Below are 144,179 nucleotides of genomic sequence, written 5' to 3'. Positions count from 1 at the left end.
TGTAATGTTGAATAAAGTAAAAAAATAAAACAAAAATAGCTAAAATGTTCTAAACATATATATATTTCTAATAAAACAGTATGAAAAAGTTGGGCAACCAATCAGTAGTTCAAAAAAGAATCAATAAAATTTTCAGGTAGAAAAAAATTAGTAGCAGGTCATAATGTTTAAAACCATCAGACAAAAATTCTGAAAAAAGAAGTTGGCAATATTAAGAGCTTTAAAAAATCAAACATATTTAATAAATTGTTAGTATTTAGAATATTTAAATTTAATGTTTACAAACTTGACAAAATCAACTTATAATCATGATTTTGAAAAATATTTGAAGATATAGGATATGATGCAATAAAACTACAAAAAAGAGAGGCACAAGTACTTTTGATTATAGTTTTGGTGAACAAGTTACAGGTGTATATAACAAAATTTTAGACTCTTACCTCTAAGAGATTAGGTTAGAGATAATTTTATGTGCTTGACCTTCATAAGTACGTTGGTTTGCGAAATCTATATTCTACTCAGTAGTAAGAGAAAACTTTAAAATAAAGTACATTTTTAAAAAGCAGTAATATTTTAATTTAGTGAAAATGCATTGAAATAAGCATTGTAATAATAAGTTATATTGGTACACCTTTTCTAAAAATAGTTTCCTAATATATATCAAATACCATAAATTTGATCTAATAGTTGATGTAAGCAATCAAATTATAAACACGTGAGTCTCAATTTTATAAGAGTGATGTCAAGACCCAGGATACAAAGCCAATATTAAGGAAATGGTCAAGTAAATCATTGTACATATAAAAAGGCCAGTTTTATTTTTTTTTACTGGATATTTTGTAGGTATAAAACAATTTATAGGCATGTGTGATTATAACATTTAGTCCATCAACAAGAATGAACTATGAAACTGCATTTCCTTTGTTCCCTTTTGACCTAAAGAGTATTTTCTTCTCAGCAAAAAAAAAAAAAAAAAAAAAAAAGCCCACCGTGATTTCTTACACTTTGCCAAGCATACTTCATAGATTTCTTCTTTTTTGTGTACATAATTTATAAGCTCGCAATCACCTGATTTTTCCTGGGTGCCATCAGATCTTTGGCTACCTGAAACCCTATACAGGATAGCAAAAACATCAGGCAATGCATTATCAATTTCCTGGGCTCCAGGGATAGATGGACACAAACATGTAAATGCCGTGGTGAAATAATTGGTAATTGTCTTGCTAATGCTTTTAGAGAAACAAGTGCAATCATGCTGACAGGCTGTAGTGCTCATGGAGAATTACAGAATCAATCTTCTTGTCTGAGAGACCACTCTTCCTAGTTTCTTTGCACACTCCAGGAACTGACACTCTCAGCAGGAATGCCATTATCAATCTGGAAATGTTTCAGTTTTTATAATTCTCTCTTGCTACATTCATTCAAGGCTGAGTGAAAGCTTTGCTCTTTTTCTCTTTGCTTTTGAAATACTAATCCCACCCTAACTTCACCAGAGATAATATTTCTTTTTCTAAAAGACAGTTCACATTGTAACTCTTTGAGGCAAAGTTCAGCTCATTGGTCTGGCTGTGTATTATGGAGTATACAGCACTGCCCAAACCAGGTAAAATCTACTGGAGATTGTAGATTATCAGGAATTTTGAGTAAGTGATCCCTCAGCCTCAAACTGAATTGTTTCATTTTCCTGTTCTTCAGTAATCTGGTGCTAATCTTACATATATGGGTAGTATTTTTCTAAAACACTATAATGGCATGTGGCTCTCAACATACAAAAACGTCAAGGTGAATTGAGATGTAGCTTCCAGCAAACTTACTAAAAGCAAAGACCATAATCTTAAGAAATAATTGGAATAAGATTTTCTACTTAGCTGAATTTTTAAGATTCAAGTATCAATGGCAATACCAAAACAAGAAGTTGTAGATCTCTAGCAATACAGAAACACAGTACTTTAAAGAAAATAAAACTATCTAAAAAATTTAACATGACAAACAGTTATATCTATAAACAATTTCATTTCCAGTTTTTAACTTTTTAGTTGGGTTACTTTGTGGAAGTTATAATTTCTCTCATTTTTTCCTTCAAAATGAGTGAGAATATCTGCATCTTCTTCCTTAAAAATTGTCAGGGGAAAAAAGAAAGCAAATTTCCTGGCATGTAACATGCACACAATGAAAAGACAGCAAAAAGTTACTGAGATATTTTGTATATTTTTTCATTATTAAAAGTATTATACAACACAGGTTATTTTATCTGTCTTCTTAAAGTTATTAATTATAATTTACACTTTTAATAATGCACAATCAACAGTGTGAGTATAACTTTACCACATTATAAAATGCTGTTCTCATTCACCCTTTCCTTTGATGACTACTTGCCTTTCTAGTGAAGACTGACTAGTTCTGTGTTTTTAACTATCGCTCCCTTGCTCTTGGCATCCCACTCTTCATTTTCAAATTTTAATACTGTCAACCTGCCTCTATGACAAGTTTCCTTCTATTATACTGTGAAATTTGGGGAAAAAACCTAATTATACTTGTTAAAATAATACACAAAGGAGAGAAAGCAGTTTCAAGTAGTGACTCCATCCCTTAAACAAAATGGATTATATTTTCTTAATACACACATTTTATATAAAATGTGTATATGAATACACACACACACACACACTGTGACATATATTTTGGGGTCTCAAGAACATTATAGTACCTGATTTTCCTGTGTTATGAATAGTTAATTTTAATTACCATATGGATTAGTTGAAATATATTTTTTCACTGAGATAAATATCACAAATGTAAAGATGAAAAAAGTAAGAGAATTTTGAAGGGTCATATCACTAAATGCTTATTCAAATTAACTATAAGATAATCAAAACTCTTGGTTTCAGAGGTCATTTTTAGCAATAGCTATCATTATCATGGATACAATTTACCAACCTTATTAGAATTTCACTAATTAAGCATGCACTAATTTGTATGTATGCATTTGTGGTGGTCATCTTAATTTGGCATGTCACAATAAATGTATTACATGGCATTGTTTATTAAGAGGTGTAATTTTAGCAGTTCCTCACTTGGTTTCAAAGCAGATGATTTTGGAGTGATTATTTCACATGCAATGTATTAATGTTTTGGTAACTAATATAAAGTCTTGTTGTTGCAGTGGCATGGGCTTGTTATTCTTGATCAACTGAACAATATCCTCACTATAAGACAGTCACACCAGGGAGTTTGCAGAACTCAAGTTATGTTCTTGTAGTCATTCTATTAACTTATTAGGAAAGCTATCCTAATATAGACTAGTTAGAAGATAGGTTTGGTATTGGCATAACCCATCTGTGTCCTTTACCCTAAGGTGAGTCTCTTGTAGACAGCATATTGTAGGCTCTTGCTTTTTTATCCAATTTGCCACTCTGTGTCTTTTGATTGAAGCATTCAATCCATTGACACTTATGGTAATTATTGATAAATATGTATTTATTGCCATTTGAAACCTTGTTTTCCAGTTGATTATTTGTTTCTCCTTTCTTCCCTTCTTTCTTTGGTTGGATTATTTCCTTTTATTTTATGCTGTGTCCTTTTCTGTTTATTTTTGGTGAATGTAATGTTTGGTTTTGATTTGTGGTTGCCCTGTTTTTCAAGTACATTAACCATTAACCCCTTCCTTATACCTGCTTGCTTTAGCCTGACAGTCGCGTAGACTCACATTCTTAAAAAAATAAAAAAATAAAAAAAATAAAAATAAAAATAAAAAAATAAAAAAGTCACTTAGGTGACTTCTCAGGATGTGGGTTCCTTTTCCAGTTAATAGCTCCCTCTCAAGAGTGCTAGGCCTGTCTTGAGTCCTTTCTCTCTCTGTATTTTTTTTTTCTTTTTTTCTACCCAGTTATGTGGAGGGTTTCTTTCCCTTATTGGAGGTTTAATTTCTGCCAGTGTTCAGTAAATGTACTTTGTGAATCATTCTACATGTAGCTGTGTTTTTTTTGATGCTTTGTGGGAGAAGGTGAGCATGATGTATTAGTCCTCTGCCTCTTCCCTACTGATACAACCAATCTTATAGATTTTTCTATCAGCAAATTTCTAGAGAAATTGTATGTTTTGTTTTTTGTCAGGCAGAGAAAAATGACTAACACACAACTAGCTCTTTCACAAAAGAATATTTCCAGATTTTGTTAGTTGTAGTGTGGTAGCTATAATTGAGATTAAAATATATGTAAAATCTATTCAAATACATCTGTGACACATAAACATATGAGATTTACCTACTAGAAATTAATGTGAAATATATTTTTAATGTATTGCTTATACATTAAAGCAATACATTAATATTTACTTATAGTTATTAACCCAGTTTGTTATTTATAACATATCCTCACTGATTACTAGAAAATTTTGTATTTTGATATGATAAAATCACCTAGAAGGTATGTTAAAAATGCTTACACTAATTATTCCACAAAATAGAAGTAAAAGTCACACTTATTTTTCAAAGACCAACTTAAGCATGACACCAAAACCTGACAAACATATTGAAAAATACAAATTAATGCAATTCATGAACACAGATGCAAACATCCCAAATGAAATCAGAAAACTAACTCACAACTCTCTAAACTGGGCCAAATGATTAATTCTAGAGAGAAAGAGAAAAGAAGCCTCAGCCATCCAGGAGCTGGCTTCAAAGTGTCATTTAAGACTTGATATTGCTAAGAGCTATATTTTACTTTTTAATTAAGTATAAATAATTCCAGAGCACACCAAGATCAGACAAGTCCACTATGTGATCAGAATGAAGAGACCCTGCCCCCCAAAAAAACAACCAAACAAAACCATTCCATTATCATGTCTGACCTCTAAACTTTACCAAGTTGTACACATTAAACATTCAGCTTTTTGTACATCAATCATACTCCAATGAAGTGTTTTTTTTAATGACAATTGTTCATACCACAGATAGCCAAATATTCCCCTAGATTTATTAATGACTTATTACCATTTTACTACAATGGCAGCTTGATGGTTTAGACTTGTTTCATTCCTTTCACTTCAGAGATAAAACTTACTAAAATAGCCAACCCTAAAATTATCCCTGTGTCCTGAAAGCATCCATAACAAGTTCTGGCCTCCTTCATATTCCTGAAAAATTACCTAACCTATCCAAATCCTTAATGTTCTTTCAAACAGCAACTACAGCATGCTGCAGTTTGCCCCCACTGTGTTTCTTCTACCTTGCAGGAAGGATCAGTAAACGTCAATTTTCCAAATACAAGTGTCTTCATGGTGGTCTTTGTCTCAAGGCCAATGATGTCAGAAATGCAAAGATATAAGCATTTTTGTAAAGACATCAAACAGCTTAAAAGTGTTCATAAAAACCAATAAAAGATATACAAGATTTCTATGTATTTCTAAACATTACAAGAAACTATTATAAGAAATTAAAGACAATTTTAAAAAGATGATATGCCTTTCTTTTGGATTGAGTTTAATATCAATTCTCTCCAAATTCTGATTGACTTATAGAATTTATCCTAAGAATACTTTTTCCAGAAATGTCAATTCACTTCTAAGACTTATATGGAAATGCAAACAACCAAGAATAACCAAGATACTATTGAAAAAAAAAGAACAAGAAGCAGCTTTAAGTTATAGTGAATAAGAAAGTGTGCTATTGTTCCAATGATAGACACAGAGATACATGACAGAGTTTTGAGAGTCTGGATGCTAAACAATTTGTGTTGAGCACTTCAGTTATTAAGAATTTAGTAATGCAAAAAAGTGGGGAAATAATGGTCTCTTCAATACCAGTTATGGGACTGTGTCATGTCTATTTAGGAAAACTGCATTAAAACCTAATTCATACCACATCCAAAAATGAATTCTAGGTCTACCATTGATACAATTTCAAAAGGAAAAATAAAAAATCTTTCATGAAATAATGAGAGAGAATGTCATCACTAGCTTGAGTTAGGTAAATATATTTGAAGGCAAAATTAACCAAAAAAGAAAGATTGATAAATTGTACTACATCAAAATTAAGAGCACATATTAATCAATTGACTCCATTACAGGGTAAAAAGAAAGTGGAAGTTGACAATGTACTAAACAACAAATACATCTAAACTAGATAAACAACAACAAACCAATAATATAAAGATAGGAAACCCTAAAGAAACTACACAAGAGATTGGAAGAGGAATTTCACAAAGGGGTATCTGTTTAGCTAAAAATCATGAAAAGGTGAAGATATATTTTAATACAAGTAAACCAAAATTAAAACCCCATTATGAAAACACTATATATTATGCAAATAATTAGTCCAGAAGGTCTAGAGTTAAGATGCCAGGAAGTACCAGGTATTAGTGATGTAGAACAAGAGAAATTCTCATACACTAGAGGCAGTTGAGAACATAAAATTGTTGCAACTATTTCAGGAAATCATTTGCTGTTAAATTTCTCAAATCGAATCTATGTGTAAGCTATAACATAGGAATTTTACTTCTAGGTATATTTCCAACAGACATGAATATGCATGTGACCAAGAAGCATGTACAAGTTTACCACAGAATTTTCCATAATAGCACCAAACTGACAATAAACTGAAAATTCATCAACAATAAGTTACCAAATATTTATACAATGAAAACTCCCCAACAATGAAAAGCAATCAACTATAACTATATAAAAGAATATGAATAATATAAATATTCTAAGAATACAGTCCAAAAAAACCCTGTATTATTCTATTAAAATGAACTTCAATAAAATAGTTACAGTTTAACTATAATCTGTATGCATATACAAGTCATTTATGTGTTTGTAATTTTTTGAGGACCAAGCAAGGCTTAGTTGGATAATTTGATATAATTTAATGCAATTTAAATATCACATTTAGTTTAACTATAATCTTAATGGATGCACATAAAAGTCATTTATGTGTTTCTAACTTTTTGAGGACCAAGCAAGGCTTAGTTGGATAATTTGATATGATTTAATGCAATTTAAGTATTACATATAGAATGGATAAACAATGAGGTCATACTGTACAGCACAGAAAATGATATCCAATCTCTTGGGATAGAATATGAAGGAAGATAGTATGAGAAAAAGAATACACACACACACACACACACACACACACACACACACACAGTATGACTGGGTTATTATGCTATACAGCAGAAATTGACACAACACTGTAAAACAAGTATATTTTACTAAAAAATGTAAAATGTTTAGATGACATTGAAGAGGAAAAGATAAAAATAAATGCAATTAATAAAGTTCTCAGATTAGTTTTTCTCTTTCAGTATTATCATCTCATCTGGATAGTCTACAGTGCTGATTATTCTACTTTGGTTGAATGAATGGAAACGAATTTTATATGCACCAGTATGTGTTATCAATTTTATAGTATGTTACTGAAAATATTACCACAGTCCATTTGTATATATTTATAAATCATTGTCATTTGCTTCATTTTATCAAGAGTAGTGATTATAGTTTATCTCTCTCCTTTGCCTGGTAGGAAATCAGTCTAAATCATGAATATAAAATTTAACTTGGTTTTTCTAATGCATAACAATCACATTAACATGTACAAAAGCATGGTGTTTATTTTACATGCTCCAGAGAAAGTAGGCCACTTTTCTGAATTATAAGTTACAGATATAATTCCCTGAGAAATAAAGCAAAATGATAGATTTGAAGTGCTTTTCACTTACTCAAGTTGAAAATTATATCTTCTTTTAAGTCAAGAAGACAAAATTATATTTGGTTTGGCCCACCTTAACTGAAAAAAAGATGGCATTTTATTCTTTCTTTGATGCAATAAAAAGTATATTTTAAAAAGATAATATTTCACTGAAGAAAACATTTATTTATGTTAATTCTGGCTACTAACACTAAACAAAGAGGAAGGATATCTATTTGCTCACTTCAGTGGTAATGTCCTAAATAGGTTTTCAATAATTAATACCTAGTGGTCTATCGTTTACATTATTTTATGTAGTTATATAAAGTCATAATGTTTCAAAACCTAAAATAATATAATAGTGTAATAAACACCATATAGTCTGGCATAAAGAATCCAATAAAGCAAATACATCACACTAATTATCTTTAAACAGGAAATTCTTAACAAATGCTGCTCGTGTATTTAAATGCCTGTGTAATTGCTAGTAATATTAACCTGCAAAAATAAACATTTTAGATAAAAACTTAATATAAAATGGAAACAATCACTTATTTCCATACAAGTACACTTCAAAAGATTTCCCCAGCTTTGACTTATAACTGATAGATAAAATTTACATATATGTGTGTGTGTGCTTATATACATAAAAAAGTATACATGTGATAACTGAATACATGTGTACACTGTGAAATGATATCCACAATCAGGTTAATTTAATACATCGATCATCTCATATAGTTAGTGTGTGTATATTGAGAATAATTAAGATGTACTCTCAGCAATTTTCAAATATACAATATACGTAAATAACTGTGTTCACCATGCTCTACATTAGATCCCCAGGGCTGAGTCATCTTCTAACTGAAAGCTTGTATCCTTTGGCAAGTATCTCTCTATTTCCCCTATGCCAGTTCCAAGTATTGGCTATTCTACTCTGTTTCTATGACTTTTTAAAAAGACTCCACAAATAAGCAAGCTCATGCAGTTTTTCTCTGTCTCAGTCTGGCCTAATTCACTTGCATAATGTCCTCTAGATTCTCATCCCTCACCTTCTATCTCTATGAATATTTTTACTTTGAACATTTTATTAAATATTCATTTTTTTCAAGTCTCTGGAATTACCCTTGCAACACATTCTCCTGTCCAATTGTTTCAAAAGAGTCATTGTCCATCATGTTAACTGTAATACATTGTCAACTGAGATACAATAGCAAATTTGTCTTTAATTTGAAAAATGACTTTCATGTACTTATCTTGAGATAAATATGCAAATACAGGATGTTTCATCATCTCCTGGACAAAAGAGGATAACTGAAATGTTTCCCACTGTTCCACAGTTAGTTCAATGCTGCATTTCACTGCTAACTTTTGGGCAATTATTTTTTTAACCATATCACTAAGCCAGTTGAGACCTAGTTGCTCTGTGGCATTAAAATTTCCTGTTATACACAAAACAGTAGAAATGCAGTAAGATTTGTGATATAGCCCCAAGACGAAAAGATATATTTTTAAAACTTTTGTTTTATATTCTAAGTTTCTTTTCTTTCCTTTTGCATAATGTTTTAGTAGGCAATCTTGGTTATCATGTAATCAGTCATTAGCATATGTTTTAACTTTTATTTTTGAAGATTTTAGTAGATATGTATTCAAAACCACCCTGTTTAAAGGTATTAAAACAAAAATGATAAACATGTATATCCAGTAGGGGAAAAATCATTAGTATTACTTATTCTTGGTGAAAAAAAATAAAACTAAAAGGTAAAATGAGACCAAAATAATAGAAGTATTTTTTCTTCATTTAGCACAAAAATACATTTGTATTTTGACTTTTATTTTCTTTCTTTTCCTTTTATTAATGAATAGTCTAGTAAATATCTTAGTCGTGAAGATTATATTTTGATTAAAAGAAAAAGTTTCAAAGAAAATTGCATTTATAAAGAAAAATTATTACATAGGTAAGATAAATCATATATCTATTTATATATTTTTAAAGATAACTCTTAGGATTTACTCTCTTAACTTTCATATATAACATATACCAGTGTTAGTTACACTAATTATGCTATACATTTCATTCCTAACACTACTTATCTTTTTTTTTTAATAGTACCATTAGGGAGCCAGATCAAGATGGCAGAGGAGTAAGATATTGCACTCACCTTCTCCCAAAAAACATATCCAAAGAAAAAAAAATCTACATGCAGAATGATTTACACAGAACATCTACTCAGTGCTGGCAGAAGACCTCAGGCCTCCAAAAGGGCAAGAAATCATCCACAAAACTGGGTAGAACAAAAGGAGGAAAAAAGGAAATAGAAAAGAAAAAAGGAATCATGATGGAACCAGTACTACCAAGAAGGAGCTGCGAAAAAGGAAAGGCATCCACACCTAACTGATGGGGAGATAGGCTAGGAAAGAAGAGGATCCTCAAAGAGTCAGAAAAAAGAACAGCAGCAGACTGAGGAGGGCAAAGCAGAGAGAGAGCCACAAGGACCATCAGTACCACCACCTGTGACACCACAGCCTGAAACACGTGGGAGGGGGCTGGGCCCTGAGACTCAAGTTTCACAGGTCAGTTCCAGGAAGAGGACTAGGGATATCTCTGTCCAGACAGCCTGAGGGGGATAGGGAGTGGTGTGCCAAGAGCTTGGGAGTGGAGCACCATAGCTGAGAGAATGCAATGGGAGGCCTTGGATCTGCAGTAGATGCAAAGCACCATTGTTGGGAAGCAAGAGAGGAGAAGGGGTGGGACCACTATAGGAACACATTTCTCTGTGCATGCATGGGTTCTCAGGCAGTGGGGCACCTCTTGAGTGGGCTACGGGGGCAGAGTGTGGGTGCACACTGCCACAGCCATCTTAGACTCCTAAGGTGAGCACAGTCACCCACCACTAAAGTACCCATAAATAGGCACTTCCTGTGGCCACAAATCACCTCTGGGCTCACCTCTGAGGAAGACCCTGCAACTGAGCACCACCTACTGTCCTCATTCCCCTGGAACATACATGCCCCACTCTTGGAGCTGCCAAAGGCTCTTGGTGCTGCCTTCACCTGCCTGAAGGTCACTGCCACTGTCTAGGGCCCTGCAGCCAGGAGTAGCCTGTGTCCCCATGTCCCTGTTTGTCCTCACCACTGCCATGAGCCCAGCAACCACAAACTGGCTATAGAACCTGCCCATCGTCCTCATTTCCTAAGAGCATGCACTACCCAATTGGAAAATATACATAAGACGTAAATAGACATTTCTCCAAAGACATACAAATAGCCAACAGACACATGAAACAATGCTCAACAGTAGTAATTATTAGAGAAATGAAAATCTAAACTACAATAAGGTACTACCTCACACTGGTTGGAATGGCCATCATTAGTAAGTCTACAAATAAAAAATGCTGGAGAAGATGTGGAGAAAGAGAACCCTCCTACACTGTTGGTGGGAATGTAAATTGGTACAACCACTATGTAAAACAGTATGGAGGTACCTCAGAAAACCTAACATAGAAATACTCTATGATCCAGCAAACCTGCTCCTGGGCATAAATCCAAACAAATTTATAATTCAAAAAGATACATGCACCTGTATGTTCATAGAAGCACTGTTCACAATAGCCAAGACATGGAAAGAACCTGAATGTCCATTGAAAGATGAACGGATTGAGAAGTTGTGGTACATATATACAATGGAATACTACTCAGCCATAAAGAAGAATGAAATGATGCCATTTGCAGCAACACATATGCAACTAGAGACTCTCCTACTGAGTGAAGTAAGTCAGAAAGAGAAATACAAATACTATATGATATCACTTATATGTTAAATCTATAATATGGCACAAATGAACCTATCTACAAAACAGAAACAGACTCAGAGACATGGAGAACAGACTTGTGGTTGTCAAAAGGGAAGAGGAGAGCATGCGATGGATTGGAAATTTGGGGTTAGTAGGTTCAAATTATTACATTTAGAATGAATAAGCAATGAGGTCTTAATGTACAGCACAGGAAACTATGTCCAATCTCTTGTGATAGAACATAATGTAAGGAATGTGAGGAAAATGTGTGTGTATATATATATATATATGTATATATATGTAGGTATGACTCAGTCACTTTGCTATACTGCAGAAATTGGCACATTGTAAGTCAACTATACTTAATAAAAAAATTAAAAATAGTACCATTTACAACTGGCAAATTTTGTAACTATTGACTATTTTCATCCAATTTCCCACCCACTCCTATCCCCTTCCTCTGGTAACCACAAATCTGATGTCTTTTTCCGAGTTTGGTTTTGAAGTATAATCAACCCACAACACTTTGTTAGTTCCTGTGCACAGCATAGTGATTTAATTTCCATACATTACAAAATAATGTAACTAGACAAGAAGTCTAGTTACTGTCTGTCACCATAAAAAAAGTATTACATAATTATTGGGGCTCCCCTTGTGGCTCAGGAGAAACAAATCTGACTTGTTCCATGAGCATGAAGGTTCAATCCCTGGCCTTGCTCAGTGGGTTAAGGATCTGGCATTGTCATGAGCTGTGGTGTAGTTTGCAGACACAACTTGGACCTGGTGTTGTTGGGTCTGTGGTGTAGGCCAGTGGCTACAGCTCCAGTTATATCCCCAGCCTGGGAAACTCTGTATGTCATGGGTGTGGCCCTAAAAAGAGAGAAAAAAGTACCTAATAATTATTGACTATAGCTCCCTGTATTTTCAAAATGGGTGTATACTTTAATTAAGAAGGGTGGCATTCTAGCTTTGGAACAACTCCTGATTTCCCTGTATTAGATGATTCAAGATTCCACAAATTCCCCTGGCTCAGGTAAGCTTGAGATTTGCTCATGTCGGCATTTGCGACAATGTAGAAGTGATGTTCTTGGAATGATGTTTGAGAAACTCCAGGTCTGAATAATTAGAAGTAATTATCTACCTTATTTGACTATATCTCTGTTTCCATCTATATTCTGGAACTTCTACTATTTAAGAGCTGCTACTGTGTAATTTTACATATAGGAATTCATAAACACATAATTTTAAATTGAAAGGTATGACTTTATAAAATGCCCTTCTCATTTAAAGCAGTGATCTTGCATTCTTTTTATGGCATTACATGTCATTTGATGCAAGGATAAAGGGCTTGGGGTTTACTTCCAGGGACTTGATACCATGAGTAGTTACTTTTTCATCTGCAAGGAGCCAGGACCCTGTTTTTCACTTTTCTTTCAAATACACTCCAGTGATCCAACAGCATTTTCTCTGCAAAATCACATTTTTCAGCCAGGCTTGTCAAATATTTTTTATAAGAAATGTTCAGTTTCCTGAGAGTAATTGAAAACTTCAAGGCACATGTTTTCAGATATTGAAGGAGTCATCCTCTGCATCTACAACAGGCAGAAGTTATAATTCATTACACTGGTGTGTTTGCAGGCTGCTTTCCTACAGCTGACCTTTTCTAGTTACTTATTTTCTTTGAGGCATATCTGGAATATAATGCACACATTTATTTTGAAATCTTTGCTTTCCCAAAAAGTCTTAAAACAATGTTGGACATATATACCTCAATTAAACAGACTATTTTTAATCCTCATTTCATTCACAATAGAAAAGACTTTACATTACAATCCAAGGAAATTGAGCCAAATGATTTTTCTATTAATAATTGTGTTTAGTACCCAAGGCACATATTTCAGCAATTTTGTGGAAAAAACAATGCTTTAAATATATTTAAGAAAAAATAAAGTCTTTTAATGCATATTTCTTGCTGTAAGTTGACAAGTTTTCTCATACCTTCAAAAGTTTAAGTACTTAACTCCCAGGCATAAGCCCTTCTTCTATATATTTTCATTTGTTTTTATAAATTTCCTGATACATATTTTTATTTTATATGATGCTTTTCTGGGATATGATATAGAAATAAATGAAGCAGAGATTAATTTTACTAAATTGTAAAGTTGATCATTCAACTGCATTTTGATAGCTAAATAATATTCCTATTATCATCTCAATGTCTGTATATGTATACATATTAAATACATGTATATATGTGTGTATATGTATACATATTAAATATATATATGTGCATGTGTGTATATATTTATTTAAACATTTTTATACTAAAGTTCTTGGGAACCAGAGTTCCTGTAGAGGTGAAGCACAACTGAATCTGACTAGGAACCTTGAGGTTGCAGGTTTGATCCCCGACCTCACTCAGTAGGTTAAGGATCCGGTGTTGCTGTGAGCTGTGGTGTACGTTGCAGAAGCAGCTCAGATCTGGCAATGCTGTGGCTGTGATGTAGGCCATCAACTGTAGCTCCGATTCGACCCCTAGCCTGCGAACCTCCATATGCTACAGGTGTGGCCCTAAAAAGCAAAATAATAATAATAACAACAAAATAAAAATTAAAAAATGAAGTTCTTGGGAACCAATTTTTTTAGTTTTTCTGAATGGTCAGGGCTTCCCGAGCTGAAGTTTTTGGTAACTGGGTTAAAAATGACTGAAGAGTAAATCTGAGGTAGAAACCTCAGGAGAGATATTTAGAGGTCTTTTTCTCTCCCAGGGCCATTCCTTTATTTTCCAAAAATTTATGTGAAAATTTCCTCTTTCTCCCATTGAAAATTTTTATACTAAGGAGCAAAAGTTGGGGTAGCTATGCAAACAGTCCCTTAGAAGCTTCAGTGTTCATATTTTCAGGTTCTTTCCCTGTGGAGCAAATCCCACTCTTTTTTTTTAGGGCTGCTCCTGCAACATATGGAAGTTCCCAGTCTAGGAGTCAAATTGGAACTGCAGCTGCCAGCTTATGCCACAGCCACAGCAATGTGGGATCCAAGCTGGGTCTATGAACTACACCACAGTTCTTGGCAATGCTGGATCCTTAACCCACTGAGCAAGGCCATGGACCAAACCCACATCCTCATGGATACTAGTTGGGTTCATTACTGCTGAGCCATGATGGGAACTCCTGAAAATCCCACTCTTTTACATGCAAGTGATATACATTTTCATAATTTGCCACATGGAGTAACCGACCATGAGAAAGTGGCATTAATATTGCTAAGAGTAAAGATTTGGTATGATCTCTGATGCAGCAATATTGTATTTCATGTAAGAATAAAATATAGAAATTTAAAATATTAAATTCTGTAAAAATTCATATATACATGACATATAGATTTCTATGTATCATAATTACCTTAAGGGACTGAGAGATATGACATGAAGGAAGAGTGAAAAGACCTTGAGTTCAGCTCCTCTCACAAGCACACAAAAATCAGAACTACTTGCAGAACAGTCATTGGTGAAAAATTTTAGTACCTATCAGAAAAGACCTGCAACCAAAGACATAAAAAAGGAACCACAATGAGACAGGCAGAGGGGGTGGACTCAAGATAAATTAAGTCCCATACCCCTGAGTGGCTGACCCACAAACTGGCCAATAATTTTATTGTAAGAGGTTGTCTAACAGAAGTAAGAATTTTGAGGCCCACATCAAGCTCCCCAGCCCAGAAGTTCTGAACTGGAAAGATGAGCCCCCAGAGTTTGAAAGCCAACAAGGCTTAATTGCAGGAGCCCTACAGGACTGAGGGAAATAGATACTTAACTATTTAAAGGTGACCACAAAATCTCACACACTCCAGAAACATGGCAAAAGTAGTAATTTGGCACCAAACCAGATTTACCTGCTGGTCTTGAAGCATCCCCTAGAGAAGTGACAAGTGGCTGTGCCTCACCCTGGGGACATAGACACTAGTGGCAGCCATTCCAGGAGCTCTTTCTACCAAGTGGACACTGGTTTTGTAGGTGCCATTGTTTCATCTTCCCCCTAGCTTATTAGACCCAAGACCTAGCCCCAACCAATAGCCTGTAGTCTCTAGTGCTGGGATGCTTCAGGCCAAGCAAATAACTGAGTGGGGACAAAGCCCCTCTTATAAAGCTCTCAGCCATCTCTAAATACCACTCTAGATATGACCCTTCCCCACAGATGAAAAGAACCCAACTCTAACCACTAGTAAGCAGGCAGCAAAACTGCCCTCTAGGTAGTCTATTCTAGCCTCTGGATCAACCTCACCTACCAGAGAGCAGACTCCAGACTGAAGAAAACTACTACCATAGCCTGTGAATCCGGATTACCCACATAAGGCCAGACTCTGCCCTGGGACCAGCTGGGCCCCACCCTTGCTCACTATCAGACCAACACAAGCTTCATGACACCCTGGATCTTACACCCAACTGTGTCAGGAACTGACCTCTCACTCCCCCCTCCCTATCAATCCGACACCAGCTCTGGGATCCCTGGATCCTGTATTCAAACTCCAAGACATAGCTCCGTCTGCCAGTAGTCCAACACTAAGTCCTGGCTTAACTCACCAGTGGGCAAGCAATAGCCCTCGAGTCATCTGGACTCTTCCTCAACCCATCAGTGAGCCAGCACTAGCCCTGGAGCCTCCTGGAGTTCTGCAGTCAGCTGCATAAAAATGGAATTCAGATATAACACTGATGATAGTCATCAAATCACAAGAGAACAAAAAATGAAAAAAAGTCATATAAAACAACACCCAAACAAATAACAAAATGGCAATAAGAACACATATATCAATAACTACCTTAAATATAAATGGATTAAATACCTACAATCAAAAGACCAAGTAGCTGAATGGATACCAAAACAAGATCTTTATGTGTGCTAAGAGAAAGACTTCAGATCTACAGACACATATAGACAAAGTGAGAGGATAGTAAAATGTATTTCACACAAATGAAAATCAAAACAAGACTTATATCAGACATAATAGACTTTTAAATAAGACTTTAACAACAAACAAAAAAGAACACTACAAAATTAAGAAGATACAACAATTACAAATATATGTGCACCAAACATAGGAACACTTGAATACATAAAGCAAATATTAATGAACACAAAGGGATAAATAAATAGCAATATTAATATTAGGGAACTTTTACAACCCACTGACATCCATGGACAGAACATCCAGATAGAAAATCAATAAGGAAACCTTGACTTCAAATGGCATATTAGATAAGATGGACTTAATTGACATAGATAGAAAGAACATTCTAACAGAAAGCAGAAAAATACATGTTCTTTTCATGCATACATGAAATATTATTCAGGCATATATATCCACACTAGGCCACAAAATAAACCTCAGTAAATTTAAGAAAACTGAAGTCATAGCAAACATCTTTTCTGAACACAATGCTATGAGACTGGAAATCAGTTATAAGGAAAAAAGTGCAAAAAGCAAACATTTGGAGGCAGCTAAACAAAGAATAGATCAGAGAAGAAATCAAGGAAGCAGATACAGAGACCAATGAGAGTGAAAACATGATGTTCCAAAACCTATGGGATACAGCAAAACAGTTCTAAGAGGGAAGATTAGAGCAAGTTACCTCAGGAAACAAGAAAAATCTCAAATAACCTAAATTTAGAGGAAGAAGAACAAACAAAACTCAAAGTTAGCAAAAGGAAAGGAATCATACAGGTCAGAGCAGACATATATGAAATAGAGTCTAAAAAAATAGAAAATATTAATAAAACTAAAAGCTGATTTTTGAGAAGATAGATAAAATTGATAAAACTTTAGCCAGACTCATCAAGAAAAAAAAAAAGGGGACCCAAATCAATAAAATCATAAATCAAAATGAAGTTAAAAAACACCACAGAAACACCAAAGATTACAGAGACTACTTCCAACAACTTTATGCCAATAATATGGACAAGCTAAAAGAAATGGATTCAAAATTCTTAGAAATGTACAACCTCCCAAGACTGAACCACAAAGAAATAGAAACCATGAACAGATAAATCATCCAAAATGAAACTGAATCAGCAATTTAAAAACTCCCATTTAACTCAATATCAAAAAACAAGCTGATTAGATAATGGGCAGAAGACCTGAATAGAAAGATAACATGCAAATAACAAGCATGCACATGAAAAGATGCTCAACCTGACTAACCATCAGGAAAATATGAACAAAAACCATCACCTCACACTTGTTGTAACATCTATTACCAAGAAGAACACAAATAAATGTTGGCATCGGGCTCATTCCCAGCCTAGGGGTCAAATCTGAGCTGCCAGACCAGCAGTGCTAAATTGGAGCCACATATGTGACTTAACACCACAGTTCACAGAACACAGGATCCTTAACCCATTGAGTAAGGCCAGGGAATGAACCCACATCCTCACAGATACTAGTCAGGTACATTAATTGCTGATTCACTGCAGGAACTCCAAATATTTTATAAGATGAATATAACCTTTAAAATTTTTGAATCATAATATTGTACATCAACTTCAATAAAAAGTGAGGGACTTAGAAGTATCTATATTTCTTTATTTATTTTTCATAATAAGTTCCACAGTTAGAAGCATAACAATTACAACTAATGCTACTTTATACAGTCAGTCATATTGGGCAACAATTTATTCAATAGCATTTTTTTCTATGTAACATGTTCCTACATAATTTTTTTTTTAGACTTTTGTTATAAGATTTTTGTCTTTCTTTTTAAGGCAGGTAGTATTGGAGAGATTTCCACCCTACTCTATAAACTCCACAACTGCTATGTTACAGGGCTAACCTGTGTAGGCGCTAGACCTCCTTCTAGGAGGAAGTAAACAGCTAACTGAAATCATACTTTTTAAGATACCCATGAATTAAATAACTGAAAGTTTTCCTAAATTCTCATTTTTTTTTATTTTCCCACTGTACATCAAGGGGATCAAGTTATCCTTACATGTATACATTACAATTACATTTTTTTCCCCTACCCTTTGTTCTGTTGCAACATGAGTATCTAGACATAGTTAATGCTACTCAGCAGGATCTCCTTGTAAATCTATTCTAAATTGTGTCTGATAAGCCCAAGCTCCCAATCCCTCCCACTCCCTCCCCCTCCCATCAGGCAGCCACAAGTCTTTTCTCTAAGTATATGATTTTCTTTTCTGAGGAGATGTTCATTTGTGCTGGATATTAGATTCCAGTTATAAGTGATATCATATGGTATTTGTCTTTGTCTTTCTGGCTCATTTCACTCAGTATGAGATTCTCTAGTTCCATCCATGTTGCTGCAAACGGCATTATGTCATTCTTTTTTATGGCTGAGTAGTATTCCATTGTGTATATATACACCACATCTTCCGAATCCAATCCTCTGTGGATGGACATTTGGGTTGTTTCCATGTCCTGGCTATTGTGAATAGTGCTCCAATGAACATACGGGTGCACCTACATAATTTTAATGTAAAAAAAAACTCCACTAAATAGCAAGTGCTATTTTATACAGATTTTTTAAATCTAGAAAGTAGTAAATGCTTTCTTCATCAAACATAGAGCATAATTGTATTCAATAATGTCTATCTTTGTCGGAAAAACTTCAAATAGTACAACTGGGGAAAAGTAAAAAAAAAAAAAAAATTAGTAGATCTGTGTGTAGGCACAAGGTACCAGAAGAGGTTGTTGAAGTCATTGAGGTATAAGTTGCTCACATCCCTAGGAAACACTAGGAAGCCTTTAAAAGATTTCTTCAGTAGAGAATTTCCTAGAAGAGCTTTAGAAGTTTACAACATTTCTTTTGCTCTGTTCTTTCTTCTCCTGGAATTCCAATTACATGTACATCGCCCCTTTTGAAATTACTCCAAGGTGTTTAGATATTCTATTCTAATTTGTTGTTGTTGTTGTTTCACTTAGCATACTGTTTCAGGAGTTTTTACTCATCTTTTAACAAATTTGCCGATTCTTTCCTTTATTGTGTACCACCTACTAAAGAGTCAATCAAAGGCACTCTATTTCCATCTAGGGTTTTTGATTTGTAAAATTTCCTATGATACTGTGTTAGGGTTTCCATCACTCTGCCTACATTACCTATCTGTTCTTGTACATAATCTACTTTTTCATTTGGAGCACTAAACAATTTAATAATGATTACTGTAAATTTCCTTTCTGATATTTCCAATTTGTGAGTCTTTTTCTGATGATTTATTCTAACTGTGCTTTTCCTTATTTTTGGCATGCCTTGTTACTTTTTTGATTGAAAGTCAAACATGCTGTATTAGGTTATAAGAACTGAGGTTAATAGATCTTTTAGTTTGAAGATTTATGGTAATCTAGCTAGGAGTTTGGTTGTGGTTAAAGCTTGCTTATTGGTGCCAGAGGCTTGAATTCTTCTATTGTTCTTGTTTTTAAGCCTTTAACTTTAGCCTTCTCTAACTATTCCTCCTCCAGGAAAGTCTGAGTTTTATGGCTTTTTCAGCAATAAGCCAGTGTTTTATACTAGAAGCTTGTTGGTAAATTATGTCCTAGAATTTTAAAAAATCTCAGATGGTTTTAATAAATGGGCCTGTATCTACGAGATATTACTTTTACATGTATTTCCTTAGCGGTCTGGCTATTTTTCTTCCAGTCCCCTACTACCCTCCCTGGCTATAGTGTTCTAGTCTATTTCCATTAAGCCCTGTCCCTGGTGACTATATTTTGGGGTTTGTTTGTTTGTTTGTTTCCTGTAAGAGGAGATAAGAAATCTGGAAGGGAGATTAAGCTGGAAGATTTCCCTTCTCGAAGTTGGCATAAGGCTCCACCCAACACTGGAGAGTGGACCTTAGTTATGGAGAAGATTCAGTGTATTTCACAAGGATTACTTGTTCTCTCCTCCTGCCAGAGACATATCTTGGATTTTTCACTGTGAGATCCTGGTGTAGGTAAAGTGTGATCCTGTAGGTAAAGTCCACAAAAATGAGGCAGTTTCTTAAAACTGAGGATCCTATAGGCAGTTTCTTAAAACTGAGGAACCCAGGAGGGGCTGACTCAAGGTAGTCCATATTTAACCTCCATCAAATCATCAAAATACTACTTAAATGTCCCTACTAGTTTCTGAAAGTACCTCTGACCTATAGGCTGGCCATAGCGCATATGGTTAACATAGGTAGGTCATATTCTCAGTCTCTCAAACTATTGTGAAAAACAACCAGAATGCATGCCAAGTCATTCAAACATATCTGTATACAACTACAGGCTTATCAATACTATCTATATGAATACACACTTGTTTATACAAAAATGCATAAATGTATAAGAAGATATTGAGTCATGAATGTATATTCGATTTTATAGTAAAATATTTAAAAATAAATTGTTTATGGTATTAAACCTGATTTGATAATGAGTAAAATATGAAAATTTTTATCCAGATCTTTATATTTGAGATGTGCAAAGTAATTTTAAGGAAATAGAATGTTTCCCCAGGCCTGTGAGATATACCTGAATGTAATAATAACGCACCCTTAGTGCATCCATATTTTAAAAGGTAAAACTAATGAAATCCTCTTGCATTTTATCTAGGCAATAGTCCTACTCAGATGCAGGGTGGAATACAATGCTGGACATATATAAACACACCAAGACATTCTCCAGCCCATTGAATACCCCTGCTCCTTGTCCAATACTTTCATAGGCTTTTTGTCAACTTGGTCATAGAAAAGAAATTTATTCCTTTCTCCAATTATAATAAAGTGATAAATGAGAAGACAATTCACAAGTACATCTGGGATATCTTTCCTAGTAGAGACAGGGCAAAAGTTGAATTATTTGGGGAAAACAAATTTTTTGCTTTACCAAAGAGCTCTTTAAGTAACGGTTAAAAAAAATTTTAAGAACATAGAAGAAACTGGTTAACTTTTCAGAAATAAATAAACACATAGTTCACAAAATTGTTTATAACTTTTTCTAATATAGAAAATATAGGAGTTCCCATTTTGGCTCAGTGGAAATAAATCTGACTAGGAACCATGGGGTTGCGGGTTGGATCCCTGGCCTCGCTCAGTGGGTTAAGGATCTGGCGTTGTCATGAGCTGTGGTGTAGGTCACACATGTGGCTCAGATATGGCATTGCTGTGGCTCTGGCACAGGCCAGCAGCAACAGCTCTGATTCGACCCCTAACCTGGAACCTCCATATGCCATGGGTACAGTCCTAATAAGACAAAAGACAAATATATATATATATATATATATATATATATATATATATATATATATTAATTTAGAGGGGAATTATTTCCCATAATTGTGTCTTTTTTATACACATTAATTTAATTTTGAATTTTTTTCTGGTTTAATCCAATGCCACCTACAATTCCAAGTAAAAAACAGATTATATTTAAAACCTGATTAAGTATGACATTTACAAACATGATATGTTTATGCACTAGAACTAAAAAATAGATTATGTCAGTTGTTGGCAAGCTGAATAAAAAACATTTATTACAATAAAAATCTCAAACATATCTTATACTACCTTTCAATAAAATTTAGTTATCTCTTTAATATACATTAAATTTTTCAGAGTTAAACACTTAAGAACATTTTGTGACTAATCCCAGTGATTCTGCATATGTCATTCTTTAATTATTGAGATTTAACAGATGATGAAATTGGGCCTTAGAAGGTTTAAGACATTTTTCAAGGTTATACAAGCAATCAATGACAAAGTTTCAAAATATACCAAAGACCTCTAAACTGAAATTTAGGAAACTCTAATACCACAATGACTTTTCATTGTTAGTTATGCACCCCCAAATTCATCATATTGCCTGTAAGGCACATAGTCCGCTGCTTACATCAAAAGCCTCAACTTTATTTTTCTGCTCCAGATTTGGCTAAACAAAATTTTTGTTTGTTTGTTTTATGATTATTCCATCTTTTCCCTGCCTTAAGCTCTTGGTACATGTTTGTTCTTTCTCCTTGGAACTTTCTTACTCTGGATAATCCTATTGTTCAGGTAAGGTCACAAACGTAATTTTCTGAGACAAGTCTTCCATTTCCCATCTCTCTCAGACCACAGCAAGTCTTAATTTTACTATTTCCTATTATTTGCTAGATTCACATCCACTGTTTGCTCATGGCATGTATTTAGACAAGTCTCTAGTAGTTGCTTAACCTCTATTTACCATTCTTAACACAAACATGAAAGCACAGGTGGCCCAGTGTTAATCATTGCTATTTCCCTAGAGCCTAAAGCAGGGATTGGTATAAACTAAGCATAGAATAAATATTTGTTCATAAATGAAATAATTAATGAATTAATTAGCAAGATACAGGATTACTTTTGGCTATTAAATAGACCATATTAGAGATGTACAAACTAATTTTAGAGAAGTATGTTTTTCAGGCTCATGAAATAATCTGGAGAATATTTCATTCAATCCAACATGAAGTACAGGGTCTTTCAAAGGTAAATGTAGGGAAGGCAATCATCCAAGTTTCCAGAACTCCACACTATAGCTGGAATTATCATATGGAAATGCAAATGTGATCAAACCTCCCCTGGACTTGATACATAGCAATAGCTTCCAAACACACTTAGAATAAATACCTTCCACATAGGAGCCCATATGATCATTATCTTGATGATAGCACCCCCTGCTGTGGAGCTGTGTATACAAAGCTTAATTTGATGCCATTAAAATTTGAATTATCTCCCTAATTTCCTTGTTTCTGTCTCACACTCTCCAAGAAACTGAACTGTAGCCAGATAACTTTTCTTAAACTTACCTCACCACGTCTCTCATGGTTAAAACACTGCAAAGATTTCAAAATCTTGGTTTTGTTAGTAGACAAATCAAAATTCATAACATGCTGCCTTCTTTCATCCCATGCTTCCCTTTGCTCTCTGCACTTCAGCAATCATGGCCTTATTCAGTACTCTAACTCTGTTCACCACAAAACCCCATGCATATGTTACTTTTCTTTTACCTAAAATAATTCCACCCACTCCCCTCCCACCTAGCTAACTAGATTTTCTTAGCTGCTTCTTCACTGCCTCCTGAATACTTTCTTTGGTTTCTCCAGTTACTTAAAACTCTGATTTTAATATTTTGTATATTCTCTCAATTTATTATAGAGGTAATTGCGCATTTATTTTTCAAAGTAATATTTTTCTCCTTCACTTGAATATGAACATTATGTGAATAGAGATTGTCTTTGGTTCTTGCCTCCTTAACACCTAGCACGGTGCCTGGCATATAGCAATTCTTATATGTTTGTCAGAAGAAAAAAAAAAGTGAGGGAAAATAAATGAAAAGAAAATTGACCTGCTGATGTTTGGGCTCCTGTATATTTTAAACCACAGGGAGAGAAAGCATTTTTCAGTTTCTGAAAGTGTCTGGTTAACATGAGAATTACCTTGGAAATATTATCTATACTTCCAATCAAAACTAAACTCCCTTTCTACCTGCCAATCTTTCCTATGCAATCACCTGCCAGTGAAGCATAAATCTGTTTCAGTTTGCACAAGACTTAGTGCAGTCATCACAGGCAAGTTTGTTAGTATTTCAGGAAGTAACCAATTACAAAAGACTATGTGTACTAGGGATGCTACAGATGATGCCCTTTCAGTAAAACAGTCAAGTTCTCCATATCCTATATTTAAAAAGGAAAAGGCAGAAAAGATGAAGAAATTATTTGCTTAAAATTAGTGGATTAGACATTCCAAGGAAAAAGAGGCTCAATAGGAATGACAATATACTGTATGCAGTTGAGGCTTATGGCTACTGATAGCAATGAATATAGCCGCTAAGAAGTATTGAGCATTCCCAAAGTGCCAGGCACTGTGCAAAAGAGAGCAGCTAATCTGCAGGTGAGGGTGGAGTCCTAGTGAACTCCCAACTCCAGTTTCAGTTACTTTAGTATGTTTAAGCACACTGGAGTCTATAATCCAACCTGCAAATTTATTGATTTACAATAAGGATGAAAAGTGAGGAGACAACATCAGCCTGTTTTTCTTCTAAAGAAAAAAGCCTCACTTAACTTCATTTTTAATGTAAGGGACTCAAATGACTATTTTTTCTTTGGAAATAAAGAGTATTATTCTCATAAAATTAAAAAATGAGCTCTCTCTGTGTGAGATTCTATACTACAGTTTTAAGTGAGATATCAGCATTTAAAGTCTTTTGGGGAGTTCCTGTCATGGCTCAGTGGTTAATGAATCTGACTAGGAACCATGAGGTTGCAGGTTCGATCCCTAGCCTTGCTCAATGGGTTAAGGATCCGGCATTGCCGTGAGATGTTGCTCGGATCCCGAGTTGCTATGGCTCTGGCGTAGGCCGGCAGCTACAGCTCTGATTCAGCCCCTAGCCTGGGAATCTCCATATGCCTCGGGTGTGGCCCCAAAAAGCAAAAATAAGTAAATAAATAAAACAAAAACTCTTATTTCAAAAAAAATAAAAATAAAAAAAAATAAAGTCTTTTGGTAGCCAAGAGTTTACCTTCAATAATTCAACTAACATTTACTAAGTACCTCTTCATTTTGTGTGTCAAATACTTTTAAGTGTTTAAATGCTTACAATAAACACTCATGTATTTCACATTTCTATGAATTACAACCTTATGATCAGAATTTTTAATCATATTTTTCATATTAGTTTTCTTTTTTGAAGACTATAATAGAAATTAATTTTTGAAAGAATACCTGTATAACCAACACCCATATAAAGAACTGGAACATTGTTGGCACCAAAGAAAAATGAAACAAAGATTAAAAGCACTTGTCACACCACCCCTTAACACTACATATTTTTTTATTCCCAAAGTATGATCAACTGGCTGACCTCAAGTTTAATCATCATGATGGAGTCTTGGCTTTTTTGGATACATTTCATGGATCATAATATGTGTAATAATTTTTATTTTTAATATTATATTTTAGTGAGTCCATTCGTGTTGTTGCATATGGCTATAGTTATTATTACAATATTCTATAGAATGCATATTACACAATTTATATAGGTATTGTATCCCTGATGGTTATTTGAGATGTTTCTAAGTATTTGGGTTTTAACAAATAATACTGCTATAATTATGTCTAATTGAGTTTTTAGTCTTGTTAATTATTTTTTCCTCCTAATTTCCTTTACCTTCTTAGATTCCAATGACCTTTAATGTATTATTTTGACCATGTCCCACATATCAGTTTCTTCATGAACATTTTCTTCTAAATGTATTCCAGTTCATTAAGTTTCTTTTTAGCCATGTCTGGTAATTGTTACCTTTTACAAATTCTCAATTATCATTTGTGTCTAGTTTTTAGTTTTGTGCAAAAGTTCTTAATATGATCTTTAATCTGTGAACATATATTATTTTAGAGTAGATGTTGAACAATACCATTATCTACCACATCTATTTTTATTTTTTTTTGCCATTCTTTTTATTTATGTGTTCTTATCTACTCATAATTAGCTATTTTTGATTGAGTGCCAGAGAGGATTTTTTTCCCTCATGTCGGAGACTTAAGCAATATGAAAAAGCAGTAATATAGAAATTTAATCCTACAGGAGTGATATGTGATGTTTTATCAATTCTAGCACATATTGACTTTAAAGTATTTGCTATATTTATCATAAATATAACTAACCTTGATTGATACTTACCACTTTCTCATTTGTCAGTGTGTCCACTCATTTATATTGCTTTATTTTTCAAGTTTGGCCTTCTTGATTAATGGAATATTTGCTACTATTTACCCTTTCTCCTCTTTTAACTTGTTAGTTATACACATAATTTTAGTCACTGTACCAGAAATTATGGCTTACATTCCTGATTACAGTAAATTAATAAATTTTCCTGACAGTAGAAGGACCTTAGAATGTCCTTAGTTCTACTTGTTCAGCTCTATTTTTCATGTAATTTGTTTGGATCATTCTATTTTTTATTTTCAGGCGCAAAGCACATTACCATCATAGTACTGTATGGTAAATATTCATTTTGATTTACTTAAACATTTTCTATTACTGTACATTAAAAAAAAAGTTTTCTCTACAAGTGCTATTTATTCTGCCTGAAATTTGCTTTTAAAAATCTTTTAGTAAGAGTCTAATAGCATTGAATTAACTCAATTTTTGTTCTGGAATTACTTTTTTTTCCCCTAGAATATCTTAATATTCAAGACTATCTTCTTGTGTTTTGTTTTCAATAGTTTTACTTTTTTGAGCTAAGTGAAATTTATGTTGTTGTTGTTTTATCGGTAGTTCCATTTCTTCTTATCCTGCTTGATTTTCACTGCATCTAGAACCTGTGGATTCATGGTTTCTCAGTTTTTCATACTTCTTGGGCATTACGTCCTAAGTATTATTTTTGAATGATTGTCATCTCTTACTGCTGGACCCATATTACATTTATGACGGAATTTTTTCTATTCCAACTCATTTTTATATAGACATTTTATTAATTATCTTTAGTCTTGCCAAATATCTGTCAAATCTATATATAGAGAGTATATACTTTTTTAGATGTCAATTTTATGATAAATATCTTTATTTCATTTTTTTCTTTGTTGTAATATCTGCTAAAATCTAATATGTTGGCTGTTTTCTATTAGCCCTTTGTCCACTTAGTCCTTTTTCTTTTGCTTTTTTGTTGTGGTAAGGTTTTACGTAGAGCTGTAAAGTTGATTTATGAGCTTGCCTTATCATTCCCAATACTTCTCTGCTGTCAGCATTGAGGCACTTTGTCATGTAGCTTTGAACTTCCTTCCACTACAAGTTGAGTGTGTGTCCTTAAGGCTTGGCCATGTGCTTTACCTTGGTTGATAGAATGTCAATAGAAGTGACTTTGTGGATTCTGAGTGTAGGCCTTGAGACATCACACATCTACTTGCCGCTCTGGAAATTTCTAAATTACATCATTGAAAGAACAAGCCCTCATTCTAAAAGAATGAAGGGCACATTAAGATTATATAGACTCAATTTCCAGCTTAAAAGCAATCGGAGACTACTCTAGACAAGATCATCTGAAACACAGTTGAACAAATGAATGAAAGAAATAAACGGCTTGTTTAAGCCACTGCAATCTTTAGGTTAAGAGTTAAACAGTGTTATTGCAGCAGTGATTGAGAAATTAATACCCAGAAGTAAGATATAGGTGGAAAACAAAACAAAACAAAAAAAAACCTAAAATATATGGCAGTGACTATTGACTGCAACAGTAGTCAAGGCAACAGTAAAACAAACTATTTGAATTGGGAAAAATGCATGCTATAAGGGGAAATTATTATAGATGGTTTGTTATATATAATGATCTATATTATGTACTATCTAATATTTGGTACAACTGTTACATGTGAAAAATTTGAAGTCAGAAAATATACCTAATCAATGTTCATATGGGATAAGAAGATTTTGAGGCAAAATGTTGAATGTATATGTTGGCTGTTACTAGCTTCATTTCATCAGGAAATGAATGAGGTAAGGAAAACTAAACTATTCAATTTGTAAATCAAATTTAGAAGGAATAAACAACTACCCAGAAGAGGCACTGGAAAATTATTCTCTTTCTCACCAGATCAATGCAATGACAGCTTCAGAAAAGGGAGGGGGGAATCTAGGGCTTCATCAAGGAAAGATGTCCTCAGGATAAACAGGTGAGTACTAAATTACATTTGTAGCTATAAAACCTCTTTATTATTGCCTTTGAGAAAATCCAAGTGATGTCTAGAACATTTTAGCAAAATAAACAGCTTCGGAAAATATAAAGGCATGGTCACAAACAAACACTCTATGACCCAAATGTCTACAAGTAAATCTAGAGAGAAAGGCAGCTTGCCTATAACTGTACCTATAGTTTGATACATGAAGTTAACTTGAATCTCAGTAATTTTTTATATTAGTACCAACTAAAAAAGAGAATATTATTGACATGTAAAGAGATATTTCAGACCCCACCTTTTTATAGGCAAGCAGCAGACCGACACTGCAAGATACTTAGCTACTGAGTAAGACATCTTTCCTGTATCTTCAGAAGTAGACTAGGATAGTGGAAAAGGAAGAATGGATGGATATAAATGCTATGGGAAAAACAGTAAAATGAAGAGAAATTCATGGTGTGCACAAGAAGGTCTATTCTTTCACTCCGGATTGGGTACCAAAAATTATCTTCCCCGCAAGGTTTAAGAATTTCTGGGTTCAATGACCATTACCTGCTTATCTTGCTTCTCTCTTTACAATCAGTGTTTGTTTGTTTGTTTGTTTTAACAATAACTCTCTCTATTCCAGAATCTATTTCACAGGTATTTCAGTCATAGAATATTTGCCTTTTTAATAAGTAGTTCTCCAGATTGAGACACCTCATCCAGAACAGATATAAGCCACAATATTCTGCACTTGAAGCATGAGAGCAATGAGTGGATGAGACTTGAGGATTGGGGGATGAGTTTGAATAAATTTTGATTATGGTAAGTATAGAATAGTAACTAAAATGACGGCTTGTGGTAGATGGTTGTGCTTTGTCAATTCTATGCCTTCCCTGAATCCATGCCTTTAGTCCTTGACTTCACAATTCCTCCCCACACCATAATGAGTACATTTCCCCACCTATTCAGAGTAGGCTTATTCTGTGACTTTCTTCAGTAAATATATTCTGAGTGGATGAAACAGTTTATCAAATTTTATCCTAGACTTTACTAGGCATTCTGTTGTCTGCCTGATCCTCTGGTAACTTTCTACTTTTGCCGTAAGGAAAACTTCCTTTGGGTGTATAAAACTCCTTTATTATAATACACATGATACAGAATTGTTCTATCTAAACATCAGCTGAAGCACTTTTACTGCAATTGCGCCACATATGAATGAAGAAAGATCAATTTTGCTGGTATGCTACAGGAGCTAGGGGTGGTTTTTATTCTAGACTTTTGTGAATTTTTTATGAATACTCAAAAGTGTGTTTAAGAAATTGTAAGGCCCTCTAAATGTCATTACCTTTTTCTAGGGTGGATCCATCAATCTTTTGTAGGCTATATAAGTCAGAGAAAACCACCTTAGATTCATCATTAATGAGCTACCTGATGGTGACTTACAGGTTCTGTCTTTAGTTTGTTCTGATACTTTTAGTTGTTCTGATCCATAGGACCTCTCCAAATCTGATTCCTGATGCTCAAAGTTTTTTAACAGAATACTGTAGAAAATTCTACTCTGCTTCTCAGCTCTTTTTACTTGGCTTCTTACACAGCTATCTTATGCAGCTTATGAATTCAGCAAATGCTTTGAAATAAATTGAGTTTTTCATGCTTGTTTCTCAATACTTCCCCTTTCTCTGGGATCATGGAGTCTCAAGCCCTGAGAGCACTGTCAGTCACCAACTTCAATTTTTGTCTCTCTATCCTCATAAGATTGTTAAAAGCTCTCTTGCTTCCATGTTCCCTTAGAGTGGTCCTCTTGCCTCAGTTCCAATAATCAGCAGAAGCCTGCCTTATGAAATGTCTTAGAGTGGAAACGGACAGCTCAAAATATTGACTCGCATTTCACAATTCCCTTCTCTCCATGATGTCTGCCTGGGAAGTTCTGCCTAATTTGGCAGGTCTTTGGCGCCCTGAAGAAGATTTCTTTTGTATTTCATCCAGCTTTTCTAGCTGTTCTCAGTAAGAGCAGTAGTCTAATGCAAGTGATTCTATCAAAGGCAAAGATGACATCCTAAATAATTTTTTTTGTAAGTTCATTATTTATAATTTTCTCAAAGTTTTCATAGGGAAATTGTACCCTTTAATTAAAAATGTAAGAAATAGTCATTTATTCTAATATCTAATCAAATGATTTCAGGGAAATATTGCTTTTATTAAAATTAGTGCTTTAACAAATGTGGTTATATCATATTTGAATATTCAAGAGTAGTTACACGTATGTTTCAATTTCTTGAGCTGCTATTTCTAAGAGCTGGCTTGTCATTTACACACAACCAAACTATGTAGTATAAACTGAATTTTAATTTTACCAGATGGTAAGCATTCCCACTCGTTTTAAAACATATCTGCACACATATATATTCTTTTCAGCTTAGACCATCAAAAAACTGCTAAAATAGACTCCATTAAACTCCTAAAAACTAAATTCTGTTTTCCAGTATGATGTTAAGAGTTTAGAAATGTTTTCATGTTATTGCTTATTTAAAGGAACTGAAAATATGTCAACATAGTATTAGATAGAAGTGGAGGTCTTTTGTGTTAATTTTTTCTCCTATGTCAATGAAAATGGCACAATGGACAATAATTTATATTTTTCCCAGAAAAATATGGACTGTTTTCCCATAAAGAATGCTGATAGGTATATTTATTGGATGTAGTTTGTAATGGTGCTTTTTAGCAGGCAGGAATTTTTTTTCACTGTATTCTTCAGCATTATGTGCATAATAGGATTTCATTATAGAAATCTCTGTACGTGTATTGCAAAATATTGTATTATTATGTTCAATTTACACTTAATTTAATGAGAAACTGCTTTTCTCATTTGACTTCATTTTCAAATCTAATTCAGTTTTTCTTGAATAGGATAAATGCAGACTGTTTTATTAAAAATGGTGAAATGATTTTTTTTGGTTACTCATCACATTTGATTCCTTTTTCATTTTTTATTCAAAAGACCTTAGAATAAAAGTTTTATAACCCCAGCTTCAAATATCACTTGATTATCTGATTTTGTATTTCATTCACAAAGTATTGTCAAAAGTGTTTTGACTAATACGTATTTGATTAAAAATGAAAGTGTAAAGAGTACTTCTGTGATGACCGAATGACACAATGGTCATTTCTTGGTTACTCAAATTATATACAGAGAAGAGACTGATGGTTGATTTTATATGTACCTTGACCATTCATTTACTGAATAAACTACTGATCACTCACCAGGTATAATGGTATTTCCAGGGCTAAGAAACTACAACTGATTCCAGAGAAATACAAAGAAACGTAAGAGACTACTATAAGCAATTATATGCCAAAAATGGACAACCTAGAAGAAATGGACACATTCTTAAAAATGTGCACCTACCGAGACTAAACCAAGAAGAAGTAAAAAATATGAACAGATCAATCACAAGTACCAAAATTGAAAATGTGATTTAGAAACTTCCAAAAAACAAAAGTCCAGGAACCAATGGCTACACAGGTAAATTTTATCAAATATTCAGAGAAGAGTTAACACCTATCCTTCTGAAGCTGTTTTTATCAGAAACAGGTGTTGAATTTTTGTCAAAAGCCATTTCTGTATCTATTGAGATGATCATATGGTTTTTATTCTTCAATTTGTTGATGTGGTCTATCACATTGATAGATTTGCAGATATTGAAGAATCCCTGCATCCCTAGGATAAATCCCACTTAATCATGATATGTGCAGTCCTTTTAATGTATTGTTGGATTCAGTTTGCTAGTATTTTGTTGAGGATTTTTGCATATATGTTCATCAATGAAAGTAGCCTGTAATTTTCTTGTTTTGTGATATCTTTGTCTGGATTTGGTATCAGGGTGATGACAGTGATGGTGACCTCATTGAATGAGTTTAGGAGTGTTCCTCCCTCTGCAATTTTTTGGAATAGTTTCAGAAGGCTAGATGTTCACTCTTTTCTAAAGGTTTGCTGGAATTTGCTTGTGAAACCATCTGGCCCTGGACTTTTGTTTGTTGGAAGTGCTTTTTTTTGGCTTTTTAGGGCTTCACGCATGGCATATGGAGGTTCCCAGGCTAGGGGTCTAATCCCACAGCAGTGCCAGATCCGAGCCAAGTCTGTGACATACACCACAGCTCAGAGCCACACTGGATCCTTAACCCACTGAGCAGGGGAGGGATCAAACCCACTACCTCATGGCTCCTAGTTGGATTTGTTTCTGCTGCACCATGATGGGAACTCCTGTTGGAAGTTTTTTAATCACAGTTTCAATTTCAGTAATTGTGATTGGTCTATCCATCTTTTCTATTTCGTCTTGGTTTAGTCTTGGAAGATTGTACTTTTCTAAGAATTTGTCCATTTATTGTAGGTTTTCCATTCTTTTAGCGTATAGTTACATGTAGTAGTCTCTTTTGACCCTTTGTATTTCTGTGATGTCTGCTGTTACTACTTTTTCATTTCTTGTTTTATTGATGTGAATCCTCTCTTTTTCTTGCTAAGTCTGGATGAGGGTTTATCAATTTTGTTGATCTTTTCAAAGAGCCACCTTTTAGTTTCACAGATCTTTTCTTTGATTTTCTTCATTTCTATTTCATTGATTTGTGCTCTAATCTTTATGGTTTCTTTCCTTCCACTAACTTTAGGTCTTGTTTGTTCTCTCTCTAGCTGCTTTAGATGAGCTAAGTTAGGTTGTTTATTTGAGATTTTTCTTGTTTCCTTGGGTAGGCTTTTATTGCTATAAATTTCCCTTTTAGAACTGCTTTTGCTGCATCCCATAGATTTTGGAGTCTTGTATCATTGTTGTCATTTTCTTCTAGGTATTTTTTAGTTTCCTCTTTGACTTCTTCAGTGATCTATTGGTTGTTTAGTAACATGTTGTTTAGTCTCCATATGTTTGTGTTTCTTACAGTTTTTTTTCATGTTGTTGACTTCCAGTCATGTAGCATTGTTGTCGGAAGAGATGCTTGATATGATTTCAATTTTCTTAAAGTTACCAAGGCTTGATTTGTAGCCCAGGATGTGATCAATCTTAGAGAATGTCCCATGTGCACTTGAGAAGAATGTGTATTCTGTTCCTTTTGGATGGAAAGTCTTATAAATATTTATTAAGTCAAGCTGGCCTAATGCTACATTCAGGACCTGTGTTTCCTTAGTGATTTTCTGTCTGGATGATCTGTCCATTGCTGTAAGTGGGGTGTTAACGTCCCCCACTATTATTGTGCTATTGTCAATTTCTCCTTTTAAGGTTGTTAGCAGTTGCCATATATGTTAAGGTGATCCTGTGTTGGGTGCATAGATTTTTACATTATATCTTCTTTTTGGATTTATCCTTTGATCATTATGTAATGTCCTTCCTTGTCTCTTAAAATATTCATTTTAAGGTCTATTTGAGTATTGCTATTTGAGTATTTTAAGGTCTATATGAGTATTGCTACTCCAGCTTTCTTTTGATTCCCATTTGCAAGGAATTTTTTCTTCCATCCTCTTACATTCAATTTGTGTATATCCCCAGGAGTGAAGTGGGTCTCTTGAAGACAGCATAAATATATGGGTCTTGTTTTTGTATCCATTCAGCTAGTCAATGTCTTTTGGTTGGGGCATTTTCTCCATTAACATTTAAGGTAATTATTGATATGGATGTTCTTATTGCCATTTTATTAACTGTTTTGGATTTGGTTTTGTTGCTCTTTTTTCTTCCCTTCTCTTGTTCTCTCCTCTTGTGGTTTGATGACTATTTAGTTTTGTATTTGAGTTGATTTTTCTTGTTTTTGTATCTCGTTGGTCTCTTAATTGCAAGTGCACCTCCACTGTCCTTCATTTGTACCCTCCTCTTCTCACAATTTCTGATTGTGGTGGCATATTTGTGCATGGATGATTTCCTACCTTTACTGTATATATGCCTTTACGTGAGCCTTGTCATTTGTGGTATTTTTGTTTCTGGTTGTGTGCTTTTCTTTTCTGCCTAGAGACGTTCCTTTAGTATTTGTTGTAAAGCTGGTTTAGTGTTGCTGAATTCTCTTAGCTTTTGCTTATCTCTAAACCTTTTGATTTGTCCTTCAAATTTAAATGAGAGTCTTGCTAGGTAAAGTAATCTTGGTTGGAGGTTTTCTCCTTTCATCATGTTAAGTATACCATGCCACTCCCTCCTGGCCTGCAGAGTTTCTGCTGAAAAATCTGCTAATAACCTTATTGGGGTTCCCTTGTATGTTATTTGTTTCTTTTCCCTAGCTGCTTTCAAGATTTTCTCTTTGTCTTTAATTTTGGTTAGTTTGATTCATATGTGTCTCAGTGTATTCCTCCTTGGGTTTATTTTGTATGGTACTTGTGCTTCCTGGATATGAGTGAGTGGTTCCTTTCCCATGTTAAGGAAATTTTCAGCTATTATCTCTTCAAATATTTTTTCTTTCCCCTTCTCTTTCTCTTTTCCTTCTGGCACCCCTATAATATGGATGTTTGTGTGTTTAACATTGTCCCAGTGTTCTCTGAGACTCTCTTCATTTGTTTTCAATCTTTTTTTTTCTGTTCCACATCAGTGACTTCCACTAGTCTGTCCTTCTCCCCGCTTATTTGTTCTTCTGCCTCCTGTATTCTGCTGTTGGTTGCTTCTAATGAATTTTTCATTTCAGTTATTGCATTTTACATCTCTGCTTGCTTAAGCTTTAAATTGTGAATTTCTTTGCTCATTGTTTCCTGTAAATTATCTATCTCTGCCTCTAGTTTATTTCCAATGTCTTGCATCATCTTCAGCATCAATAGTCTAAAGTCTCTTTCCTGAAGGCTAATAATCTCCAGATCACTTAGCTGTTTTTCTTTCTCCCTTACCTGAGTTATAATTCTCTGTCTTTTCATTTTTATAGGTTTTTGGTGTGGTAACCTTTTTGCAGAAAATAGAATTATAGCCTCTCTTATTGCTCATGTCTGCCCCCTTGTGGCTTAAGTTGGTATGGGGGCTTGCTTTGAGCTTATGTGAAGGACTGGTGCCTGCCCACTGGTAGGTGGGGCTGATTGCTATCCCTCTGCTGGATGGGGCTTTTTCTCTGGGTGAGATCAGAGGAGGCTGTGTGACTGAGGGTTCTTTAGGCAGCCTGTTTACTGATGGGTTGGACTGTGATCCCACCTGAATTATTGTTTGGCCTGGGGCTTCTCAGCACTGAGACATAGGGCCAGATATTCCCAAAATTTCCACCTCCAGAAAACACATGCTGATGAATATTCCCGAGAGATTTGCCTCCAATGTCTTTCCCCCAAAACAAGCTACAGTATCCCCCTATTTTCCCAGGAGATTCTCCAAGAAATGCAGTCAGGTACGACCAAGATTCTTATGGAGTCTTTGCTTTGCTCTGGGACCCAGTGCATGTCAAAGTCTGTGTGCACCTTTCAAGAATGGCGTCTCCATTTCCCCCAGTCCTTTGAAACTCCTGCACACAAGCCCACTGGCCTTCACTGCCAGATGCTCTGGGGGCTCTTTCTCTCAATGCCAGATCTGCAGGTGTAGGGATTTGACATGGGGCTCAGAACTCTCTCTCCTGTACATGAGTCTCTGTGATACAGTCACTTTCCAGTCTGGGAGCTTCCCACATGGAGGTATGGCCTTGCTTATATCATTTAATCGCCCCTCCTACCTCTTGATGTGGCCTCCTCTTTGTCTACTGTAGTGAGATTTTTTTTTGAAAGTTTCCAATCCATTTGGCTTAAGGTTGTTCAGCATTTAATTGTAACTTTTTTTTTTATGAGAGAAGTTGAGCAACAGTCCTTCTATTCTGCCATCTTAATCCCCTCAGTTCTTTAAAATGAATTATTTTACTAGATTGAGATAAGTGAGGCACAGAGAGGTTAAGTAACTTCTTTGAAGTCACACTGCTTAGAAGTAATAGCAAAAACTGAGAGATTTCATTGCCAATAGATTTGATTTACAAGAAATGCTAAAGGGCAGCTTTCAAGTTCAAACAAAAAGAAGCAAAACAGCAATACAATATCATATCAAAGAAAAAACTCATTGATAAATACAAAACAGTTGACCCTTGAACAACATAGGTTTGAATCACATGAGTTCACTTATATGTGGATTCTTTTTCAGTAAGTACATATAATACTACCTAATCTATTGTTAGATAAATCTGGGATATTCAACTGCAGCTATGAAAAAACAACTATGGGACTTAAGCACCCACAGATTTTGGTATTTTCAGCAAGTCCTAGAACCAATCACTTGTGGATACTGAGGGATGACTGTACTGTAAATAGTATAATGATAGATGGTAAATCACTTTTTTTTTCTTTTCATGGTTGCACCTGTGGCATATGGAAGTTCCTGGGCTAGTGGTAGAATCAGAGCTGCAGCTGCTGACCTACACTATAATCACAGAAACACTGAATCTGAGCTGTATCTGTGAATTAGCCACAGCTTACAGCAACATCAGATCCTTAACCCACTGAACAAGCCACTGATAGAACCCGCATCCTCACAGAGGCAATGTCAGATCATTAACCCTCTGAGCCACAGTGTGAATTCTGGTAAATCAATTTCAATTCTAGTATAAAAATTAAAAGACAAAAAATTAAAATAATTATAAAAGTATGTAAATGGATATGCAATATAAAGGATAAATTATGACATCAAAAACATGAAGGAGGAATAAGCAACAATGCAATGTTTCTCCTGCTATAGATTTTAAGTTGTTACAGCTTAAAATACACTATGATAATTATGTATAAGCAAGTGCTATGAAAATATACAGAGAAAATACACAAGAATAAGACCAAAGAATCAAAGTATATCAGTTAAAAAAATCAATGAAATATAAAGGAAGATATAAAGAGAGGAAAAGAGAGACAAAAGAACTACAAGATAGAATACACTATGGCAGTAGTAAATCATTCTTTATCAATAATTACTCCATACAAAAGTGGGTTAACCTCTGTAAAAGACAAAGAGACTAAGATACTACAAATAAAGACCAATATCCATAATAAACATAAATGTCATAATTCTCAACCAAATACTAATAAACTGAATTAAACAGCATATGCAAAGGATCATAACACCATGACCAAGCTGAGTTTTATCACTAGGTTCGAAGAATTGTTCAGCAAATGACAAAAATTAATTTTATATTTTACATTAACAAAATAAATGTACCAATTGCATGATCATCTCAGTAGTTCCAGAAACAGCATTTGACAAATTCAACAGGCTTCCATGATAAAACTCCAGCAAACTAGGAATAGAAAGCCATATACAACAAGTCCTCAGTTAACATTAAACTCGATGATTAAAATCTAAAATATTAGGAACTAGGCAAAGATGCCTACTATTGCCACTCTTATTCAGTATAGTACTGGAAAGTCTAGTCAGAGCGATTAACCTAGAAAACAAAATCAATGACCATCCAAAGCAGAAAGAAAGAAGCAAAGTTATCTCTGCAGATCACATGTTTTATATATTAAAAATCCTAAAATATTTTTGCAAAAAAAAATAAAATAATAATTACACATTATTGTAGCATCCAAAATTAACTCATAAAAACCATTTTTTTTTCTATACAGTTAACAACTGATCATCTGAAAAGGAAATATAGAAAATAAGTGCATTTACAATATCATCAATAACTACATAATACTTGGAAATAAGCTTAAATGAAGAGGTAAAAAACTTGTAATTGAAAAGAGTAACACATTGATGAAAGAATTTAAAGACTTAAAAAAAAAAGACATTTGTGTTCATGGATTGGAAAACTTATTATTGTTGAAATGTCCATACTACCCAAGCAAATCTACAAATTCTATAAAATTCCTCTCAAAATCTCAATGGAATTTTTTCAGAAAAACAAAAGAAATCTAAAATTTATATGAAATCACAAATGACCATAATAGATAAGAAAGGAAGAACAAAGCTGGAGGCAACACACTTCCTGACATCAAAATATGTTACAAAGTTACAGTAGTTAAAACAGTATGGTAATGGCATAAAAACGGACACATAGAAAAATGGAACACAATTGAGGATTCAGAAATAGATCCACAAAAAACTTCTTATTTGATCTGCAAGAGTGCCAGAATACACAATTGTAACTGAATATTCTCTTAACAAATAGTGTTGGAAAAACTGAATAGCCACATGCAAAAGAATGAGATTCAAACTTACCCTATACTGCACACAAATACTCAAAATTAATTAAATACATATATGTAATACCTCTAGTTGTAAACAACTAGAGGAAACATAGATGAAAATATTCATGAAATTAGTCTTGACTATGATTTCTTGGATATGGCACAAAAAACAAGGGCAAAAAAAGGAAAAATGGATAAGCAGGACTGTATCAAACTAAAAATCTTCTGCAGGCAAAAGAAACAATTACCAGAGTACAAAGGCAACCTATGGAGTATTAGAAAATATTTGCAAACTGTTATTTTTGATATAGAGTTAATACCTAAAATATGTAAGTGACTTCTACAAATCAACAGGTAAAGAAGAAATAACCTGATTGAAATTGGGCATAGGACTTAAATAGACATTTTTCCAAAGAAAACATGCAAATAGGCAAAAAATAGAGACATATATGCTCAACATCACTAATAATCAGGGAAATGAAAATCAAACCCACAATGAGCTATTTCCTAAACATGTTAGGATGACTATTATTTTTTTTAAGGCAACCAAACAAAAGCTAAGTTTGGGCAAGGATGTGGAAATATTGAAACCCTTATATGCATGGTTTGTGGAATGCAAAATGATTCAGCTGTTATCAAAAAATAGTATAAAGATTTTGCAAAAAGTTAAAAATAAAACTACTATATAATACACCAATCATACTTCTGAATAGTTGTTCAAAAGAATTGAAATAAAATCTCAAAAAATTTGTATTCCCATGTTCATGTAGTATTTTCCAAAATAGTCAAGATGTGAAATGGATGACCAGGGATGAGTGAGTGGATAAAGAAAATGTGGTATATACATTCAGTAGAGTATTATCCAGCTTTAAAAAGAAAGAAATTGTGGCATATGTGATACCATAATCTTCTCAGAGTTCATCCATGTTAAGTGAAATAAGCCAAACACAGGTGGACAAATCCTTCATGATTCAACTTACATTAAATATCTAAAATAGTCAAACTCGGAGTTCCCACTTGTGGCTCACTGGTTACAAACCCAACTAGTATCGATGAGGACACAGGTTCAATCCCTGGCCTTGCTCAGTGGGTTATGAATCTGGTGTTGTTTTTAAGCTGTTGTGTAGGTCACAGATGCTGTTCAGATCCTGTGTTGCTGTGGTTACGGCTTGAGATGGCAGCTGCAGATCTAATTCAATCTCTAGCCTGGCTACTTCCATATGCCACTCAGTCCAGCCCTAAAAAGAAAAATATAAAATAAAATAACATAAAGTAACATAATATAAAGTAACATAAAATTAAATAATCACATTCAGAGAAGATCATTAATTCCATATGATCATTTATTTCATTGACAGCTCAAGACCATGGAAGAGGCCACATTACAGCCTAAAAGATTTTTATCAATAATATAGTTACATATTTGCGATTTCATTCGCAATAGCTATTATTTTCAAATGTTCTTTTCTATTTTCAATAGCAGTTTGAACCACATGTCTTAACTGGAGTGTATAAAATATGCTTAAAGTTAGCTATGTTGAACTCTTGAAACTTTGTCAAAATTTAACCCAGATTTCAGTTCAGAATTATCAAGCAGGTAAGAAATAGGAAGATCTTTATTGGGAAAGAAAAATATAGGAAGGGAAACATGGAGGTTTTCACTTCTATATTCCCCATTTGGATTTGTTTTCTAGTATATTTGAAATAGCGAAGACTATTTTCTTTCCTAAATATTTAATTCGCTATAAAAACCCAAAAACAAGATAAGAAACTTCAAATGATTTTTTGCAGATTAAAATATTGTAGAATTATTAGGATAAGTATCCATAAATGATTTATATTAAACCGCACATAAGAAACAATATTTGCTTTTTATTTTTACCAGAAAAAAATTACACTCTATCTTATTTTGTTTCTGCATTGAAAGAACTTTTCAAAACCCCAGAAATCTAGTGTCTTATTATTTAAAAATGTAAGCTATAACTTATATTTTAATCAGACAAAAACATGAAAAATTGATATTTGTACAAGATCGAGTTGAAGGAAAAATACATGAAATTTGATTTTATTGGTTTTCTGTTGTGAAATAATTAGATATTTATTGAAATGGTAGTAATTCATCTTTGGGCCTTGGTCTTTTATGAAACATAAAGAAGCAGCACATGAAAATTTAAAATAGTAATCAGAATTTAAATATAATAGTAAAAATCCACAACGTAAGTATTTTATGGTTTAAAACTTGTACTAGCATAGAAAGTAGTCTCATAGTTGAAATAGATTGATCTGAAATTAATCAGATTAATCTTTTCAAAACATGAATCTGTATTCCATGGAAACAGCATACTCCAACATTACAAATATGGAATGGAACTGTCATGGTGGGGGTGACCGACCATTCAATATATACATTTGTTGGAGAAGTGGTTTTAAAAGAAATAATCCCAGGACTTGTATACAGAAAATTTGAATGCCATACAACAGTAAAATTTTTTTAATGAAGAGATCTACTTCCATTTATGAGTAAAATTCTTCATTTTGATCAAATGTATCATATGTTATGCAAGCCATATATCTAGATTTCAACTCTAGTTCTTCATTTTCCATACTCTGAACTACCATTCATTCAACAAATCCATCATAGGCATTGACCTAGTGCAGGTACCTTATTCTGGTGGGTTTTGTGTTTGGTTTTGGCTTTTTTTTGGGGGGTATGTGTGTGTGTGTGTCATGGGATATGTGTGGAGGGGGGCTCCTTACCATCAGACATAGGTTCTGGTGTAGGCAGACCAATGGTCCTCAACAATATCCAGGTCATAGTGTTGGGAGCCTGTTACTTTACATGGCAAATGAATATTGCAAACATGCTTAATTGAAGGATTTTGAGATGGGGGAGTATCTGCCTATACTATAAGTGTGACCACAAATATCCTTATAAGAAGGAGTAAGTGGGAGATTAAATATATAATGGGAGAATGTAGTATGAACAGAGATTAGAGTGATGCACTTTAAAAACAGAGAAAGGGAATACAAAACAAGCAATACCAGCAGCCACTAGAAGCTGAAAAAAGCAAGGAAATGGAGTCTCCCCACAGAGACTCCACAAAGTGCCAACACTTTGGCCCAGTGAAAACTGGTATTGAACTTCTGATCTCCAGAACCATTAAGATCATACATTTATGTTATTTTAAAACCCTCAATTTGATAATTTATTGTAGTATGTGTATTACTAGTAATGTATTACAGCAGTAACAGCAAAGTAAAACAGATTTCTTAATTCTTAATTTAAGATCATTCTAAAAATTCAAATCTGATCATTTAATGGCTCCCAATTACTGAGCAAGGAAAACATACAAGGTTTATCAAGATATAACTTTATTCTGCTTCTTTAATCTCATCCCTGTGATTCCTTGTAAATTATCATCTAAAAATATCAAAATTTTCAGGAGTCTTTAAGCTTTTGCGTATTTCCGAAGTCTCTTGGTAATTTTTTTTTCTCTTCCATAACCCTGACTGCATATATTTAATATGGTCATTGTCACACAGTCTTATTATCTGCTTTCAATTGGCTTTTCTTCAAACTATAAACTCAATGAAAGCTCCCACAAAACTAGCTCATGACTGACACAGTCAAGGTTATATAAATGTTTTCCAAAGAAATACTAAATTCATAGTTCTCTAATATACAGATTTCATTTGATCATTTCTTTTAATATATCAGTTGTGGACTATGATTACTTATATTGATGACACAACCCTCCCAATTCTCCAATAATCTTATAGCTAAAAATAGACTACAGAAGTTCCCATCATGGCTCAGTGGAAATGAATCTGACTAGCATCCATTAGGACACAGGTTCAATACCTGGCCTTGCTCAGTGGGTTAAGGATCCAGCATTGCCATGAGCTGTGGTGTAGGTCATAGACGTGGCTCAGATACTGAGGTGTTGTGGTTGTAGTGTAGACTGGCAGCTGTAGCTCCGATTCGACCCCTAGCCTGGGAACTTCCATATGCCATAGGTATGGCCCTAAAAAGCAAAAAAGAAAAAGAAAAAAAAAGAAAAAGAAAGAAAAGAAAATATAGACCACAAATATCCCAGGAACTCACCAGCAGTTACATGCAAATGAAACATCAAAATGAAAAAATATTTTATCTCTTTGGACTTACAGAACCTCAGCTCTTTCCCAAGGGCACATTTACTTCAAATGTTGAAGACTCTACAATCATTGTTGAAGTTTGACTACCTTCTTTGGGACACTTCATGCTGATGTCTTTGCTAAGCTCTACTTTCTCAAGATCCACCTTGTAATGAATATTGACAATCATCTTTGGAGTATAGGATGGCCTCTCCCCCCTCAAAAGATCTCACAGGAGAGGTGCTTGCACTCTAAAGCATAAAAAGCATGTTCAGTGCCCATGTAACCATTTTCCTAGAGCATATCCTCATCATGGGTGATCATTATGACTGGTTTTGCCAAGTAGCAATCATCACTCTTCTAGTAGCTCTTAGACCCTCCTTCTCAATCCCATCATTCTTTGTTCATTCACTGATTCATTCAAGCCTTCATTCAGATAATATTGTCTCTTTTTGATGATTTTGTGTAATACTCAAAGAATAAAAGCAGGTGCATATGTCCTTTTTAAGTAGAGATATGTCCAGATATATGCACAAGAGTAGGATTGCTGGGTCATATGGTAGTTCTATGTATGGTTTTCTAAGGTACCTCCATATGGTTCTCCATAGTGGTTGTACCAGCTTACATTGCCACCAACAGTGCAAGAGGGTTCCCTTTTCTCCACAACCCCTCCAGCATAGGTTACTTGTGGACTTATTAATGATGGCCATTCTGACTAGTGTGAGGTGGTATCTCACGGTAGTTTTGATTTGCATTTCTCAAATAATCAGTGATGTTGAGCATTGTTTCAAGTGCTTGTTGGCCATCTGTATATCTTCCTTGGAGAAATGTCTATTCAGGTCCTTTGCCCATCTTTCAATGGGGTTGTTGGCTTTTTGCTGTTGAGGTGTATAAATTGTTTGTACGGTTTAGATATTAGGCCCTTGTCAGTTGCATCATTTAAAACTATGTTCTCCCATCCTGTAAGTTGTCTTTTTTGTTTCCTTTGGTGTGCAAAAGTTTGTCAGTTTGATTAGGTCCTATTGGTTTATTTTTGCTTTTATTCCTGTTGCTTTGGGAGACTGACCTGAGAAAATATTCATGAGGTTGATGTCAGAGAGTGTTTTGCCTATGTTCTCTTCTAGGAGTTTGATGGTGTCTTGCCCTATATTTAAGTCTTTCAGCCATTTTGAGTTTATTTTTGTGCATGGTGTTCTAGTTTCATTGAATTGCATGCAGCTGTCCAGGTTTCCCAGCAATACTTGCTGAAAAGATTTTTTCCCATTTTATGTTCTTGCCTCCTTTGTCAAAGATTAATTTACCAAAGGTGTCTGGGTTTATTTCTGGGTTCTCTATTCTGTTCCATTGGTCATGCACCCACATGTTCATTGCAGCAATATTCACAATAGCCAAGATGGCAAATCAACCCAAATGTCCACTGATAGATGATTGGATCAGGAAGATGTGGTATATATACACAATGGAACATGAAAAAGAACAAAATAATGCCATTTGCAGCAACATTGATGAAACTAGAGACTCTCATTCTGTGTGAAGTACGTCAGAAAGAGAAAGACAAATACCATATGATATCACTTATATCTGGAATCTAATATATGGCACAAAGGAACCTTTCCACAGAAAAGAAAATCATGGACTTGGAGAATAGACTTTTGGTTGCCAAGGTGGGAAGGGGAGAGAGTGGGAGTGACTGGGAACTTGGGGTAAATAGATGCAGAATGTTGCCTTCAGAATGGATTAGCAATGAGATTCTGCTGTGTAACACTGGGAACTCTGTCTAGTCACTTATGATGGAACACATAAAGTGAGAAAAAAAAATGTATACATGTATGTGTAACTGGGTCACCATGCTGTGCAGTAGAAAAAATATATATATAAAGAAATAAAAACAAAAAGAAACACAGAAAAAAAAAGAATAAAAGCAGTTGTTTTCAAATCTTTGAACTTACTGATATCAGTAGCTATATTTCAGAAAAAAATATAAACATGTTAAGATACTCTTATAAAAAGTAGTTTTACCTTTAGCATTTTCTCAAAAACTGTATTTTCAGTAAAGGAGCCTTTCCACAATTCCACAGAAAATGCCCCTTTTAAAAGTGCTTTTACAAAATGTACCTATCATTGACACATTTTCTAAATAGCTAAAATATTTCTTAGACATCTCATTAATCTGCTTTTTCAGTGATGTGGGAGGTGGTTATTATTATCCTCATTTTACAGATGGAAGAAGAGGCATAAGAGGTTAAGAGACTTGACACAGAGAACCAGCAGAAAATCCAGGAATAGAAATGAGGTCATTAGATATATACTAAATGCGCACATGAATTTTCCTCATATGAAACAAATGTGTATATGTTTTCCTCATACACATGATGATCGTGGATGGAGAAAATCCTAAGACTCCTTTTAATGAATCTCACAAAATATATGTGACTATACAGATAAGAGACTGTGCTATGCCCTAATTTTAAGGCTTTAATTTCTATTTTATATAACCTAACCAGAGAGGTTGATGATTTTAATCACCCTGAGATTTGGGGAAAATCTGCAACTACCTTAGCACAACATTGAACCAGTTCTTTTGATCAAAAAGAAAGGTAATTGGCTTGCTTTTAAAATGGTGACAACTATTTGATCTCAGCTACTTGAACTGGGTTTAAAGGTACTAGTAAATTGGTGTTCCATGGTTATGTAATTGAACACATTTCCAAAACCCAAACTCATATCGGTTAGACTTACATAGGTTAGCCTGGCTGTTTTTCAGAAAGCAAAGTGATTTAGCAATGGGAAAAAGCTTCAGAATTCCAGATAATGTCATTTCAAAGGACCAAAACTAGATAATCACATGTTCCAATAAATATCAGGCAGACAGGCAAGAATCAGGAACCTCACTTCTAGGACTATCATTTCTGATGATCAGGTGGATGTTTGAGGGGTATAAGTAGTACCCCCTTCCATCTCCTAGTGGGCGGGTCTGATTATAAAGGCCAGAATTCCAAGTACTTCGTTAATGCTCACTGAATAAATTGCGAATGATAAGAGCAAAGCAGCAAAGAAGTCTCAAAAGAATTTAGGAATTGGGGGCTTAGAGAGTATTGAGACAGTTTATAACTTTCTAATCAATAACATTTTTTAAATTTTCCTTTGCTTTATATCTTGTCATGTATTATAATAAGTTGCATAATATTTATCCTAGCACAATGTATTCAATGCAAAAGGTGATTAATATGCATAAAAATTCTAGTTTTATTACTAGAACTGAGGTGAGGTTCAGGGATTTGGTCCTAAGAAATGAGTCCTTAGTCCCACCACTACAGTGAGGATCATATTTGAAAGCAAATCAGAAGAAATCACTGAGCCTGAAGCCAAGGGCCTCTTTAATTTCCTCTGAATAGAAGAAACATTAATCCCAAAATTCCGCTGACATTAAGTCTTTAAGAAGGAGGATCTGTTTTGTCCCCAGTGTTCAATAATGGAAAGCAGATGTTAGACAGGGTCAATTTTTTTTTTTTTTTGTTAGCAGACAAAGGACTGGACTTAGAATAGGATTCCCAGTTTATAATCTACTGTTTACTTGCTGTTTTGCCTTCGAAAAATTTTGATTGTTGTAAATATCAATTTACTTATCTGCAAAACAGAGGTTTTAATGACTGTGCATTTCATTAAATTGAACAGGAAGTAGTTGAAACTTACCCCCTTGATATTGCTGCCTAAGGGAAGTTTAATGCCAAGAAGTGAGATGGTATAAGTAAACAAGCAATTTGATTTCAATTCAGATTACAAATAAGAAATGATTCGTCCCTTCAAGGGAGAGTTTAAAATGCTACTCTTATTGCCCTTTCACGCAGAATCTTAATTGTAGCAGAGAATGGATTGGGCGAAGGATACTCATAAAGATAGGAAGTAATTAGGTTAGAAGAAGAAAAACCAATCTATGGTGTGAACAAGTAAATCATAGTACCAGCAATTAAATTTATGCATTCTTATGTGAAAGTTACAGAAAGTATTTGGAGGATGTGAATTTTGCCTATATACTTAAGAATTAAGCCAACTTTTACTATGTGACAAGGCAATGTTACATAAAATTAAATGTTCCAGGGCTATATTGGATGGAGATATAGCCTACATAGGAAGTATTTTAAGATCATTTAAAACATTTCCAGATGTAAATATTAAGAGTTTGGTAATTAAGAGTAAGGGGAGGTAGAAAGTGGGCACCCAAACACAGATGTGTATCAAAACAAAGAGGTTTTGAAAGTGTAGAGATTACTCTATTGATTCCACTGATTAAAACACTGCCAAGAATCCCTTTGAGTGAGAAAGAACTGGATACTGAGATCTGAACCCAGGGTATGTGCAATATTTAGTATGCATGTGTATGTGGAATACTTCTTATTTCAGAATACAGTCTTAAAGGTCTGTAGTAAGTATTCTTGTTCTAATCACTTATATGAAATCACAATTTAAAAAGTTTAGGTTTTACTACAGGTAAGTTATTTCATAGAGTAAATTTTCGATATATTTAAGGATTAAAATAAATTAAGTACACAAAATTATTTGTTCTGGAACATACTAAGTATATAGGAAATCAAGTTATAAATAATTAGATAAAGGTAGCAGAAACTGTCTTTTATGCTATTTAATGGCAGATCTCAAGTGTGAATTATATTTAGTAGGCAATGGGAAGTTACTGAAAACTTATATTTGAATGTGTTATATTTGAAATAGACAGTAAGAATAAGGCTGGATCATCGCTTGTTATGTGAACATAGATAACAAAGTTAGTCATCCTCATAAAACAGAATTCTTCTCAGTCAATAAAATGAAGTTGTAGATTAATGTTGTCATGAAAATATTTGTGATATACCACTAAAGTTTAAAAAAAAAAACTGGCTACAAAACGATAATGTATAATTTGGCCTTTGTTAAAAATACATGTAAAGAGTTCCTGCTGTGGCACAACAGGATTGGCAGTGTCTCTACAGGACATAGGTTCAATTCCTGGCCCAGCACAGTGAGTTACAGGATCTAGTGTTGCTGCAGTTGCTTCATAGGTTGCAACTGTGGCTTGAAACTGATCCCTGGGCCTAGGAATTCTATATGCCACAAGGCAGCCAAAAGAGAAAATAAAAATGTAAGTGTTTGTATATGCATAATTAATATATTCTATGTACTTGTTACATGCAGTTATTTTATTATAAATATCTCCAAAGATATAAATCAAGTATAATTTCAGATAATATTATTTTCATAATTATAATACTTTATTATGAAATATATTTTCTAAAAGTTATCAATAACATCTAAATTGATACTGGCATATTTTGACACTCACTTCTCAAATGTTTTGAACTCTCTACTGGAACAAAATATTCAGCATCATTCAATAAGTTATTTACGTCTCTGCTACATGATGATACTAAATTTCTGAAAAATTTGGGGGGATATTTAAGACTGCTTGCACTTGAAAATAAGCAGTAAAAATCACGTTCATGTAAGTCAAAACTAAACATTTTACTATATATTATTATAGACGTATTTTTTTATCTTCTAATTTATATTAAATCTTCATTACTTTTTGTAAATTGCAAATATCTATAAATCAAGCTTTATTAGTGACAACTTAAAGCATATTTAATACACTGTGGTATTTTACAATCTGAGATAAAAAAGCTCACTATATACATGTTTATCTATAAATGTGCATATGTATGTATGTGATGTCTGAGGAAGTTAAGAAATTACAGGAAAAGGAAATGTGGATATGCTATTATTACAAGATCATGTTAAAAATCCAAAAGACAAAAAAAAAATCCAAAAGGCTTATAAAATAAAATTCATAATCTAATAAAAATCATTACTTATATTATCTGAGTTATTATGAAAACTACATATAAAATTACATTATTTGCTTTGTACCAAATTAACTTCAAATTCTTAATCTTAACAGAAAAGTTTGAATGAAAAATACTAGTAAAAGACCAGAATTTACTTGTTTCAGAGAAGCTGAAGATTTTTGTAGAATCACTTTCATTTAAAAGTGTTGTATTCTATTTCTCTTAGTTAAAGAACAGGCACAGAGTCTATCTTTATAAACTTGTTGGAAAGAGGTAACCTGTCTACCCTGTCTTCTCTAATACAGTCTTACATGTAAGAAACAGGTGGTGTTTAGCAGAATGCTATCAAAAAAACATTTAAATTACAAACCTCTTTAAGCAAAATTAGTGATTCTATCATTAAATTAAATTAAATCATTAAATGATTTTATTAAATTATTAAATTAAATTATTAAATTAGATCATTAAAAAATTTTAGAAACAGCCCATCTTATCCATAACTTAATTAAGTTTGCCCCTCCTTGACATCCTTCTTCTAATAAATGGTTAACAAACTGGCTTACTTTCTCTCCAGTCTTATCACTTGCTTTTTTTCCTAGGTATTCTAGACCCCAGAAACATTGAGCACTTATAGTTTATCACTTGTTCAGATGATCTGCCAGCGCTTCATTCTTTCTATGTGCCATTCCCTTAGCCTGGGGTTGGGGCACACAGGAAAACTCCAGGTTTGTCTGGCTAACCACTCAATCTCATTTCTTGTTGTTTGGTTTCATTTAAAGATATCACCTCATTTTTTTGTGGAATTTGCCTCGACCCACCAATATTTAAGTAGTTATTCCTTCCACCTGTTTTCAGAGCACACACTATTGCGATCCCCTGAATTCTTTCTCATTCTCCCTTATAGGTTGCAGGATCTCTGGTTGGCATTCTCAGTGCCTAATGTAGTACCTTATGTTAGGCACTCAAAAAATCTTAATGGATGAATGGTGGGTTTTAATTCAGGCATATGGCTCCACAGCATTTACTGCCAATCAAATTCATGAATTAAGCTTTCCATTCATACTTCTGTTATGACAGTTTATCTTCTGATAGCTTAAACTAAGTGGATTATTTGTAAGTATAAACATATGAAAGTATTTATTAAACCAAATGTTTCTTATGACAAAGAAAATATTTGGGATTTAATAAATATCAGTTGATCCTAGCAAAAAGAAATTAAATTTCCAGCCTCCCTTGCAGTTGAGTGGGATTATAAGACTGATTTGCGGTGAGTGGAATGTAAGCAAAAACTTGTCTTTCCAACAAGTTTATAAAAGTGCACTTGCAGACCTTGCCCCTAAAACTTCCCCTTTTATCCTTCACAGCCTCTCAGCATTTGTCCCCATGCCAGATGGAAAGAAAGTCTAAATATATCAATAACCATATAGAATCCACCATCACCAGCAACAGCTTACATTTGATGTTGGTTTTAACAAGGGGTTTAACTTTAGTAAAGGAACAAGGCCTGCTTTTTAGAAATAGGGGAGCATTATCGCTCATACATTTCTATCAAAATAAGATTGAGAAAATTTAAAAACTTAGAACATATTAAAGCTTTTTAATGTAGATGGTTTTTCTTTATTAAAAATACTCATGTCAAATCTACAAAAATAAAACCTTAAATGTTTAGCTACTGAGATTTTGGCATGGCTTACCTACAGTGGCTAAAACAGTAATTTGCAAAGTTTTCTCTAGAACAATAAGGTGTGCATACAATACTGTGGGTTTGTTATTTAATGATAGAATGCTATCTAGAAAGTTTAAACTGCAAGGCCCTTTTGAATCACAGCTTCAAGAAAAACAAGAGATTTTGTGAAATTAATTAAAATTTTAAGAAATAAGGATTTTTATCCTAACATCCCCATTTATAATGGCTTGTTTGGGAAATTTATAAACATACACCAAGTAGAAAGTGATATAATGAACCCAAAGTTCCTCTTAACCAGATTCAATAGTTATTAATTTTCCTTTATTGTCCATTTATGGTTGAATCTTCTCTGCAAATCTAAGATATCATGCCATTTCCTCCATTAATACCTGAAATATTAATCACTTTTTAAAGCCTCTTTTTAACATAAATCATGGCATTTTCACATGTAAGAGGTTTTCGTAGTTAAAATATCTTATCATCTTTTATGTAGAACATATTCACGTTTTTCTAATTTTCACACAACTCCCTTTGATAGTTGCATTGTCCACCATTTCTTTGAGTTCTACTTCTACTTTCTTTTATTCTATGGCCTTAATTTTTTATTTTCCACACTATTAACTTTTTTGAGAAACAAGTATTGTCCTGTATCTTGTCAGGTGAAATAAACCTGCCTCGGTGTGATTATACAACTTCATGTATTTAGTTCATAATTTGGTTCATTTGGTGCCTTACATTGTTGCCTCTGAGCTAGGTCATAATGTGTAGTGGAGTGGTATGAGTAACCCTGCAGTGGAATCTGTTGTTGCCACTGAAGTAAATTAGGCCAAAAGAGGTAAAGAAAAAACTGGTAGAATTCTGTTGGTAAAGGAAGGAAACAGGAAAAAATATATTCCATCTTGTGCAACTTTAAATTCTTGAACACATTACATTCACAATTGCTCTTTTAAAACCATTGCTACTAATTCCATCTTTGATTTTTCTGTGCCTGTATCTAATGACAGATTTGTCTCCTGACAGTGGTTCATATTTTTGTATTTCTTTGTAAGCCTAGTTAAACTTGGCTGTATGTTCATTACTGTGAGTCATATGTTGTTGAATGCTGGATTTTCTTGTATTTAAGATTATTGAATTTTGTTGTAGCACATAATTAGTTTACCTTCTTTCACTTCTTTTGATGTTGGATTTCAGTTTGAACAGTTTCCAAAGAAGACTTTACTCTGGTGTTAGTTTAGACTAGTAACTAAGATGTAAGTGCTTTGATCACTCTACATGATAACTGAATACTAAGGAATATTTTGACTGTGGCTAATGAGAAGGCCAATTCTCTGCTCTATATGATCTCCATGAATTGTTTCGCTACCACTTTCCAGCAGTCTCATTCCTGACCTCTTTATGTTTTTTCCCTTTTATTTTTTGTATAATGATTTTTTTTTTCCATTATAGCTGGTTTACAGATTTCTGTCAATTTTCTACTATACAGCATGGTGACCCAGTTACACATACATGTGTACATTCTTTTTTCTCCTATTATCATGCTCCATCATAAGTGACTAGACATAGTTCTCAGTGCTACACAGCAGAATCTCATTGCTAATCCACTGCAAAGGCAATAGTCTGCATCTATTAACCCCAAGCTCCCCATCCATCCCACTTCCTCCTCCTTCCCCTTTGCAACCACAAGTCTGTTCTTCAAGTTCATGATTTTCTTTTCTGTGGAAATATTCACTTGTGCCATATATTAGATTCCAGATATAAGTGATATCTTATGGCACTGATATCTGACTTACTTCACTTAGAATGAGTCTCTAGTTCCTGACCTCTTTGAAGGCTGGTCATTACACAGCCATACACTTGAGAGATCTCTCTACAGGACTCTGTGGCATCTGTCCCCTCTTTTCTCCCTTTCTGTCTTCCCCTATGTACCAGTTTTGATTTTCTTTCCCGAAAATTAGTCACTTTCATCTGTACAAACAACCATGCTTTCCCAACTTAATTGGCTTATATTTGGTTTCTGCCTGCCTTTTTTCTGGGGCATGAATGGATGTGTCGTAGGTAGTAAGCTGGAAATCACAGGTATCATGTTGTTATTTCCCTTCTCTCATGAACCTGTACTGCCTACATCCAAGGTATGAAAACAGTTATTTACCCCCCACACCATTCTTCCAGTATTTTTCAGTAGTAGGGTGAATCATAATGCAATGAATCCTCAATAGGTGAAAGCAAAACTATTGAGAAAGCATCTTTAACATATAGTTCAACATATTCATTTTTGTGGTGGATATAGCCTAAGATAACCACTACCACCCTCAGTCATGAATCATACCCTTTTATAGCTTCCTCCTCTTGAGTGCAGGCAGAAATTGTAGTTTGCTTCTAATCAATAGAAAATGGTAAAAGTAAAAGACTTTTACATCCAATTAAATACCCCAATGAACTTACTTTAAATTAATCTAAAGGAAATTATTCTTGTGGCCCTGATCTAATTAAATAAAAGATGGTCTAGAAGTAAGGGATTTGGTGCAAAGATTCTATTGCTGGCCTTGAAAAATGAACCCCAAAACCTGCCAAATGATCTTCCACAATGAAATTAAATCAGTCAACAACCCGAGAGAGGCTGGAAGTAGATCCTTGCCTAACTGAGAATGTAGCCAGCCAATACCATGACTTTTAGAAAGACTTTGAGTACAGAACTCATCTATGCAGCCCTGAGACTTCTGACCTACAGAAATTGTTACCTAATAAATGATTGCTGTAATAAGTCACTAAGTTTGTGGTAGTTTCTAAGGCAGCATAGAAAACTCATAATGATACTGAACATATAACAAACTATTCAAATGCCTCTAACTCTTCATTAAACCACATTAAATGCAGCAGCTATAAATGGAGACATATTCAATTGTCACAGTAGCATTGCTCACTATGATATAGTTTTCTCAGAGGTGGCTCATAGATCATCATGTCCCCTATTCTCAGACTACTTCTTTTTATTTTATTTATTTTGTTTTATTTTATTTTTAGGGCCACATCTGTGACATATGGAATTTCCCAGGGCTAGGGGTTAAATCAGAGCTCCAGATGATGCCTTTGCCACAGCCAGATCCAAGCCACATCTGCAACCTACACACAGCTCATGGCAACACCAGATCTTTAACCCACTGAGCAAAGCTGGGGATTGAACCCATGTCCTCATGGATATTAGTTGGGTTTGTTACAACTGAGCCACAACGGAAAATCCTTTGTCAGGTTCTTAACCCCCTGAACCACAACGGGAATTCCTCAGACTGCTTCCTTTAGAACATGGACTCCAACAATCTCTGGATACCGCAAGGACCTCTACTTCATTTCACTATCCTTTGATTCCTTTATGTCTTTCCTCTACTTTTACACAGCTTAAACTATATGCTTAATTATTAAAGTCACTCCCTTAGAGATATTCTGGTCTCACTTGCCCTCCTTCTTCCTTGGCCATATTGTAGAGAAAAATCCCTGAACTGGGAAAAAAGCAAAAAAACAATACTTATCATTCCCAGTTTTTAGCCTTATCAAAAATGACTATAAAAATAAACTTAACATCAGAATGACTATTCCCACTGTCATTTTCCTGAATGACAGTTACATTTTTTTTCTCCTACATTTTTTTTGTCTTCACATTACCATGTTTACTTAGAGCTTATGACCTTCCATTTTACCTTACTGGAAAAAAAACAAACAAACAAATAAACAAAAACCAAATAGGAGTTCCCGTCGTGGCTCAGTGGTTAACGAATCCGACTAGGAACCATGAGGTTGCGGGTTCAATCCCTGCCCTTGCTCAGTAGGTTAACGATCCGGCATTGCCGTGAGCTGTGGTATAGGTCGCAGGCGCGGCTTGGATCCCGTGTTGCTGTGGCTCTGGTTAGGCCGGCGGCTACAGCTCCTATTAGACCCCTAGCCTGGGAATCTCCATATGCCGCGGGAGCGGCCCAAGAAATAGCAAAAAAAAAAAAAAAAAAAAAGACAGACAAAATAAATAAATAAATAAATAAATAAATAAATAAATCAGAAGAAAACTTCCACATATTTCCATTGCATATCAACCCACATACTAATATCCATGACTCTGCACTTAATTTGTGTTTCCATCTAAAGCAAAGACCTCCAAAATTATACTTGTTCTCATCTCTTGCATACCTAAGGACTTATTCTAGAAATCGCCCCCCCCCCTTCTACAAGATCAAAATGTCCCTCTACTGGATCCTTCATCTTATTGTGCAAACATCATTATTATTTCACCAACCTTTTCTCCATCCACTACTGTTTATTTCCTTACTGACCTTGGAAAATTAATACTCCTCAGAAGAATCATCTGTTGTGAGAGTCAAGTAGTATCTGCCCTCCCAAGTCCCCCTACCTCACATCACTATTGTAATTGAAAATAGGGTTTTTAGGGTCTTTAAGCATTAATTAAGTTAAAATTCGGAAATGGGGCCACCACACTGGTGGGTATGTAGGTAGAACCACCGCTCTAGTAAACCCAGAGGATAGAGCACTGAGCCAAAGAGAAATATTCTCAAAATTTAAGATCTAATGGAATTTTCCCTGCTAGGTTTCAAAATTGGCTGGCACCTGTGATCCTTTTCTCCTTTCCAATTTCTCCCTTTCAGAATGGGAGTATCAATTCTAGGCCTGTCCCAACACTGTATTTTGGAAATAGATAACTTGTCTGCTTTCATAGGTTCACAGCTAGAGAGGAAATTTCCCTCAGAAGAATCATATGGTTGACTCTCAGCCATAGCTGGTTTAGATGAGATTTTGACTTAGAATTAGTGCTGGAATAGGTTTAGACTTATGGGGCTTCTGGGAGGGGGGGAATGTATTTTGCATATGAGGACTTTAAGTTTGGGGGGCCCGAGGGTGGAGCATTAAACGCTATATTATTCCCTTCAAACTTTATGTCAAAGTCTTTATTCCCAGCCGCTCAGAATGTGGCTATATTTGGAGATAGAGTCTTTTAAAAGGTAATTAAGTTAAAATGAGGTGGTTAGGGTTGACCCTATTCCAATAGGATTGGTGTTCTTGTACAAGGAGGAAACTGGGACACAGACACAAGGAGGTAAGGCCACATGAAGGCAAAGGGAGAAGATGGCCATCTACCAGCCAAGGAAAGAGGCCAAAGAATGAAGCTAATCCTGTTAACATATTGAGTTTCGTTTTCTAGGCTTCTAAGTGAACAAATAAACTTCCGTTGTTTAAGCCAACCGCCCAGCACTTAGTTACAACAATCATAGCATACATTCTCACTTTCTCTTTTCCCTCTCTTTTTTTCTTTTAGCCAAACCCTAATTAGGCTTTTGTCTTCATTATATGAGTGAAACTCGTTGTTAATCACATCAATAAACTACATGCTGTGAAATTCAACGTGTATCTCTCTCATTACACATCTCATTTGACCAGTAATCAGCGTTCAACACAGGTGATTACTATCATATTCTTGATAAAAAATGTCATCTATTTTCCAGGAGTTTACATTCTCTGGGCACAACTCCTACCCCATTTTTTTCCTTATTCATCTTTTCTGATCCCTCTTCATCTCTGCTTGTGAAGCTTGCGGTCCCTCAATCTTTTATCTTCTTCTCTATTGTAAATATAAAAATAATTGCACAATGTTATGTCTATTGTGAGGCTAGACTCTCCAGAAATATACATGCCTCTTTGATGTTTCCACTAGGCTGTTTAACAGACATCTCTAACTCAGCATGTCCAACACTGAACTTCTCAGATTCTCCCCAAACCTGCCTACCTATAGCCTTTTATCATCTCTTTATAGATTTTACCATCTATTTACTGCATTATTCTGGGTTCTCCAGAGGGGGGAAAAAAAAAAACAGTAAGTACTTTGAGCCAAAAGAAAATATTTTTCATCCCAATTCACTAAAGCTCAAAATTCTATAAAATGCTATAGAGAGAATCACTATCCCCATTAATATGATTGAAACTTTCAAATAGGAAACTGATGCATAATACCACAGATCTGTTGTCTGCAGCCTTTTCTTTATGTGTTTTATCACAACATATAAAACAAGAAACAACACCATATTTATCTACAAGCATTTTAGTGCCCATTTTGTCTACTCAGGATTGAAGGTAGAAGTTAAATGGTTGGGACAAGGATAAAATGGTAAATGAGCAAACTCTAGTTTTCTGGTTAATGACCTTCAATCTAGGACATGAGATTATTCATGTATAACACTGTAATAAAAAGGTAAAAATGCATCAAATATTATAGGGAATAAACAAAAATATAAAATCTATGTCTATGTAACTCAGGTTAGTATTTTTATGTGGGAAAGAGGAAGGAGTGGAGGTGGTGTGAAGAATTTTCAAAACTAAATCTTCAGATAAAAATACTTAGTAACAATATCTTTGCTTCCCTACCTGTTCACTTCTCCCATCAAGAGATACATTTCAAACTGAATTAAGATATTTTCTGTCACAACATATATGTGTATATACATATATATGCATTTGCTATAAGCTATTACTATATTCCAATTTTTCACTTATCTGCTTTCCTCACTAGATTTTAGTAATTACTTTATTATTAATATTTCATTGTTTTCTGAAATCAAGTTTTGGAAGTTGGAAGGATGAAGACACCAAAACTAACATGCATCAACTGCCTCTTACCATTGCTATATTACATAATATGCTTATTCAATGGATAAAGATAATGCTTAAAGAAAGACCTTAAAATATAACTTCCCCTCCTGAGATAAGTTTCTGTATGTTCTACTAGAGTCATATTTTTCTTGTTTTTTGGGGATGCTATGTCTCCACTGAGACTAACTGGATTTTAGAGGGAGTAACATGCTACTATCAATTTTGGGGGCAACGTGATGAGTGTCTTATAGAGGGTTGCTGCTTACCAGGGAGAACTGAAAACCTCCCTGAGAAGATCCTACAAAAGACAAAAATAGGAAAATAACGATGCCAAAACACTTGCAAATACACACTCAAATGCCAGGGCATAACATTCCTGGAACAACTGAACAAGATAAAAGAATACTTTACTGAGGTATTTCTTATCTATTGTACCTCACCCCTAAAAACACATTGAAGCTATGTTGAAAACTACATTATAAGTTATTGCTGCCCTGAGCTTCAATAACTTGTAAAATGCCAGCAATGGATCTACTATAAACACACTGAAAAAGCATCTTAGTACATTACTGCCTCCAGGAGTGGAGACCATGTTTACGGAACTACGAAGTTATGACCCCATCTGTTATGTATGTCGAACAGCTTACCCACTTTGGAAAGGCTGCCATGCGACTTCATACATATTGGGAAGGGATAGTGGTACTTGGCAGGAGGAATAAAACAACAACAACATCTGTTTCTTAGTTTGTTTCTCCTACCCCCAAATCTAATATACTGCTTTTAAATAATATCTCGTAAAATATTAAATATGCCACTTCCCTTGGAGATCTTTCCTAACCCATGTTCAAAGATAGTATTAAAAATGCACTCAAAAGTAAAGCAGCAACAAATGAATCACTCCAAAATAAAGGAGGAAAAGTTCCTTTTATGAATTTAAAATGTCATTCTAATTTCTGCTTCCTGCCATATTCTGTGATTAAAACAACTTTGTTCTACATGAATTACATCCTGTCTTTTAAGCTAAGGTCTTACTGGTCAAAGCTATTCACAGCAGGCTAGCATAACCCAAGAGCTAATTAGAAATGCAGAATCTCAGGCTCCACTCTGAACCTACTGAATCAGAATCAGTAATTCAACAAGATCCATAAATGTTTAATATGTAGCTTTGAATTTGAAGACCACTGCTCTTAAGAGTCAAGGTCAAATTGAAGAATTGACCTAGAATGGGCTATCACTATTTTTTGTCTATACTGGTGTCTATTTTTAAAATGATATATCTATATAAGTCTGTGAGATGATGACTAAATGAATTAAGCAGCTATTGCTACCATTAGATGAATAGTCTGTATTAAGGTCATGTGTACTGTCATTCTTTCAGATAAGAATAGTGTATACAGGGGCTCCCCCACACCCACCAAACAATGCAGAGCTATCCAGTAGTTTGCCCAAATGAACTACTAAATGCCAACTAAAATACTAGGACTAAATTAATACAGAATTTACTTGGAATTTGCTTTCACAATGTGTTCTTTTTTCGTTCTTTTCTTTTTTGGCTTCCCCATGGCATATGGAGTTCCCAGGCCAAGGATTAGATACGAACTGCAGTTGTGATCTATGCCACAGCTGCAGCAATGCTGTTCCTTAACACACTGTGTCAGGCTAGGGATCAAACCTGAGTTGTAGCATACAAGAGATGTTGCTGATCCCATTTCACCACAGTGGGAACTCCTCACAATTATTTTTTTTAATCATTATTATATAGCTTTATGTATTTCCACTACTTCAGTAATGTAGACTTCTGTAAATGAACTAGATATTTATGTTCTAATGTGGACAAGTGTTCTATGATGTGAATAAAAGAAAAAAACTGTTACAATTATATGTATATAGGAGTCCACTAGAGTATATATGCCATGTATATTGCACCAAATCTATGACATATGGTGCACACATATACAAACAAGCATGGGAATAAAATCATACCAAAAAAACCCCAGTGATTATTCTGAAGAGTGTAATTAGATACTTGTAATAAGAACTTACACTTTTAAAAGATTTCTTAGCAGTAATGCTTGAGGTAATATTTACTTTGTGGAATTCTAAGAAGTCTTCAAGTTAAAAAAAAAAAAAAAGGGCTTTCTTTACCCAAATGTCACTATTTCTATTGTTAAATAGATAATTTTACTACTTTTCTCATCTTTCTAGCAAGACTTTTTGCCTTTCTTCTAAGAACAGTTTCCACTAAAAAGAAAAATGTATATGGAAAACAAAATTAATTAACTCTTGATAATAGCTCAGGCATTTGGGGGAGGAGGAATATTCTAATAAATAGATAAAATAAGAGTTTATGTATACAAAGAATTTTGAAACCTCATCTTTTCTTGAATTGAAATTAATACCATGGACTCCTGTGAAGCTTTAGTTTATCAGGAATTATTCCAATAGGTGCCACCACACTATCTCTCTAAATGAGTCAATTAGAAGAAAATTAGGTCTTTTTCCTTAGGCATTAACAGTACTGTTGTTGTTGCTCTGGCACCCCCTGCTGGAAGAAATTCAGATGGAAAGAGAATTGAGGAGTAACCCACATGGAATCTTGTCTGGAAGATAAATGTGTTACATCTTTCAGGTAACTTCTAAGATTGGAGCACTTTGGGATAAAAGTACATTTCAGTTACATTGATTTAGTGCTATGGCCTTCTGATAAAGGCACTGTCAGGCCCTCTGTGATGCAAGCTTCTCTGTGCTTCCTGTGCACAGTCAATTTCAATATCCAGAGATGTAACAGATAAGGTCACAGAGAAAATCTAAAACACCCAACTCATAGCCTTATACATGTGTGTGTGTATGTGTTTGTGTGTGTGTGCATGTGCATGCTACATACTTAAAATTTTTTCCCTGTATTTTGTAGGTAATCTTAAAGTCCCCAGAAAAGCCTGAAGAAGGCAGAATTGTTGAGTTGCTACAAGCACAGGTTTTGGAATCAGGAAAACCTGAACTCTGTATACTGAAATACCTCTCATGTACATCTTGTTTTTATCTATGAAGCAAATGATTGCACGAACATATATGTCAAAGCATTATGAGGTTTAAATGACTGCATGTAGAACACTGCTTACAATACTATAAGGACTTAAGGTAGTTAACAAATGTTTTCTTTAAAAATGTCTGTAATTGTTTTTGTTTTCTTTAGTTTTAGTACTGGAGAATTGCAGATGTCTCTCTCTCTCTTGTTATCTGAAAATCAAAGTGTACTATTACTAAAATATATAGAGATGTTTCTGCGAAACCTATGATGACCATCCCACAGGTTTTCCAGGTACAAATTATTGATGGCATTACATTCTAATGCTAAAATAGTGATAATCCCCTTGATCATCCTTCAAAAGAGAGTTCACCTCCTCTGTACTTAAATTTGTCCTAATGGGTGGGGGAAGGAATGAAACTACTTTTAAGAGCACGCATAGCATGAAACATCTTTCAGGACTAGGTTTCTGGGCTGTCATTCAAGTAGGTCAGGAAAGAGAACAGCCCCTCTCAAGAGTCAGGCATGTGGTTTGAAGCTGCAAAGGTTTAGTGATTAGAGTCACAAAGTCCTGAGTCAGCCCAAGTGGCAGACTGGGAGTCCCGGAGCACTCCTCTCTGAGCGCCGGCGTGGATGCCATCTGCTGCTATTATACCAACAGCTGCAGCCTCTTCACTGAAGAAAAACACCTGAAAAGTCAGTCCTAATTGGACCAGCTGCCTCAGGTTCCGAATGCAGACTCTTCTGAGAGAATCAGTGTTTTTCTGGGTTTTTCAAGTGCGGTTTTTTACGTCCCTTGCCCAAGTCAAGACCTTTTGCTGTTCAAACACCCCTGTATATGCTAATATTTGAGGAGGTTTCCCTGAAATTGAATTGGAAGTTTCTGAAGTCCTATCGTCTGAACTGAAAGCAGTTTCAGCGAAGGCTTTTTTTCCCCTCAGCATTTACCTATTCAGAGGCAAGCATTACATTCACAGTATTATATCTCACAGTACTAGAGCAACAAAATTAAAGCAACTGTACAGACTACTCATTTCATAGCCCTATTTTTTTAATTATTAATTAGATGGGTCAAACCCTTAGCAGCTATAATATATATTTTAAAGTATGTGTCAATGTAGTCTTCCTTAAGGTATCTTACCAGTGAAAAATAGGCAATTCTTAACAAGTTTCCTATCTTCATAGAAAGTGTTTCTAGAAGGCAGTAAATACTTCTTTCCTTAGATACATACTTACATATTTTCCAAAGTACATATAGCGATTATAGCAAGATATTCTAATTGCTTTACAAATATCAACTTTAAAAATTGTCCTATAAGCCCTACTATATCCTTCCATTGCTATATTATCAAAGATGAGGAAGCTTAAAAGAAGACAAATTATTTTATATTTCTTAAAAATTTGTTAGTCTCACTGGACTAAAAATCAAGGTGTTCCTTCCGTACACTTGAGGAATATCCATTTTCTTGCCTTTTCTAGCCTCTAGAGGATGCCCATATTCTTGGCTCATGGCAGTTCCTCTTCAAAGCCAGCAGTGGGCCGGTCATGCCTTTATCATATGCTGCATCACCCTGCCTTTCTGCTCTCTGTCCTCATCACATCTACTCTGACTCTTCACCTATTTGACTTTTAAGGATTCTCCCGCCATTTCAAGATTCTTAATCACATCTTCAAAATCCCATTTGCTCTGTATTTTAACTTATTTATGGACATGGCTATCTTTAGGCCATTATTCTCCCTGCCAACCTACTGTAATCATTCTCATTTTACATATGAGGAAACTGAGACTCAGAAGTTAAGGAAAATGTTCAAGGAAATTGTCGTGGCAGAGTTTGGATTCAAACACAGGGCGTTTGGCTTCAGAGTTTGAGCCTCTAACAACTGCAGTTTAGTATTTGTGGACTGAAAAAGAGAAGGAAAGAATGAAGAAAGAAGCCAGAGACATACTTTATATCTCTACAGTCATGTATTAACCATGCCAGCTGGTGCTTAATGAATTATACACTCTTACTTTTAGTTAAGTAATAACGGTGGAAAAATATAGAAAAGAGAGCTTAAAGGTAAAAGAAATAGTGCCAAAATAATGAGAATGGGCCACTGAGATTGATCATGTTTGCTGCACCCACTGCCTGAGAAATGCTAAAAAATTAGACGCAAAGGAAGAATCACATTAAAAGAGATGAGTTGTATGTAAAAATAATAGTACACAACTTTGAAAAGTAGAAAAAAGTGGGGGAAAAAGTGAGGAGGCTCCGAGGGAGGTATCAAAGATGAATAATAAAGTAGAAACTGAAAAATCAGAAGAGTTTATTATTTTTTATTTTAAGGCCGCACCTTCAGCATAGGGAATTTCCAAGGTTAGGAGTCCAGTTGGAACTGCAGCTGTAGCTACAGGCCTACACCACAGTCCCAGAAACTGTGGCGAGAATCCTGGCTGCATCTGTGAACTAAGCCGCAGCTTGTGGCCATGCCGGATCCTTAACCCACTGAGTGAGATCAGGAATCGAACCCACATCCTCACAGGCACTATGTCAGGTTCTTAACCCACTGAGCCAAAACGGGAACTCCCAGAGGAGTATTTTAATTGGCACTATAAAATACATATAAAATAGGACTCTCTTAACCCCCAGTTTTCATTGCCAAACTACACAAAACAACCAAATTCGTCCACATGAAGGGCTCTTCTGTTTGAGTTATAAGCTGTTGGAATCCGAAGTTGAATTCTAGTGTATGAGATCCTTCTCTAATTTGGAGATGAAGATAATGAACTGAAACCAGGAAATCAATAAAGAATGAATAAGTAGCAGAACATACCCGGTGACATTAATAACTTTGAAATTAACCTCGCTAGGTTCAGGATTCAAATTCACGCTCTCCAGTTAATAAAAGATAAAGTAATTGTGTATACACCCAAATAGAAGAGCATTCCAGGTACCATTAGGCTGATGTTGTGTCTCACATTCTCTAATTAAATATTCCTTCTGAGAAAAAAAAATGTAACAGATCATTTTCCAAGTATATTCCCTTTTTTTTCCAACAGGTATTTAGGAATCCACTTATTTAGTAAAAAGCAAGCATTATGTTAAAAAGTAAGCATTGTGGCAGTCATATGCATATGTTTAAAATATGAGAGGAGAATTTTAAGTACAAGCACTGATTTATTTCATAGCAATATGTATTTACTGTAGGCAACGTTGAAAATATAGAGAAATAAAGATAAGTATAATAATCAAGTATTCTACCAATCAATAAAACATTCTGTTAATAAATGCTACTACTTTGAATTATTTCAACAGACTTTTACCTTAGGAAGACATCTGCATTTTAAAAAAAAGGACTTACAATTTCTAAACTATTATAAACTATTTAACTTTTTTAAATTTCACAATGTATTTTGAACAAAATGCTTATGGTCATTTCCCCATATCATTAAATAGTATCTCACCTAATGGCTACAGATCGTTCTATTGTAAATGCACACCATACTGCATTTAGCCAGGCCAATTTTGTTTGCAATTTAGTGAAGAATTTAGTCATGGAACTGTAAATTTCTCTCAAATGTTTGCTTCACAACCCCTGCAGTGACACGGTTCCATAACATTTATCACTACTTTCTGTCAAACTCTATTGCACATTTCCAGTATCATGAAATTTCATTGCAATAGATAATATCTTTTCATTAGTTCTCCCTGAGTTTTCTATATAAAGTTCCATTTTTAACATGTTAAGCCTAGAAATATCGTCAATAATGATCACTTTTTAGATATTTCTAAGACAGTTTTTCATTGTTTCTCCTCACTGTATTGGCATAATTTCTCTAAAATTACTGACTATAAAATATAATCCTACATCTATCCCTTTACCACCACTACAGTTTCCTCAAACTAGTGAAAGATACCATGAAAAAAAATGTGTTCCATAATCAACAGAACAGGTAATCTCCCATGAAAAGGTCTTTGGAGAACCAAACTGCAGAATTATTTCAAGCAGTAGTCAGAAGTGAAATTCATCATGTGATAAAAGCTTTAAGTCATTAAATATTGATATCGCTGTTACTGTTTAGTGTTGGACGGTGTGGGGCAGTTATCTGAAAATCCAGAAAAGAGAAGCAGCAAACAAAAATATTCCTTTTAAATGAAATCCTTTCTGTTGCCTGGCTGCCTTCCTACCACAAAGCAATTTGGATCAGTAAGTAGACATTGCCATGGCTATAATGTTTCTCAGTTTTACTGCAGAAATAATCTTCACACACAAAAACTAGCAATAGAGAAAGAGCCAGAGAGAGAAAAATATACACATTTAAACTTGTATGATTAAACCTAAGACAATTTGTATGTACTAGATTTATCATTCTTTCCTGAAAACTAAAAGCATTTGCTACACTTTAGACCAAAATTAATTTTTCAAAAAATCACAATAAAATTGGCTAATATTTTGGACATTATTTTCAAACTTTAAAAAAAATTTAACAATGTATTTTGAACAAAATGATGATGGACAATTTCTCCATAGCATGAAATACTTTCTCATCTAGGTACTCAAATTTAAGGTTAGATTCAATAATAGAAACTTTTCGAAATACAAAGAATATAATGCAGATCAGTTTGTTTTATAGTTCATTTACATACCTAAATAAAATATCTCAAGATACATAGTTCAAAATTCCCTTATGAAAAAAATAAAAATACTTCAACTCATAAAATTGACATTCTAAATATCAAAGTACTTTATAAATCAGGTACTTATAAGGAAAATTAAGGCATATAACAATAAATTGCAATTAACAATATTCCTGATTATTGAAAACCTGCAGATAGTATTTCACTATTAATGAGTGACAATGAGAGGTACAGGCTATGATTTCCAGCCACTTCTACTAGCTCATCAGATAAGGACGACTCCAGCTTAGGCCCAAGCTGTAAATTTGTTTTGTGTAAATGGACAGAATAGATGTTTCTCAAGAGTTCCTGCCTGCTAACAAATGAGAACATCACAAAGGACTAGAGAAGAATTGGTTCCTTGTTACATCAGAGCCTTAGTTTAACAGTTTTGTTTTTCACTCCAAGAATCATCAAGAAGATTTTTGATTCCTGAAAAAAACTCCTTCTTCTCTAAGAGGCAATTCCTAAAACATTAGTTAGAGCCATTCCCTGGCCTCAAGAGCAGTCCCATTTCACTAAAGACAGAACTCAATGCTCAAATATCTCAGCCTCTGTGTCTTTGTTTTAAAAGATTAGGTCTGGATAGCTCATGTAAAGGGCATCATTTACATTTATCTTAGTCACTAAAAAATACTTATCACCTACACCCTGGGTATGGATGGGTGTGGGAGGGCAGAGTTGACCCTGACACAGAGACAGGTTATAATGGACTTTAAAATCAGGTCCTGGGTGAACAAAGCGCAGAGAACTAGGACTTTGTTTATTCCTTTTAAAACTAAATTAAGCACATTTCTTACTGCAAATAAATATTCATTACCACTCTTTAAAATTCCAAGCACCAGAAAAAATGTTTTGAATTTCCTGAGTTTATCCTTCCTTATAGTATCAGGCAGGCCTAAGGTTATGACATGGTTTGGATAATGAAGTAATTCCAATGGACCATATATTATCACTGTGCCAACACAGCCACCACCACTGCTTTCACTAATCATTGGGCTATTATAAACAACCTCCACTTCTTAGATGCTTCTAATGCAACAAAATACTGTGCTGTTTCATACACATTGTCTCTGACATACCTTGCAACATCAATGACAACTATACATATTCAAAATGAAGGTTTATAAAGGTGGTTGACCTGGACCCTGTTCCCAGGGCCTCTGTCACTACATCAGACCACAGGGTCTCAGTCCACTTATGCAAACCATGTACCGTGTGTTTACTAAAGCAATGTGCCTGTCACTCTTAATATAAATAAGTCATCCAACTTTAGGAAGCTGGCTGGGTGCCCCATGTCAGGGCCTCAGTTCCAACCACACCCTTCCTTCTTTGCATCGGTCACACAGTTACTTGAGAATCTGAACTCCATGCTACTCTGCAAAGCCTTCTCACAAGGCCATACAGCCAAGTTTTCTCAACTTCAATAGGACCTAATCCAGTCTGTCCTTGTAGCTATACTACTTCACATTGTAGTCATTTATATTCCTGCCTTAATGTGAAAACCCAAGATATTTGAAGATATACTCCCTGCCTGCCATTCCTGTGCTCCCAAGTTCTTGATACGCTGACTGGGAAAGAGGAGGTATTAATAACTGTTAAGTGAATTATTTCCCCTTCTCAAGGAAGATGATCACTGTGGAGGGATGCAGGCTAGTCTATAAATGCTGTCTGACATTGCAACTTGTTGCTTGGAGCAGTCTTTTAATCTTGGGTAATTGTTTCAGCATTTCCCACTTAAATCAATATTATTATGCATATATTACCTCATTCAATCTATCCATCTTATACTTTACTTTCTCTGATATAACCCTTCTTTAAAGTACCACATCTACAAATTGGGACAGATTTAGAGATGTGGATTTGATCCTAAAAGTCAGGGTCTGTGATGGTCAGAATTAGTTGGTAAATTCAGCAGAACAAGGATAACACTGAATTTTCTAAAGGTTTTACAGTTTACTCGAATACAGTGCTGAAGTACGTTTGTATGTGAGATGAGACTGGAGAGAGAAAGAAAACAGAGAGACAAAGACAGAGAGCAGTAGACAGCAGCAGTCAAACAGTAAGTTTTAGAAGATGAGTGGTAGAATTGCCCATAAATAGCTCTTAGGATTGAGAAGCCTTGAAATGTTGGAAAGACGCTGAAAAGGTAAAGTTTCCGGTAAAGGACAATATCAGGAAAATCAATTTATGAATTTCAGGCTGTAATAAACTAGAATGATTAGCAGCTATTAGAGAAATATATTCAAAGATGTTTAGCACAATGAAACATGGACCTCACCATCCCCCGTATGGTGAAGTATATCCAGAATATTTTTAAGGTTCTTCTATTTTTGCTATATTTACAATTTTTTTACTTTAAAAATTTTTAACTTTATTTCAGATTTTTATGGAAGTAATATTTTCACATGTACAACATTATAAGTCTACATCTGTATACTCTTTAGCATGCTCACCACCAAATCTTTAGCTTCCATTGTCACCATACAGTTGATTTCCTCACCCTCCCCTGCCCCAGCCCCTTCCCTCTGTTCACTACTACTGTTCTCAGTATCTACCTGTTCCATTTTGTTTGGTTTGTTTTATTGTATTTTTGTTTTTTTATATTCTGCATGAGTAAAATCATGCAGTATTTCTTTTTCTCTGACTTATTTCATGTTGCATATGACCCTGAGGGTACATTCTCATTGTGGCAAATGGCAAGATATCATTTGTATGACTGAATGTGGTATATATATACCACATCTATATCCATCAATACCTTGATGGGTCTTAGGTTGTTTGCATATCTTGGCTATTATAAATAATACCAGGATGACTACAGGGGTACATACATCTTTTAGGATTAGTGTTGCTGTTTTCTTTGAATAAATACCCAAAAGTGAGACAGCTGGATCATACGGTAATTTGTGGAATCCCCATATTGTCTTCTGCAGTGGCCACATTATTTTACATTCCCACCACTATTTCAGGAGGGTTCCTTTTTCTTCATATTCTCGCCAGCACTTGTTATTTTTGGCCCTTTTGTTAATAGCCATTCTAACAAATGTGAGGTGATATCTCATTGTGGTTTTGATTTGTATTTTCCCAGTTAGTGATGTTGAGCATCGTTTCATGTGCCTGCTGGCCATCTATATGACTTCTTTGGAAAAATGTCTATTCTTCTCTTCTGCTCATTTTTTAAATCACATATGATGTATCTAGTAAGAGGTTAACATCAAAAATACATAAAGAACACATACAACTCAAGTTAAGACATCTATATATTAATGGTGTATCTAGGTAGATTTAACTCAAAAGAATATAGTTTTGTCTTTTTTAATTGTATTAAGTAGTGCTCTATGGATTTGGGAAGGTGGAGAACTAGAAAAAAAAATCAGTTTGCTCTTATAAAATTATGTCACCTAAGCAGCTCTATTAATTTATTTGTGTTACTATAATAACAAAGTACAAGGCATTAGTTCTTGATGCCTGTAAATGACACATACCCATGTATTGAGAACATAACTGAAATTTGATATTCTAGAGAGGATAGTAGCAACTGTAAGTCTTTATACAGCAGTATCACTCTCACCCCCTGTTGTACTCCTATAGTAAAGTATGGAAGGCAGAAGCGGAGACTCCCTGGCATCTTGCTGGCTTTAGCAAACAGCAGGAGCAGCAGCAATCACCAGATCAGAACAAGAAAAAGAGGAGCAAAGCTGAAGGTATGAAAAGTCATCTCTAGTGTCAGCAATTGTTTTGAAGGGACCACCATGACGGGCTTGGTAGGCAAGAAAGAAGAAGGGTTTCCCTGGATGTACCAGGGGAAGCTAGGTTTTCCCCTAATTAGGCAATTATAGGAGAGATTTTTACAATTCAGATGATACATACTCTAAACTATCAGATGAATTAGAGCTTTACCTAGGAAAAATATGAACCACATCCAGTGTTACGAAACTTTACCTTATTGTCTTATATTGAAGAATTTATTTTTCAACAGTATTGAATGAAAAAATGAAGAGAAGCTTCAAAAAGTGATTAGAAATCAACACTGGGAAATGAGCATAACGATTGCTAACAGCTTTTCATCACCTACATCACACATCAATACCACAATAATCATACATATGACAGAGTATGTGCTTAGTTATCACGATATTGCAATTGCCAGTTTTTCATTCTAAATTTCATTTCAGAGGAATTATCAAAATAACACAGCAGTAAAATTAAACAGCAATGAAAAATAATGAGAGAGGAGAGGCATCAGTCATATGAGCAGAAAATATTAGAATGCTTTTAAGGAGATTGGATTTGAAATATATGGAATGTCAATGAGGCAAATGGAGAAGTGCTGTACTAAAAGGCATAGGTTTCAATATTGCCTGAAACTTTTTTGTAGGTGGATAAAATGACATCTGCAACTAAAAGAGAGACAGGAAGAGGAAGAGATTATGCTTGAAAGCACATGTTTACTGTGATTTCAAGAATAAGGTATCTCTAAAAATAACATTGAATTCACCATTATTAATGACCTAGTGTAAAGTGTTTTTAAATTAACAATTATTATTGTCTAAACCATTGCCTATAGGCATTTAACTCTGAATCATGTTGTTGCAAAATATGTCTGAATTTGTAATCATCAGCCTTGAGCTTCCATCCTATACTTATTCCACCCATGAACATTTATAGACTGAGTTCAATATTTACGTAAATTGATACTGTTTGCTGCACATTGGGTTTTTCTAGAGAAAGAATTGAATTATCTGGGAAAGTAAGCAGCTAATACTGAACAAAAATACATTGATAACTGAAAATCAGTTGCATAAATGTTTTGATGCCTGACTTTTGAAAAAATAAAATATATGCATTGTGGTATACTACACTTTGAATTATATTTAAGTTTGTTCACCATAGTGATCTGATAAAAAACTCTAAAAATATTTAGAACAGAATTCCTAAAATAAGGATAAGCTACAGTATTTCTGTCTGCTTCAAGATATAGCTGTGGTCTTATTTTATCCTTATCTATATATTTTAAATCAGTATTTGTCCATCTCAGTAATCACAGACATGCTAGAATTCTAATTTTTGATCAAATAAGGTAATGGTATTTGTCAATTGCTTTGTCACCTAAAAGTCCTCCTCCTATGTCAGGCAGTTCACACCAGAGGTCCTTTCTAATGAAAATTCAGGAATTCCTGTTGCGGTGCAGTGGAAACAAATCCACCTAGTAACCATGAGTGCAGGTTCCATCCCTGGCCTCGCTCAGTGGGTTAAGGATCCGGCATTGCCATGCATGAGCTGTCGTGTAGATCACAGACACAGCTCAGATTCCACATGGCTGTGGCTGTGGCATATGCTGATGGCTACAGCTCCAATTTGACTTCTAGCTTGGGAACCTCCATATGCCACGGGAGTGGCCCTGAAAAGCAAAAAAAAAAAAAAAAAAAGAAAGAAAGAAAGAAAATTCTTAAAGTAATTATGATCTTATTTCATTTTTGTTTTGTATTTGCTTTTGCACTACTGATTTTAAAATTCAAGACCTTGTCTCCTTGATAAAATGTTTAAAGTTTAATCCTTCAAAATAAAACTTTCTTCATTTGATTTTGTTTATAAATTTAGAATTCAAAGTGAAACTAAAGTTGCAGCACCCATTTCTAAAGAAATGATTGCCTTTCTCCCCCCAAAATAATTTTGGTCTAGAATTTTCTTGTTACTACACAAATAGAGAAAAGCAAGTTCAGAATTAAAAAAAATACACAAAAGTACAAAAATATAAAACACATAAAAAGCATTTTTGTTGTAGATATACTATGGAGAAAATTTGGGAGGACACAGAAAAAGCCTTTCATATTACTAGACAAGACAAATGCAAAAAGGTTAAAATATTGTTAAATTTGATTTATTTCCTCTAGCATAGGAACTCTTATTTAGGAAAATTCCAAATAGATAGATGACTTTTCTAATGGTCCAGAGTTGATTTTTCAAGGAATTTAGTGACACTAGTTCTTAAAATAAATAAAATAATAAACAAAAAACTACTGAAGAAAACAGTGTGCCAGAAAATAAAATGAACTTATTTTCCTATTCCAAACAAAAAAAATATATGGATAATACTAACTTGGATTTGTTAGAGAATAAAAAATCTGAATAAAAAATAGCAAGTGGAGAATGGCTTGTAATTAATGCAATTTTATCTTTAAATATAATGTTATTATACATTACCCCCAAAGTTAACCAATTCAGGTACTAGCTACTTCTCCACATAATTCTGTTTGTTGGTTGTTTTTTTCACTTTTTGTTTTTTTCTTTTTAGAATGGCACCTGTGGCATATGGAAGTTACCAGTTTAGGGGCTGAATTGGAAATATGGCTGGTAGCCTATTTCACAGCCACAGCAATGCAGGATCCAAGCTGCATCTATGATGTACACCACAGCTCATGGCAATGCTGGATCCTTAACCCACTGAGTGAGACCAGGGATTGAAACTTCATCCTCATGGATACTAGCTGGCTTAACCTGCTGAGCCACAGCAGGAACTCCTAAATCTGTTAGCTTTTAATCACTAGATATTTCATTTTTTATTGTTCATAAAGAGCAGATAATGACACATTTCCTAACTAAAGACAGAAAAATACAACAGATATTTTGTGATATTAGTGACTGTATAAGTAGTAGTCATTTTAAGAGCTGGTTTAGTGGATTGATACAAATTATTTACAATAAACACATTAATTATATATAGGGATATGTGTCATGTTAGGTGGATGGGTTTGAAAGGTATGAAATTTTTTGTTTGTTTTGTTTTTTATGAAAATACTAAAGTCTTCATCATCATGGAATTAGTTGTGTGTCAGAAAATAGAGAAAAATATGTAGACAGGTAGTGAAAGATTATCTAAAAAGTAATTTTGGTAATTGAATAGAGAGTCCCAAGGTGCTAGGTCGGCTATTTAGATGACCTTCGAAGACTAGATAACCCAAGGGAATAAATCATGGTTAGCACTAGGAAGCACACGTCATAAATAACACCTCATCCAAGACCCTGAAATTCTCACTCTACCAGAAAAAGACAGGCACAGGAGGTAGATGTGGTTAAGTGATATAGAAAGGTAAACTAAGGCCTCAGGAGAGGTATATGGGGTGAAATAATTTATCTTAAAAAAATGGAAAATTTTTTCAGTGAGCATGACCTTAGCGAAGTGTACTGGAGAATATGTGGATATAATTATTTAGGGAATTTTAGGAAGAAAAGACATATGAATAGAAATAGAAACAAAAATAATATTTAGAGCATCATTAATAGTATCAAGTACATACTACTGGATATGGCATTTTGGTTTTTGTTTGTTTGGGGTTTTTTGTTTTATTTTGTTTTTGTTTATTAGGAAATGGCCAAGGTGAACCAGAGCCAATTCTAGCTTGGTGGAACTTCTTTGGTCAAAAAGAAATGTGACAAAAGCTCAAATAAGGTTTCTCATGTAGTTTGTAGATTAATAAAAATACTTCTCTAATCATGGAGTTTTTCTTGCTTTTGTTTCCACTGCAGGATAGAGTAGGCATAAGGAGAAAAGATGTCACATGAGCAGAGAAAACCAAAAACAGTAGTAAGGAGCTATTTTTGCATTAAAACAGTTATAAAAATAACCAAAAGGTATGTGCTTATGTTTGCCTTGGTGGCAAAAACACAATTGCTAAGGACATAGTACTCAAAATCATGCTTACTTCCTTCTAATTTAAAATGAATATATGCATCCGTTTTCTTGCTTTCTGGAGATTCTGTTCAAAAGTTGTGACAGGATTCATAGGACTCTATAGAAAGAAACTGTAGCCAGGGTTTTGTTTTGATAAAGCTATCCTCAATTTAGCATCCCTCTCCTGTAACACAGCCTATTGCACGTGCAGATGAATATCTGAGCCCATCTGGACCTCAAGCTGTAGGACCTAGGGGCAAGGAGAACTGCCGAAAATATGCTGAAAATCACACTGCTTTTTTGCACCCTGAATAACAAAATCCTCAGTCTTTGACCCAAGAATCTTGCCTTTTTCACCAGTATCCAAGAAACTATGGCAAGCAGATTTGTCAGTTTGCAAGTAAGGTAAGATACCAGAACCTTCGCAGTTTCTTATGTGGAATCAAGAGGACAAGAGAATTGGTTCAGGAAGAGTCACCCAGTACACCCCTCCAGACCCACTGACCAGTATCACTGGGGTTAAAGCCTAGAATCTGACATAATATCAAGCTTCCCAGATAATTCGTACAAACGTACTTCTTTAGCATCTCAATTTTCATGCGTCATTCATTCCATCAGCTATTCAAACTAGTTAAATGTCTTTTTCTATCAAAAGGGTAGAAAATTAGTGGGTGCAAATTACCACAGAGGTTAGCATAGTACAAAGATCAATACTGCCAAGTGAGGTCTTCTCTCTCCCAGAGTCTAAAAATGGTTAGGATTTTCCTCTTAACTAAGAATTTTCCCTAAGCCCCTTGTCCTCAGTAGGAACACCTACCCTTCTTCTGTTGCTAAGTGTAGAGTTCCTAGATTTGTGCGGCAAATGCTCACTTGACAGTTCTTAACTATGACAAGGTGATTGCTCTCATTTACTTTGACCCAATGGCCAGATGACATGAATCTGATAGAGGCAAAGTTTTTCTGATTTAATTCACTTAAACAAAAATGCTCTCACTCTCTCTCCATTACCCTCTTCGACATACTCCTGCTTCTCTGGTCTGGAGTTAAATTGTCCTTTTACTTTTCTATTTCCTTCTAGAGTCTTTCTGCCCTGTCACAATTCAGTACTTTTGCATATCTATTTTTTAATCCATTATGTATGTTTGGCTCTTGTTTACAGCAATTGGGCAACACCTAAATCTACAAGTCAACAATTTCTTCATCAGGAGGCCTAAATTCTCAGCAGAAGGAGGAATTCCTCTTACCTGTAAGAAACTTATCTGGAGAAGGCACAATTGATGTTGTAGACTCATTGTAAACAGTATTTTTCCCAGAGGAAGACCTGGAAGATGAATACTGCCTGTTGCTCTAATAGAAAAACAATCCATTCAGTATCATAAATGGATATTCAAATTGCTTATTCCAGCAACCTGGGCTGTCACCCCTAAAGCTGTTCTTCTATTGCTCTCGTTGGCTTCAGTGACTTTGAAATTAATAGACTGTTAACAAAGAATACATTTGCCATCTGCAATGGATAAAATGCTATCATTAAACATGATATTTGGAAAAGAACACGCCATATTTAATACAGTGTGGTAAAACAGAACTAATGCCATCTTTCAGTGGTTTTTGCCAATTAAGTTGATAATAAGGGTCACAAGTGGTCAATTTTTACACATAAGGAGTTTTAAAAACATGGAGGGCATTATCCAGTATAATCAACCTTCACAAAAATTCTATAAATGAATCAAAGTGAAGATAAAATCCTGGAATGAATACAAAATACTTTTAAGGCAAAACTGTTTGTGTATAAGCTCAATTATGTATTTCCTTCTTACCACCTACCAGGTTCTGAAGTTCAAGGCCTGATGTTTTTCAAATTAATGCTTCATGTTGCTTTGAATAAGAGTGAAAAGAAACACAGATTTTGCTGTTCTATCTCCTTTCAAAAGATGCCTTCTTTAATCATTCATGAACAATTTATTTATCACCTTGGAAGAGAAAGCAACATGGTTTGAGTTTACATTTAACTTGTTAGAAGTAAATAATCTTCACCCATCTTTACATACTATCTAGATAGGTAAAAGGATAAAGAGCATAGTTATTAATACATGAACTGATCATACTTACTGCTTCCACACATGGTAGAATTTTACAGCAGACCATCAGATAACAAACTCAGTATGGGGTTTTTATGATAGATTAATCACATGTTCTCAGTTAGCAAAATGAAGACACATAATGGGATTTACCCCAAAGATTATAGCAAGTTTCATTTTGTTCTTACTGCTTTGTAGTTAATTTTTATTTTATATAAAAGACATTGAAAATACAAATTTATCCCCAACAACCAACATGGAGGTAATATTTCCCATTTACTTTATGTGATATATCATATGTCTATCATGTCTAAGAGGAACAATGATTAGAGTATGCTCTTATTTTAATTCAATAACTCTCTTTCATGATTTAATTACCTATAAATGTTATGTTTTCATAAATAAGATCCTTTAATTATACTAGATTTCATTTGAACAGAATTATTCATATTATAACATTGTTAAACCCTGGGTTTTAATCTATTGACGTTTAGATAATGAGTCAACTTGTTTTCCCATTTAATATAATTCAATCATGTTAAGAAGATCAATTTAGGTAAATTAGATAATTATTTTTAAGAGGCATTCATTAAAAATATATACCTTCTCATAATACACATTGATTTATTCTAACATAATTCTATGAAGTCTCTGTAAGTTTTGTGAAGTATAGTAAACTAACAGTTAATTATCTACCTAAGATTACTGTGTCAGAGATTGTATCAAATAGAGGCTATACTTTAACAATAGGGAAACCTCAGACACGTCACTGAAACTGAGTTTTGGTTGCCTGATATGTAAGAATGGTATAAGGGAAAGAATTTATCTCCAAAGATTGTTTTAAAGAGATGCTTGGAGTCAGTAAGGGGTTCTCTCACAGTGCCTGGCATTTGGTGATTATTAATTATCATAAATTGGTATTTTTAACCTCTTGGAGATGTATAAGTTAGAACTGTTCTAAAGAAGGAAATGGTGGAAGAAAAACATGGACTTAGGAAAAAGGCTACAGATTCCAAGGGCCAAAACTCCAGCTCTATGAAGACCATTTATTTACCTCACTCTGGGAAGCAAGGAAACCTTATTTTTAGGAAGTGACTTTGAATAGTTGTCCAAAGAAAAAAATCCATAATTACAATTGGTAATGTATACCTATATTTTCTAAAATGTAATTGGTATAGTAATACTTCAATTAAAATTCACACATGCATGCATATTACAAGATGATCTTTAAAAATTAAGATGGATGTGTTAAAGTGATGATATTAAGAATGATTTATTAAAATTTCTCTAATGGTCTTGAGTGATTTCCTTAAATGCTTTTTATAAAAACAAGTATTTCAGAACCCTCTAACCTATTCCCTTAATGTTTATAAAGTATCTTTCAAAACTTAGAAACCTTCAAGTCATCTTTAAAAATCTTTAATCTGTGGAAAGAATGAGTTTAAATATGGTCAAGGTCCTATTCTTTTAACTTCATTGGGATATTTAGCTACTACGAGAAAAACTACTAAAACCCATAAAAATCCTTATGTTTTCTTTGGGAAAGAGTGGATTTTTATTGTATCTTACATTCAACATGGGGAAAAAAAGATTAGCAAAACACTTGCCAAATTGTTTTTTGTCTGTTTTATACTTAACAGTTTGATATTTTATAACATATTTTGCATTATGTTGAATTCATTATTCAATTTGGGCTTAACTTGTTATCTGCAGCTATATAAAATAAGTAGAGTCAGAGAAATCATGTGAGGGAATGCTTTCCTATAATATGGCAGAAACCTTTGAAGGGAAATAAATGTTTAGGCAACTATAAATTTTTAGCCTCTAAATCCAGAAAGTGTATAATGAAACAATCCCAGGCATCCATAGCTCTATCAAAACACACTCCATTATCAGTGGCTTAAAACAATAGCAACCATTTATTTTGTTCCCAAATCTGTGGGTTGATGGGGGTTCAGCTAGGCATTTCTCACTATAGACAACCCATGCAATTGCAATCTGAAGGTTGCTGGGGTTGAGAAAATCTTGAAAACTTCCCCACTCATTTCAGACACCTGACCTGGAAGATCAAATAGCCTGTAACAAGCACAGTGGGCCCTTTATAGCCACCACTGCATGTAAGGAACTTGAACATCTATAGATTTTGGTATCCACGGAGGTTCCTGAAACTAATCTGTACTGAGGGACTGCTGTATTTCTAGGGCCTCTTGAGCACCTCTCTCTTATATCTATGAGATATAAGAGAGAGGTAGCTGGATTTCCCATCTGGCAGGCAAAGTCTCCCAATGCAAGTGTCCCAAGAGGCATCAGCAGATGCCTCACCCATGACCTTATCTAACCTGCTCTTGGAAGTCACATGGCATCACTTCCACTGTATTCTATTACCTGAGGCTATCAAAAAGGCTCAACCAGTCTCAAGGGGAAGGGACACTGTTTCTGCCTTTTGATTTCAGGAGGGTCAAAGGATTTGCAGACATGTTTTTAAACTTCCTCTGTGATACGAATCATGGTTAGAGAATTAGGAAGCTAGTACAATGAAAATGTGACTTTGTGAAAATCCACAAGCCATAGTCTTTTGGAAATTGTTTCATCTGAAATGAGTCTCCAACAGCAACATTCAGTCCACTGAAACAGGATTTTTAGAGCGAGTTCCTGATGGTTGGACTCCTCCGCATGCGGCAGTTTTACTGAGCAAGCAACTTCACATCACCTGATGCTTCCTCTGCTTCCTCAGCAGCTGAGGCATCAATTGTCTTGAATTTCACTTCCATTTAAAGCAAATAATGTGTTATTGATGGTGAGACATGCATGCTTGGCATTTAGAAATCCTGCAAGGCAGCTGTTTTGTTTCTTCCAGACATTAAACTGATTACAGAAGATTAAATATAATTTTTGTTAGAGATCAAGCAACACAGGACTTGGCAGACTGTACAATTAGAGTTTAGGGGAAAAAAAGTGGCTAAAAGAATATTATCCTTTGTCAAATAGCGAAGTGTTCCACAAAGTGAATTTTTTACAATTCAACCAACATCTGAGCAAAGTAACTATTGATTTTTTTTAAAGCTGGCTGCCATTTAAATAGGGCAATTAGTTAAAGACTGAGAATAAGCAAAAATCTTGCAATTCTACTGCTGTTGGTGCCCTGTGACTAATTCAAATCTTTAAAAAGACACAGATTCCAAGTCTCTGGAGAAAAAGCTCAGAGGAAATTTATCAGGGCCAGTGTGCCTGCAGTTACAGGAGAAAACAAGCTCCCTCCAGATCTGCCTTTTAAGGCTAATAACATTCTAATTATAGAGAGGGTATGGTTGCCACTACCAGCTGAAAGGATTTTGTGGATTTAAAAAGCAAATTGAAGTGAAGAAACACAACAAATGTAACTGTAGCATCTGTGGTTCTCACAGATTTACTCAGCCCAAACCAAGGTATCTATCAAGGTGACCCAAACTATGAGAGGTTATATTATCTCAGGTATGAGTAATAAATCATTTCACACATGACTATAAAAATGATTTATCCTGGACAATATCCCTCTCTTGGAAAATATATAAAAAAAATAACTTCAAAGAATTTCAGAAATAATACCTCGTTATTAGGTGCTCCTAACAAATTTAAAATGTAAAGGTGTTGCCTTTCCTTCCACATTTGTTACATTTGACAGGTTGAGGTAATTACTTGACTGCCTTATTCATAATAACCTCTTGTGTTATGAAGTTATTTTCAAAATGGAGTTTTCATGACTACAAACATTACTCAGGAGTTCTTTATTGTAAAACTTGCTCTGCTGTCTTGAACTATCCCTTGTCTTCTAAATTTTGCTTCCCTCATAATCTGCATGAGAAGGGTGGTTACAAAATTCAAAATGATGAAAATTTAACCATGAAATAAAAATAATTGTTTTATTAATAGATAAAACATTGTAAATGCTTCTTCCCTCTAAATATGACATTGCAACCTGAAGATCTACATTATATGGATCAAGAAGAAATCATTCAAAAACCAATGATTAATTTTCAAAGGATGAATTTATATGTATTGCTTCTACCTTGTAAAATGACTTTTGGGCTGTAAGAGTGGAACTAGAGCAGAAACTAGGACCTGGAATCATTTCTTGGGCAGTGAGAAGGCAACACAGAAAAAAAAAAAGAAAGAAATAGAGTCTGCTAATGGTTTTCAGTCTGTTGACTTTGCTGTCTTCTGAGTTCAATATTTAAAGGTTATTGAAGCAACAAGGATGGATCTTGAGTTTATCACACTAAACCAAGAAATTCAAAAGAGAGACAAATACCAGAGGATATCACTTATATGTGGAATATAAAATATGACACAAATGAACTTATCTATGAAACTTACTCATAGACGGAAAAGAAAATTGTGAAAATTACTGGGGGAGGGGTAAATTGAAAGTTGTGATTAGCAGATACAAACTGTTATATACAGAATGCATAAGCAACAAATTCCTACTATACAGCACAGGGAACTATATTCAATATCCTGTGGTAAACCATAATGGTGAAGATATGAAAAAGTATATATATGTGTAAATATATATACATATATGTGACTCAATAATCACTTGGCTGTACAGTAGAAATTAACACATTGTAAATCAACTACACTTGAATAAAATTGTTTAAAAGGGGTAAGTATATGTGTTGTTTTTTTTTTCCTTCTGGCTGTCTTGCAGCACATGGAGTTCCCAGGCCAGGGTTCAGATCCAAGCCACAGTTGTGACCTGTGCCGCAGCTGTGGCAACACTGGATCCTTAACCCACTGTGCTGGGCCGGGGATCGAACCTGCATCCTAGTGCTGCAGAGTCGCCAACAATTTTATTTCACAACAGCAGAAACTCCAAGTATATGGATCTTTATAATAGTTTTTTACCTTATCACTTTCAAAATTCTTTACAGAAGGCAGTATAATTTCTTCATTGTGATTTTTTTTTTGTAGTGATTAGAGGATATATTCATGTTTGGAGGAAATATAGTTAAAAACGAAATCTGACAACCCTGAAAACACCCTGAAAGTAAGAGATAAAGACATTTTGTTACTAAATAACCATTAAAATTGAATGTGATGCCCAGTGCAGGCAATCTGCTAAATGATTGCAAAGACAGAAAGCCTTGCTCTGCTAGAGTCCTCCTGCATACTCCTTTATAGAGCCAAACAGGCACCACTCATTGCATGTTCAAATACAAAGCTAGTCCTCGAATAAGACCTTCACAGCACCATTTCTCACACAATCCACTCCAAATTCACTTGATAATTGAGGTGATTCTGTGTTCATTGGCTTTAACCAAAGGGAAAAAAAAAATGACTAAAAAAAAAAAAAAACTCTTTATGATAAGAAGTAGTTTTGCAACTTGGAGTAAGGAGGCTGCAAAATTTTTGATCTTACCTTCCCACAGAGAATAGGAGATAGGGGAGATGGGAGTACTAGTAGCCTTGAATGATTTCAAAAATGGTTCCCAGACCCTTGAGAAAGACATTTCTGAGTCCTAGAGCTGGCCAGAGACTTATTTAGCTTCTAAATAGATTTGCATATCTTTCTCAAGAGTAGCAAAGATCTCGGAAGTTTTCTAAAGTAAATGCTCTAAGAAAGGAGAAGGAGGACCTTTTCCCTTATTCTAAACAAAGGGAATTAAGCCTCTTAATTTGTATTTGCCCTACAGAAGCAAGTGCATTCCTAGAGCTGAGAGAGAAATAACCAATTATATAGTACAGTCATAATTTTTGGATAAAGGGGCTGTGAACCAGAGGATAAAAGTGATTTTCGCTGCAAGGATAGGCCACAATTCCCATTCCAGTGTAATATTCATTCACCTTGATTGCCTCTAGAAACAGGTTTCTCAACCACATGAAGAAGTGTTACCCCTAGAGTGAACTGTTCCCTCCCTGTTTCAGCATTTTTCTTCCTACTTTAAGCCTCTGCTTTATACATGAGCTCTCCAGTCTCCAAAGTTCACACATAATGCTCACAGTAAGAGTACTCAATTGGATAGACGAACAAAGGCCAGGTCTGTTCCTCCATGGGTTATATGCTGTGGCAGTAAAATCCCACATACTGCTAAATTTATAGGTGAACTTAAGGATGTGGGAAAGTAACAGAAATGGAAAGGCATACAAAGTTTTTTGAATGCATATAGATCTTCATATTTATTCCCACAAATTAATTAAAAATGACTCAATTTCATCCTACCCAAAGTAGAACAACTGCTCTCTACCGTGATGCCACCATGCCAATAACTTTGAGTTGTCATCCTGAGAGAAATTTTAGTCTTACTATAGTTGTAGAAATAAATGTAGTTAATCTGAGCAACAATTATACACAATTTATATGTCCTTACCATTTGGTAAATAAGAGGTAGAAGAAGCTATATATTTAGGGGATTACCTCTGAATTTTAAAAGCCCTATTTCATCTTGGCTATATTTGCTCAAAAGCCATAATTTTCTTTTGCTTTAAGGAGTTCCAGTGAACTTCATAACTATCTGCCCAGTCACTCAGCTCTTTAATGTATAATGCCAACAAAGCCACTAATGTGGAACAAATTTACCTTAATTTCTCAAGTGTATATATGTCATATAAGCTATCTGTCAAAAGAGTGATGGCTCAGACCAGGGATGTATAAACTCATTGATTTTATTTAAGGTGAAAAACTGGTTCTTTTGCCAAATAGCCATAAAAGTGAGAGCCAAAAGCAGTCCTGGATGTCACACCTAGTAAGTTAAAAATATACTAATCCTTATAACGATGGAATTTAAAACCTATTATAGAAGAGGTTGGCATGACTGCTGAAAAGGTCCAGGAGCCAAGGAATATAGGCAGTCTCTAGAAGCTAGCAAAGACAAGGGAATGGCTTTTCCCCAGAGCCTCCACCAGGAATGTAACCCTGCTGATACCTTGATTTCACCACCATGAGATCCATGTCAGACCTCCGACCTCCAGACCTCTAAGAGAATTTGTCGTTTTAAGTCCATCCATCCATGGCCATTTATTACAGAAGCAATAAGGAACCAAGGTAGTAACTCATTCCATATGTGCCCATTAAAATTACCAAGCTGGTTGCCACCATGGACAGATTGTTCTCAATTCTACCCAGAATTCTAGAAACCAAGGTATAGAATAGGTATGGGAATATTCTCCACCCCAGAGGGATTGATAGGTGTTACAGTATGTATCTATCAACTTGTACAAGTCTTTGGTTGAGAGTGACTCATGGGTCAAGGGACAGGATCATCAAAACCCCTCTGTGGCCTGACTTGTAGTATATATATTAGGTTCTCAGGGTCAGAAAAAGCCCTGAGGCAAAGCCAGGCAAGGGCTGACATTTGGAAGTTGGCCAGTGCATATGAAAATAATATAGGCATGTTCAGCCTTTAAATCCACTCATATACTATATTAACTTTATCCTGTCATTGATTATTCAAGGTAGTGGCTAACCACAATTTCTCAAAAAAAAAAAAAAGAAGAAGAAGAGAAAAGAAAAAAGACTTGGGGTGGTTTATGTGACAAGCTACCCTCTGAGTGCTACAGGAATACCAAGGTCACAAATGATATCTTCTGTCTCTTATCCATTCTAGATTTTATTACCCTTAATCAGAACTTTTGTTACTCAAGATTGCTTTTCTTGTACTAGGGGTAACTCAGGCCTACTTTTCTGAAGAATTTGAACTTCTGTTCCCAATTAAACATGCCCATTGCCTGCATATGACTGTTTCAATTCTCCATTTATAGTTGTCACCATGCATGAAAGTACCCAAAGTTACCCCAGTGAACCCCAAATTCCAGATAAACTCATTCCTGATTCCATTAAGTGTTAAAAATTTTATCTCCTCCATGAAAATGTGGGTTATTTATCTAAGGCAGTATAACAATTCTTTTGTTTATCTACTGCCATATTGTGTTTAAAATGATTGGGCAAAAGATGTAATTATAATTAGTGAGCTCCTTGCTGTGCTACCTAACTGAGCCAACACTTCAGCTCCAGTAACCAGAACTCTGATTCAGGGATGGGAGTCACAACCTCAAGTGAGAGGCTGATTGTGATTTCCAATATAGTCTGTTCTCTGTGACAAGGGAAAAAAAATCCTTTAAACATGGTCATCAAGGTCTTATGGCCTTTACACCAGGCCCTAAGTTTAAGTTTTCAATTCCTTCCATCCATGCTTCAGTGATCTTTAATAAACAAATTTTTCAGTCCTTACATTCCCATGGCCCTCATACCCCTCAAGGGCTAGACATACTCAATAAGTTAGTGCACCTCATTTACAAGTATCCGCACGTATGAGCATTTTACTTCTGGTAGCACATCATGCCAGGGCTTATCACACTCTGGTGTCCTTACAGCCTTCTGGCTAGGGTGAAAAGTGATATAGTTCCAGAACTCCAACCTGAGAATCTGCTTCCTATATCCAGCTTCAATAATAATTATCTTTGTTTGAGTGCTCTGTGACAAATATCCAAATGCAGGTAGTTTATTTGGGAAGTGATTCCTGGAAACACCCTGGTGTACAAACTAGTAAATGAGATAGGGAAGTGAGTGGAAGGCAACTAGTAAAGAATGTATTAACATACAAGTTATCTCTATGGGCATGGAGCTCAGACCAATGGAGAAATATGTAGAACACCTGTGTAAGGTTATCCCACTGAGGGGCAATTGCTTGAAATCTGATCTATTGCTTGTCTCTGCATTCTGAGCTAAACTGGGGCAGCCAGCAAGCTCTAGAGTTGAGAGAAAATCCTCAGGCAAATTAAAGTTTGTGCTCCAAGTTAGAAGTTAGACCAATGCAATGTGCACAGAAATGGTTAAATATAAGGGAAGGATGATGACTGGATCTGCTATAGCCAATAGTGTTGCTTCCTAAAACCTACCAGTATAACTACTTCCTTCCCATGGGTAAAAAAATAATTGATGTATAATCCTCTCTGTTTATGAATACAGATAAATTTTTGGTTTTAATTTTCTTGAAATCCCAGATTTCACACAAAATGCCCTGGGTCCATTTAGAATTAGAGACCATTATTCCCAGAACATTTCTGTATTGGAACTTCAGGGTAGCTCTGTGAGTGTAGAAATGTTAATCAGTCTAACCCTATGTATACCTGCTGAACTAGGAATAGCACAATCCCTGTGTTTACCTTGGAATTTCAGTTAATCTGACATCTGAATTTATTCAGTTTCTTTGCTTCCTTTACCAACAGCTGCAGTGATCTTCCCTTAAATAATTTCCTTCTATCTACTTTCTCAAGGCATTGATGGCTAAAGAGTTTATACCGGCCAGGACCAACTTTGGATATTGTGTCAAACACCTAACTAGCTGCTCCTTAGGAGATCTAGAATTTACTTTTTTTTTTAACTTTGTTTAACATTTGCTATAGTAGAAACAGACTTCCTGCAGTGCTATTCACCAAAGTGGCTACTGATTCTAGTCCCTTCTCAAAAGCACTAAAAGACACATTGACTTGTTGTCAAAACCCTTCCTTTTCAAATATTTTCCTAACTTTCTGAAACCTCAAAGAAAATATCAATAACCTTCAGAAACGCAGGGATGACCTTTGCAGGACTTAAATATTTCTTTATTTTTTATGAAAGCTTCTCAACCAGTTTCGTGAGATTTTTTTTTGAAAAGGGATATTGTCCTTTCAGTTTGTTCTTTGGCACATATGGAAACTATTTTTTCTGTATTTATATTTTGGGTCTACTTCTTTATACATGAAAAAGAGACTAGAAAACATCTAGCTTTTTAAAATTTGGAGATAAAAATATTAACTTTAATCTGTGCCAACTCAAATCAAATTTGGGGTTGGGACAGTTTTTCTTCTTGAAACCTTTCTTTTTAATGTACTGAAAATTTTAAATACAGTAATATCTACATGATGATGTAAGATTTGTAGCACTTACATAGGAATACATGATAATTTTTCCATTTCAGCTAACATTTAGCCAAATTAATCTCTCAATAAATAACACCTAACATCTGTTAAACGTAGTTATTTTTGAAATACAAATATTAAAACATAATTACTAATACAATATATGGTAATCTGAATAATGTCCCCCACATATATCAAAACCCTACCTACTTCCTGGTACTTCTGAATGTTACTTTACATGGCAAACTTGGACTTTGCAGGTATGATTAAATTTAGGCTCTGGAAATGGTAAGAATATTCTGTAACTTCTAAGTAGGTCCTAAATGTAATCACAAATGCCCTTACAAGAGAGAGGCAGAGGGAGATTTGACTACTGAAGAGGAAAAGAAATGTGATTTCCAGAAGCTAAAAAACGCAAGGAAACAGACTTTCCTGTAACCCACCAGAGGGAACAAGCCCTGTCAATACCTTGCTTTTAGCACTGTAAGACACACTGAGGACTTCTGGCCTCCAGAACTGTAAGATAATAATTATGTGCTGCTTAAAGCCAGCAAGTTTGGTAATTTGTTGCAACAACCATTAGAAACCAACATAGAATGTAGGGAAGTCATTTTAGGGGGAAAAAATTCCCACCATTTTGTTGCAAAAATTTTCTTGCAAAAGTAAGAGATGAAATTCTGAGAATATTTGAGTAAATATGACTAGAATTCTGAAGAAAACTTCAGTTATAAAAAGCCTTCATATCTAACCTGTTCCCCTAATGTCTCTTTGTTAAATAATGTTCTAAGCAGTAAGCAGTGCTGGTTTTAGGCAAAATGATAAAAACTGATTGCATGTATCTTCTACAGCTTTTTTCAGTACTGTTCCCTAAAAAGGCAATGTCTCATTTCATTCTTTACTATTCTGTTCAGAAAGAATATGATAAATTTATTCTCATGAATATGCAAGTTAGTGATCTCTGGCATTTAATAGGTCATAACCTTACTCTGAAATAGTGGAGTGTTTTTTGTTTGTTTGTTTCTCTGTTTATTTTACTGAAGAGGCCAATGTCTCTGATTAGAGATTTGTTAAAATCCTCGGAGTTCCCGTCATGGCGCAGTGGGTAAAGAATCCGACTAGGAACCATGAGGTTGCGGTTTTGATCCCTGCCCTTGCTCAGTGGGTTAAGGATCCGGCGTTGCCGTGAGCTGTGGTATAGGTCGCAGACATGGCTTGGATCTGGTGTTGCTGTGGCTCTGGCATAGGCCGGTGGCTACAGCTCTGATTCAACCCCTAGCCTGGGAACCTCCATATGCCACTGGAGCAGCCCAAGAAATGGCAAAAAGACAAAAAAATAAAAAATAAAATAAAAAATAAAATGAAATCCTTGACATCACATTTAAGGGGAAACTGCAAGATCTACATCAATTCAAGACCACCTAGGGCCAAATGAAGTCAGATTAGCTCATAGTCCTCTGGGTGATCAAGTACAAGAAATGTATTGCAGCAAACAGGAAAGTAACTGTTAGATCTTTGTTCTTAGATTTCTAAGTTACAGAGCTCTGACCTATTTATACCCTTCTCCTAAATGTTGATCCCAAGGGAGTGAATTCTAGAAGTGTTTTGGTGTCATAACAGGCAAAGATGACAGTTTCAATGAAAGACAAAGATGTGAGCAGCGGCTTCCTGGGGCTAAGCTTTAGACAACACCTTCCCAGCCAATGAGGTCCAAGAGCATGCTAGGTGAAAAACACATGTGTACAGTGGACTAAGCCTGATGTTTAACTTCTTTACTAATTCGCAGTGGGTGGCATTGAAAGATTGTAAGAAAAACCGAGAATTTAGTAGGAGAAGATCAAGAAGGGGAAAGTAGATGACAAAATAAATTCCAAGTATGCTCTGTATTGTGTGCCCTTTTGTTGTTAAGGAAGAGCCCGTTAATAGGCCTAGCAGCTTATTTCATGAGGCTAATAATAGATTGGTTAAAAAAAAAAAAGAATTATGCAAAATTAATACTTGATGTGCCATTTATAATTAACTTGAACCTGAGGAAATGAGGCTTATCTCACATTTTCTAAGTTCTATAAAGTCTTATTTTACTTTAGATAGATGGGTAGGGGAATAAGAATTAGGAATCTATATATGCCAATTACAGATACTCAAGGTTGAGAACAGTAACTTGCTATAAATGCATGGATCTGAGTGTAGAGATTCAGGAGTTTTCTGGAGAAGGTGTTGTATGGAAAGGTGTGTTTTCACTTGGAAGGGTGGAAACTAGAAAATTTCAGAAAATGGAGACCGGTTGGAGATTTTGAAGTCAGGAATTCACATAGTTCTCAAGTCACCTAATTCCTAGACCTCATTTCTCATTGCAGTCTGGTTTGTTATAGTCTTTCCCTTGGTTCACAGAAACTAACTTTCATTACTTTTCTTCCATTGTACCTCTCCCTTGGTCATATCTAGAAAATGAAGCATGGAGTTCTAGGCAAAGAATAACACTGAGGCAACGCCTTAGTTCTCAAATTTTAGTGAAATGAAAGACCTACTTAGTCACTTTTTAACCTATGCTAGCTAGTGGTCCAACACCTGAATGAGATGTTTATTCTCCTACAGAATCCACTGGGGAATTATGAGTTTAAACTAGATGCAGCATTGATAGGAATGTATTAGTGCAATGCTGCATATTCCTGGAATTGATACTATAATTTGTCGTTGTTCCCTCGTCATAGATGGGATATTAGATTTTTCAGAGAAAAAAACTTTAAAGCTCTAAACATAAAGCAAGTCAAATTATGACAAGACAAATCAGGATGAAGGATAGGAATTAAATTGAAATTGACTAAAGAAGTACAAAAGTTCTTATAATTCAAACAATTGGAAGAGCAGTCCCAGACAGAACATTTTCCAAATTTCTACAGAAATTTGTATGAAGCTATAAAGGAAAAGTTTTTGAAGGACACAAACCAAAACCATTTACTTCTAACCAGTAACTGTAACAGAGTTTATGAAAATGACTGGTGTTAACACTATTTCACCCTAAAAAGGTAAAAATACATTCAGGTTTCCCACTCCTATTCCCCAACCACTTCAATACTACTAGGCTTTGTGATGGACAGTCAACAAGAAAATTAGCAGTTGTACCTACATTATGAATTTAGTTTTTTGTTAGGTTATAGGCATACAGTCTTCACCCACTCCTCCTTAACTTCTACCACAAGTCCCACCTCCAGATGTTCCTCAATCTTCAGAGGCAAAAAAAGTTGGTGGAAAAATGGGTAGAAAAATGCTAACAGCGTAGGTTTATTGCATTCTGGGTTGGGGGGGAATCATTGCGTATGAATGTAGAAAAAATCTTTACACCAGTCCTTGCTGAAGATAGATTTCATTAATAGGATTGAAAATTTAAACTGGAGCTGTATATATCATTTTGCACATCAAATATACATGTGTAGCCAGCACCCAGATTCAAGACAGCAACACACACACACACACACACACATACACACACACACACACACACCCTACTGGCAAACACTGTTTGGGTGTGATCTCTCCATATTAAAGTAAACAAACAAAGCATTCTATGAAACAAATACTATGTAGCTCACGGTGGGGGGGGGGGGAATCAGCCCATAGCTCAATTCAGGTTTCTGGATTTTAGTAAATTCTTCAAACAGAGTGCTGTTGGGAAGGCACGGAAATTTTGAACTAAAATGGGTGACAGTTCAGATTCTACCTGGGGTGCTGCTATACTGTCACAGAATGTGGAATGGAACTGGAGGGGAGAGGGAATGCAATAGAGAGAGAAATACCTTGACTAAAGCTTCCTGGGACCACTTCCTCTGAGCTTTTGTATCCAGCTGAGGCATTTAGCTTCTCAAGATATTTTGACAATATTTAAATTTTTTTTCAGAGAGCTTAAAAATGGGTCAGAGTAGGATATTCTTTTCTATTTAGTTTATCCCAAGGCCACACTGTACATTCAAGTTACACAACACTTTGTTTTTCATTTCCAATTACGAAGTACAACAAACTCACAAGACAAGGAAATACAATGAGCACAGGATTTTCTTACAACAACCAGATACACATCACCCCCCAACCCCAGCCACATATGCTCTTGTCTATCTACCTGCCTTCTGTCTAATATGAAATGCTTCAATTTACTAACATTTTATAAAAACATAGTATGTCCAATCCTTGACTCTCCTGTCAATCATTTCATCTATTCAACATGCCAAAAACCTTAATTTGTATTTCCAAACCAGACTACTCTACTAACATTTCAACTCATATATCCCAATGTCTGCTTCACGTTTATACTTGGATGCCTAATAAACATCTCAAAGCTAATGTGCTTGTGGCATGAAGTCTCCACATCAGTCCCCAGTGAATCACACTCCCATCATTCATTGACTTTGGAGACCCCTGCCACAGAGAGTGTGGGTGGGGTCATGTGATATGCTTAATCCAATAAATGCAGAAGTAGTAGGTGGTGCTAGTTCAAATCCTAAGCCTTATGAAGGAAGGCCTGGCAGGTTCTGCTTGTGCTTTTGAAGCCTTAAACCATCATTAAAGTTGCCCAGCTAATTATGCTAAAGAGACTCAATAGAGAGACCACATGAAAATACAATATCAAGAGAGAGAAGCCCACTTGATTTCAGTGTCCCAGACTTCCAGCCTCCATACCAAAATACTGGGGTAAAGCTATATTGGACCTATCGCCCCACTTATCATCTGCCTGCCTCCATAGGAGAGACCCCCAACATGACAGTCCAAAAACCAGGTAGCTGATCAGGCATTCCTTAGAATTATAAAAAACAATCAAATGATTGAATCCAGTATGAGGAAGGGTGTTATTCATGTAGCAATTGATAATCTTATCTGGATGTCTCAAGTACCTCTTCCTTTGGATGCTTAAGAGATATTTTAACGTGACATGCTCAGGACTGACTTTTCCCCTTAAACTTACTCTACACCCAGGCTTTCTCATCTAAGTTCATGACAATTTTTTTTCTGTTGCCTTTCATTTCTCACACTATAATCTGAATTTCCTTCTGTCTCTACTTTCAAAATGTATCCAAATTCCAACCCCTTTTTGCTATATTCAGCTAACACCCTGTCCTAAACCATCATCTTTATGCTGAATTACTATTACAGCTTTCTAATGAATTTCCTTGCTTTTACCCTTGGCCACTATGATATATTCACAATACACAGCAGTCAGGGTATTCTTTTAGTAAATAAGCCATAATGTCACCCTTCTCCCAAAAATCTCATTTCAGAAACCAAAATTTACAATGGCTGAAGCTCATGTAACCTACCCCCACCTCCAACCTTTCTGATTCTATTTCTTATTTTTCCCATGTTTGCTCTTCTCTACTCCTGTTAAACCACCTGATGTTCTTCGAACTTGTCTGACACATTTGCAACCAAGGGCTTTTTTATCAGCCCCTTTCTGTGCCTGGAATGTTCTTTCTCTATATACCTACAACACTAATTCTTAACATCCAAGTAGTGTTCAAATGCCTCCTTTATAAGACCCACACTGAACACTACTATAATGGTGCATTTTTCCCCTAACATTAGAAATTGCCCTCATGCTAATTTTCACCTTCATTTCTCCATGGTACTTATCCAATATGCTGAAAATTTTACTACAGTGGGGATTTTTCCATCTCCCTTGAGAGAACATAAAATACCTAAGGGCAAGAATCTGTCTATTGGCTTAATGATATATCCGTAATACATTCTATGGCACATAGTAGGCAATCGATAAATATTTGAATTAAAATATGAATCAGTGCCAAAATCTATGAAATTAGGCTATTTGCACACATGTTGCCCCATCCAAATTTCTTCTTCATCTACTGAATTATAGCCAGAGAAATATTATTCAGGCAGCTAGATGATTAATTTCAATCTATGAATGACATTTTGGAATGCGAAGGAAAAAAAGACTATATATGAACTGTTTTCAGTCTGTTGTGAGATTTTTTTCTAAACTCAGTGTTTTAGCAGTTTTGTAAAAGTAAAAAGTGTTACTCAGTGGGAAGAGTATAGAATTTTTTCATTCAATAAAAATACATCTTTATGTAACACAGTTTCATGTTCTTTTAATATTTTTGCAAAATTACATGTTTCCTACTAGATCTGACAGTCCATGAAGACAATGTAAATATACACATTTTATTTCTCCTGTTAATGCACTAATTTCCCCAGAAATGTAAGATATAAATATCCCTGAAATGAAAAAATGAATAATAGTTATATGCAGGGGACTACACTATTCATTCTGGAATGAACAGCACCAAGGAGATATAATAATTAAATGGAAAAGTTGAAGTGCAAAATTCATTTTAAAAATAATGTATGGAAAACAAATAGCACAAGGTTAAATTCATCTAATTTTAATATTAGAAATTGAAGACATGTGTCTGTATTTTAAAGGCCAGAGACAAGTGTAAAATGTTTTTTGTCATGTTTCTGCCAATAAAAATGTGCATAAGAAAAGTAGCCAGATCATAAGAAAACAGCCCAATGTATTACAATGTGAAAATATCTATTAAGCACCACCAGGTAAATTTATAGAATATTACCAGAACCCTAGAAGGTTCCACTGTTTTACCTTCTTTGAAATTTGTATACATGGAATCACAGTGTGTTTCAAATTGTGAATGTTTTAATTTTTTTTAATTGTTATTTCCCCAATACAATTTTTTTTCTATTTACAGCATACTGACACAGTTACACATACATGCATACATTATTTTTTCTCCCATTATCATGCTCCATCATAAGTGACTAGACATAGTTCTCAGTACTGCACAGCAGGATCTCATTGCTAAGCCATTATAAATGCAATAGTTTGCATCTATTAACCCCAAGCTCCCAAACCATCCCACTCCCTCCCCCCCCCCTTGGCAACCACAAGTCTATTCTCCAAGTCCATGATTTTCTTTTCTGTGGAAAGGTTCATTTGTGCTGATATAAGTGGTATCATATGGTATTTGTCTTTCTCTTTCTGACGTACTTCACTCAGGATGAGAGTCTCTAGTTCCACCCATGTTGCTGCAAATGGCATTATGTTGTTCTTTTTTATGGCTGAGTAGTTTTCCATTGTGTATATATACCAACTGACAAAGCCTTAATCTCTAAAATATACAAGGAACTTATACAACTCAACAGCAAAAAAGCCAATCGCCCAATGGAAAAATGGGCAAAAGACCTCAATGGACATTTCTCCAAGGAAGATATACAGATGGCCAAAAGCACATGAGAAGATGCTCAACATCCCTGATTATTGGAGAAATGCAAATCAAAACTATGAGATACCACTTCACACCAGTCAGAATGGCCATCCTTAATAAGTCCACAAATAACAAATGCTGGATGGGGTGTGGAGAAAACAGAACTTTCCTTCACTGTTGGTGGGAATGTAAGCTGGTACAGACACTATGGAGAACAGTATGGAGGTACCTTAGAAAACTACACAGAACTACGATATGACCCAGCAATCCCACCCTCGGGCATATATCCGGCCAAATTTTCCTTAAAAAAGACACATGCACCCTCATGCTCATTGCAGCACTATTCACAATAGCCAAGACATGGAAACAACATAAATATCCATTGTCAGATGATTGGATTAGGAGGATGCGAGTAACTTCTTTGGCTCAATATTACCCATGTGAAATATATTCATGCAGTTGAGATAGCTATAGTTTATTTGCATTGCTGAATAGTGTTTTGTATGAATAAATGGTAATTTATCCACTTAATAGTTGATAAACATTTGCATTTGTTGTAAATTTAAGTATAAATAATACTGTTATGAACATTCTTAGGTACATCTGCTGCCCATGTACATAAATACCTATTGAGTATTGCAGTGCTTGATGTGGTCTACTGCCCACATACCCTATTCCCAAGAATGAGGTGCTCATTCTGTCTCTTGCCAGAGAACTGATAATAGACAGTTATCTAGAGAGTTCATCTTGAAAACTTGCCATTCATTGACATGAACTGCCTCCTCTGAGGTCAGATCCACTTTTATTCAGCAGCCCACATCCAATGATTTGATCATATGTGATCATAAATTCCTGGCAATAAAGCTCAAATTCTGGACAAATCTGAATGGCCAGTGTATATCCAGAGCTCTACACAGAGTGAAGCGAATGGTTTTGTTGCAAATATATTAGTTTGTTTCTTCATTTGCCTATACCTCTTAATTTTGCTTCCTCAAATGTGTTGATACTAAGCAACCCTGAATAGACTTCCTGCACATAAGTGTCCATTATCAGAGTGAGCTTCCAAGGGTAATCAGTGTCCAAATGGTTTTATCCATTTATAATCCCCCCAGAAGTGTATAATCCTGTCTCTATCTCACTACCAACACTTGATATGGTTCTTTTAAACGTATTTGTTAATGTTAATCGGAGTTGGGGTTTTTTGGGGGTTTTTTTTGTCTTTTTTTGCCAATTCTTGAGCTGCTCCCTTGGCATATGGAGGTTCCCAGGCTAGGGGTCAAATTGGAGTTGTAGCTGCTGACCTCCACCATAGCCACAGCAACACCAGATCTGAGGCGCATCTCCGAGCAACACCACAGCCCACGGCAACGCTGGATTCTTTACCCACTGAGCAAGGCCAGGGATTGAACCTGCAACCTCATGGTTCCTAGTCTGATTCGTTAACCACTGAGCCACAACAGGTATTTTTGAATTTGGTGAATCAACAAATGATAAAAGCTGTTCATTTAGCAAACCTCACTTACTGCACATGCATTCAGAACTTGATCATTTTTGGTCAGTGGCTGGATGGTTTTTAAGGTGTGTACATTAGGTCAATTTTTCAAATCAGGTTATTGAAATCTATATTCTTACCAAGTTTATCATCTGCATGCTTAGCAGCCACTAAGAAATATTTGCTAAAGTTCTTTATCATTCTATAAAATCGATATATTTTGAGACCATGTAATTAGGTGAATAAAAACAATTATTATTACCTGCCTTCTGCGATATTTTTCCTTTCTTTAAAACCTACTTTGTGTGCTCTTAGTACAGTGATAGCAACATTCTTTTGGATCACTCTAATTAGTTTCCTTTCATATTTATATATTGATATTTCCTGAATTTTCATATTTCATCTATGTCTCCCAATAAAATACCCATAGTTTTGTGTATATGCATTCTTGTATACTTGCATCTGTGTTTTACCTATTCTGGTAGTCTATCTTAATTGGAATGTTCAGTATTTTACTTTTAATATAGTTACATGTTCATTATGTTTTAAATCTATCTTATTATTGTTTTTATTTGTCCCTCTTGGCCTGCTTTTCTGGTTTTCTCCTTTCTTGTGTTATTTTTGGATTGAATAGTTCTCTTAAGGGGAAAATGCACGTCTTTTGATATTAACATTATTTACAATTTCTTCAGTCATTTCTCTAGATTCTGCAATTTCTAGCCTTAATATATAAAGTCTAATATAATCAGTGTTTTACTTTCAAGCAAGTGAAAGTCACTTAGAATAAGTCTACGTATACCTCTCCTGACCTATATACTAGAGTTGTCTTTTAATACTATATATTTTATAAAATTATCATATTTTTGTTATTTTATTCATATACTATTTTAACATTTTCCAATACATTGGTATTTTTTATTCTTTTATGTACTTCTGAGCTTCCATCATGGATCTCTCTTTACAGCTAAGAACATTCCTCACTATTTCTTTTAGTGAGGATTGGCTGGGGTTGACAGTTGTTTCAATGGTCCAAAAATAAACTTAAAATAGAAAATTTTCTTAAAAGTTTGTAAAGTCAAGATAACTTTTACAGGAAAAAAAATGTAATACCTCAAAGTTACACATTTTGATTTATTTTAATCTACTAGATACTTCCCTCTATCGAACACCCAGGTTAAAAAGCAAAACATTGCCAAAAACCCAGAAGCCTTACAGCACACTTTTTTCCAGTTGCTACTCTCCTTAAGAGTGATGAGTGTAGTAACTTCTCATACTATTTTTATGAAGTTCATAGGTAAACTAATATATGGTATCCTAAAATATGAGACAACTGGCTTTTTTGCCTTTAAACTATCTTTGTAAAATTCACTCATATTTTATATGTAGTTATGGATCATTATTCATCATTGCTATATGGTAGTTCATTGCACGATCATAGTTCTATTTATTTATTCTATTCCCAATGCACATTGAATAGTTTTCAGTTTGCACAATGTATTCATTTTATGGAGCTACCACAACTATAGGCTGAGGGGCTTAAACAACAGAAATTTGTTTTTCCACAGTTGGAGAGGCTAGAAATCTAAGATCAAAGTTCTAGCAGATTTGGTATCTCCTGTGGCCTCTCTCCTTGGGTTCTGGACTGCCATCTTCTGGACCTGATATCCCACAGCATTTTCTCTGTGCACACTCCCCTATGTCTCTTCATTTTTTGTTTACAAGAACACTAGTCATTTCACATTATGTCACTCCATTGATGGCCACATTTAACCTTAATTACCTTTGTAAACATCCTAGTTCCAATTACAGTCATGTCATGGGTGAGAAGTTCAACATGGGAATTTGAAGGAACACAATTCAGTCCATAGCAATAGGTGCAGTACAAACTGCATTGTGATAAATATTCTGTTGCCTATTTTGGTGATCACATACTCTTATTTATGTTTTGTATATTGCTAAAAAAAGGAATTTCTAGATTATATGATATCTGAATGTTCAGCTTTAATTGATCTTCCCAGATAGGGCTTCAAAATATCTGTGACAATATTCTCTCCCACCAGAAACACATGAGAGTTCTAGCTGCAAAACATTCTTAATCTACATCCTTGCTATATAGTCCCTCCTATTCAGATTGCAATTAAATATGTTTCAGGCATTTCTACTATATTCCTGTAGTAAACAGACTTCTAGGATGACCCTGTGATTCTTAGTTGCTTTTATCTCCACCTTTGTGGAATTACTTTCTCTTTATTCGGAGTGAAAATTGACTTCCTTCTAACCAACAGAATATGGCTGAGATGATGAAATAGTCATTCCTGTGACTATGTAACATTATAAAACACATCACCTTTAGTGGACTAGAGCAAGAGATGCTTCTGTGGCCTTGAAACATTAAACAGGCATATTGTGAGGAAATTACCCACTGGGAGAGGGCCATGTGGTAAGGAATTGGCAGAAGATTTCTAGAACCTGAAAGCAGTCCCTAGCCAACATTCAGCAAGAAATACAACTTTAGTTCTATAGCCAAGAGGAACTGGATTTTGCCAATGACCACATGAGCTTGGAAGAGGACCCAAGCTTTACAGAAAAAAACTCAGCTTGACTAATGCCTTGAGTGCACCCTTGTGAAACCCTGAGCAGAGGACCGAATGAAGTGATGTTCACGCTCCTGATCCTCAGTGACTGCAGGATAATAAATGCCTGTGGTTTAAAGCTATCTTTGTGGTAATTTACTATACCAGGTAACTAACAGAATTCCATACATTTCTTATATTTTTAACTACTTTTTATCCATTTTAATCTAGATTTGCTTTATTCTGGTCTTTCTTTTAATGCACCAGGTTCTTCTTCATAATGGCCCATATCTTTCAACGAAATTTGAGTTCTTGGAATTTATTTTTATTCATGTGGTTTCTTTACAGATATATTAATGGGTTATATAATTCTAAGTTGCCAATTATTTTCTTTCAGTATTTTTATTAGCCTATTCTATTCTGAATTCCACTGCTTAAAGCATCAATCCAGTCATTTCTGTAGCTTCAGAATACATAATTTTGTTTTACTTGCTTTTAAGATTTACTCTTTGCTTTTACTTTTTGGTTTTCCTAAGTATTATGTGACATTATTTGTTTCTTTTTTTTAATTTATTCTGAGAATCTGTGGCATTTATTATTTGTTTGACTTGATATCTGATAGTTTAATTTTTTTTTTTTGCCATATTCTTTCTCTTCTTCTAGGGCTCCACGTACATACATGTCAAACTTATACTGTATCCTCAAGGTCTTTTGCAAAATGTTCTGTATGTTTCATCCTTTATCTTTGGATACTTTCTTCCTATGTGTCTTAGGCTGTACTTGCTTTTCATCTACGGTTAATTTTCAATTAATTTGTTCATTAGATTATAAATTTAAATTACTATAGCTTTCAGTTCTAGAATTTCCATTTGGTTCTTTTCAATAGTTTTTAGTTATTGACTTAAAATTCTCAATTTTTTCTTTTATTTCCTTAGTTATCATAAGCATTTTAGGAGCATATTCTAAGTCCACATCTGAATTTCCAGGTTTTTCCTTACTGTCTATAATTTCTCCAGATTTTCCAACTGAAATTCATGTTTTTGTGTATGCCTTATTTATATCAAGTACCAGCCATTGTATTTTTTAAAAATATAGAAATAATTTGATATTTTAGATAAAGTTACCTTCATGTATTTGGTCCAAATGCTAGAGTAGAGGTTAACAATGACAGCACACAATAAACCTTGTGGTTAACTGAGGCTGCTCTTCCTTGGAGGGCTTTGAAGTCCAAATACTATTCCCAATAATTGAATCCTCAAAAATACTCAGTTTTGCAATTTCTCAGCCATGATTTTGGAATTGAAAAAAACCCTGAACTGACAATAGCACTGTCAGAGTTCATTCCTTTTTTCCTCTCACCTTGTCTCCATATGTTTTCACTTATGTAGTAGTTCTCCAAAATCTTTTAGAAAAAAAAAATTAAGTATCTTCCTCCAACTTTCCTAGCTGTAGTTATTTTGGGCTGGGAGAGTTGGTTAAAACCACACAGCCTACCATTGTCAGGATTAGAATCTTCTATTGACTCTTAGAAAAAGATGTATGTTCCAGGATATGTAAAATAATTTAATTGGTCTTGGTAAACAGCTAGCTAAGCCATAAAAGAAGTCAGAAGTTTTGGGAAATACTTCCAAGTCTTGATAAGGAAAATCAAAGTAGGAAATTCCAAAATGCTGAAGCAAGAAAATGCTATTACAAAATATAGTTATATAAAGGGAAAACATTCTTATAGAATATAGTCCATTTATTTGCTTCTGTATGGTCTTACAGATTTAGTCTAGGCTACTTTACAAACATTTCAAAAAAAAAAAAAGCTCTTAAGTATACCTGAATAATTCTTTCCACATCAAAACCACATTTATGAGTAATTAGAATGCTTTATGTGGAATCTTACACACGTAATTGTAACTAGCATCAAACTCTATGTGGAAAACACCCCAAAGTCTGATTTTTTACTCTTAACCTTGTACACATATCAAAACTACATGAGACAAATAGAAAGAGAAGCAAATAAAGTATTGATTATTTTAGGGCTCAAAGGATTCTAAAGTGGATAGCTCGACATTTGATTGAATAATTCCCTAGGGCATTACAAAAAAAAAAATACGTCAAGTAGCTACAGGATTTAGCTGTGTCTTTTTCTTTGATAAGTGGCCTGTTCTTTTGTAATAGTAGCACTTTGAACTATTTCAGAGCAATTTAATAGCTATTATCTCTTTTTTTATCCTCAAGGTAGAAGAACAAGTATTATTACCCAGAGAGGCTAGGTAAACTGAAACGATCACAGAGCAAATTAGTACAGAGCAGAAATTAGAAAAAAATTCTTCATGTTTTGTGTTCTTCCATTATATCATATTCTCCCCTTGTAATGTTAGATGATGCATGCAGCATTATATACATACAATACTTAGAAAACTACCTTAACTTCTCTTTACACACAAACTTTACTATTAAAAACACTTCACTGCTTGTACAAAAAAAAAAAAAAACTTGAGATGCAGTCAATTAAAACTGCAGTAAGTGTTGTTCTCAGCACAAACAGCTGTTCAAACAGAATACCAAAGGGACAGGCAATATTACATAGACACACTCTAGAGTAACACAAATGGAAAATGAGGGAGGCAAAATAGGGAGCAACTGAAGCATATCAGAAAAGCAAGATAATTTCAGGCACCAATGGGAAGGCTGGAAAGTCCAAGTATCAAGTCTATAATATACAAACCTTCTCCAAAGAAGGCAACTTTGGGCCATTTAGTTTCTTGCCATAATCCCCTTTTTTTATTGGTATGTTAGCATTAATCAGTGCATCATTCTCCTGAACAGTTCAAAGGCATTAGAATGGGTTTCATTAATGGCTCCCTTTCATTGATGGGTTTCATTAATGGCTCCCTTCATTCATTCAACAATGAAAGTCATTTTTCTAGGCATGTGGGATATATAAACTCAAACTGTCCAATATTCCAGCTCTTTTTCTTAGTAAGTCACCAACTGCACATCAGTTTTTATGTTATTAAGATGATGTCATAAAGTCAATATTTGCATTAACCATGCAATTGCTAAAAATTTGCTATTTTCCCCTTATATCAAAGAAATCCCACATTCAATAATATTTCTTCCTAACTTACATTATTCAGAAGATCCTGTACTAAGAATTTATTCAGTTAATTGAAAATAGCTTTGTTTTGACTACAATATTAAAATAGCTTCCTTGGTATATAATTCTAACTTTACATTTTTCTCCTTTCTAGTTAAGTGGTGAATATTGACTTTTGTCTCTATCACTGCTATGGAGAAATCAATTGATAGTCTAATTTTCACTCATTATATGAACTTCATTATTTCTTTTTGACTGTTTTTAAAATCTTTTTACCTTTCATATTCTGTAGTTTGACTAGCTATAATAATCTGCCATTGAGGTAATTTTCTAACTATATTTTTAATCTAATTTCCATTTTATATTAACTCATTTTATTAAATTATGAAGTATGCGTGCAAATGAATTCTATAGTATTATATAATAAAGAAATACAATCTTTTGTGCATGATTGTGCAGCTGGTTATTTCTTTGGATTCCCAAGCATGGTGGATGATTTTCTCTTATGTTTTTGTTTATCTGTTTTATTGTGATCCCTATCTTCCTTAAATAGTATCTGTGAGGTTCTTTAAAGCCCAAATATGAGATAACTCCACTGAGGTTAGCTTCCATTTGCAAATTTAAGATTTCAAATTTTATCACTGCAAGATAAATTTGGAGCCGGGCATTGTTTTGGACACAGCAAAAATGTAAATTCCAGAGAGGAACATCTAGTTCAAAATGTCAATGTAGAAAAAAATCCTAAATTCATCTCCTCCCATGAACACTCTATATCTACAGTTCATATGGAAAAAATATCCTCTTAAAGTAACCTAAAGTCTAGACGATTGGTGAATATACATCATGCAAAAAAGGATAACACATCAAAGCTGGTTGGAGAAGCTGGGACTCAATCTCACCATAAACCTCACTCCTAGCACAAGGACCCACAACTAGGAGGGAACTCACAGTCTGAGCTCCTCACTGGGAAACTGAGTTTTAAACCCAACATTGGAAATTCTGACTTTTAAAACATACACTTGAGAGATGAGCTCCTAAAACATTTACTTTGAAAACCAATGAGGCCCCTATGCAAGATCCTTAAGACTGTAGTTGTCCAAAAAAATCACTCTTAAAAGTTTGTACACACAACTCACCTACCCCAGTACCCAACTCAGAGGCAAATGGTTGTGCCTAGACTTAAACTAAAGAAGGATGAACTGCCTATGTTAAAGTGTCAGCCTGAGGGGCAGGCAATTAAGTTAACATACACATCTATGAGCCTGCTGGAATACACTCAAGGGATAGAGACTGGCAGCTCCACTATCTGTACTCTCCCTTTGTTGTACTCCAAAACACAAGTATCTCCTGGAATGGACTTTTACACATGTCTAGTGCCCCAATTTTTGCTGCTTCTGCCTAGATGACACTTCTTAAATCCTGGCTGGAGGCCAGGAAGTTTGTGTTCCTGGTCCCTTGGGATTATAATAATGGATGCCACCCAGAAAGAAGCTCATACCCCTGTCTGGCACCCTGATGTTTGCTTCTACTGTCAGGGAACACTTCTGGATCACCAGGCTTTGGTGGCCACCAGGGCTTATGCTTTTATTTTTACAGGACTATATGTATTTCCAAACTTTACAAAGCTGATGTCTGGCTTCCAGTTATTGTAAAGAGCTATCTTGAATCCAGGTGCTGAGACCCTCTCTTTTGGGACAATGATTGGTCTTGACATAACCTCAAAAACAAGGATCTATTAAAAATATAATAGGCTTCCTGGATAACTGAAGAGGTTTGAGAGAAAACAAAGAGCTGAGTAAAGATTGAACAGAAGGTCCACTTCCTATATGAGGTCATTTCATCAAGGGTAGGAAAGGTTATGGTTTCATCTACAGTATAGAAACCAACACAGAAAGTCAAACTAAATAAAGAATTAGAAGAACATGTTCCAAATTAATCAAGATAAAACCTCAAGGGTAAAAAAGGTGTAGTGAAATAAATGTAAGTAATTTAGCTGATAAGGAGTACAAAATAATGGTCAAAAAGGTGGTCACCAAACTGTGAAGGAAAATGGATGAACACAGTGAGAACTTAATAAAAAGACAGAAAACCTATGAAAGTGCTAAAGAGAAGTCACAGAGGTACATAATACAATAACTGAACTAAAAATATTCTAGAGGGCTTCAACAGCAGACTAGATGATATAGAAGAAAGGATCAGTCAACTCAAAGACAGCAGTACATCTCAGTCAATTAGAACAGAAAAGAAAAAAAAAGGTTAAGGTAGCCTAAGGGACTTATATAGAAGGGAGAGAAGGGAGGGATGGAAATCTTAGCTGAAAAAATGATAGCTAAAGTTTTCCCTTACCTAGGCAAGCAGACAGACATTCAAATAAGAATTCAAAGAGATCCACATCAAGACACATTAGAATTAAAACGTCAAAAGTTCAAGGAAAGAATATTAAAAATCAATAAGAGAAGAACAGCTTATTACATACAAGGGAAATCATTTAAGATTAAGAGCAGATTTTTCAGAAAAATCTTTTCAGTTCGAAAGCAGTGGCATGATATGTTCAAAGAAAACAACTTCCACAAATACCTCAGGTGGCAATTATATCACTCAGAAGTGGAGAAATAAAGTTTTCCATACAAATAAAACTAAAAGAGTTCATCACCACTAAACCAATCTTATAAAAATGTTAAAGGGATTCTATAAGCTGAAAAGAAAAGGCACTAATTAGTAACATGTACACATATAAAAGAATAAGCCCACTGGTAAAGATAAATATATAGTAAACGTAGTATATTAATAATTTATAAAGCTAGTATAAAGGTAAAAAGACAAACGTAGTAAAAATAATACTACAATGTAACTATGATAATTAGTTGAGTGATACATAAGATTAAACAACATAAAATGTAACATCAAAAACAAATGTGAGGAAGGAGAGTAATGAGGTCAGTCTTTACAATTTCAAATATAAGGTGTAATAAATTTAAAATAGACTGTTATAGCTATAATTTATTATAGATGGCTCACAGTTTAACCGCAAAGTAAAAAACATGTATAAATATACAAAGAGGGAAAAGAAAATAGGCGTACCACAGAAGAAAGTCATCAAATCACTAAGGAAGAAAACAAGGAAAGAAGAAACAGGGATTACAACAACATCCAGAAAAAATTAACAAAGAGTAATTAACACACACTTAGTACCACTCACTTTAAACATGAATTAAATTCTCCAATTTGAAGACAGAGTGGCTGAATGGATTAAAATTTATATATATATATATATATATATATATATATATATATATATATATATATAACTGTATCCTGCCTGTAAGAGACTCACATCTGTTTTAAAGACACATACAGACTGAAAGGGAGAAGATGGAAGAACTATTCCATGCAAATGGAAATCACAAGAAAGTTGGGATCATCATTCTTATATCAGATAAAACAGACATAAAGCCAGACTGTAGTAAGAGACAATGAGGGACATTATATAATGGTAAAGGGTCAATCCAGTAAGAAATGACATTTGTAAATATTTATGCACCCCAACACAGGATAATGTAAATATAAGGCAAATATGAACAGACCTAAAAGGAGAAATAGACAGCAATACAACAGTATCAGGGGACTTTAATATCCCACTTACATCTATGGATAGATCATCCAGACCCAAGTTCAGTAGGAAATATTTGATTTAACTGACATGTAGGAACAAATGGCTTTAACAGATATCTACAGAACATTCCAACCAAAAGCAGCAGAAAAAAATTCTTCAAGCCCATATGGAATATTTTTCAAGATAGATCATAGATTAGGGCACGAAATAGGCCACAAAAATAAATATTAATTTAAGAGGACTGAAATAATATCAAGCATCTTTTCTGATCACAGCAATATGAAACTAGAAATTACAGGAAAAAACTGGAAAATTTACAAACATCTGGAGATTAAACAGTGTGCTGCTAAGCGATCAGACAAAAAAGTAGATCACAGAAGAAACCAAAAAGAAATAAAAAATACCTCAAGACAAATAAAAATGGAAATGTAACATATTAAAATTTGTGGGATGGAGCAGAAGTAATTCTGAGAGGGAAGTTAATAGCAATAAATGCCTACCTCAAGAATCAAGAAAAGTCTCACTAACCTAGCTTCACATTACAAGGAACTGGAAGAATAAATGAATAGCAAAGTAGTAGAAGAAAGAAAGTAACAGATACCAAAGCAGAAATAAACGTGAGAGAGACTAAAAAATAGAAAGGATCAACAATACTTTGAAAAGATGAACAGAAGTGTCAAACCCTTAACTAGACTCACCTAGAAAAAGAGATAGACAAGGCTCAAAATTAGAAGGGAAAAGTGGTGTTGGAATTGATCCCACAGAACTATAAAAGATAAGAGACTATTATGAACAGTGATATACCAAAAATTGGACAACTTACATGAAATGGGAAGACTCCTGGAAACATATAACCTATCAAAACTAAAATAAATCTGACCAGACCATGTTTTTAGTAAGGAAATTGAATCAGTAATCAAAAATCTCCCAACACATGCAAGTCCAAGATCAAGATGGCTTCACTGATAATTTCTTGCTAAGATTTATAAAAGAATTAACACCAATTCCTCTCAAACTGTTTCAAAAAATACAAAAGGGTAGAAGGACGTTTCCAAATTCATTTAGAGAGTCCAGCATTACCCTGATACCAAAACCAGACAAGGGTGTCACAAGAAAAGTTTCAGCCCAATATTCCTGAGGAAAATAGATGGAAAAATCCTTAAAATATTAGCGTATTGAATTCGACAATACATTCAAAGGATTATACACTATGCTCAAGTGGGATTTCTTTCAGGAATATAAAAATGATTCAAAATCTGTAGATTAATGTTATAGTCCATTAACATAATGAAAAATAAAAATCATATGATCATCAATAAATTAAGAAAAAGGTTTCAACAAAAATCAATATTCTCTTATGATAAAAAAACCTCAATAAAGTGGGTGTACAGTGGATGTACTTTAATCTATAAAGGATCATAGGGCATTCCCACAGCTAACATCATACTCAGTAATGAAGAGCTGAAAGCTAAGACATCTTTGTCTAACATGCTACTTTTTTCAACAAAGTTTTGGAATTCCTAGTCAGAGCAATCAGAAAAGAGAAAAAAAGCATCCATATTGGAAAGGAAGAAGCAAAACTTTCACTGTTTCCAGATGACATTATACATAGAAAACTAAAGATTCTATCAAAAAAACTATTATAATCAACAAATTCACTAAATATGCATGATACAAAAACAAATACTCAGAAATCTATTGTTTCTATACAGTAATAATAAACTGTCAAACAGAAATTGAGATAATAAGCCTTTTACAAGTTATTTTGCATCAAACAGAAAATACCTTGGATTAAATTTAATCAAGCTGGAGAAAGATCTGTATGTTGAAAACTGCAGGACATTAATGAAAAAAGTTAAAGAAACAAATGGGAAAATTCTGTCTTCATCAATTTTAAGAAATAATTTTGTTAAAGCATTCACACTACCCAAAGGAATCTACAGATTCAATGCAGTGTCTATTAAAATTTAAGTATTTGAACAAATCTGAAATTTATATACAATCATAAAAGACCCCAGGTTACCAAAGCAATCTCGAAAAAGAGTAATAGCGCTGAAGGTATCATGTTCCTTGATTTTACATTATATTACAAAGCCTCAGTAATTACAACATTAGGGTATTGGCATAAAAGCAAACACATAGATAAAGGGAACGGAATGGAAAGCCCAGAAATAAACCTGCTATTATATGGTCTATTCATTTTTAAAGAAAGGAGCCAAAAATATAAAATGGGTTAAAGAATCTCCTCAAAATAAATGGTGTTGGGATAACTGCATAGCCTTATGCAAAATAATGGAACTCAGCTACTATCTTACACCTTGTACAAAAACTCATTCAATATGGTTTAAATACTTGAATGTAAGCCTTGAAACCATAAAATTCATAGGAGAAAACATAGTAAGCTCTTTCAGTTGAGTTGTGATAATTTTTTTTTCATTTGACACCAAAAGCAACAAAGGCAAAAATAAACAAGTGGGACTACACCTTCTCAGCAAAGGAAATCATCAATAAAATGAAAGGGCAACTTACCAAATTGGAGAAAAATATTTGCTACTTATGTATCTAATAAGATATAATATCCAAAATATATCAAGAACTTATAAAACTCAACAGTAATAATAACCAATCTGGTTTTTAAAATGGGCAGAAGATATGAATAGACATTTTGTTCAAAGAATATAGTTGGTCAACAGGTAGACAAAAAAAGCATTCTACCTTACTAATCAAGAAAATCAAAACTACAGTGAGATATCACCTTTCACCTTTAAGAATGGTAACAAAAAGACAAGAAATAATGTTGGTGAGTATGTGGAGTGAAGGAAACACATGTGCACTGTTGGGTGGAAATGTAAACTGGTACAACCACTAGGAAAAACAGTATGGAGTTGCCTCCAAAAAAATTGTTACAATTATTCTATGATCTAGAATTTCTATGTCTAGATGTTTATTTTAAAAAATGAAAACACAAACTTGAAAATATTTATGTCCTCCTCCATGTTCACTGCAGTGTTGTTTACAATAGTCAAAACATGGGAACAAGTGTCCATTAATGGATGAATGGATAAAGAAATTGTAAATAAAATGTAAATATAAATGGAGTATTATGCAGCCATAAAAAGAATGAACTCTTGTCATTTGTGACAACATGGATGGACCTCAAAGATGTTATTAACTAAGTGAAATAAGTCAGAAAGAGGAGGATCCTATGCTCTAACTTTTATGTGGGGGAAAAAAAAAAGCCCACAAATGCAAAGAACAGAATGGTATTTACCAGAGGTGGGGGTAGGGAATGGAACAATGGGTGAAAGGGATCAAAAGATACAAACTTCCAGTTATAAAATATGTCATGAGCATGTAACCTACAAAATGGTGACTATGGTTAATAACACTGTATTGTGTATTTGAAAGTCACTAGAGTATATCTTAAAAGTTCTCATGATGAGAAAAAAAATTTAAATATATACATGGTGATAGATTTTAATTAGATTTGTTGTGATCATTTTGCAATATATCCAAATATCAAATCATTATGTGGTATTCTAAAACTAAGATATGTCAATTATACCTCAATAAAAATACATTTAAATACCTTAACATTTAAATATAAGTACCTATAACAAACAAGAAATCATTCAGTGTATAATATTTAAGATATTATAAACCTTGATAATGTAACAGTAAGGTACAGATGAAGGTCTTGAGAGGGCAGAAAAATAGAAGAAAATTGAACTGGAAGGGCAATAATTTCCTCATTTTACAGAGTAGGGAGTCAGGTGGTATTATTTAAAGTCATATAAAAAAATAGCAGTGTAGTAGACTTATAAACAGAGCCAATAATAGATTTAAAACTAGTGAAATTCTGCAAGTGAGTATTATAACTGGTGAAGAGACACTAAAGAAGTTATTCTCATCAATAATTGAGGGAATGGATCACCAGCAGACCTGATTTGCAAGACATGTTAAAGTTGCCAAGTCAAAGAAGGTGATATAGATAAAAAACCTAGATCTATACAAAGCAAGGAAAAAATAACTGAGAAGGAACAAATAATGGTTTAAAATAATTCCATTATGCTTATTCCTGTTTGTTTATTTGTTTGTGTTTGCTTTTTAGGGTCGCACCTGTGGCCTATGGAGGTTCTAGTATGGAATCTATAAAGATCTAGTTGGAGATACAGCTGCCTGCCTACACCACAGCCATGCCAAATCCAAGCCTCATCTGTGACCCACACCACAGTTCAAGGTAATGCCAGATCCTAAACCCACTGAGATAGGGCAAGAATTGAACCTACAATCTCAGGGTTGCTATTCAATTCATTTCTGCTGAGCCACAATGGGAACTCCCACTATGCTTATTCTTCAATGGAAAAGTTAACTATGAATGTAAAATTGTAGTAACACATTGCATAATGATTATAAGGTAGGAATCGTGAAATGAGTGACGGCAATGTCACAAGGTAAAGGAGGAAGAAATTCGGAATATTGTTAGAAGGCACCTGGTGAAATGGTATGATGTATTTGCATGAGAATTGCTATGGTATATTTGCACATGTGAATTGTATTGCACATGTATATTGTATTATATTATAATGTACATTATCTAGGAACATCACTCTATTTTAAAAAATAAAAACTTAATGGATGGGCTCAGAGAGGGTAGAGAGGACAAAGAGTCTTGAAGATGAACAATATAAATCACTCAATAGAAATGAATTGCAGGAAAAAAAATACCCTCAGAAACCTGTTGAAAAATAAAAGATCCAACATTCATGTCATCAGAGGCTCAGAAGGAGAGGAGAAGGAAGGTAGCACTGCAAAAGCCTTCCAAGATATAATACCTCAAATTTTCTAAATTTGGCAAGTGACATAAACTTACATTTTCAAAATTCTCAGCCAACACTAACAGGATAAACCCCAAGGAATTTGTGTCAAGACACACATAATTAAACTTCAGAAGGTGATAAACGATACAAAATCTTGAAAGCAATCAGACAGAAGCAAGAATTTACCAATAGGAAAATTATTTGAGTTGCAGCAGATTTTTCATCATAAACTTGGAAATCAGAAGAAAAGTTACATAGTGTTAAGTGCTAAAAGAAAAGTTGTAGCAATCTTGAATTCCATATATGAAAAACTTATCCTTGGGGAGTGAAGATCTAATAAAGACATTCTTAAATGAAGGAAAATTTTGTTATCCAACAACCTCTAAAATAATTGCCAAATCAAGTTGTTTAATCAGAAAGTACATAATAAAATAAGGAGTCAGAGAAGATCAGGTCAAAAAGAAAAGAGAGATAGCAAATAAAAAGTCAATATATTTTTAAAAATTATATTTGATGGTCAAACAAAAATTTTTACATAGATCTTGATATATGTAGAGAAAATATTTAAGACAAATATATTATTGAAAAAGCAGGGTAAAGAGAATTAAAGGAATACAACATTTCAACACTCAAACTTGAAAAATATTGATAGCAAAGCTTTGTGATGATGAAAACGTTCTGTCTGTTGACTGAAGTGGTGGTTACATGAAATCAACATTTATGATAAAATGGCATATGTGTATATAGATACTCACAAATGTGCACACTACCATATGCATATACCCAACCATACGTATACACGCTACCAAATTTACTAGTATTTATATTGCTCTCCATTTATGTAGGCTCTAACCATTGGTGGATACTCAGTGACAGGTACAAGAGCTCACTCTATACTGTCCTTTAAGCTTCTAGTAATCTGTACTTATTTTAAAATAATCTAAAATGATTTAAGAAAATGAAAATTTTTCTTTCCCAATGGAAGAATGTACTCTTTATTTTTTTTTAAGGTTTTATTGAAGTATAGCTGATTTACCATGTTACAATTTCTGCTGTAGAACAAAGTGATTCACATAAATTATCACAGACTATTGGGTTCTATATGGCAGGTCTCCACTGGCCAATCATTCCATATACCTCAATGTGCATATGCCAGGCACTCCTTTTAAATCCCCCTAAAATCAAGGCTTGTAAATCCATGCATCAAGAATGTTAACAAAATGTCGGCTTTCATTTGAAATTGAATACCTGTGAGTGTCAATTACTAGCAGTTGGTCTTCATTCATCACTTTAGAGCACTCCCCAAATGCCAGACACTGCTCTAGTCACCATGACATCCCAATTGGTTAATGGATGTCATTTGTTTGGTTTCATAGTTAATCCTTTGTTTTAAGTATTTTCAATACTGTGAAGGCATAATTTGTGCAACTAGACGCCTAGGTATTTTCCTAATTCATTAACTTTCCAACTGTTTTTCTTTGATACCTGCATGGTCTTTACAGTGTCTCAAAAAGACAGGTTTAGTGTCAGGGTTCCAATTCTCACCAATTTACATTGTAAACAAAGAATTAGTTTTTATAAAACTTACATATAAGATATATTTTAAAAGTTTGCTGCTAAAATAGAAAGCAAAAATAAAACTACTTTTTAAACCGCAAATACTAATAAAAGTCCCTTTTGTCTGATCATCACTTTCCTCAAAGAGTCAGAGATACCAATGAAATGGGTTAGCTTGTCTAATCTCCTTTTTAATACATTCTCCTTTCCCTACCTGGTATGTCAACAATATATGAACCTTTTTTTAAACACTTTTTTCTTTACTACAAGCATTTTAGATAATGATAAAACCAAAAATGAACTTTTACTAGATTTTAAGTTTTATCTTACTTTTAATACCCAAATCTAAAGGAGGTTGCCATTAGTTGCCTAGGTTGGCAAAATTTAAAGCCCCAGATCATTACAATGACATCCAGTATTAAGTAAAAGAGGTTAAAATTAGATGCCAGGCACTAGGAGAAACAGTGCCAGTCAAAGTCTATTCTGGGTGATGAGGCTGGCCCAAAGGAAGTGCTTGATAATCACACTAGCTATCATTACTATCAGGAATGTACCTCTGTCAAATATGAGGACTGCTATAAGGAAGAAATGCTAATCAAAAGCTAAACATATCTAGTTACCTCTATAATCTAAAGGGAATATTATAATTAATAACCTTTGTAATATAAAAATATGTATTCACTTTCCCCATGGCATATTGGTGGATGGAAACTATGGATGTTTTGAAATCTTTGATAGTTATTGTGTCCTGTGGTTGACGATTCATTATTAGTATAGCCCATTTTTGATTTCAGGGATATACAGAAGTAAGCAGCCATACTGTGCAGGAGTGAAAAGTTAAATTGCTATGTGAAATGAAAACTACAGAATTGAGTTTCAGGGATCTTCAGAGGGATAAGTCTCCAGAAAATAGTAGAGGAAGCAAATACATGAAGGAAACATTTACATGGAGAAAAGGAGTGGAGCAATCTAATAATGGATAAATCCGATGTGCCCCAAACCTCAAGAAAACTCTGTCATACACACACACACACACACACACACACACACACACACACCTTGGATTAGTGATGTTTTCCAAGGGAAATTAAGGGAATATCTGTATCATATCTGGAATCATCAGCAGCAAAATGAGTACACAGGATTAGATGATGGACTCAGTGATTTAGTTTTATAGAAGCAGACATTTAGAACTAGAAGTGGTTAAAATATCTTCCACCTTTCACTGTCCACCTCATTCAGTCTTCAGCATGACTACAAGACCTCCGGACACCTGTTAATACCCAATATGGTTCAAGCTGATTTAACTGGACACTGAGGAAATGTGCCTAGGCTATCAGACCATATGATATCTTTTAGAAATGTTTGTATGCTTCATTATTTTGCTTCAGTATATAAATTCTTAAAGTTAAACTGCTATAGTAGTTTCTCATGGGGATGAAGAAAATGTTTAAAGGATAAATTTCTGCCATCCCCAGCCAGTTCAACACACAACAACCTTATCCCCTTTGATTGTTTATACTACTTCCCTGAACGTCCTTGACCAGTTATTACTATCAAAGGAAATACAATTTACCCTTTCACACTCAAAAAATAGCAACACTGTTGGTAGAGGAGCCCAAGGATGTCTTTATCTCTGAGCCCAGCCAGCAAGAGAGATATGGGCATCCAGTGCTGATTGAAAACCCATAGCGGAAGACATGAAAGTACAGCCCCAGGCCTTGGCACAAGATAACAACAGGCAATGGGGACAGACTAGTCTGGCAGAAGGAGCATCAAATCTAGGCTATTGAGGCTCATGTTTTCCTTATGGAATAAGTAAAATGAAATTAGAGAGCAGAGCATCAGCTTTAATGAATTTCCCTAGAGATTGGATTCCTTAATAGGAATACAAAACTCTGCTCCTGCTTAATTCAATTTTGTGAAATACTGTGAAGAGACTAAGGCACAGGGGGACCAATACATCTTCACAGTTTCAAGAACTGAAGTAAAACATGTTACATTCATACATTTACTCATTCAAAAGAGGTGAGGTGAAAGCCCACCATGTGCCAGAAACCGTTTTAGGATCTTAGGTATAAGAGTGAATAAAACAGATGAGAAGAGATAAAGAGTCCTGCCTTCTTGGAAATTATAGTTGCAGGAGATTAAAAAAAAAAAAGAAGAAAGAGGTCAGGAGTGTTGGTGGTGGGGGGCGGTGGTCCTCACAATAAATATTGTGCTTAAGTTAATTTCTAGACTATGGGAGTTCCCATCGTGGTGCAGTGGTTAAAGAATCCGACTAGGAACCATGAGGTTGCAGGTTCGGTCCCTGCCCTTGCTCAGTGGGTTAACGATCCGGCGTTGCCGTGAGCTGTGGTGTAGGTTGCAGATGCGGCTCGGATCCCGCGTTGCTGTGGCTCTGGCGTAGGCCAGCAGCTACAGCTCCGATTCAACCCCTAGCCTGGGAACCTCCACATGCCGCAGAAGCGGCCCAAAGAAATAGTAAAAAGACAAAAAAAAAAAAAATTTCTACACTATGACTCCTGGACTAAATCTTAAGTGCTGATTTACCTGATTATTATTTAGATACCTTCTTTTGTTATAATATATTTTGTAAGAAAAATGTTTACATGAACAAATTTATAGTTACCATTGGGAATTTTAATTTGGTTCAACTCTCTCATAAAGTTTATATTTATAAAAAAAATTTATCTGCAATGCCAAGGAGTAATTGGAAGGGGGCTACATTGAAGACAAGTACACAGAAATGAAGGTCAAGTGACAAACAAAATTTTAAGGACTGAAAGAAAAACTACAATCTTCAAAACAAGCAGAGAGGTTAACAACCAGAGCATAAGAAAAATGCCAATAGGTGAGGCGTAGAAAATCACCAAAGGGAGGTAAAAGTCCAAAAATAAATAAGTGCTTGAGAGACACAAACACTGAATAATGTTCAAGTGAGAAAAGAATGGTCAAAATACAAAAAAGTTAGTCAAAATGAAATACATGTCATCACTGGATTTGGCAATGTCATTGAACACCTTAAGGAGAGTCCTAAGTTTTGGGACAGAAAGGCAGATTGCAATTGGTCAAGTAATGAATGAGAAGGTGAGCAATAAATAATAAAATCAATACAATGTTAAAAAGCAATCTATATTACATGTATGACAACAATCAGTTCAAACAACGAAGCTATAAAATTTTTATAAGTGAGGCATTACCTAATGGCAATAGGTTATTCAGACTCAACTCACAAACGGTTGTGTTTAATCAGATTTAATTCCAATTGTTGAACATCTACTATATGCTGAATACTGTTTAAGGAGTCAGGATACAAAGATGAGTAATATAAAGTCTCTGCCTCCTAGGTACTGATTTTATAGTTAGTCATCAAAGGTAAGATGAGCAAAGAGCAGTTTATTACACAGTGTAAAATAGCCCTACAGAAAATACTCCAGGAGCACTAAAAAATGTGCCTAATATTTGTTTATGCTATAGTACTGGCAATTTTTGAACTGTGCTTTAAAGAATAAGATTTTTGCAAGACAAAATAAAACAACACATCAAGAAAAAAACAAATGCACACAAATCAAAGTGCATGAAGTATTTGAAAATGGAAAGTAGTATATAGCTGGACCCTCTATAAAGTCTTTCATGCGTGCTTGTGTGTGCATGTGTTAGTGTGTAATGTGTGCTAAGGATAGGCTTAGAAGAAATCAGTAGAGGTAAACTAAAACCCAGTTGCTCAAAGTTTGGATGACATGGTAAAATATCTAATCTAGCAAAAATATATAACATTATCAATTTTTAAAATCAAGACAAGGGCATGTGCAAGACTGTGTTGTAGAAATATCTTTCTGGCAGCAGCTTGAAAGAGGAATCTAGGGGAAAGTGCAATGTAGAGCTGGATTGTAAACAAGGAAATCAGTTGGGAGGCTATTTGAACATTCCCATGAAAACTGAGAAAGTACTGAACCAAAGAAATAGCAATGGGAATAGAAAGTAGGAAGCATAGATAAAAGAGCCATCTTGAACCAGTGTGTCTCAGTAACTGACTAAATAGTGGGGATGAGTAGCAGGGACTATTAAAATATACATGAGATTTCTCACCTAATCCCAATTAACAGAAGAAAAATATGAAGGCATGCTTGCTTAAAGAAGAGTGAGGACAAGATTGTAAAGTCCCTTTTAGACAGATGTTTGATTTTTAAAAATGATAGTTTGGGTTTGATCCCTGGCCTCACTCAGTAGGTTAAGGATCAGGCATTGCCATGAGCTGTGGTATAGTATAGGTCACAGACATGGCTCGGATCCTGTGTTGCTATGGCTATTGTGTAGCCAGATGGCTACAGCTCTGATTCTACCCCTAGCCTGGGAACTAACATATGCCACGGGTGTGGCCCTAAAAAAAAGCAAACAAAAAAAAATAGACTTTTGACTTTAAAAAAGTGCTAATTTGTCTTGTATTGAATATATACAATATAAAAGGAAAATAAAAATCATAACCTGATGACCAAGAGTTACAATGATAAAAATAATGTTGACATACTTAAATATATTTTCTAATGCATAACTTTAATATAAAGTCATAAAGCATTTTATATCATGTTTACATTTTTAAACACTGACACAATTATCCTTTGTAACCATGCCTTATATTTCCACATATTGTGGTTCAATAAACCATGTCCCCCTTCTAACATTAACACCTGATGAAAATCTTGTACATAAAGATTTTCTCATATTCAAGATTTAACCTTGAGATGATTCATATTCAAGATTAAAGATGCATCATAGAAGTCAAATTATCCAGGCAAAAGAATTCAATCCAATGGAGGCATGTGCTATATACATGCTAAATATCCTTTCTAGAATTACATCTCTTACAACAACAGCAAATGAGAAGTTCTTACTCATTGTAATTTTTCACTTACTAGTTATTAGAATTTTTAAAAAGTTAGTATTTGAACATTTCTATTTTAAACTGCAATGACCTGCAGACAAAATAATGGAGGTTCATTGGCCCAATACTTGGGTGGGCATCTTCAAGACAGATACAGATTCCAGGGACACAGTCTCTCTGCCTTCCCTCTACTCCCCTCCCAGATCCTCTACTCAAATTCAGCCCCTGAACAAGGAGAAAGGGTTGGAGCTGGACTAATGAAGGTTTGTGACACAGTAAAAGGAAGACAATCTTTGGACTCAGATGCCTGGGTTTGAATCCTGGTTTGCCTGCTTCATATCTCCCCAGATTCTGAATAGGTGATTTAATCTCTCTGAACATTAGAGAATACTGAGAGAAATAATGGTGAGTGGACTTTTTCAAGTACCTTGCACATTAAAAGGGACTTGGCAGAATTCCTATAGAGGCTCAGCAGGTCATGAACATGACTAGTATCCATGAAGATGCACATTCCACCCCTGGAAAGACCCAGTGTTGCCATGAGCTGTGGTTTAAAGTCACAGATGCAGCTCAAATCCTGCATTGTTGTGGCTATGGCTGTGGCATAGGCTGGCAGCTTCAGCTCTGATTCTACCCCTAGCCTGGAAACTTCCATATGCCACAGGTATGGCCCTAAAAAGGAAAACAAAGTTTAAATAATTGTTATATTAGACTTGGTTCCTTTCCTTATTGAAAATTTTGTGTTTACATGATGTTGCTGAGATATATGGGACTTTGGACAGGTGTTTTCAGGAAACTAGAAGCTTCAGGGCAATGTAGGTTGAATCTAACAAAGATTAAGCAACAGGATCATTTCAAGTCTGGATTTGGCAACTAATATATCAGCATTTTCTCCCCACTTTGTTCCAGCTGCCAACCTCATAACAAACTTTCTATGTCCTCATCTGAGTTGTCAAGAAAAAGATCGACAAGATAGAAACTGAGACAGTGCCCTGAGCATACGACAGAAATGCCCTGTATGATGACATTGGTCTGATCATTGATTTCCTCCAGCTGCAGTTTTTAAGTTAACAACAACACATAACACCACTGGAATTTTCCCTCTTATACTGATTTTGTCAACCAGGATATCCTGAGAGATTTAAGTCTTTGAGGACTCCCACATCAGATGTGACTGACATTTCCCAATGAACCAGGCCATGGGGGCCAAGAGCAAAAGATGGGTTTTTGCTCAACAGGGGCACCCCCCATGCAATGTGATAATTACAGGTCACACTTGGAACCAGCTTGATAGGGAATTAAATCTTGAGTCTACCATTTACCATGTAGTATAAACTTGGAAAAGTTCCAGAAATTTTCTGTGACCTTGTTTTCCTCTTCAGAAAAATGGGCACAAGCCCAACTCATTGGTTTGGAGAGGAGGTTAAACAAAATACAGCATGTCTCTCACGTAACTTAAGCCCTAGCCCTTGTCAAACAGGAGCTCCTTTGTTCGATGCCTTCAAGTCTTTGTCCAAAAACTTGAAAAGAACACAATATTTTCACTCTTCTAAGCCAGAACATCTCAGAAGACAAGCAAAATAGCATTAGTTAGAGACTTCTCAACACACCACTTACTAAGTCGCCTCCACTTTTCAGTAAGACATTCCAGCTTCTTGCCTATTCCGTTTAGGATGACATCTGCAAAAGGACACTACAATATTACTTAGTATATCCAAGACCTGGTATGATGCTGGCCAAGGACAGGGTCTCACTTTCTCTTTAGAGGTTCCTTTCTGAATTATCAAAAGGGTATCACATCTTCACTTGCCTACTCCAACCATTAATCTTGGGCAGTAGCCACAGGGCTGCTCCAGCTGAGTATTTTGAATATGTTTTAAGGATAATTGCAATTTCTGTTTCCATTTTATGGCTATATCCATGGCATATGGAAGTTCCCAGGCCAGTGATTGAATCTGAGACACAACTATGATCCATGTTACAGCTGCAGGAACATTGGATCTTTTAACCCACTACGCTAGGCCAGGGATCGAACCTGTGTCCTGGAGCAACAGAGACTCCATGGATTTAATTGTACCACAGCAGGAACTCCTCTTTCAATACTTTGAAAATAATAAAGTGTAAAGAACAAGATCTTTACCTCATCTAAATTTCCGTTTTGTTTTTTTTTCAGTCCATATTTCATCTTTGAATAAAGTGTTACATTCCCAAAAGTCAGACATTAAGATTTTAGGTTTAATATAACTGAGAAAAGCCTTTAAAATTCATGGATTTTTATTCAGACAATTCACTTTATTTGATTAATGTCTTGTGGTTGCTAGTCATGGATTCATTAAGCATATGATTATGATTTACATCTTTTTAGGTATTTAATTAGTAGTATATATTAGACTCAGTTGTAAACATTTTGGGGAAAATGTATATAAAATAAATTTCTGATTTATAGTTATTGGCAAATTAGAAATTGTGGCTTCATGTATTTCAACTAATCTACAGAACGATAATAGATATAGACAATAGACTTGATCAAATATGCAATTCCTGGTTTTGTAAATTAACTTATTTTTCAATTTCAAGTATAGTTAATTTATAATGTTTCAGTTGTGCTTGGGTTATGGGATGGAAATCCTGTGAAATTCGATTGTTATGATCATTATACAACTACAGATGTGATAAATTCATTTGAGTAATAAAAAAATAAAATTAAAAATATATATAATGTTTCAGTTGTACAGCAGTGATTCAATTATATATATATATTCTTTTAAAGATTCTTTTCCATTATAGGTTATTGCAAGATACTGAATATAATTCTATGAGCTATGCAGTAGGTCCTTGTTGTTTATTGATTCTATATCTAGAGTGTATCTGTTAATCCCAAACTCCTAAATTATCTCTACCCCGCCTTTCCGTGTGATAACCTTAAATTTGTTTTCTGCATCTCCAAATCTATTTCTGTTTTGTAAATAAGTTCATTTGTATCATTTTTTTAGATTCTACATATAGTTGATACAATATTTGTGTTTCTCTACTGACTTAATTCACTTACATGATAATCTCCAGGTCCATCCATGTTGCTGCAAATGACATTATTTCATTCTTTTTATGGCTGAGTAGTATTCCACTGAGTGTGTGTGTGTGTGTGTGTGTGTGTGTGTGTGTGTGTATACACCCTATCTTTATCCATATGTTAGTGGACAGTTAGGTTGGTTGCTTCCTTATCTTGACTACTGTCAATAGTGTTGCTATGAATTTTTGGGTTACAGGTACATTTTCAAATTAAGAGTTTGTCTCTTCCAGATATATACCCAAGAGTAGGATTGTTGGATGATATAGTAACACTATTTTTTGTTTTTTAGAAAATTTCCTACTGAATTCCATAGTGGCTACACCAATTTATATTCCCACCAACAGTGTAGGAGGGTTCCCTTTCTCCAGATCTCTCCAGCATTTATTATTTTTAGTATTTTTTCCAATGGCCATTCTGAGCAGTGTGAGGCAATACATCATTATAGCTTTGATTTGCATTTCTTTAATAATTAGCAATGTTGAGCATCTTTTTTATGTGCCTGTGGGTCATCTGTATGTCATCTTTGAAGAAATGTCTATTTAGGTCTTCTGCCCACTTTTGGATTGCACTGTTTTTTTGATATTGATCTAAATATTTTGGCTATTCATCCCTTATCAGTCATATCATCCCTGCTCCTTTTTATTTCAACACAGTAGATAATATAGTATGAGTAGAAAATACATTTTGGAATTCAACATAATTTATCAAATTCTGACTGCTACTTACTCTATTTAGGCAACTTATGTAAGTAATTTAAACCCCCATTTCTTCGTCATTAAATTTATAGCATAAAAAACACTCAAAGATGGATATTAAGTATGTTATTATGTATAATAACATAAGACAAGGCAGGTACTTCAAAAATTGTCTTAAGAGTGTATTTTCTCCCTTCCCTTTCCCTGCAACATTTCTGGCAAGGGATGAAGAGCTTCAACTCACCAGTAAATGACAACAAAATGAATATAATTTCATCATCAATTGCCTAATTTGATTTTAACAGTAAATAACCGCAGTATTAAGAAATATGTGCACCTGTTTACTTTATGTTCACTTATGGTTTAAATATCAGATATTCTTGAACTTGGAGAATAGATTCGTGGTTGTCTGGGGGAGGGGAAGGGAGTGGGAGGGATCAGGAGCTTGGGGTAACGGATGCAACCTTGGAAAGGATTTACAGTCAGATCCTGCTGTGTAGCACTGAGAATTATGTCTAGAAACTTACAACGAAGCACGACAATGGGAGAAAAAATTATGTATACATGTATATGTAACTGGGTCCTCATGCTGTACAGTGGTGAAAAAAGTGTGTTGGGGAAATAATAAAAAATAAGTTAGAAAATATCAGATATTGAATCTAAAGAATAGAATTTAAACAGTTTTTCCGTATATTAATCTATTTAATGATTTCTTCCTTCTTTTATTTCCTCCTCATCACCCCCCAAATCAATAGACTCATGACTCCTTGTTGTATCATTCCAGGAATCTAATCTTCTTTTAAAATTCTTTTGACAGTTGATACTATACCCAATCCCTATTTGACTTATTTTTAAAATTTCTAACTATTGCACATGATTGCAAACAGCATATTAATCTTGTTGGAGTTGGTAATTCAAGTCCAATGGAATGATTTTAGGATTTCCAATTTGGGTGGTAATGAATCAACTTTTCAGATGTGGCTATATCGTTTTTTTCCTACTATATTTTTCCAATTTGAAAAATAAATGTTTTTGTTTACCTTAAACAACAGAAGTGATAGACCTCTACTGCTTAAGACCTCTACTGCCTAGTTTTCACTACTGTATCTCAGAAATTCTTTGGTGTAGAATGAAACACCCTCAAATTATCAAAGTTTACTGTGACTCCATGCATAAATTAAGTCAGATGTATCTGTTTTGCTTCCTATCTCTCATCTAGAATGTCTATAAAAGTAACAATAATCTGATAAGCAAATTCAGCAAAGTGACAGGGTATAAGATTAACATTCAGAAATCTGTTGCATTTTTGTATGACATATCAGAAAAAGGATGTAAAAAATCTTTTAAAATCACACACACGCACACACACACAAAGACCTAGGAATAAGCCTGACCAAGGAGCTAAAAAGACTTATGCACTGATAATTATAAAACATTAATAAAGGAAATTAAAGAAGATTCAAAGAAATGTAAATATCCCTTGTTCTTGGATTGGAAGAATTAAAATAGTTTAAAATGGCCATGCCACCCAAAGCAATCTGTAGATTTAATGTAATCCTTGTCAGATTACCCATGGCTTTTTCACAGAACTAGAACAAATAATACGAAAAGTTTATAAAGAACCATACAAGACCAAGGATTGCCAAAGCAATTCTGATGGGGGAAACAAACAAACAAACAAACAAAAAAAGCAGGAGGCTTAACTCTCCCAGACTTTGGAAAATACCGTAAAGCTGCAATAATCAAGAAAGTGTGGTACTGGTACAAAAACAGATATACAAATCAGTGGAATAGAATAAAGAGCCCAGAAATAAACCCAGACACCTATGGTTAATTAATCTTTGACAAGGGAGGCAAGAATATAAAATTGGAAGAAAACAGTGGTGCTGGGAAAATTGGACAGCTGAGTTAAATCAATGAAACTAGAACACACCCTCACACCATGAAGAAAGAGAAACTCAAAATGGCTTAAAGACTTAAACATGACACCCTAAAACTCCTAGAAGAGAACATAGGCAAAACATTCTCTGACATAAGTCATACCAGCATTTCTTAGGTCGGTCTTCCAAGACAAGAGAAGTAAACTGGCATTATGCACAGTGTGACACATGGAATGACTGAGCAACAGGGACCTGCTGTAAAGCACAGGCAACTCTACCCAATATTCTGTGATAATCTATATGGGAAAAAAATCTGAAAAAGAATGGATGTGTGTGTGTGTATGTATAATCAAATCACTTTGTTGTACAGCAGAAATTTATCACATTTTAAATCAACTATACTTTGATAAAACTTTTAAAAAATAAATTAAAATAAAAATAAACAAATTGAAACTAGTCAAATATAAGCTTTCGTACAGCAAAGGAAAACAAACAAAATGAAAAGACAACCTACAGAATGGGAGAAAATACCTGCAAACAATGCACTGACAAGGGTTTAATCTCCAAAATACACAAAAAAACTCATACAACTCAGTAACAAAAAAATCCAAACAATGCAATTTAAAAATGGGCAGAATACTTAAGTAAAAATGGACAGATGGCCAGTAGGCACATGAAATTAAGTAAAAATGGACAGATGGCCAGTAAGCACATGAAAATATGAGGTCCCACCTCACAGTGGTAAGAATGGCCATTATTAGTAAGTCTACAAACAACAAAGGCTTAAGGGGGTGTGGAGAAAAGGGAACCTTCCTACACTGTTGGTTGGAATGTAAATTGGTGCAACCACTGTGGAAGAGAGTATGGAGCTTTCTCAGAAAATTAAATATAGAACTACTACCAAGTGATCCAGAAATCCTACTCCTGGGCATTTATCTGGACAAAAGTGTAATTCAAAAAGACACATGCACCCCTATTTTATAGCAGTACTATTCACAATAGCCTAGATATGGAACCAACTTAAATGTCCATTGACAGATGAATGGATTGAGAAGTGGTACATATATACAATAGAATATTACTCAGCCCTAAAAAAACAAGAAAGAAATAATGTCTTTGCAGCAACTAGAGCTCTCTTACTAAGTGAAATAGATCAGAGAGAAAAAGACAAATACCCTATGATATCACTTACATGTGGAAATCTAAAATATGGCATAAATGAATCCATCTACAGAACAGAGACAGGCTCACAGACAGAAAACAGACTTCTGGTTGCCAGTGGGGAGTAGGGAGGGAGTGGGATGGACTGGGAGTTTGGGGTTAGTAGGTATAAACTGTTACATTTAGAATGGATGGGCAATGGAGTCCTACTGTATACCACAGGGAACTATATACAGTCCCTTGGGATAGAATATGATGGAAAATAGTATTTCAAAAAAAGAATGTGTGTGTGTATACACACACATATATATGATTTAGACAATTTTCTATGCAGCAGAAATTGGCACAACATTGTAAATCAACTATAATTTTAAAAAAATTTACTGTGAGATTGGTATCATTCCTAATAAGAATACCAAGATATTCTCAACTGCTTTTGGCATTCCAGAATATAAAATTGATTTGGAAGTTTTAGGTTCAAAGGAAAGTAGCCGAGTAATGGAAATGCTACTTGATGAGGTACACACAAACATAAATTCAAGCCAATGATGATTTAATCACCTAAATAGGAGAGGGAATATAAAACATTTGGAATGAGCTTTTCCTTTCTGGATATGGTAATACATTTGATAACAGCATGTAATTAATTTCTCATTATATGATCATTCTTAATATGGAATTTATTCAACCTCTTTTAAAATGTTTCACAAAGAATGAAATATTTTGGTGATTAGTCTAGTTACACAAATGTGATTTCATTGTTCATTTCTTTGATAATTTGAGTTATTTAATCAAATACTTAAGTTGTATTTAACATAAGGTGAGATGCAACATTAAATGCCCATCATTTCAGTTAGTTTTGCAATGTATAGTCAAGTAACGATCACAATCATCATTATATTGTTCATTCCCATAACATCAAAATTTCCCTTGAAAGTGTCAGTTCCCTCTCTTGACCCTTGCCAATAATCTACTTCCTGTCACCAGAGTTGACTTCCTTAGTATTTTATATGTGTAATTACACTAGATTTAGTGTTTTACACTTGCCTTCTTTCACTTAGCATTGCATTCTTTTGAGATGAAGTCATGTGTTCAAGTACAGCAATAAACCATTCTGTTTCATTGCTGAATACAATTGCATTGTATGGATAATCCCCATAAGTTTGTCAATGCATCCATCTACTAATAAACATTGGGTGTTCTCAGTTTTGAATGATTATGAAGAGATGAGATACTATGAGTATTTGAGAACAATTCTTTGTATAAAAACATTTTCTTTTAGATAAATACCTTAAGAGCAGCATTTCTAGGTCAGGAGGTAGGTATCTTAAATTTTATAGATATTTCTCACTAGTTTGGAAAGCATTTATTATCTTCTCTACATCCCAAGTAACATTTTACAGCATTCTCCAAATATTAAATTGAATTTATTTTTGTTCTATGTATTTTAATTGTTGTTGCTAGTCATAGAATATGTTTGATACATACAAACTTGTGATTTTTAAAAAAGCATGCAGTGCATCTCTTTCCCTAGTAGGTTTCCCGTATTTTATTGCTACCAAAACATAAAAATCCTGACCTCATAGATTTATGTTCAATTGCAACCATATTAAGATTAGGAGACTACAAAAAAAATTAAAAAATAAAGACACTGTAATGGATGGTGCTAACAGATACTGAGGAAAAGGTACAGTAGGGAAGATGAAAAGTGTTCTAGGCAGGGAAGGGATAAGCAATTTAAACATGGTGGTTGGGGAAGTTATCATTGAGAATCAGTATTTGAATAAAAATCTGATGGAAGGTGTAAAATTTTCAGTAAGGGAATATCAGACAAAAGGAAAAGCAAGTAAAAAGGCCCTGAGTGTTTGATAAATTGATAAGGAGTCCAAACAAATGAGGTAATCTTGGCATGAATGCACAGAAATAAAGAGATACAATGAATGAGAAATAAGAGATTCATCAGAAATGTAGAATTTGGGAGTTCCCATTGTGGCTCAGTGGAAACGAATCTGACTAGTATCCAGGAGAATGCAGGTTTGATCCCTGACCTTACTCAGTGGGTTAAGGATCCAGCATTAACCTGAGCTGTGGTGGAGGTTGCAGACATGGCTCAGATCTGGTGTTGCTGTGGCTGTAGCTAGGCAGGCAGCTGTAGTTCTGATTTGACCCCTGGCCTGTGAACCTCCTTATGCTGCAAGTATGGCCCTAAAAAGCAAAAATAAATAAAGAAGAAATATAAATTTATGTGTAGGGCCTTGAGGAATCTTTGCTTTAACTGGGAATTATATGAGTCATGGGAAATATTTTAGTAGATAAACGAAATGAGGTGATTTAACATTTAACAGTCTTTGGGGCTTGTGGAACAGAGAATACTCTGAAGTGAGCTATTACAAAGATCAAACTAAGTGATGATGGAATCTTGGACCAGTAAGAGTTTAGACCAATGAGCAGGTAAAGAGAAGTGATTGGAAAATCCAGTTCAGATTTGCTGATAGATTATGTATTAATGTAGGATGTAAGAGAGTGACTGACTTCAAGTTTTGGCTCAAGAAAGGAAATATGAAGTAGCCATTAACTTAGGACAGATAAGTCAATGGAGCACGGAGAAGATCAGGATCAGATAAGTCAATATAGCACGTGCAGATACATAATGCATATTCAGACACAAACTAGAAAGTTTTTTTGTGTTCAGCAGAAAAATCATGGGCTTTGAATTAAAAATCTAGACTTTATCCCTAGTTAACAAATTAACTTTGTGACAAGTGAAACTTAACCTTTGTAACACAGTTAGCTGATTTGACACAAGAAAATAAAACCATATATTTTTATGTAGTAATAACAATAACATTATTTGACTTTTACAGGCAATCTGTACTATGTGGCTTTAGATTTAGTAGCCAGACTCCAAGATTCCCCTCCTTGCCAACATTCACACTCTCCTGTAATTCCTCCTCACACTGTACCAGGATTTGTCTGTGTGATCAGCTTTGTACAATGGAAGGGAGATATGTTCATCTTCAAGATTAGGTTAAAAAAGACTGGCTTCTGTCTTGGTTATTTCTGTTTCTGTGTTATCTAAACTCAAGAAAATAACAAGCGACATTCCAAATTAAAAAGAAAATACTAAATACTAATTGAAATAAAATGTTCTAAAATGTCACTAGAGAAAGCGTAAGTAAATGTTAAAGTGATGTGATCTATGCTGGGATTACTCCCTTGTGATACTTCTGTGCACAATAGTTTTAGTAGATAAAACTATAAGTTTTTTCCTATTGATTTTTTTTAAATATACTTGTTGATGCTACTTCAGCCTCCTTCATAACTTGGTTGATCTCAGATAGCCATCTGTATGGTCCTGGCCTGGACTACTGAACTCTAGCCTGCATTGTTTCTGAATTGACAGGATTATTTAACAATCTGAATTACTGAAAATAGCATTATAGAATTGTAGTATTACAATTTGAAGAAATTAAGGTAATCAATAATCAAATACCTGTCAACAAACAATAGTACAAGACCAGATGTCTTCGCTGGTGAATTGTACCCAACATTTGAAAGAAAAAGAGTAGCGATGCTTCTCAAACTCTTTCAAAAAATAGAAGAGAGAACATTTCACTTATTTTACAAGGCTAGAATTAACCTGATAACAAAACCAGACAAAGGTATCATAAAGAAAATTATAAAGCAACATCTTTGATGAACATAGAGGCAAAAATCCTCAACAAAATTTTATCAGGTTGAATTCAATAGTACATTAAATGGATCACACAGCACAACAAATGGTGTTTATCCAGGGATTCAAGGGTGGTTTGACATACATATATCAAGGTAATATATTACATCAACAAAATGAAAGATAAAAATTTTAAGTAGATGCAGAAAAAGCGTTTGATAAAATTTAACATGTATTTAGGATTAAAAGCCCTCCGAATGGGTATAGAGGGACATCTCTCAACATAAGGAAGGTCATGTATGACAAGGTCATGTATGACAAATTCATAGCTAACATCCCATTTAACAATGAAAAGCTGAAAACATTTCCTCTTAGTATAGAAACAAGCATGCCTACTCTTACTAATTTTATTCAAAGTTCACTAGAGTGAATTATCACATTATGCTTAGAAAGTAACTTATTGAATAAAAATATAAAGAGCTGCTCTTCTGTGATAATCTCTACTAGACATAAGAATATTCTTATTATACATTTAATAACTACTTCCTGATGTCTTATCCGAATCTATCTGATAAGTTCTATGTTTTACGAGTAAACACTCACAGGTTCTTTCATTTGTACTTGACCTATATGGTTATCAGTATGCATAAACTTGCATTATTTCTAATAGGAATTCTGTAAAGACTTATAGTCTATCTATTTAAAAAATTTAGAAACAAAATATTAAAAATTCACAAGGTGGCAAAATGCAGTACATACAACACAAGTAATAAATGACCATTGTTCATATTTGGAATATTTTATTTCATAAATATATGTAGTATGTACATAATATACACAAATAGAGCAAATTTTTTATATATAATTTTACATATATATATATATATATATTTTTTTTTAGGGCCACAGCCATGGTATATGGAGGTTCCCAAGCTAGGGGTCAAATTGGAGCTGTAGCTGCCAGCCTACACATCAGCCACACCAACACAGGATCTGAGCCACCTCTGTGACCTACACCACAGCTCACAGCAAGACCGGATCCTTAATCCATTGAGTGAGGTCAGGGCTCAAACGTACATCCTCACGGATGCTAGTCAGATTTATTTCCACTGAGCCACCACGGGAACTCCTCCCTTTTCTCAATATGGGCATCTACAATGTCCTTCAACTTTCATTCCTTCCCCTCACTTGAACCCTATCCCTTAGCCAGCACAGAGGCATTCATCATTAGAAGTTTGAAATACACTCTTTATATTATGTTTATATGTAAAATAGATCCGAACCATGTCTGTGACCTACACCACAGCTCAGGGCAATGCCAGATCCTTAACCTACTGAACAAGGCCAAGGACTGAACCTGCATTCTCAGGGATACTAGTCAGTTTCATTTCCTCTGAGCCATGACACGAACTGCTCTTTCAATATATTTTATATACTATCACAATGTATATATGTGTACACACATACGGCATAAAATATTTTGTTTATTTATATAAATGATAAGTGCCACATATTTTTGAACTTATCTTTGTATTCAATATTATGCTTTCATGTTCTATCTTTAAATCCATAGATTTTAAAATGTTTTACACTACTTTATCATATGAGTACATATGTTACACATCCAGTATTATATTCATGAACATTTACTGTGTATACAGTATCATCTCTACCAAATGATACTGTGATTAACAGTTTTGAAACATCAAAATTGCTCTATTTTTGCTCAAGATAAGAATTCCCAATGGTTTGGAGCAGCTTACACCTACCAGCATGAGTAAATTAAGGGATATTTAGGAAATTAGAAAAAAGAAGGCACAATTTGTTCTCACACCTTTGATTAATGTAGTGAATCAAGCCAGGTGGTAAATGCCTTGAAATCTGTTTTAAATTTGCTACTGACTCCAAAGGTAGTAAAATTGACTTCAAATCTCAAATAGCCTCAAGGCAACATAGTGAAGAAAGGCAGCTTTTAACCACAGTACAAGTACCAAGATACTAAAATGTACCTAAAAAAATGTATCTGAACACTTCCCTTCAAAGTCAAACATTTCGTATTTAAAAGTGTTGGTGTCTCTAGCAGTATTCTAGAATTTATATGAGCTATTTGGCAACATCCCTATCTCTGTCTCATTTTTTTCATCTTTAAGTGACTGAGGAAGAGAAAGAGATTATATTGGGCAGTTTTAAAGATACCTTTCATCTCTATTGATTGGTGAATCATATGTATAGCATTTAACTCAGCTATCTGGACCTAATCATGCTTCAGTAAAACCACGCAAAGTCTTCAAATAGACAGGAACACTCCACTTTCAAGTTACATAGTTTTAGAAAGATTTAAAGCCAAGTTGTATTACTTAGAAACAAAAAGTCCTCTAAAAGCCTAAAAATTATCTTGACATTTCATTATGTTCTGTTTTGCTTTACATATTTTGTAGTGGGATTAATAGGAATAAACTAATGCAAATAAAAATTGGAAACATGGGATAGTAATCTTTAGACCTTCCAATGAACACATACTAAAAGTTTGTCTTCAGTCATTGCCATTTAAAATTTATTCCCTAAATTTGGATTTTATTAAAATTTTAATTTGTCTAAAACTATCACTTAACTACTATGGATCTTCAGACAGCATATTTCTTATTCATCTGTGAAAAAATCCATGTAAGTTGTACATAAATATGTGCATGTTAATGACTATATATGTTTCTGTGCATTTATGTATGTATGAATATGTCACATATGAGAGTTTAAGCATATTCCAGATATTCTAGCTTTAAAATCTATTAGCTAATACAAAAACAAAATTAAAGCATTTAGTACAGAAGAGGAAAATATTACTGTAACATCCAAAAGAAAACATTAGCATTCAGAATATCTTGAACTTCTACAAACCAGTAAGACAAAACAAATAACATGGGAAAATGGAAAAAGGCTGTGTACGAATAAGACATTTACAGAAAAGTAAATATGAATGACTAAAAAATGATAGGAAAAGATGAAATTTCATTAACTGGGTTAAATATTTATAGCTGTCATAGACTTGCCCCAGACTCATGGAGTCAGGAATATAACCATGTATTTACTTTACCTAAACACAGCTCTTCAGTAAGTGTATGATCCAGATCATGACGGCAGTATGAAGATCTGAACCTAACTCCTCCCACAGATACATCAAAACTGTAACTGGAGTTTCCATTGTGGCTCAGAACTGAATCTGACTAGTATCCATGAGGATTCAGGTTCAACCTCTGGCCTCGCTCAGTGGATTAAGTATCTGGTATTGCTGTAAACTGTGGTATAGGTCACAGACACAGCTTGGATCTGGTGTTGCTGTGGCTGTAGTGTAGGCCAGCAGCTACAGCTCCAAATTGACCCCTAGCCTGGGAACCCCTATATACCATGAGTGTGGCCCCCCCAATAAAAGAAACTGTAACTGTATGTACATCAACTCTCTGAGGACAACTTTAGGACCAATAGAGATTTTGTATGGCTAAGAATATGAAGAAGTAGGTTACATTAAGGTGGGTAGAAGAATAGAGACTTGGTCTAGTCAGAACCCATACCTAGTATGTGGCAGCATTTAAGTAGGAAGGATACCAGAGCCACAGAGGTCCCTCCTGAGGAGCGAGGGCTCCAAGCTCCACAAAGAGCTCCCTAGACAGAGGGACCTGTACCAGAAGAGGAGCCACCATTATATATGGCTTTGAAGGCAAGAAGGCTACGGGAAACATATCCAGAAGAAACAGAGGGCTATGGGAAACAAACTTTGCTCTTGAAAACTCATATACAAACTCACTCTGAGTTCTATGCAGAGACAATGGCCTATCACTTGGGTCATATAATGAGATTTATTGACTAATTTTTACATGTGCACAGAGTGGCAAGTAACTGAGAAACTTCTGAGGACAGAAGCAATGGTAGGCACCTCTATTTTTTTCCTCTCCTTCCACATAGCTGACCCAGTACTGGCAAGCGCTCTTTCTGTCACTCTCCAACCAAGCCAACACTGTGTGCCCTATCCCAACATTTCCCTGAATACCTGTGCCAGCCAACCCACCCAGTTCAGCTGACTTCTTAAAAGCTACTTCTAATTCAGAAGAAACCTCTACCAATCAAAATGACTGCAGCAGTTTTATCCAGTCCTCAGAGGTAGCTAAGGGTCACCACCACCCATCAGCATGCTTCCAGAAACTGCTGTGCAACCACAACAAGAGAGGGTCTTCAGCCCATCCAGGGAATGTACCTGGAGCATCCAACTCTGAACACCAGGGAGGGCTTGAACCACTGGGCTCCACAAGACACAGTCTACATAAGCCTACTCTCTCAAACTTAGAAATATAGCTGAAGCACCTGATACATAGAAAAAAACACAGAGTCAGGCAAAATGACAAAACAAATGAATACCTTACAAATTGAAGACAATGACAAAAAACTCAGAAAAAGTACTAAATGAAATGGAAATAAATTTACTGGATAAAAAGTTAAAAGCAAGTCATAGAAATACTTAATGAACTGGAGAGAAAAATGGATGAACTCAACAAGAACTTCAAAAGAGAACCAGTCAGAGCTGAAAAATATGGTAACCGAATGAAAAATACACTAGAGGGAATCAACAACAGATTAGAGAGGTCAGAATAACACATCAGCAATATAGGAGACAGGGTAGTAGAAGTCACTCTATTTTTTAACAGTGGGGGAAAAAAGTCAAAGAAAAAGAAAAAAATGAGCAAAGTTTTGGGGATCCCTGTGACACAATGAAGTATACTAACATTTGCATCATAAAGGTCCCAGCAAGAGAAAAGAGAAAAAGTTACAAAATCTCTTTGAAGAAATTATGCATGAGAACTTCCCTAACCTGATGACAGTAACTGGTATCCAAACCCAGGAAGCATAGCATTCCAAATAAAACAAACCCAAGAAGATCAACAACAAAGCACGATATAATTAAAATGTTAAAAGACAAAGATAAAAAGAATCTTAAAAATCAGCAAGAGAAAAATCTGTTACATTCAAGATAACCCCCAATAAGACTATAAGCTGATTTTTAAGCAGAAATTTACAAAAATAGTACCTTGAACTTAATTTGAAATGAAAGACCTATAATTACTTGATTGAAGATAATGAAAGTAAGTAGAAAGATACACTAATCTGATGGATTGGAAGAATTATCTTGTAAAGATGTCCACAGAACCCAAAGCAATCGGTATACTCAGTGTGATTCCTATGAAAAACAAATGGCATTTTTTTTTCCACAGAACTGGAAGAATTAATTTTCAGTAATAATTATTTTCAAAAATTTGTATGGAACCCCAAAAGTCTTCTAATAGCAAATACAATCTCAAGAAAGAAATTAAAATGGAATTATGATTCCTGACTTCAAACTATAGTACAAAATTGTATTAACCGAAACTATATGGTTTTTCTCACAAAAACAGACAAAAAAGATAAAAGCAACCTATTTAATGAAGTTATTTGCAAACAGTATACCCAATAAGGCTAATATTCAGAATATACAAAGAGTCCATGTAATATTATATAAAAAATCATATTTAAGAAGTGGGCAGAGGCCCTGAATGGACATTTTTTTCCCCAAAGACAAACAGATGGCCAACAAACAGAAAGGTGCTCAATATCACTAATTAGGGAAATGCAAATCAAAACCACAATGGGATATCACCTCATACTTCTCAGGATGGCCATTAGATCAAGAAGACAAGTTCTTTAGGCAAGAATGTAGAGGAAGCGAAATTCTTACACAATGTTAATAGGAACATAAGTGTAAGACCTCCACTATGTAAAACAGTATGGAGTTTCCTCAAAATGCTAAAAATAGAACTACCATACAATCCAACAATTTCACCACTAGCTATTTAGCTAAAGAAAACAAACACTAATTCAAAAGATATATGTACCCCAATGCTCACTGGAGCAGTATTTACAAAGACAAGATACAGAAAGAGCTTAAGTGTCCACTGAGAAATGAACAGATAAAGAACATATGTTGTGTGTGTGTGTACACATACAATTTCATATATATATATATAAATTTTGGTGTATATATATAAATTTGGAGTATTACTCAGCCATGAAAAATAGTGCATTTACTTTTGCCACTTGCAACAACATGGACAGACCTAGAGGGTATTATTTTAAGCAAATTAAGTCCGAAAGACAAATATCGTATGTTCATATTTAGAACATATGTAGAATTTAAATAGCAAATGAGCAGGCAAATCAGAAACAGACTCATAGACACAGAGACAAAACTGCTGGTCACCAGAGTGGGTAGACATAACAGGTAATGGGAATTAAGTACAAACTTCCAGTCACAAGATAAATAAGTCATGGGGATGTAATGTATAGCATACAAAGTGTGATAAATAACACTGAGGTCACTTTATGTGACAGAAGTTTACTCAGATTATCTTGGTGGTCAATTCATAATGTATACAAAGTTTCAATCACTATGTTGTATGCCTAAAACTGATTTTGCATTTCAAATATAGGCCAATAAAATGTAAATAAAAAGCAAATGTGTAATGTTAACTCTTCAGTTGATTCCTGATTATGAGAATGGTTTATTATAACATTCCTGACAGAAAAACTTCAAACATACCCCCCAAAATTGAGGATTTTAACAATTCTTATGCTTATAGAAAACTTGCTCTTAATGAATCTAGATTCTTATTTCCAAATATACATGCATATATACAAACACACACACATATATACAAATGCTTTTTATGTGACCTGTAACTAACAAAATGTAAAAACTGAAAAAAATTCAAGTAGACCTCCACCTTGTTCTTAAGAGAATGGATCAAATTTTCCAAACATAGAATTTACTTGATTTTATCAGACAAAAACTATAGATTTTTCTGTCTAACCTCCTCTTTTACTACTTAGCTTTTTATCCACCCTATTTTACCTTCCCAATTTCCTTCTTTTTTCAAGTATTTTTTTATATTTACAATGGCTATTCCATATCAGAATATTGCACACTCTATCATCTACTTCAAATTTTACTCTAGCATCCTTTCTTAATAAGATCTAGTCTCATCTCCATTCAATTTCTCCCGATCCCACATTTTAAATCCCACACATGGATTTCCTATTTCTATAATATTCTTCATATTTCAGCTTACCATAGGATTTAGTTATTCATTATTTTCATTGTTAATTATCTGTCTCTTCCTGCTGGAATATAAGCTCACCAAGGACCATGACTTCCCTGTTTCATTTACTGCTATGTCCTGAGATCTTAGAACAGTGTCTGACACATCAGTAAGCACTTGGTATATATTTGTTGAATGAATTAATAAGAGGTTGTTAGACATATTAGAAATTAAATCCATTCACTTGAAACATATTCATAGAACTTTGATGGATTCCCTTCATGTAAATCAGTTGTAAAATTAGTTCATGAAAGATATGCCTTTTTGCAAGCATTAAAGTATAGATTATTACCTAAAAGCCTTAGGGGGGAAAAAAAGTCAAAGATACAGTCTACATGTTTCTTCTTATTCAGCACAAAATATGCCACAACTAACACTACATAAATCATCATGATTTATCCAGTTTGAATATTGAGTATTCAATAGTCCTACTTCGAGTACATATTTTCTTGAAGGATGACATAATTAGCAATTTACCAACATAACTTCTCAGATTACATGAATCCATTTTTCTAGCATTAGTATAGGAGAATACCCTACCAATCTGAACTCAAAGAAAAGTTGCTATTTCTGTAAGATATTTGGGGCCTTCCAAGAAGTTTATCATTGTAGTGGACTAAATGGATCACATTTTGCAGAGCAACCAGATATGAAGCTATGGAATCAGATACAGGGTGAAAACAACAAATTACCTTGAAGGAAGAGTGTTAATTGAGAAGGAGTGTTATGGATTGAATTGTTCCTCCCTCAAATTAATAGGCCAAAGCGAGGTTACCTAATGTGATTATATTTAGAAATAGGGTCTTTAAGGACAAAATTGAAGTTAAAAGAGGTCATAAGGGTAGGTCCTAATCCAATATGCTTAGTATCTCCATAAAACACAATAGGAGTGCATGTGTTTAGAGACAAGGTCCCTTGAGGACACAGTGAGAAAGCAGCCATCTGTGAACCAAGGAGAGGGGCCTCTGGAGAAACCAAACTATCCTAGACTTGGACTTCCAACCTCCAGAACTGTAAGCACACACATTTCTGTTGCTTCACTCATCCAGTATGAGGTATTCTATTATAGAAACCCTTGCAAACAAATAAAAGGAATATGAAAAGGGTTATATTATCTCACATTAATTCTATGTAGGACATGTTAAATGTTCACACTTTTATGAAGGCTATGCTCTTGTCATTTACACATTTCAAAGGAAGGATTTTTTAATACTCTGAGGGATACCCATATGGTCCTATCTCAAGTACTTGACTACAAAAATAAAATAAGTACATTCCTTTGTGTGCTTTATTTTTTGATATTTAATAGTCTAGAATAATGAGCAACAAGTTGATATTACTTAAATCTCTGGTAATAATTCTAATGGCTAAATAATTTTAAATAAAGTACTCTTCATCAACTCTGTCTGGCTTTTGATCACCAACTGTTGAGATAAGTTAGATGTACACAGACTTACAGTTTATTAAAGGGAAATTTTTCAGGTAACTTAGGAAATTCATCAACTGGATTCCACCTAGACTATTTACCTGTTTGTCACAGTAATACTCTGTATAAAATTATCCTCTACAAAAGAGAGAGAGAGCTGAAAAATTACACATTTCCAAGCTTTTCTTTCCCTTGAACACATAAGCATGTGCACCAAGATTACACACTACTACTGATAGAAATGACTTCTGCAGTTGGAGCAATGATCCAAGAGTGACATTCTGTGGAATATGGAAAGTTAACATCAAGAATAACTCATGATGCTAATCCGTCAGATGTTTGAACAACACTCAGAATGCTTTCATTTAAGGATCTATCAAGAAGTAGTAAAAGAACTGTTTAACCATGTTTGTTTATACGTTTTAACATAAGAATTATTACAACAAGCTTTCTGACTGAAGAAATAATCCAGTTAAAGGAAGGAATTTAGAGTGAAGGGAAAAAATGATTGGAGGCAAAAAAAACTTCATAAACAATAGTCAATACAATCCACCAAATTACTATATAATTAATGTTAATAAAATGATTATGCTGTGTTAACTATCATATTGGATTATAGGGAGAACGCTGTTGGAAACAAGTTATTTTTCAATTACATGAGTAAAGACATTTTACTGACATTTTCAGGGCAGTGAGATTACCTTTTATTCTGAAAGCACTACTTGCTGAACAGAGTATTTTTCTCCCTTCGCTCAGACCTTAATTGAATAAACTTATTTTAAACAGAGTCTCTTCATTTCCTTTCTTAACTCAAATAGCCACTTGTCTACTGAATAGTAAGAGTGAATTTTGCAGAAAGATTTGTCAGAAGTTCATAAACTCAGTCATTCTTATTATTAGTGCACTCACCCATGTGAGCTTAAATGTGGCTATTAAATTTGCAGTGAAAAGAAAGAAACTAGAAACATTACCCCTAATGAAGTCTTTAGTCAATGAATAGCAAAGATTTTAAATTACTGGTAGAAGGTCAAACAGAGCACAGTTCCACTCAATTATCTTTATAACAACTTGAAGAGTAATGTCCTCAAAACACTAAACAAGGTCCCTTTAGGGAATGCTTTTTTTAAATATAAATATGGCTTTTTCACCTATATAGGGTTTGGCACATGCTGATCCCTCTAGTTGTAATGTTAATCTTTCCTGATTTGATGGTATTCATTCCATTTTTCTAGAATTAACTCAGTGTTCTATTTCTTACAAAGACATCTTCAAGGTCAATTCTTTGCTCTGTGTTCCCAACTCCCTTTGTGTACATACTTCTGGGAAAATATATATTGAACTATTTTTTGACATGAGGCTTCTTTATTCACGTGAATCATAACAATACATTTCTTGAGAATAAAGTCTGTATCTTATTCATGTTTCAATGATTTTATTTTATAAATGAAATATATGCTGTGAAAAAAATCCCAGTGGTAAAGTGTTTGCAGTTTAAGTGAAATGAGAAAATACATTCCTAATGCCTCCACTTATCTACACTTATAAATTTATTGCAGGCTTGTAGATTTTATACTTAAACAGCATAAACATGATATATTGAAGAACATATCCTCACTTCTAGAAGGATGAAGGCTAAAGTGTACACAAATCAGATTTTTAAAAACAAATCTTAAAGGTTTTATTGAAGAACCATGTGACAAAGATGAGTCATCTTAATTCAGAAAATTTTAGAGAAAAATATGTCAATTTTTTTATTTAAAATATATATTCTATATTAAATACGTGTTTGTGTTTAACATATTTATAAGTAAATGTAATCTTTCTTTGGGTTAAGAATTAAAGCATTGGATTCTAACAAGCATAAGCACATCCTGAGTAGCCAAGGGAGAAAATAGAAAGTTGCTTGACCTACAGAATATTGTTTTGTTATTTTTGGTTGCCTAGGATTGGTGATAGGAATGGCAGAGCCACACCTTCTAATGCAGAACTTACAGAGCTCACACACTGAAACTCCCTGCTTCAGTAATTCCTCAATTTTGTGTCTTAAACTTGGAAACTGAAAGCTCCCCTGGAGATTCTGCATGAAGAAAGAAACCACTGTAATAAACGAAGTTTAAAAGTCATACACTTTAGTTGTATTCCCTTCTGCTCCAAGTTAGTTACCCTTTTACTTTATTTTTGTCTTTCATTTACTGAAATTTTTTTGTTGCACTCTTATCAATTCCACCCTTCTTTGTAGTACCAAATTAATGTATTTTTATTGCATTTTGGCAGAGAACTGGTAGACAAAGGAAATAAATATGTATGGGAGATAGCTATAATTAAACAGTCTTCAATAATATGAAATGTCTTCAATAAAATGAAATATCCATATCATTTGAGTATTTTCTACTATCAATAAAAATACATTGTAAAATCACTTTAATAACTTGAATATTACATCAAATGGGTTTATTATTTCAGTACATAAGCTACTAGCGATGTAAGTTTTTGACTGTTCCTAAATTCCTCCACTATATGTGGCATTAGGATGGTTAATCTTGTACCTAAAGAGTTTTTAAAAAAAAGTATTATGTGCTTAAAAACAAAGTGAAGTAACCAGCAGGGCATGCATAATTGAAGGATCTTGATACATATTGCCAAATTCCATCTCAAAAGAATTTTATAATTTTTACTGCTACCCTAAGTAAGTGCTGCTGTGGTCAGTTGTCTAAGTAACATTATAAAACTCTAGGAGGAATCTTGCATGATACCACTACAGCAGTGGCACTGCAAACCACTACATTTAGAATGGATAAGCAATGAGGTCATACTGTATAGCACAGGGAACTATATCCAATCTCTTGGGATAGACCATGATGGAAGATAATCTAAAAAAGAATGTATATATACATATAACTGAGTGACTTTGGTATACAGAGAAATTGGCACAATATTGTAAATCGACTATACTTAAAAAAAAAAATACTCTAGAGGGAGTAATTTCCATTACAGTCTATTAAAGTGGAATCCCTTGGAAACAAGATTCTCACATGGAATTCTTTCTGATATTAATTTGTGAGGTGAGTACCTATATAGTTATCTCCAAATAGATAAGCAGCTATTATAGAATCATTTACTAAATAATATTTTTTCTAAATATAAAATATAAATTTTTATTACACATATATAAAATAGGTTTTTTTCTGGGAGTTCCCACCGTGGCTCAGTAGTAACAAACCTGACTAGTACCCATGATGACATGGGTTCTATCCCTGGCCTCGCTCAGTTAAGGATCCAGTGTTGTGGTGAGCCGTGGTGTGGGTTGTAGATGCGGCTTGGATCTGGCATTGCTGTGGCTGTGGTGTAGGCTGGCAGGCAGCTGCAGCTCTGATTCAACCCCTAGACTGGGAACTTCCATTTGCCACAGGTGTAGCTCAAAAAAAAATAAAAGGCAAAAAGAAAACAAAAAAAAATTGGTTATTTTCTGAGGGGTTAAAAATGACATTCAACAATGTCTTAATCCCTAGAAACCTGTGAATATGTTGCTTCACATGGCTTTGATGATTAGGTTATATGTATATATTTTTTTGAGATGAGAATATCTTGAGTTGTCCAAAATGACCAGTGTAATCAAAAAGGTCCTAATAACAAAGAGAAATATGTAACTGCAGACAGAGACAACAGACACAGAGGACAGGGCCCTGAGTCAAGGAATACAGCAGCCCCCAGAAACTAGAAGAAAAATGATACAAATTTGCTCCCATAACTTCCAGAAGGTGAGGCAGCCCTGCTAGACTTTTTCAGACTTATTAACTCCAGAACAGTAAGAAATAAATTATTTTAAGCCACCAAACTTGTAACAATTTGTTATAGGCTCAATAGGAAATACAGGGTATTATTAATTCCATTCTATTAAGTCTTACTGCCTAAGTGCTCTGAAGGCACACTATACTTCTCTCACCACAGCATTTAACATCTGTTATAATGATTGCCTATTTGCTTTTCAATGCATCCAACTCCCAACACCAAGAAAAATATGGCAAACTCTGAGGCAGGATCTTCACCATTCAGTAGTTTACTCTCAAGGCCTACTACATCTGGGGGTAAGTCATTATGAATAAAAGAATTGATAGGATTTTGAACCTGTGAAGGTCTTTTTTTGTACATTCCACTTTTTTCTTAGTCGTCTTAAAATATAATCAATGCCATTTCAAATGTTCTATAAAGAAGTAATCATCGTAGAGAAAATTTATCAAGCAATGTTTGAAAGGTTTTATTTATATGCTAGGTTTCATCTTTGGATCAAATGTGACCATCAGTAAGTTTTGTAATTACAAAGTAGATTCATAGCTTCCACTTCCATAATGTTTATTTTCACAAGTTTGATTTTTGGAATTTTTCTCCCTTAAAAAAAAGGCTAAGAAATAAACTCATGCAAACTTTGCCTGCATGTGCTATTAGAGTGATTTGTCTTCTCTCATTGCAAGGAAAGTTTTGCTTATTCTTTGGTACTGTTATCATGTGCTTATTTGGTGTGAGTTGTGTTTGGCTTGGGCTTTATTTTGTTTTCTCTTGCACAAAAGAAATCTCCAAGCGATATTTCCATTTTCACTTTATTCATCATGAGAGATTATATCTAAGCTGAAACTCAAATTCAGTAACTATGTAGGACCTAACCATTGTATAATTACAAATGTAGGTCAACGTTTTCCCAAACCTTTCCTTTATATTAACTGTATATGTTACAGTCAGTCAAGTAAAATCATTTGCTGTCCAAAACAGATTATAAACTCCAAAGTGAGTATTACTATAAAAGAGTTTTGATGTCTATAATTTGGTTTATATCTAGACACTTTAACAGACGCTTTAATTTTGGTACTTACACATTTTATTTTCTAGATAGGCACTTTTACTTATAGAATATGATCATGGGAACAAGTGACATATGTACATACCTTATTGCTGTTTTATCTCATGGCTTAAGATAGAATTTGTATCATTTTAAATAATGAACACAATGGTGATTTCTTAAGATCTGTAGAGAAACTGCTTTATGGACATCCATTTATATTACAAAAACTTTATATTTACATTTGGCCTTTTTTTAACTTTCAATGTTCTTATAGTTCAATTATAAACTCAGAGGGGGTAGGAATAATAGCTTTATTGTTTTACTCAGTAGCAATTATTGAACTCATTATCATAAGACAAAGATGGTCAACAAAATAAGATAAAAATAACTGTCACTTCTCTCGGAGATTTCACAGTCTTGACAATTCCAATACAGATTGCCATAACCCATGTCACTGATAAAATATCTCAAATTATGGTTCTAATCCTGGACCAGCAGGAGAGCAAGGAGGGTACAGGAAAATTTTCCTTGAATCCATCCTGCTTCAAGCTATATGTGCCCTAGCTATACTAGACATTATAAAAGTGCTATTTAACTGATACTGAAAGTGTATTGTAATATTTTTCCTGAAATAAAACTTAATACTCCAGTTATCTGTGTTTAATTATGAAAAATCAGTGTTAACTGATTTTATTCTATTCTATTTTAAATTAACTTTTATTTAGAATTATTTGCTGATATCAGCCTGGATGTTTTTACATGTTCATTTTTGGAAGTAAACCAAAAGAGAACAAGAATTATAACAGCTTTATGAATGAGGTAGCTGAGGATCAGGGAATTTGTATATTATGACCAAAGTTACATAAAAATTAGAGTAGTTCATAGAATTCACTATTAACACCATTCTACTTACTAGTGATTTATTTACAGTCTATTTTGCTTAAATTTCAAATATCTGTACTTAGCTAGTTGTTCCTTGAGGGAAAACAGTGTTACATATATAAGCATGTTAAATATATAAATATTGCATATGCACGTGATATATACATTTAATATGATTACATACATTGGTAGTAATCACATCACATGTATGATTACATACATATAATACGGATACATACATAGATACATACATGTATTATGTAATATAATTACATGCATATATAAAAACACTTTCAGTTGAAAATTGTAAATGTCAAAAATTTTATAAAAGCGAAGTCCTCATATACTCCCCAGACCTGAGCCACTTGTCATCTTTCTTATCTCAGTTAGACAAATTCATTCTTTTACTTGCTAAGGCCAAAATATAAGTCAAACTTTGTTATCTCTTTAAGTCATACTCTCGCATTCTTTCTACCAGGAAATCCTGGACACTCTATATTCTAAATGTATGAATTAATCCCAGCACTTCTTACAATCCTGGTCCTCATCATAATCTATCCTCAACAGAACAGCTAATGTGATCCTTTTTGCAAAAAAAAAAAAAAAAAAAAAAACAGAAATTAGTTTAGGACACTCTTTGGCATACAACTCACCCTCACTCTATAATGTAATCAGAGTAAAAGCCACTTTGAGGCTCTGATCTTTCCTTCCCACTACATCAGATAGCCTTTCCTAATACTCTTTCAAAGGTTCTCTCTTCCAGCCATAATGGCTTGTCTTACATTTCCTGGGAACTTCCAAGCCTGCTCCCACCTTAAAGCCTTTGCACTCTTTCTAACTCTGCTTATACCACTCTGCTCCCTGATATCCGGATGCTAATTCCCTCACCACCTTCTCGTCTTTTTCTCAACTATCACAATTTCCAATCATGTGTAATATTACATCTAGTTTCCCATAGAATGTTCCTAATCTTTTTCACCCTTATTTTGCAAAATACTTTAAAGAGTGTAATTTATTATTTTACTCTTAAGTCTCCTCAGTTAGAATGTAAGCTTCATAAAGGCAAGAATTCTTAACTGATTCCTTGACAGAGTCCAAGCATCTGGATTGCATTTGGCATAATTAGGTGCTCTATTAAGGTATTGTATGAGTATGTGGATTTTAAAAGGCGGGATATTTCAATATGGCAGTGCCTAATTCTAATTCTGAAAAAATGAACATTAATAAAATATGATAAAGAAGTCTTTGGTGTGGTACTTCAAAAAATTGAAACAAGTATAGATGATCTTTAAATCTTAAATATACAAAGTATATTCATCTAACAATTCTTTAAAAAATTGTCTTTCTATATTCCAAAAATTGTACTTTGCCCATAATTTCTAGCTCTTTATTCTCTTTTTAAAAGAACAAACTTACGATTCTATTATTTCCACAGTTTATATTGAGATAAATATATTGGGTTTTTTTCCATAACAAAGTTTCTCCCATCCAATATTTTGGATCAAAATACCAAACTGAGAAAAACCCACACATCCTGGTTTTAAAAATAAGCAAAGGTACCACTTGGTCCTTTGTATCATATGATCCTTGACCCTGTAGTTTCATGTAGTTTCAACAGCCATGTCTGCCAATCTCAAGATAGAAAACCAAGTCTACCTCCTGCTGTTGCAGCTCAGGACAGTATCACTGCACCTTTGAAAAGACACCTTCTCAAAAACAGCGTGGAGTAAACTACTTTCTAATATGAGAAAAAACAGCCTTGACTCTGAACATCACTTGGGGGTGAATCTCATTCTCTGGACTCTTGCCTTCATTTTGAACGAGGTTGTCAGAGTTATAGATATCATCTCTCTCTCTCTCTCTCTCTATCTCTCTCTCTCTCTCTCAAACACACACATCCCAAATATGATTGTTAGTAATATTGCCTAGAACTTTGCATTTTTAAATCCAAGTATGAGCCTTAAAATTTTGGCACAAATCATCTCTCCTCTTGTGCTTTTTCTTCATTTTGTAACCAGAAATAACTGGACTTACAAGACCTTGCACTTATTCATGACTGCACCATCTGATTTGCACTCTGAAGCATGTATTTGTCTTGATTGCCAGCAAAGCTGAAATATTGACTCTGTACTCATTTGTTGTGGCTGTTTCTTCCCCAAACTCCTTCATAATCATGCAGCTGTCTGGATCTTCCACAACAACACACACTGCTTTCCATTTGGGTAGTTTTAAAGAAGTTTACCACTATTTAGATGTTTAACTAATAGCTATATTTCTCAAATCTCCAGAAGTAATGCTCTCTAGCTGTTAGTTTTTACTTTGCTTTAAAAAAGAGTATTTTTGCTATATTCATTATCAACATATAGGCCACTTAATAAAACTAAGACCCACACTAAGAAAAATTCTATGTAAAAGACCAACAGAAAATGAATACACAAAATTTAAAGTAAAAAGCCAGTATCTTAAGTGACAGGACATTATGATTACCTTAAAATTAGTGAGAGAATTTGATAAGGTATCTGGCTTCAAGGTAAATATTAAAAATCTTTTGTTCTACACTATTCTAGCAAAAATACTAACAATGGCAAAGGAAAATAATTCAAATAGCAACCAAAGTTTAATATACTCAGGTATTTATTTAATAAAGAAGGTAAAGACCAATTAGAAGAATGATATTAAGAGATGGAACAATATTTGAATAAATCAGAAATTATATCATGTTCTTGGGTGAAAAATCCAAATTTAAAAATGTCAATTTCTCAACTTGACTAATGCAAAGTTAGTAAAATTTCCATTTTAATTGCAGTTGAGTTTCTTACAATTAGGTGAAATGAACTTAAAGATCTTAGCACCCACATAGCTTTAAAAAATTATAATTAACAGTGAGGGTTCATTTGTCATGTGTAACCATACCTTGTGAAGCCACTTTAATCTCTTGATAATGGCAAAAGAATAGTGAGACAATGGGAATAAGACAATCCACTTTTTAAATAATGATAACATTGCTAAAAAACTACAAGAAGGAAACAAAAACTGAGTACTTTCATCTTACATCACATAGAAAGACATATCCTAATCTGACATACTCTAATTTGTTTAATGAAATACTGGGCAATAAAAATCTTGCATGGAAAACTAGAACACTAAATTTGTAATAATTAGTATTTTACCTCAAGATTATAAAATTACAGGACACAAAGAAAATACATGTAAGTGTTCTTTTAAAACGTATATAGTGTATTTTCCGCAGTTATGGTTAAACCATGTTAATATCCAAGTTACACACAGGAAAAAACATATTTAATGTAGATGACAGAAAAAGTAATAATTGCTACAATAATTTAGTACAGTAAAAGTCTTCTCTCAATGAACAAGTACTATAAATAGAAGAGTAAATTCCAATGGCCAAGAATAAATATACTCAGTCTAATAGTTGGGGACACACAAATTAAGAGTGACTCATTGATTTACAAATATTTTGCAAGAATTTTAAATGGCTATGCAATCTATTGTTTGGAATGTGGATGAATTTCATACATGACTGATAGACACATGTAAAGTGTCAAAGCCTGCCTTTTAGACTCTCAAGAAAATAAAATTTTCAACTCTTAACTAAATCATACAGCAGTTCTACTCTTGAGCAGGTATATCATAGGGATAAACAAAGTGCTAAATCCTAAGGACATATACACAGAGGTTTTTTATTATGGGTATTAATCAAAGAGGTCAAGAATAGGAAACAACTGATGTGTGGCCACATCGTGATACCCAAGTGAATTACCACATATTCATGTAAAAGAAATCAGCTGAGCTTACAGATACAGTAACATATCAAGTACTATCATTTCACCAAATAAAGATTATAAAATGTGCTTAAATTACATCTTTTCATTCCATTTTTGGAACCAATGAAAAATGTGTATGGTCTATCTAATGGAATAATATGAGACACATAAGGAAGGAGCACATATATAGACTTCATCTTGGTATAATGCATAAAGTTACATGATGTGGTCCATGTATGTAATATTATATGCACATTTATATTATGGATAAATATGATGACAGTAGGGTCATCAAAGTACTTATGCTGTTAGAGGATGCTAACTTCTATTCCTAAAATGTGTATTTGTATTAAATATTTTGTATTAAAATGTTTGAATGTTTTTGTGAGATCAAAACATTCATTGTAGAGAAAAAAGTTATTCTCATGTGAGAAGTTTGATTCTACAGAAAAAATAGATTCACAATATAATTATGCTAAATGATTTAACTTCCATTTTACTGGGTTTTTTTTCATGATTTTAATAAAGTAGGAATACAATTTTACCTCTCTTCCATTTAAAATATAATACCTCTTTTTAAGAAAAGAATATGCTTTTTCGTTTCTTTTGAATTCTATTGCTTTATTTTGCATTTTATTTTGGGGAAGAATTAGAAGCCTATTTTAACAGATAATTTAAAACACATACCAATATAACATATTACAAAGAATAAGTAATTTGAAGGAAATAATGAAAGTAAAGTTATTAAAGTTGAACGTATAGTTTTAACTGCAGCTCTTAGCATTCATCTTAAGGAGAAAATATAAAGAATCACTTAGTGCTCATTTCTAGCAAACAGAAAAAGTATATAAGTAGATCTGTACAGATTATAAACTTTCCAAACATTACTTAGCAGTATTTCTTGAGTCTATCTTCTTTCATAAAATGGTTAGATTGTGCATTAAACATTTACAATGCCAAAAAGTCCCATAATCATAGTACCATTTATCATATCAATAGTGGATCATAAAAATAATCCAAATAATCCAATAAAGCAAAAAAGCCTTACAAATCATTTTTAGCATTTTTATTACAGACCTAAATAAACACAATATAAATTTTTTATATACCTGAATTTTATATCACTTAGTCTGAGCTTCAACATTTTGCTAAATTCAGACATTTCACAGATATCATCCGTCTCCTAAATAAAGTTCTTCTATCTATAATCAAAAGGCATTAGGTAAATATCAGTTAGGTGGATATTATGAATTTGAGAGTCTGATTTATAGTAATTTCTTCATAAATATTCAAACTATATCTGAGAGACAGTGAGCTGCAGTAATGCTAGTAAGTATTAAAAGATACACCTATTTTTAAAATCAGCTTTAATTCTTTAATATGATCAGCAAATACTTGGGTAAGAGATCTGAGATTAGTGCCAGGAAATATTGGAGGCAAGGCACTTGATCTGTAAGAGTTGAGGCTGCAAATTACTATTTAGTTTCTCAAGAATATCCACATTTAGAATCAAAAGTTACTGCTTATATATGCATTTTACCTTGTCTATATTATTCCTGAATATTTTTCTATTATATATTTTAAAATATTACAAAATCCTTTCCTTATGATCCACAAATAGTCTTCAATTTGATCAGTTAATCACGTTTGAAATTTGGATTCTTATTTTATTTTACATTATTCTGCAAAGCTAACTCTTTGTGAGTATCTATGAATATAGCAATGGATACATAATAAAGGAATGAGCAAGGGAAGAATGAAAAGGCTTTTGGACCAGGCCTGGTAGGAGGCTGTATAAGGTGGTGGAGGAATTTCATTGACTAATCTGATAATACTTAATGTAACAATCTCAACAGAGTAAAAAAAGGTGTTAACAGGTATTAAGAGTGGAATAGGGATAGAAAAACAAAATACAAATTCAAATGTATTCACAACGCAAATACAAACTCACTATCTTTATAATTACCTTTATAATTTTGCTTAAGTTGTTACTATTTAGCTCAAAAAAAATTTTTTAGAACACAAAGATGCTTGGTACATACCAAAGACTCTAATATTTGAGTAGGAACAAGTCATGGTGAAGTTTTATGCAAGTATTTGTGAGTTTTTGTTTTGGATGAGCTTTTCTAGATACAATGAGCGAGACCCTTTTTCCCAATTAAGCAAGAAATGGAGCTGTAAGAAACTGCTTTATTTGTAACCATACTGACTGAGTGATTATCTTGGAGTTTTGAATGATTATCTGAGTGAGAAATTAATACTCACTAGACTCATATATATTACATCTACCTGATTTAATCTGACATTTAATATTTTGCTTTGTTAATTAAAAAATGATTTTTATTGTTTGTCTTTAATGTTTTTGAATATATTTTAAAAACAATTTGTTGTAAAAATTCTGATAAAATAGAGTAAGATGAATTAAAATAACCAATTCTGATCACACAAGATACTTCTGAATGTCATGGTTACC

Source organism: Phacochoerus africanus, chromosome 2, assembly GCF_016906955.1.
Source record: "Phacochoerus africanus isolate WHEZ1 chromosome 2, ROS_Pafr_v1, whole genome shotgun sequence".
In the NCBI taxonomy this organism is placed as follows: Eukaryota; Metazoa; Chordata; class Mammalia; order Artiodactyla; family Suidae; genus Phacochoerus; species Phacochoerus africanus.
This window is presented reverse-complemented; position numbering follows the sequence as displayed.